At 34.9% G+C, this 108,987-nt stretch overlaps 2 protein-coding genes across 2 annotated transcripts; both read right to left on the reverse strand.

The window, feature by feature from the left end:
* Window positions 1–41,478: 41,478 nt before the first annotated feature.
* Window positions 41,479–86,036, reverse strand: LOC127561257 (putative ferric-chelate reductase 1). The gene is made up of 13 exons (XM_051996547.1): window positions 85,935–86,036; window positions 72,244–72,325; window positions 67,931–68,125; window positions 64,005–64,106; window positions 61,906–62,047; window positions 59,100–59,207; window positions 57,304–57,416; window positions 54,088–54,159; window positions 51,901–51,998; window positions 49,815–49,873; window positions 47,724–47,861; window positions 47,594–47,619; window positions 41,479–41,667 (listed from the first exon to the last, which is right to left on the reverse strand). The coding sequence occupies exons 3-13, from the start codon at window positions 68,111–68,113 to the stop codon at window positions 41,578–41,580; spliced, it is 1,131 nt and encodes a 376-aa protein (XP_051852507.1). The 5' UTR covers window positions 68,114–68,125; window positions 72,244–72,325; window positions 85,935–86,036; the 3' UTR covers window positions 41,479–41,577.
* A 19,890-nt stretch (window positions 86,037–105,926) lies between these two features.
* On the reverse strand, window positions 105,927–106,811 carry LOC127562845 (general transcription factor IIF subunit 2-like). Its single transcript, XM_051998852.1, has one exon. It carries the CDS (start codon window positions 106,809–106,811, stop codon window positions 106,023–106,025), a length of 789 nt encoding a protein of 262 aa, XP_051854812.1. The 3' UTR covers window positions 105,927–106,022.
* Window positions 106,812–108,987: the final 2,176 nt, after the last annotated feature.

The following is a 108,987-nucleotide window of genomic DNA, read 5'->3' on the forward strand; positions in this document are numbered from 1 at the left end:
GTAAAAACATACTGTTTTAAACTTTTTTAAAAATTTCTTTGCTTTTTCTTGCATTTTTCCCTTTTGTTTCAATTTACCTTTCACAACATAGCTAATATAGAAATATGTTTAAAATGATTGTACATGTATAACCTATATTAAGTTGCTTGCTGTCTTGGAGAGGTGAGAGGTAAGGGAGGCAGGGAGAGAGGGAAAAAAATTGGAACTCAGAATCTTACCAAAATGAATGTTGATCTTCACATGTAATTAGAAAAATAAAATATTATTGGAAAGTGAAAAAATTGAATATTGAAAACAATCTTTATAATTGGAAAATTAAATTAAAAGTGAATTAAAAAAGATAAATTAACTAATCATTCACTTTTATATTGGTGATTTCCCCACGACAATCCTGTGAGATAGGTAATCAGTGTAGTATGAGAATCCCCATTTTATCGGTGAGGAGACTAAGTCTCAAAGAAGTAACTATTCTAAAATTACCCAGCTATTAAATTTCAGAGAAGAGCTTTCAACTTTCATTTGTCTCTAAGCCCAGAATTCCAAGTTAAGTGAACAAGCATTTAAATCCTTCCTATGTGCCAATCACAGTGCTGAACACCAAAGGTTAAAAGAAGTTGCCCTTATCTTCAAGGAGCACACATTTCCATGAGGGAAATGAGAGAGAGAAAACATAGCATACAACTATGTAGAAAAGTGTTGACTAAGGAGAATGGAAAAAATTGCATCTAATAATTAGCAGTCTGTTTTGCTGCCCTTTGCTACAGCTTTACTTTTTATAGCTATATATAAAACATAACTTCTTTGAGCCTCAGTTTCTTCATCTGTAAAAGAGGAATAATATTTGCATATGGATTTATTCTGAGGAAAATATTGTAAAATTTAAAATGCTTTATAAATGTAAATTACTATTACTTTTTCTTGTCTAATCTTGGAATCAATATTTATGAAAACTAGTGTTGAAGTGTTCAGATTTTGAATTTTTGTCAAAAAATACTGGACACTGAAGGCTAAAGTATAATCATAAAAATCACCAATTTCTAGCCAAAAGATAATTTTTAAATGGCAGAATAATAGATGAATGAAGACTGTACTTGTAGGATTTTACCTTCTTTGAAAAAAATCACTTAAGATATTTAGGATGTAATAAAATTTCTTCATTTATAAAAATCAGGATTATAATTCCTGTTCTATGCCCTTTTTCAATTCTCTCTATGAATTTGGATGTCTAACTACATTTTTTATTCCCACCATCCTTTCCTCCTTTATTATTCAAATCCTGTTGAATATTACTATGGAAAATGAGTAGGTCCATCACACATCTATTTTATCTAATAATCTTAAGTGGGCTCCCATTTCACTAAGATAATGCTTTTACTCTTTCCTAATAGAGTCTTTAGCCCCCTTACCACAAGTGTTCTAAACCTTCTTTTCTCAAGGTTTCCACACCACCCCTCCCCTAGTTTCTCAGATGAAGACCTTTTTTCATACTTTATTAAGAAAAATCAAAATCATTAGTCCATGAGCTCCCTTTCTTATTCCACAAATCCCTTACATCATCCCTACTGTCTTTTTTTAATTTATTTCGTTCTCTAATAAAAAAAAAAAAATGATCCTTTTTTTAACAAGATCTTCTAAACTCCTCAATCTATTTCTTATTTTCTACAAATCTCTCTCTCTTTCTCCCTCTCCCTATGTTGAAGTTAGGAAAGTTTGGGGTCACACACTAGTATTACGAGGTATCTCAAAAGAATCTGCACACTAGAACCCATTTCCTAGTCAACGGACAATTTATTGTAATTGTAACGCCATTACAAGCAGGCTGAATTCCAAAAGAAATTAGCAAAGCCCTAAAAGAGAGGAGACCCCTTTATCCAGTTTTCTATCATTGACATGCTAATTCTATGGCCCAGAGGAGTGGTCTCTGGAATTTGGTTATCACTGATCAATAGATTTTCTATCCAATAGTCAGCAATGAACTGAGGAGTGCTCTATTCACTATTGTCTCAGGAGTTTGATCTGTGGCCAGATCTCAGGCCACAAGCTATCTGACTGAGGAGTCGTCTATTCAGAATCAGACAGATTTGGGTATGGGAGTGTCCTGAGGCAGACTCCAAAGTCAGAAAATTTAGGACTATTGACTTATTATTAGAACAGAAGCCTCCCCAAAATCAGGGAACTCAAATGCTGTATTACATCACCTATGTTTCTTTCTCTCTCTCTCTCTCTTTCTCTTTCTCTCAATTGACTGGTCTCTTGGTCTCATCTCTGCTATCAACAAACACATTCATGTTCCCATAACCTTAAAAGTTCTCACCAGACCTTACCAGCCCCACTTACAATCATTTTTTTTAAAATATATTTTTTATCTTTATTTTCTCCAGTTACAAGTAAAACAATTTTTAAAATTATACATGTACATTCATTTTTTACATTTTCTACATGAATCATTTTGGGAGAGAAAAATCAGAACAAAGTGGGAAAACCATAAGAAAAAAAGAGAAGAAAAAGGTGAAAATAGTATGTATTGATCTACATTCAGTCTCTAAAGTTCTCTCTCTGGATGTGGATGGCATTTTCCATCCAAAGTTTATTGGGATTGTTATCCTCCTTGAATCACTGAACTGCTGAGAGGAACCAAGTCTATCCTGCTGTTGCTGCATACAATGTTTTCCTGGATCTGCTTGCTTCACTCAGCATCAGTTCATGTAAGTTTTTCTAGCCTTTTCTAAAATCAGCCTATTTATCATTTTTTAATAGAACAATTATATTCCATTACTTTCAAATACCATAATTTATTCAGTCATTTCCCTACTGATGGTCATCCACTCATTGTCCAATTTTTTGGAACCAAAAAGAGCTGCTACAAACATTTTTGCAATCATTTTTAATCTTTCCTTTGTTTGCCAAACTCCTCGAAAAAGCTATCCAACCTCACTGTCTCTAATTCTTTTCCCTTCACTTTCTTCAAAACCCTGTAATCTGTCTTCTAGATTCATTTGACTAAAACTGCTCTCTCTAAATTTCCCAATCATCTCTTTCCTCCATCCTTACTCTCAGTTCTTGATGTCTATATATCATTTATCATTGACTATCTTCTTCTCTTAGGCACTTTCCTCTTTAGGATTTTTTGACAACTTAACTTTCACTTCTACTCCTACTCATTGACTGGCCTCCAGTCTTTTTTCCTTTATCTTTGTTCCTGTTGTAAGAAACAACTCCATTGGACTTAGGAAGGATGAAATTAAAACTCTTTAATTACATTGATGGAATTACTGTAGAGGTGGACATCCTATAGAATAGGAATGCTTGGAATCAATACTTGTTCTTTTTTATACTTAAACACAAGTCCCTCCCATTGACTAAGTACCAGAGGTCACAACCTATCAGGAGAGCCTAATACTTCCATGTGAGTGTGAATCTCTATTCCTGCTTATGTCATTACTCTTTCCTTAGTGGTCCCCTTATTTGGATGTTTCCTCTAATTCTCTATTGGCTGGATATTATCCTATCTGAAGAGTCTATCCTTAGTGGTCCCCTTATTTGGATGTTTCCTCTAATTCTTTATTGGCTGGATATTATTCTATCTGAAGAGTCTAATTCCCCCTGACTCTAAGTCTCCTATTCTGATCACATTTTAAAATCTGTCTCTCCCTCCCCCCACCCTAGTGTAAGTGGTTCTGTACCTCTAATTACATTTTACAACAATGTTTCTTATTCTAAATCCCTCACCTCATTTTCTTTTATTATTATTATTTTTTTTTATTTCCTTCTTCCCTAGTGTCCTAGATTCCATTTCTTAGGTTTCAATTTTATTTTTCTAATTCAAGTTTCATTTCTCTGTATTTCTATATTTCAAGTTTTATAATTCTGTGGAAATTAAACCCTCATCCAATTCTCACATACTGTCACATCCATTTGCTGTAGATGAACCTCATGGCCTTTTTCTTCTCTCTCCATGCTACCTCACTTGGTGATCTGGTCAGCTTCCATGGATTCAATTATATTGTCCACATTTTAGGATCCTTAGATCTATCTATCCAGCCTTAGTCTTTCTTTGGAGCTCTAGTCCCTCAGGGCTGGATTGTGTCTTCCATGAGAATATAAGCTTGAGAGCAGGCACTGTTTCCCTTTGGTCTTTCTATCTTCAGTTTTCACTAGAGGCATATGGTGGCACTTAATAAAAGTTCTTTGATTGAATCAACTTAGTCAATAATCATTTATTCATTAATTATTATGTGCCAGGCATTGTTGTAAATGCTGGGGATACAAAGAAAGGGAAAAGCAGCCTTGATCAAGTCAACTCTGGGTAAAAATTAATCAAAGAATTAACAGAGATTTTGCAACTCTGAAAACACCGAAGTGCTTACACAGGTAAAAGGGAAAAAGCTTTCACTATTATGTTGGAGGAAAGAAATTAAACACATCTTTGGAGCCTCCTAGTAGGAGACCAGGGGCAGTAGGACTAAACTTTGATTTATATATTTGTGGCTAGACAAAGAATCAAACAGTGTAGTAAAGCAACAGTGGTAAGACAAGGATGTCTAGTGACCAAAAAGTCCCTTCATAGCAGGGCTTCATGTCTGGGCCTCTTGGTACTTTTCCAAGCCCAGGAACCTTCAATTCTGAGATTTAGTTGCAGAAGCATTCATCCAGAAATTGAGCACAAAGGACTGTTGTTGTGGGAAGCTCAGGGCACAGCTTGCTAACTGGGTCTTAGCTCTGGAAAAGTAGTTGTCTCCTAATAGTAAAAAGAAAGAAAAAAAGAAAGAGGAGTAAAAAGAAAGGGGTAGTCTTAGATCCTAACAACTACAAGGAATTCTCATTCTAACGGGGGGAGACAACATGCAAATAACAATGTTCATACAAGATACATGATATACTTAGAGATTGTAACTTGTCCTAGTCATACAGCCCTATATTTAAGATGAAAGATGTTATTCTGACTGAGCCCTTCTATCCATTATTAATGTTGTCGCTATACTGTCTAAATAAATAGCAATAGTATTGATGAGGTCTTTGATGTTAGGTGTAATTAGCAGAGGAATTGATCTGAGGGAGGCAGGGAAAAGACTCTGTAGAGATCAGTTTAGCTCTGATCTGTGTCCCCTTTAATCTGTAAAAGAAGGGTGATTTGGGTTCTCAGGCTCTCCCCTGGGAAAAGCATATCTTTCCCAGACAACACCCAGTTAAGTGGTCTTATTCAGTTGGAGATCTGGACAGAGATATGGTCGTACTCTCTATTGAGTTGAAGATTAGTCTGGAACCACTCCCAGTAGCTCAAACTCCTAAGTAATCTCTTTTTTATTAGAGATCTAAGCCCAGGGCATTATCAACAATTGAGAGAATTTCATTCAATTTTGAACGGAAGCTGTAGCCTCAGACTGCTAATAAAAGACAACTCTGAACTCCAAATCTTTGCAGACATCCTAAATAAGATTATTCTTTGACAAGGAAGTCAAAGAGACTCTTCTTCTCTCTTCTTGGCATTTTTTCTCATGACTACTTATAAGCTGCCTCTTTTTAATAATATAATATAATTTTAATCAGGAAGAATTTACTAAAAACTTGGTCTTTTTTTTTTTTTTTAGAGGCCTTATTTGAATATTTTTTAGCTTCAGGGCCCACCAAGCAAAACTCTATAGTGTAGTGTTTTATTGTTTTGTTTTTTTTTTCCTATTCTTCCACATAACTTCACCACTGGAGAAACCAGTTTTCTCCCTTTTGCCTTAGTTGTACACACAACAGAATTGTTTGACTAAAGGAAGTTGTAATGCTGATTCATGATTGCATTTAGCATTATAATAGGTTGATTCATCGTCATCTTTTATATTTTCATATTGCTTCTTAAGGTGTGGTACACCTTTCTATTTGCTTTCTTGCTTTTCAAAAGTCTGACATTGAACTTTTAACTTTAACAATCATACAGATTAGCCAACACCAACTATGCTTTTGTTGACCAACTAACATATTGAAAAGGATGTTTGCTTACCATAAAAAAAATCCTGTTTTATAATTCATTCTCTCTAGAAAACTAGAGGACAAAAGCCTGTTAAAATGACTGATAACTTCATTCTTAGCTAGTAAGTAGCACAAACTTGTCAGTGGAGCAGAAAGAGTACTGGATTTGTAGTCAAAGAAGTTGGATTCAAGTCCCATACCTTTTACATACTATAATGCTGGAGAAACTGAGGCAAAATAGAGACTAGAGAGTATTTAATATTTTATTTGAAAAGGAGAGATTTACTGGGACCAAATGGATCCATGGTTTGGTCCCAGGGCTGAATGAGACTATTGTCTCCAAGAATTCAGCAAACAATGTGAGTTCTCAGTGACCCATATACACGTGGCTCAGATACAGGGATAGACCGAGATGGGGGCGGAATCAGGGTGCTGAGAGTGGGAACAGGACTCTGACAGGGTGGGGTGAGCCACCAGAGAAAGAGATGACATAATGGGGGGCGACACCCTGGAGATGGGGAGAGGCATCTTGATAAGACAGTATCTGATATTCTGATAGCTTGGGATGCAGAGAGGCATTCTGATATTCTAAAACATAAGATCTTTTATCATTATCAAATATTTTAATTAAGAGGGAGAGGTGATTTTGCAGGATTAAGCAGAACAATTATAAACTGAGGCAGAACAATTAGGGAAACCAAGCCAGGACAATTTAGGAAGACTGAGTCAGGATAATTAGGGAAACTGAGTCAGGATAATAAAAGAGAATTGTGGCACAACAATACTAAGTGTAAGAACCTGGGCCAATCACTCCTAATAACTAATCTTGGTTCTGGAAAATGAATAACAAAAACATAATGGTGTGATCTATGATGTTGGGGTTATTACCAAATGATGGCAGGCATCAAAGGTTAGGGTTCAGCCATGTGAAGAATTCACAATGGCCATTCTCTCTGGCAAAAGATAGATTTATTTAGGGGAATAGGTTACAGACAAAATGAAGGGATAAAATAGATACTGAGAATGGTAAAAATGAAATAGAGTTGGGAGAGTATATGAAAGACAAGTTCCTCAGTGGAATTTACAATTACCAGTGGAAGGGGAGCACCCCATGAGGTGGGGGCATGTCCTTAGCTGGCAGACTGGTGAGGTGTGAGAAGTGAGGGTAAGAGATCTCCTAACAGCAATGGGCTCCCCCGTTGGCTGGTGGCAGGCTTTGCGAAAGAATTCACAAACCCCAATAAACAGAGGCATGAGGTTTGTGGCAAAGAATGAATTTATTTATGCTGAGAAAACAGTACCTTAAGAAGACAGCTTTCTTAGCGGACAAACTCCTGATTAGGAATTTAGCAAAGATGGGTTTACTCTGAGAAGAAAATATCTTCATCCGTGGGCTAAATCCAGAAGGGCATTTAGCAAAGTTTCTGGAGTCGTCTTTTATTAGCCTTCTGAGATCTGGGGCTTCTTTGATCTTTGAGGGGGGGAGGAAATGAATGAATCTGAGAGACTGATTTTCAATTCAATTCAATTCAAAATTGAATGAGATTACTTATTTTAGGAGTTATCTGGGAAGGGTGTGCCTCTCCCAGTGACCCGGAAGGTTTGAGAGTCAGGAGCACCCTTCCATCCAAAGGGGACACAGTTTACATCAGGGCCCCCCCAAAGATTAAAGAGGACACAATTTACATCAAGACTAGATCCTGAAAGAGGCTTAGCACCCGAAAAGAATTAGTTAGCTGTAAGTAGGAGAAATGGGGTTGAGAAGTGTAGTGGACACCTGTCAGATTGGCTAGAATGATAGGAAAGATAATGCAGAATGTTGGAGGGGATGTGGGAAAACAGGGACACTGATACATTGTTGGTGTAATTGTGAACACATCCAGCCATTCTGGAGAGCAATTTGGAACTATGCTCAAAAAGTTATCAAACTGTGCATACCCTTTCCTCCAGAAGTGTTTCTACTGGGCTTATACCCCAAAGAGATACTAAAGAAAGGAAAGGGACCTGTATGTGCCAAAATGTTTGTGGCAGCCCTGTTTACAGTGGCTAGAAGCTGGGAAATGAAAGGATGCCCATGAATTGGAGAATGGCTGGGTAAATTGTGGTATATGAACGTTATGGAATATTATTGTTCTGTAAGGAATGACCAGCGGGATGAATAGAGAGGACTGGCGAGACTTACATGAACTGATGCTAAGTGAAACGAGCAGAACCAGGAGATCATTATATACCTCAACAACGATACTGTTTGAGGATGTATTCTGATGGAAGTGGTTCTCTTCGATAAAGAGAGTTAATTCAGATCAAAGATGGACAGAAGCACCCAAAGAAAGAACACTGGGAAATGAATATAAACTGTTTGCATTTTTATTTTTCTTCCTGGGTTATTTATACCTTCTGAATCCAATTCTCCCTGTGCAACAAGAAAACTGTTCGGTTCTGCACACATATATTGTATCTAGGATATACTGTAACCTATTCAACATGTAAAGGACTGCTTGCCATCTAGGAGAGGGGGTGGAGGGAGGGAGGGGAAAAATCGGAACAGAAGTGAATGCAAGGGATGATGCTGTAAAAAAAAATTACCCTGGCATGGGTTCTATCAATAAAAAGTTATTTAAAAAAAAAAAATAGAACACCCCAGATCATGCCCAACACTGACATTAGTGGTAGTGGCATCCAGTCTGCAAAGAAGAAAACAATTTGGGATGCTCAGTTCTCAACAGCCAGTGCTCTTCAGTATATTTGCCAAAGGTGAAGGGGGACCAGATCACACAAAGCAGCATAGACTCCAAGTTGTGGTACTCACTTAAAAAATAACTACCTGTATATTTTCTTACTATATATGTGTATAGATGCTCTGAAAAACTGAAATCAAACTTTCCCAATGCTGCAGAGAGTTATCTATAACATGCTCTCTGTAATTTGTAGAGTACTACTCTTGTGGAGATGTTAAGGTGGCAGCCAATATAATTTTACCTTTTCCCCATCCCCCTTTCCCCCCCCCAGTCAACACAAGAGATCTGAGAGAAGAGGAGATAATTTTGCTCATGGATATTGGGAATGTCCTACTCAATTTAACCCTTTGTTATTTAATTTGACTTGTATTTCAATAAATATCTTTTTCTTTGTAAATAAAAAAAAAAGAGAGAGAAGTGTAGTGGAGTTAGGGGAGATACCATGGGCATGGGGGGACTAGATAAGGAGAAAGACATCACAAGGCAGAGTGCCCTAGCGAGCTTAAGAAAAGAAATGTAGCAGCCATGGAATGACCCACAAAGTTTTATAAGGAAAATTTATCTTCAGGGACATGACTGGGATTTCCATCGAGGGTGGGTCTTAGGAGATTGACATAATTTGGATTTCAGACTATAGGTCCTCCCCAAATCATGCAGCTAAATTTATCTCAATCAGAGCCTAAAGCCTGCTTGCCTCAGGGATCAATTCTTTAGTTTCTCTAGGTCCAAAACACCATTCAGGATCTCACAATCCTCCTTGCAGAAGAAAGGCAGGGTACTCCAGTGATAGAATGTTGAAGAAGCTGTCAATTGTGATCAGTATATAAATGGTTTTGGCTTACCTATTTTGTTTTTTGTTTTTGTTGTTTATTAGTTTGTATTTTTGCTGAAAGTGGATTCATTTCAGGGTGGGGGATCAGGTAGATCTAGAAATGACTGTGACATGAAAACTAGGGCAACCAATTGTTGTTAGACTGCTGGGCCTGGGAAAGACCTGAGTTCAAATCTAGTTTCTGACATTTACTAGCTATATGACCCCCTAGCAAGTTACTTAACTTTTTTTCTGCCTCAATTTACTCATTTGTAAAATGAGAAAATTTAGCTCATGTGGTTATTCTGAGGATAAAATGAGATATCATTTGTAGAGCACTCAGACAGTATCTGACAAATAATAGGTGTTTAATAAATGCTTGTTCCTTCTTTCCTGTACCACTTAAAGTGCTATGAAATGTGAGTTATCAATTGGATATATTTTGAAGTGAGGAAAGAGTTATTTAGGCTACAAAACCAAGTCCTCTTCTCTCTATAAATTCAGGGCCTGGAATTACCTTTTTTTTTTCCTAAGGCAATTGGGGTTAAGTGACTTGTCTAGGGTCACAAAGCCAGGGTGTGTTAAGGTCTGAGGTCATATTTGAAATCAGAAGGATTTCAGGGCTGGTGCTCTATTCACTGCACCACCTAGCTGCCCCTGAAATTACATTTTAACAATAGATCCTCCTCAGTCTAAGGAACATTTACAAAATGGGCACCATCGGGTCTGGAGAAGGTATCTAAGACATGGTACTTTGGTTATCTGGTTTAATCCACAAGGCTCCATTGACCCTGATCCTTAATAGTAATGAACAGCTCATTCGTGTTTACTCTGCAGAAAAATAAAGTAAATGATTTTTTAATGAATGACATTATTTTATTCCCAGAATGTTGCTACTAGACTTGAATATTCATCTAAGCTTAATGAGACAACTAAGGAAGAAGACAAAAATAAAGCATATTAAAGGCTTGTTTAGAATGACAACTCAGTTTGTTGCATAATATCCTTTTTTTAAGGAAAACAAAAGCCTCCTATTTAGTCTGTGAAATAAACCATAAGGAGATAATTGAGAAATAGAAGCCCTCACAAATATGTCAACATCCCAATTATTCTGCACTCCAACATCTGGCACTCTCAAACATCAACTAAAAGCTACAAACACAAAAATAAAAACAGCAGCACTGGTAGCAGCAAAAAACCTATAAGTGTAAGCAGCTATGAAAATACACAAGAAGAGTAAGAGACTTTAAGGATTAGTAAATGTATGGAATGATTGATTCGTTTGACAAACAAAGGAAAAGGATGCTCTGGTTGATTGGTGATGGCTCCAAGCTAAGTCAAGTCAGTCAACAAGTAATTATTAAGCATTTGCTATATGCAAGGTATTGGACTTAAGTATAAGAAAGACCAAAAAAACCCGCCTCTGTCCTCAAAGAGGTGTGAAACTGAGTCAGTAAATGATTTTACTCACCATTTTTATTTGCTTATTATTATTATTTACATATATATACCCAAAACTAGCTCTGCTGTGCAAACAACTACAGAACTGGCTCATAGCCTCCCCTAATGCACACAAAACTTTAGCCTAAATGTCTTCTTCTAGGCCTTAGAGACTTTCCATCCTGACCCATTTCCTTGTTCTGTGTACCCCAAGGTGATTTCTGTGAAATGACCCTCTTCTCTGAGAAATGGAAATTGAAACATGGAAACAATGGCAGAATCTGATTGAGTTCAGGATGTGGCCTTCTCCACCCAGCTTTGTGGCTTTTGATTTTATAATCTTATAGTTTAACCTCTAAAATAAGTTCATTTCTCAATGCAGCTCCATATGCATGCTACTAGTTTGAGAGAAATAAAGCACACATGTAACCTAATCCTATTTTGTCTTTATTATACTGAACTTAAGGGTAGACAGAGAGTACTTTCTTTTTCTTTTTAATAATAGCTTTTCGTTTTCAATATGCATGCATAGATATTTTTCAAAATTCGCCCTTGCAAAACCTTGTGTTCCAAATTTTTCTCCCTCCTTTCGACCCCCCTTCCCTTGATAGCAAATAATCCAATATAGGTTAAACATGTGCAGTTTTTTTATACATATTTCCACATTTATCATGTAGTGTCTACTTTCTAATGGAGGTTACAACATGCAAACAGATAGACATATACAAGATGTGTGGAGAGTAGAGAGAAGGTCATCTGAGAGGGTAAGGTATTAGAAGCTGGGGATGGAGTGTCATAAAAATTCTCCTCCAGAGGATGGGCTTTGAGTTGAATCTTGAAGGAAGCCAGACAAAATGCAAGGTGAAGGTGAGAATGAGAATTCTAGATGAGAGGGATGGCCAGTTCAAAGGCACAGACAGGAGAGATGCAAGGCTATATTTTTTATACCTTTTTATACTATTACTTTCCCTGTATGTATTATCTCCCCCAATAGAATAGAAGCTCCTATAATGTAGGGACTTTTATATTTTTAGATTTTATATATAATACATATTATATATAATACTCTTTTATATTTGTGTCTTTAGAATTTATTATAGAACTTGGTATATAGTTTAATAAGTGTTCATTCATGTAATGAATTTATATAGCATATATTATTGTCCCCATTTTATAAATAAAGAAACTGAGAGATTAAGTGACTTGCCCCAAGATCACCAACTAGTTAAATGTTGGAGCCAGGATTCATATTCAGGTCTCCTGATTCTAATACTCTTGTCATCATTGTTGAGAAATAATGAATCTGGTTTAACTAAATAAAGCTGTCATAATCACTGGACAAGTATTTATTACCATGTAACACCTCCTCTAAACTGCTTCCTCAACTCCCAATCACAATGGATCTCTAGAAGACAGTAGACTATTTTTCTCTTTGGAATTCTTGGGATAATCCTCAGAGGTTAGAAATTTTTTATTTCTATTGTTCATGAGCTCCATAGATCCCAAAGAGATCATTAGTTTTTAGAAACACTCATTGAGATGGTGTGGCAATAACAGAACTAAAGCATTCCCCTAAAGGTTGGTGAATTTATAATCATATGAAAAAGCTCTAAATCACTATTGATTAGAGAAACGCAAATTGAGGCAACTCTGAGGTACTACTTCATATCTTTCATATTTGCTAAAATGACAGAAAAAGATAACAATAAATGGTGCAAGGGATGTGGGAAAACTGGGACACTAATGTATTTTTGGTGGAGTTGTGAACTGATCTAATCATTCTGGAGAGCAATTTGGCACGATGCTCAAAGGGTTATAAAACCATGTATATCCTTTGATCCAAAAAGATCATAAAAGAGGGAAAAGAACCCACACGTGCAAAAATGTTTGTAACAGCTCTTTTGTAGTAGCAAGGAACTGGAAATTGAGGGGACGCTCATCAGTTGGGGAATGGCTGAATAAGTTATGATATATTTATGTAATAGATATTATTGTTCTATAAGAAGTGATAAGCTGGCTGATTTCAGAAAAGTCTGGAAAGACTTACATGAATTAATGCTGAGTGAAGTGAGCAGAACCAGGAGAACATTGGATATAGTAATAGCAAAATTATGTGATGGTCAATTATTCTCAACAATGGGATGATTCAAGACATTTACAAAAGACTTGGGATGGAAAATGCCATATGCATCCAGAGAGAGAACTATGGAGACTGATTGTGGAGCAAAGCATATTATTTTCATCTTTTTTGTTTGTTTGTTTGTTTTATCATAATTTTTTCCTTTTGGTCTGATTTTTCTCATACAACATGACAAAAATGGACATATGTTTTAAAATGTTGTACAAAAAAACCTGTATCATATTGCTTGCTGTTTGGGGAAAGAAGGGTACAGAGAAGAAGAGAAGGAAAAAAGATTTGGAACACAAAGTCTTACAAAAATGAATGTTGAGGGTTGTCTTTGCATGTTTTTGAAAAGGTAGAATATTTTTGAGAAAAAAAAAAGGTATATTACAATCTGCTTTACTATTGTATCCGAAGAACCTTAAATACAGAATTTTCTTATATATTAACCCCTATTAGAATGTGAGCTCCTTGGGAGGCAGAAACATCTTGGTTTTCTGTCTTGAGCCAGATTCTATTTGAACTCCACTGAGCTCAAATTGATTGCTTGATCAAACTAATTGAGCTCAAAGATTGATTGAGCTCAATCTCTTGAGCCAGAGATTGGCACCATGCTTTGCACAAACTAAGTGCTTAACAAATGTTTTTTCTTTTCATTAAAAAAATTAATAAAGGTTAGTGATCAGCTTTTTTTTAAAATATTAAAATCTGTAGGGAAAATGGATTGAAATTTTAAAAACACATGTGGCAAGGGGGTAACATAAAGCAAATTTTCTCCATTTGTGAAGTCCTCATAAAGCTCCCCCCTTGAAGCTGTGTGCCAAGGATTGATGTCCTAGTATGTCTAGTTTGCCCTTGGCTCCCAAAGCAGATGTTATTATCACCATTACTATTTTGGAGTCATTGCTACAAACTCCAGGGGAAATTATAAATTTTCCAACCTTTCAAAGTTCATAAGATCATTTTCTAGTCAAGCTGGGGAGGGGACAGAGACCCTCTTTCTTCTCAGCTCCAACCCCAGGTGATTCCTTTTCAGAAGCTTGGCAAAAGGGCTCTACCACTAAGCTATTAGAATATCATATTTTGAATTGGCTTGCTATGTTATTTTTTTTTTCCCTTCAGTAGTATTTTATTTTTCCAAATACACATAAAGATAATTTTCAACATTTATTTTTGTAAGACTTTGTGTTCTAAATTTTTCTTCCTCCCTCCCCAAAACAGCAAATAATCTTTTATAGGTTAAACATATACAATTCTTTTAAACATATTTCCATATTTGTCGTGTTGTGGGTTTGCTATCCTATCAAAGTCCCATAGGGCATGACTCTTTTACTTGAACCAATCACAAGGCATTTTCTATGTGACTATCTGCATTCATTCAAATCTATCTAGTTTATACCTTTTATTGCTTAATTGATTCTCTTTCTGTTTCTATTTGTCTCTTTCTATCTTTCTCCCTTCCCTGCTATCTATATGTATAAATGCATATATGTGTGTGTATGACTTGTTCACAATCAATTTAAAGCTTGGATTTATTCTACAACTTTGAAAGGTATTCCTTTCTGATAAAAATATCAAAGTGAAGAGCATCTTTGTTTCAAATTTGTTTCTTATCAACAAGATATAATAGGATTCTATTTTTTATTCATTCTGCTACCTACTTTCATTTTATGGATCAGTTCATCCCATTCACGTTTATGGTTATGGTAACTAACTGTGTATTCCTATCCATGGTATTTTTCACTGGTTTATTACCCTCCTTTATTTCCTACCCTTCCATCTTCACAAGTGTTTTACTCCTGATCACCACGTTCCCAATATACCTCCCTTTTATCAGTCCTCTTTCCCCCTTCTATTATCTCCATCTCTTATTACTTCCTTATAGAGTAAGATTGATTTCTATATTTAAGTGTGTATGTTATTCCCTCTTTAAGCCAATTTTGATGAAAGTAAAGTTTAAGTTTTCTTCCCCCCATCCTTATCTTTCCCTCCACTATAATATATTTTTTATGCTTCTTTTATGGGATACTTTATCCATCCAGTCTCTTTTCCTTCTTCCAGTACAATTTTCTTTCTCATCCCTTTATTTTGTTTTTTGGGGGGTTCATTTCATCAAAGTTTCCTTATATCTACATCTGTCTACATAAATTTCTTCGAATTGCTCTTATAATAATAAAGTTGGTATGTTATCTCTCCTGGATTTATTTTTTATTTCAGTTTTTTTTTTCTCAATGAGAAATCTCACATTTTCTTTTATTTTTAAATTTTGGTTTTTTATCATATTTTAATGTCCTATAAAGTCATTAATTTCCACTTTTTCAATTATAATTTTTAATTAATTATTTTCTTCACTGAGCTTTTGTTTTATGGGCACACCCTACTAGTGGCTGCTGAGTATTATAGGAGCCACTTACTAATGGCTGCAGAGGATCTAATTCTGACCAGAAGAATAGATTTTTTCATGTGAGAAGATGATAATGATACAAGAAGATGGAGAGGCAGTTGCATTCTCTGACCTCTCTCCTTTTCCCTCTTGCCTCGGATTTATTTCATTCCCAATTCACAAGCAACATATATATCAATAAAGACTGATTTGCAATTCCTTCAACTGTGTTGATTTGCAGCTGTGTGGGCTTTCACATTTAGTTATGGTCCTTAATACTTTTGTACTTTCTTTTCCATTTGACCAATTCTATTTTTAGGGAGTTACTTATCTCAATAAATTTTTGTATATTTTTTTTCCATGTTATTGACTCTTTTTTTTTTCCATGATTCTCTTTCATTATTCTTATTTCTTCCCCAATTTTTCTTCTACTTCTCTAGTTTGCTTTTAAAAATTCTTTTCAACCTCTCAATAATTCTTTTTGGACCTGAGACCAAATCACAGTTTTCTTTGAGACTTCACAAGTATCCATTAGATACTATTGTCTTCTTCTGAATGTATTCCTTGACTCTCCCTATGATCATAATACCTTTCTATTGTGAAGCTCCTTTTTTTTTTTTTTGGCTTTATTTTGTTCATTTTTTTTTCCTGCCTTTTTTATGATCTGGTGTTTTTATGTGAGAGTTGGGCTGTGGTCCTGCACTGTCTTAAGCTTTTTGTGCTGGGGCTCTAGGTCTTACTGATGATTATCACTGGGCTTTAGGGTTTAGCTGCTTTCTTTTTCTGGAGGGTAGGTCCTCCCTGGCTAGTAGTGGGGGTGGAGTTTCCCCACGGACCTCCTCTGGATGAAGTTTAGCAATTGGTCTGCTCCAGGAGTGAGGCTTTAATTGCTGGATTGCTATGGTAACAGTTTTTTTTTTGTTTGTTTGTTTGTTTTTTTTTTGGTGGCCAGCTCTATAGGATGGATCTTGTTACTGGTCAGCTAAAAGGCCTCTCTTCTGGCAAGTTTTAAAATTTAATTTATTTTAATGATAGATTATCTCATATTCTCACCTAGACAGCTAAATGGTACAATGAATAGAGTGTTGTGCCTAGAGTCAGTTAGAATTGAATTTAAATTGAGCCTGAGACATTTACTAATTATGTGACACTGGCCAATACAAACTCTGCCTCATTTTCATCAATTGTAAATTAGTGTGCGTTTTCCATTTTGTAGCATCTATCTTTGTGGAGAGGGGGAATACTTTATCTCCTATCTCTAGTAATATCATTGATCTTCTTTGAAAACAAAGTATGAGGGGCAGCTAAGTGGCACAGTGGATAGAGCACCATCCTTGAAGTCAGGAGGATCTGAATTCAAATCTGGTTTCAGACACTTAATACTTTCTATCTGTGTGTGATTGTGGGCAAATCACTTAACCTCAATTGTCTAAACAAACAAACAAACAAACAAAAAAAAAATAACAAAAGATGAACTAAAAGAACAGCAACAGAATCCTGTGAGAAAGGATGAAGTACCATTCTTCCAAGTTTCCTGCCTGGTCTCCTACCTCAGGGAGGGAAAATACCACCATTCCTTTTGTTCCATGTTTTTCTCTTTTCCCTCTTCCCCACCCCTTGTACCTAAACTGCCCAAGGCTCTGAAATTCCTCTGTCCTTAGTTTATAATACAACTGACCTTGAAAATCTCTTTAAATTTTTTCACTTAAAGATTAACAAATTCCCATTTCTGTCATACCTTCCATATCGCAGTGATTCTGAAATTCTTTAAGTCATCATCCAAACACCCTTCCCTGACTTTTGTTTTGCTACTGGACTTCAATGATTCTACCTCACTTAAATCCTATCATGAGCAAGTCAAAACATCATGAATAATAACGACTCCTAACTATTCACTCCCCCAAATTCCCATCAAAACTCCCCACTCTCTTCCATTATGTCCTTTGGAATGCTTGCTTTAGAGGTGGCAAACTTGCTTTCATCTTAAATCTTTTACTTTCTAATTCCTTCCCTTTTCTGGCTTTCATTGAAATCGACCTTCCTCCAGATGATAGATGACACAGATTTCCAGGCCAATTTTTCCAGCATTAGATCAACTTTCATTCATTCTTTGCTGATTCATTGTTTGAGATAGGGGAGTTTGAATACTTTCTTTCTATTGCCAATTCCAGATTCTTCCGTTATTATTATCGTTACTCAGTTACTTCTCTTTTGGGTCCATACAATCCACATCTACCATCCAATTAAAATTTTGGTAGCTATTTTCCACAGAGCTTCAGGCTATTCTTCTTCCTTCCTTATTGAGTTTAGTACCTTGTTTACAATATTTCTCTTTTTCCCAATTCTAACCTCATTACTCAGAGACTTCAACATATATATTGATACTCCCTCAAATAACCTAAATTCTCATTTCTTCAACTTATTTCTCAGTTCAACAATACATAAAGATGGTCATACCCTTAATTTTGCTATCACCCACAAATGTACAACCTATAGATTTGAAAACTCTGAGATCTCTTTAGCTGATCACAATCTATTAGCTTTCTTCCTTGTTCTCTGCCTTTCTAAACAAAATGCTATTCTTCATTCACAATTCTTTTCCAAGCCATCACTCTTGCACAAGCCACAATTTCCTCCATCCTGATCTCTTGGTGAACCAGTATAGCTCTCTTCTCAAGTCTCTTACCATATTGACAATTGTGTCCTATTCTGTCTTGATTCATTTCCACCTTCTACTATCCTTGCTCCTACAAAAATTCCTGTTGAGCATAGGTGGAGAAAATTACACTATTGTTCTAGTCGGGTCCAGTAAAATTTATGTTATATGCCCTCACTTGGATCCTCACTGCTGCTAGACAATCCTTCTACACCACCCCAATCAAGTAGCTCTTCTATTCCTCATAGACTCTTCCAAATCTCTCATTCCTCCTCAAATTTCCCAAGGTTTTCTTTCCCTCCACTCTCTCAAGTGAGAACCTCGTCTCCTATTTTGCTGAAAAAATTGAGGCCATTTTCAGAAAACTCCCTCTTCTCCCTATTTCCTCATCCCCTCATTTCATATTGCTCTGCTGCCTTCTGTCACTATTTGTTTCTTTTGTGCCCCAGCACAAAAAGCTTAAGACAGTGCCATAGCCCAACTCTCACATAAAAACACCAGATCATAAAAAAGGCAGGAAAAAAAAAAAAAAAGAGCTTGACAATAGAAAGGCATTATGATCATAGGGAGAGTCAAGGAATACATTCAGAAGAAGACAATAGTATCTAATGGGTACTTGTGAAGTCCAGTAGCAAAAGAGATTTCCTGTCTCACTTGAAGTAGTTTTCTTCCTTGACTATGCAAACCACTCTAATTGCAAAAGGCCAGCCCATCCCACCCCATCTTCTGCAGCTCTATAATCTTCTATAATCCTCATTCTCATTATTTTTTTTTTCTCCTTGCCTACTGGCTATTTCCCTACTGCCAATCACATGATCATGTTTTTCCCATCTTTAAAAGAACCTTATCTTAATTCTTCCACCCCTGATAACTGTCATTCTATATATCTTCTGCATTTTGTGCCTAAAGAATTCTAGAATGCCATCTACAAAATGCCTCTACTTCTTTTCCTTTCATTCTCTTAACTCTTTTCAGTTCGACTTCCTAGCTTTCTTAAAAGAAACCATTATCTTCAAATGTTACCAGGGATGTCTTGTCAAATTTAAAGGCCTTTGTTCAATCTTCATCCTTCTTCATCTCTCTGAATTTTTTTATGTTGTTAATCACTCTCTTTTCCCAGTGATAGATCTACAGACATTCATGAGATTATAGATATTCAGGAGATTTCTCTACTGCCTATTATTTTATTTCCCCATTTTTCCTTTTTCTCCTTTGTTGGATGATGATCCAAATCACACCTATTAACTATGGATACCCCATTGGGCTCTCTTCTGGGTTCTCTTCTCTCTATGTACTATTTCACTTGATTATCTCATAAACTCCCATGGATTTAGTTGTCATTTCTATGCTAATGATTTCTAGTCTCTCTGCTGACCTCTAGTATTACAACTCTAATTGCCTATCAAACATTTTGAACTGAAAATCCAGGAGATATCTTAAATTCAAAACATTCAAACAGAATTCATTATTTCCCCCCTGCTAAATCATTTCCCCCTCCTAACTTCCTATTACTATAGGAGGCAATGCTATCTTCTCAGTCCCTCAAGGCACAATCTCAGTATCATACTTGATTTTTCACTATCCCTTTGTAGTCCATACTCAATATGTTGTCAAAACCTGTTGATTTCACCTTTGACCATCTTTTAACTATGTCCCTTTCTGATACTGTTGTCATTCTGGTGCATACTCTTATATCCTCACCATTGTATTATTGAAAAGTCTTTCGGTAGATCTTCTTGCCTCAAATTTCTCCCCATTCTAATCCATTCTCTCTTTAGCCATCAGAATGATTTTCCTGAGGCATAAGACTGACTATGCTTTAGGAATGTCACCTGGCTCACCTCACCCAACTTTTTTTTTATTAAAGCTTTTTATTTACAAAACATATACATGGATAATTTTCAACATTGACCTTGCAAAACCTTGTGTTCCAAATTTTCCCCTTCTTCTTCCCACTCCCTCCCCTAAACTGCTGATAATCCAATACATGTTAAATATGTTAAAATATATGTTAAATCCAATATATGTATACATATTTATACAGTTATCTTGCTGCACAAAAAAATTTTGGATCAAGAAATAAAAAAAAAAAAAACAGAAAGAAAACTAAAATGCAAGCAAACAATAGAAAGAGTGAAAATGCTATGTTGTGATCCACAATCAGTTACCACAGTCCTCTCTCTGGGTAAACATGGCTCTCTTCATCACAAGATTTTATAACTGATCTTAATCATATCATTGTTGGAAAGAGCCAAGTCCATCACAACAGATCATCATACAATCTTATTGTTGCTATATACAAAGATCTCCTGGTTTTGCTCATTTCATTCAGCATCAGTTCACGTCAGTCTCCCCAGGCTTCTCTAAAATCATCCTGCTGATCGTTTCTTATAGAACAATAATATCCCATTACATTCATATGCTATAACTTATTCAGTTCTCCAATTGATGGGCATCCACTCAGTTTCCAGTTTCTGGCCACTATAAAGAGGGCTGCCACAAACATTTTTGCACATACAGGTCCCTTTCCCTCCTTTAAGATCTCTTTGGATATAAGTCAGATAGAAACACTATTGGATCAAAGGGTAAGCACAGTTTGATAACTTTTTGAGCATAGTTCCAAATTGCTCTCCAGAATGGTTGAATGTATTCACAATTCCACCAACAATGTATCAGTGTCCTAGTTTTCTACATCCCCTCCAACATTCATCATTATCTTTTCCTGTCATTCTAGCCAATCTGAGAGGTGTGTAGTGGTATCTCAGGTTGTCTTAATTTGCATTTCTCTGATCAATAGTGATTTAGAGCACCTTCTCATATGATTAGAAATGGTTTTAATTTCTTCAACTGAAAATTGTTCATATCCTTTGACTATTTATCAGTTGAAGAATGGCTTAAACTTTTAGAAATTTGAGTCAATTCTCTATATATTTTATTTTTTAAAAATATTTTATTTTATTTTATAATAACTTTATATTAACAGAATCCATGCCAGGGTAATTTTTTTGTACAACATTATCCCTTGCACTCTCTTCTGTTCCAATTTTTCCCCTCCCTCCCTCCACCCCCTCCCCTAGATGGCAAGCAGTCCTATATATGTTAGATATATTGCAGTATATCCTAGATACAATATATGTTTGCAGAACCGAACAGTTCTCTTGTTGCACAGGGAGAATTGGATTGAGAAGGTAGAAATAACCCGGGAAGAAAAACAAAAATGCAGATAGTTCACATTCGTTTCCCAGTGTTCTTTCTTTGGGTGTAGCTGCTTCTGTCCATCATTTATCAATTGAAACTCAGTTAGGTCTCTTTGTCAAAGAAATCCACTTCCATCAGAATACATCCTCATACAGTATCATTGTCGAAGTGTATAATGATCTCCTGGTTCTGCTCATGTCACTTAGCATCAGTTCATGTAAGTCTCGCCAGTCCTCTCTGTATTCATCCTGCTGGTCATTTCTTACAGAGCAATAATATTCCATAACATTCATATACCACAATTTACCCAGCCATTCTCCAATTGATGGACATCCATTCAATTTCCAGTTTCTAGCCACTACAAACAGGGCTGCCACAAACATTTTGGCACATACAGGTCCCCAATTCTCTATATATTTTAGAAATGCACCTCATCCAACTCTAATAAACTCTGGTGGCTTCATATCATCTTTATCTTCATATCATTCTCTGGTGTTCAAAGCCTTTTGTAGCTTGTCCCTCTCCTACCACTTCAGTCTTCTTACATACCTTCTACCCTGTATATTCTTCCATCTAGGCACACTGGCCTCCTTACTCTTCTATATACAAGACACTCCATCTCTCAGCTCTGGGCTTTTTCTCTGGCTATCCCATCCCCCCAAATCTGAAATGTTCTCCCTCCTCTTCTTTGACTCCTAGTTTCCCTTATTTCCCTCAAGTCCCAGATTAAATTGTATCTTCTACAGGAAAACATTCCTAATTTCTCTTAATTCTAGTTCTCCTTTGATTATTTCTTTATCTTCTATATAGTTTATTTATACATAGTTGTATGCATGTTTTCTTCTCATTAAATTTCGAGCTCCTTAAGGGCAGAGACTGTTCTTTGCCTTTTTCCCCCTTAATATCTACAAAACTTATCATGGTGCCTGGCATTGAGTAGGTGCTTAATAAATGCTTAAAGAGCAACAAATAATGTGATAGGATATGATAAACATTCAGTGCCATCTTTTTTTTCCTCAATAATATTTTATTTTTCTAAACACATTTAAAGATAGTTTTCAACATTAGTTGGAACACAAATTTTTTTCCCTTACCTCCCCTCTCCCCAAGATAACAAGCAATTTGATATAGGTTAGTTATATGCCATCTTTTTAAACATATTTCCATTTTTGTCATGGTGTGAAAGAAAAATAAGACCAAAAAAGAAAAAACCATGAGAGAGAAACAAAGAAACAAACAAAGGTAAAAATACTATTTTTCTATCCACATTCAATCTCTATAGTTCTCTCTTTGGATATAGATCACATTTTTGCATCATAAGTCTATGGGAATTGTTTTGAATCCCTGCATTGACGAGAAGAGCCAAGTCCATCACAGTTGATCATCACATAGTCTTGTTGTTACTGTGTATTGTGTTCTCCTGGTTCTTCTCACTCCACTCAGATCAGTTCATGTAAGTCTTTCCAGGCTTATCTGAAATCAGCCTGCTAATCATTAAGTGAATTATTTGTTAATGGCATACTCTCAGACTTTGGTTGGCCATCTTGTGTATCAGGTACCATGCTAAGCACCGGAAAAATAATAATAATAATAATAATAATAATAAAACATTTCTTGCCCTCAAGAAGCTTACAATCTAATGGGAGGGGGAGAGGAAAATAGTGCACAAAAAGAAACTGAAAAGAAGGAGGCAGAAATGTAGAAGTAAAACAAGATGATGATATTGTTAGAGTTGATGTGCCATCCAGGAACAGATGGGCATACTAGGGCAGGAAAATTAGGAAACAATAAGGTACTGGTAGCAGCCTAAGGATTGCATAAAATATGGGGCTCTTATTCATGAGCACTGCTAGACCAAGCAATGGCAAATTGCCAGTATAGCATGGCCCCTGGGGAATGGAAGCTGCTACATAATCGGTGATGGATGCAGAGACCCCATTGAGGGATTTTGTATATACCTGTTCAGGATGGTGAAGAGTCCATTGACCTGAGCCGTGTGGAAAAGCACGTGGACAGGGCAGAATGAAGATTCCTTGTAGTCACTGTGGGTTGGGTGTCAGGATCTTAGAAGAGCCCTGCTAGCTGCCCCCAGCCTGCTTTCTCTGCTAGAGATGAATGCCCACCTACATAAGGATTATCTACAGCAAATACTAGAAGTGGTTTCCCAGATTACTTGGAATATTCATGCCCCATTGGATTGAATAGTAAGGAAGCATGTCTTGTGATGATAGGGGATAGGATGGGAAGGGAGCCTTCTATGGAAAGGCATAGAGAGTGCAAAAATTATGAGGGTTTCCAGGTGAGGCTGGAGTCTGTGAAAAAGTCAGGTGAACTCTGGAATAGACTGGAGGTTTCAGACCCCAAATGAGCATCCAAAGGAATTCATCTATTCTTTGCAGCAACTCAGTACTTCCCTCCAACTTCCAGGCTGTCTATGGGAATTGCCAAGCTCTCAGCATCTTAGAGCCCTGTCTACCATCACCCAAGATGACTGTAAAATCTGTAAACGTGGCTTGCATGAGCTGCTCCTAAGACAGCATCTGATCACTGCTGGTTCACTCATCCTTACCTCTGACTTCATTTTCTCCACTGGCCTCCTCTCCTTTTCCCCTCTCCATAAAGGTACACTTGTCTAGAGAAAGAGACCTTCTAGAGGCTGATCCAGCCTCTGGATCCACTCCTTGGGAGATAAATAAGGGCTCTGGACTCCTATAATTTCCAAGCTAAGTATGATGAGGGAGAAACCTCTGCCCAGAAGTGATGACTGAAGGCTCCAGCAATAGCTGCCTAGCCAGCAGGTAGTGAAAGTTGAGCCAAACTGTTCTGAGATGCTAATGTTTCACCTATAGTGACATGGGAAAGCCTTGTTCCACCCTGGTTCAAGGCCTGAAGAGAAACACAGATGGGGAGGCTCACCCCACGTTCACACATCACTGTAGCCCAGAGGAAGGAATATAATATACTTATGGAAATACATGGTCTTCATCTTCACCTCCATCATCATCATTATCATCAGTGCCATCTTTTCTGGTGAGCCCTTATATTGGACTGTATTGTGAACAAAGAGATTTAAGCAGTCACAATGCCTGCTCTTGATGCATTCTCCACACCTAATCCAGGAGCCAGACCATCAATAGACAAAGAATTTATAAAGTTATTATGATGAGGATGAGGATGAGGATGCAGATGAGGATGATCCCAGCTCTTGGTTTCCTTCTCCTGATTCTGCACGCACAAACCTCTTCCTCCTGCTTTTGCAGTTCTAATTTAACTCATTTTATACTCCTCTTTTGTTGTCTTGTCTCCCCAAGAAGCACTAGATTCACTCAATTTCTTCTGAGGAAGGATGTCTGCCTAACAGAATGATCCAAATGTTTATCTTGTGCAATTTCTTTAAATGCCAAAAAGAAAAGAGCAGAGGAGCCTTAAACAAAGGATGGGGGGAGGAAACGTTTCTTTTTCCTCCTGCTCCCTGCAAAAAACAAAAACAAAAAACAGCTAATGAAACTAGTCACCTCATAGATTTTTGTGAGGCCCATAAGAGATAACATTTGAAAATTACTTAGTTTAATGCTTGGCACATAGTAGGTACTTAATTGCTTGTTCCTTTCCCTTCTTTTTCTTTAAATTCATTTTTATTCTAATCTCAACTTATAATCAATATTATTTTTCTATTTTAATACAATTTTCCCTTTGTAGCTTATAGTCTCAAAATAAAATAACATTAATGATTTATTGTATTTATAGCTTATATAGCAAGACTTTGGACTTAGTCTCTAAACCCTTCATGTGTTCTGGTAGGTAGAGTCCCAAGAAATTCAATAGCTACATTTTGTCCTCATGCCTCTAGGGGTATCTTTGAAGGGCAGTATATCTATATAGTGCTATTGATTGAACCTTCATTCTGATATGTTTCCCCTAATATCATCCCCATTATAATTTGATATCTCTTAGATTTAATCAATAGGCAACTAACATTAATAAACCTTTACTGAGAAGACATCACTAAAAAAGAAATAAAAATGCACGTCCCTGAATTTTGGGTACAAACTCCCTTCTACTACCTTGGTTCCTGGGGAGAGTAGATTCAAAGTTGAAGTGGCTGCTCACAAACATTCCTTCCACGACCATTCTCATTTGTAGGTACATTATAGCTGATGGACAAGTCACTCTTTTGCTTGCACAAATGGCATTTCTACTATTGGATCAATTCATTGTTGTATTGGAGCAAGCGGGTTGCTTCTTATTGAGCTCATCTGCCGGCAAAATCTGTTAATTCTTCTGGCCTTTTAAAGCTAACAAGGTAATTCTGTCTCTAACATACTTTCACCAAAGATAAGGAAAAATAAACATAATAAAGATAAAAATAAGAGGAAGTCCATATGCTCCCCAGTCACATGGTAACTCAGGTGAGGAGATAAGGGCATTAAGATGCCTTTCTTCTCACTGGGAGGCTTACAACATTTCTTCCTTCCCAGGCTACCAGGAAAGAGAGAGATCTATTTTTCTATTGAACCCTTTTTTCTACACAAGAAGCAATCAATGAATGCCTGCTCTGACAAAGAATACATGTATTTGACTCCATGTTAAGTCCCTCCATTACACATCATCATGCATTTCCAGAAAGAGGCTTGCCAGCCTCCCCTCTCAGCACTGTAAGTTGACAGCTAACAGAACCCCTTTTGCTTTGAGATATAAAGAATGTGCATCTCCTGTTGACCAGTCTCCCATAACACATTTTAATTTTAAAAATACTAAAACAACTTCAAAGTAAAATGTTAAATCTATTTTTCATTTAAAATATTTTTAACAGTTTTTAAAAAAGCACATTATATGCATACTCTTTAATCCAGCAGTGTTTCTACTGGGCTTATATCCTAAAGAGATCATAATGAAGAGAAAGGGTCTCACCTGTGCAAAAATGTTTGTGGCAGCTCTTTTTGTAGTGACCAGAAACTGGAAACGAAGTGGATATCTATCAATTGGAAGTGACTGAAAAGTTATGGTATGTGAATGTTATGGAATATTATTATTCTGTGAGAAATGACCAACAGGATGATTTTAGAGAGACTTGGAGAGACTTAAATGAATTGATGCTAAGTGAAATAAGCAGAACCAAGGGATCATTACACACGACAACAAGACATGGTTCTTTCCAACAATGAGATGATTCAGGCCAGTTCCAATGATCTTGTGATGAAGAAAGCCATCTGCACTCAGAGAGAGGACTGTGGGAACTGTGTGGATTTCAACATAGCATTTTTACTCCTTTTGTTGTTTGCTTGCATTTTGTGTTTTTTTCTCATTTTTTTTTCCTTTCTGATCTGATTTTTCTCATGTAGCACTATAATTGTATATATGTACACACAGATTAGATTTAACATATATTTTTTAATATGTTTAACATATATTGGATTACTTGGAGGGAGTAGGGGGAAGGGAAGGAAAAATTTGGAACAAGGTTTTGCAAGGGTCAATGTTGAAAAATTATTCATAGATATGTTTTAAAAATAAAAAGTTGTAATAAAAAAGCATAAAATTAAAAAAAAACTTTTAAAAGTACATAATATTTTAAAAACATTAAAACCATGAGGAAAGTTTTCAAAATCTCAATGCTTTCTTTAAAAAGTCAGTAGCTAATATGTGCACCTTTTCCATCTTACCAAAGTCATGAGTTTGTGGTCAGAATTTCTTCTTTCCCTTTTGACCCATATAGTAGAAAGAAAGTGACAGGATCCTTAATATTTTGTTATTGTTGGATGAGTTGTTTTAGTAGGGTCCCAACTCGTCTTGGCCCTATTTGCCAAAGAGATAGGAAAGTTTTGTTATTTCCTTCATTTGCAGATGAGTTATTGAAGCAAACAGGGTGAAATGACTTGTCCAAGATTACTCAGCTAATTAAATGTCTGAGGCTAGATTTATCTTCTTGATTCCAAGCCCAGTGCTTTATTTACTCTACCATCCAACTTCCACTACTTCTTTTAAAAAATTTGCTGATTGGCAAACTCACTAGACTCTTTCTGTAGGGAAGAAAGATTACTTTGTTCCGCTTTTGTTGCTATTGTTTTTGTAGGGTTATAATGTCTGAACTAGCTCTCTGGAGGACCTCAGAATTAGTCCAAGTCTTTAATCTTAGTGGAGGAATGAAGGAGGCAGGACAGCCACCACGAGGTTGGTCAAAGATGAATCTGGGGTCTGGAGCCTGAATTCTTCTCTGTGTCTATGGCTGAGAGGTGTGTCTCAGAGAGCCTTCTGTGTCTGAGACTTCCTTAAATACCTCAGTATGATTACATCACTACAACACATTGAGCACATGCAACCATTACATCACCATAAAGAACCATTATCTCACAATGAGTAGGTACTTAACTATAAGTACCATGCTGACTTAGATTCAAGTATACCTCTTCAGAGTTCTGGCCCTCTACATTTCCTACTTTCTTTTGTTTTAGAACACAGATGGTCACACCCTCCCTGACTTTTCAGGAAGGGAGATGAAAACACCAGAGGGAAATGGGGAGTCAAACCAGATATTGTTAGCTGGTTTCTTCTGGGCTGAAATTGAAACAGGTATATATAAATCCATCAGCATGGGAGGTATTACACAAGCACATAGCAATATAACACAGGCTAGTAGTGATATAACAAACAGCATGAATCAACATGAGAAATTATATATGTTCATAAGTCCTAGAAGGAAGGTATATATATAACAATCACACATATGCCTCCTTCAGCAGCCAAGAGAGAGAGTCCAACACCAATCCATTGTCCATTACTTCACGTGTCAGGGAATCCAATGATTCCTGCAAGTTTTGAAGTCCTGCAACAGTCTCATAGACGATTTTTGATGTTCATGAGTAAATTGCCATATACATTGGGTTAACAGCCATGTTCTTTCAGTGGCACATATAGTCAGAGATGGATCCATCTGATGTTTCTTGCATCAAGGTTCTTCTCGATCTCTCTCCAATGGACAAGGTGAATACGGCTCATTGGCACCCATCTGATTCCTTCTCCATCTGTAGAGATACAAGCAAACCTTCTCCCCCAAGCAGTTCACCTATCTGGCCCCTTTCATTCACCACTTTCTGGATCTCTCCACATTGCTTAGCAATTATTTAAAGATAGTGGAGCTGCTCACACTGGACACTGCCCTTCCAAGGAAAAGATCCTTTACTAATAAAACTCAGAGATGGGAGCTTCCTGAGAAAGACAACACTGGCTTTTGCCAGGCTTGTCAACAGACATCTTCTAAGTGTGGAAACTAGAATACGGATTAAAGATGCTCCACTTCTAATTTATTTCACATATTGGATTCTTCCACAATTATCTTTGCTTCCATGGTCTTTTGGAGAGAAACATATCTTTTTAAATTTCCTAAGTCTATGAAGTAAAAATAATAAAAGTAAATATAAGTAAACATATATAAAAATAAAAAAAATAAAGTAATATCTAAGTGCTTCTATAGTACATGTCTTAGTAATACCTATGTGGGTGAACTTTCTAGACTGATCTTTCCTAAATTATAAAGGATCATCCCTTGTTGGTCTAGAGGCACGGAACAGCCTCTAATTTCTCCCTAGTGGTCTTATTTCTCCTCAAATTATTATTCTCTCAGTTCCAGATCAATTCATAGTATCATATATTTAAAATTGGAAAGGCTCTTAGAGATTATCTAATCTAGCTAATCAAAGCTGAAAGGTTAAGTCTCTTGTCCCAGCTGACACAAGTAATAGATTTCAGAGCCAAAATTTGAATTTAGGTCTCCTCATTTCACAGCCAATTTGCTTTCTATTTTGCCTATCTTGCAGCTGGACAGCGTGATGAATTTATGTAGCACCTAGGAGAGGATAGGAAGCCATGTGCTCCTCCAGTATTGCTGGGACTTTGGAAGAGAAACATTAATCATCTATCTTTATCCTCTTTGAAGAGAAAAAGTAGACTCTGGCAACTAGGTAGCACCATACATGCAGTACTGAGCCTTGAATCAGATAGATCTAAGTTCAAATATAGTCTTAGATATTACTTAACTAGTCATTTACTACTATTTAATTTAATGCATTCACATAATTTAACATATTCACATTTAAGTCATTTAATAATTTATTATTTAAACCTATTACCTCGGTTTCTTTAACTGTAAAAATGGAGAAAATAATAGCCCCTTCCTTCCAGGGTTGTTGTAAGGATCAAATGAGGTAAAATTTGTAATGCCAAGCACTTGGCTTGGTATCTAACACTTTGTAGATGCTTAATAAATGTTTACTTTCCTGTTACCTAGTAAAGATTAAGATGTTCATTGTCAGACACAGTTGAAATGCCAGTTTTTTTTTTACTCACCTTTATTTATTCTTAGGATAGGATGTTGGGAAGTAACAATGATCAAAAAATCCTGAAGAACAAATAAGACAATCTTTAAAAGACTCACCAAGTGAACATTTGTGTAATTATTAGTTAAAATCAACTGAATGAGAGGTGGATGGAGGGGAAATAGTTATTTGACAATGTGAGGACAGTAAAAAGTTAGTGACTGTTAGGAACCTAGATACCAAAATATTGCAGCCCCAGAAACTCCTGTTAAAATCTCAGAGACTTAAAGGGCTTCGTGAGGCTAACTCCAGACTCTCTACTTATTTACTGGAAAGTGTTGTTAATTTAACCTGGAATATATTTTAAGAGTTAAGTTGTTAAAGTGATAGGTAACATTATGTTCACATAGAACATTATGTAATAGTCCTACTTTTACTAATCCTTCCCAATTGGCAAGAGTTATTTATTTTATGAAGGTCAATTGCTAAGTTTGCTAAAAGCTGAGTGCTTAAGAAGCATGGAGACCATGCATAAAAATGCCAACTCTACTTAGATTATGAAGCTAGCAATGAAGATGGCACCTGTCAGCTGGTTGCCTCCTTCAGTCTTTATATATTTGAATACTATTCAAATATCACTTGTCCTTGAGGAGGTCTAAAGTTTGTTTTCCTCTTAATAAAAATGAATATCATATTAATAATTCCTACTAATCATAAATTAATATATACTGATAAAATGAATAATTTCCCAATAATATTAGGAAAATAATTCTTAATAATCCCTTTGGGGAAATTTTTTTCAGAGGAGAGAGTTCAACATTTTTGGTTTCACTCCTGATTCTAGCTATACACCTGAAAGGGATAGGGTTTTTGCTGAAATATCACAAAGACCTGCAGGCAGGACCAATGTTCAACAAAACTATAGAAGAGTAAAGTTTGTCTTCAGCAACTCTACTTCCTCTTTCTATGTTCTATTAACTTCTTATCAATGTTCTTCAAAAAATAGATATATAGGCCTCCAGCAGTCTCTAGAGTTATGGTCATTGAAAATCAAGTGACGTGATGGGAGCTGGCTTTTTTAACAAGTCTGTGGCTACAAGGGTCCCCGTTAGCCATTCAAAAGTTACCTCCTTGACTCTGTAACCATCACTCCTTCTACCAAACATCTTCCAATAGTGCTCTCTGTGCAGGCTCATAACATGGAGCCCAGCATTTTCTGAGCCAATCAAGAGTCACATTCCCCTCTGAATATGTAGTGAATAGAAAGGAAGAAAAGAAACAAGTATTTATTATATAATTGCCATGTACCAAACACTAGGGAAATACAAGTAAAAAAAAAAAAGACAATTCTTGCCTTCAAGGAGATTACATTTTAAAGGACTATAAAAGTAAGGGAACTAAAAATCAGTGTTGGAGGGAAGGGGTACAAGGAATGAAAGTACCCCAGTATAAGGACAGGGTTTTAAAGTCAAGATCAGAGATAGGAGGGGAATGGTGACCTGATTCCTTCAATCAAAAAGACATTTTAGTAGAAAATTACCAATGAGGGGCAACTAGTTGGTGTAATGGATAGAGCACCAGTCCTGAAGTCAGCAGAACCCTGAGTTCAAATCTGGTCTCAGACATTTAACACTTCTTAGCTATGTGACCCTAGGGAAGTCACTTAACCCCAACTGCCTCAGCAAAAAGAGAAAGAGAGAGAGAGAAAGAGAGAGAGAGAGAGAGAGAGAGAGAGAGAGAGAGAGAGAGAGAGAGAAATAAAAGAAAAAAAGAAAAGAAAAGAAAAGAAAAGAAAATTACCAATGAGAGAAGGGGACCAATTTGGTGAAGGGATATTCCAATACAAGAAACCTCCAGAGAAAGGAATCCCTGGGTGTAATGTTCTTCTCTAAAATATAATGTTCTCTGGGAGCAGGTTTCTTGGGGGCTTCTGGAGGCAGCCTTAGTTTTAGTTCAGTGTCATCACCCCGAATGCAGCCAGGAGTTAAAGTCCAAATCCTTTATTGTATGCTTTTAAGTGTTGTTTCTTTTCCTGGGGCCTGGTTAGCTTTCTTAGAGGCCTATCTCTCTTCTTGATCCGGAGAGCTTAAGCTGCCTTCTTTGGCTTGTGAATCTGCTCGATTGAATCCTGGCTGAGGCTCTGAGCTTCTAGTGGGCTTCTGTGTCTGGCCCTGAGAGCTTCTTGCTTATATACTGTCTTAAAGGTGTGAATCTTGTAGAACTCTAATAAGTACTAAGTATATTAGTGAACTAGAGAACTGTTAAGTACCATGCTAAATTAAATAACTGACTTAGCACCTTTTAAGAATCCTAACACCTGGGCCTTGAGGGATGTTCCACAATGAGACAGTTTTGTTTTGAAAATCAGAAAGTAGGGAGAAGAGAAATAAATATATACCACAAGAGAGGAAATGTGTACTATAGGAATGCCCCTTCAGTAAAACTTCCTTTCTCATCTGGGTGGAGCAGTATTACATTTGTTTCTTCCCTTGTGTATAGAACTCTCCAACTGTTCTAGATAATTATCATAGGTGACATTGAAATTCAAATTAATGTTTACAAAGCACTTGATACATATTATTTCATTTCGGTTTTCTCAATATTCCTATTTTTAAAATCTTTTTTTTCTTAAACTTATCATAGAGATGAGAAAATGAGTGTTTCAGAAGTTGTGATTTGCTGGTGGCCCCTTAATTAGTAAGTCAGAAAATATTTGAATCCAGGTTTCTTCTCAGTGTGCTTTCCAGAATGCTTGTCATTGCTCTATGCTGCAGATCCTATCAGAAGAACATAATTAATTACTTACAGTTAACAATAGCTAGCTAGCATTTATGCAAAATTTACCTTCAAAGTTTGCAAAAACACTTTTAATTTATTTCTTTTGATCCCCACAACAATCTTATGAGGTAGTAGTGCTATTATCCCCATTTTACAGATGAAGAAACTGATGAGAGATTAAGTAACTTGCCCAGTCAGTCAGTAAGTTTCTGAGAGAGGATTTGAATTCCTAATGACAAATCTAACTATCTACTGTGCCATCTAGTTATTTCTAATTTATATCAAGATATTATTTATATTAGTAATTAATTCATATAAAATATTAATGACAAATATTCCAAAGATTATTTTCATTTTTTGAAATGAACTGTTGCAGAGGCACTATTTAACCTAAAGAAATGAGTTTCCACTTGTGATATATGATGATGTTGAGCTCTTTGATTTAAAAAAAACATGGAAAGACCTACATGAAAGAAAAAAAAAACAAAATGAACAGAAACAATGCAGTATGCAATGTATGCAGTAACAATATTGTTTTATGAACAACTTTGAGCAACTAAGTCATTCTGAGTATATAAATATTCAAATCATCTACAAAGGACCTATGAAAGAAAATGCTATCTGCATCCAAAGAAAGAATTGACAAATAGGAGAATATGCAGTATAGCCCTATATATGTATGTGTGTATGTAATATATGCATATATTAGATGCAAATATGTATGTATACATATGTGTATGTGTATATGTATATACACGTAATTGTGTGTGTATATGTAGCTATTTCTAAGTCAGGGTTGAGAGGGAGGGAAAAAATAAGAAAAATGCATATCAGAGAATAAAAGAGAATTTAGAATGGTGCATAGAAAGCAGAGTAGCTTTGGAAATGATTTTCATTTTTCAAAAAAAATAGTGTAAAATGTAAATTCATGGTTTTATAGTAAATTAATTTTTTATGTTGTGTTGCATACATGGAAATATTTCTTTTTTTGGTCTTTTAAATTTATGTTCAAAATGATTTTTAAAAAAAAGAATGAATTTCTAATGATAGAATTTCAGGTTCTGTGAATTTATGGTGTTTTTTCATATTTAGAAATCCTGAAGACATGTGAGTATGCCTATTTGGTGGAGAAGGGAGGGAAAGACATAACTAATCCCTATATTTGTCCTAAAATAATTTCCCTGACTTTAGACTTACACTTTTAGAAGAAGCTGTCATTTATATGTTCATTTGACAAACATTTAATCATTTACTGACTGTTGTATAAGACTCAGTACTTGCCTTGAGGGGATAAAGGACTTTTAGATATTTGCTCCTTCCCTGTTGCTTTAAAAAGCTAAGAATTTTGTCTGAATAGAATGGCTGACCTTTCAAGAGATGTTGCTCCATTTAGTCTGACTCAGATCACGCAAGCTCCAGTCATGCCATTAAAAAGCTGAACATTTTAGAAAGATATGACTAATCCTGCTCACTTTTCTTAGAGTTTCCAGCTGTCACTGACACAGTATGCACTACCCAATCAGTCTCTGCTTCTCTGATCATAAATTCAGCATCCTGATTGCTGTCCAGGGCCTCATTTGCTTCCTGCCAGGCAATTTGTCCACCTTTCTTATGCCAGATCTGATCTGTTTTGTCCTCTTTCTCTGCTTGGACCCAATCAATGATTCCCTCCTCCCATCAAGTCCTATAATTAACAGACATTGATGTCTCAATAGGTCATATCAACTTGCTTTATAGAAATTTCTTGGTAGGGTATTAGCTAATCTAGCCCTCTCTAACTTTCAGGTGCCATCCATATGAGACTCATCAGTTAAACTCTTTCCAAGCATTTCCTCTTATATTCAAGTTTGTCTCTTTTTTTTTTTTTTGGTACAAATCTGAGACTTTGCGTAGAAAACTTTGGTGAGGAAACTGAATTTATGAATGCAGAGCAGCAACATATGGTCTCAGAAAATTGCCTGGGACACTGAACAATTCATATGTCAGAGGAAGGACTACAATCCAAATAGTCCTGAATGACAGATATCTCTTCACTATATCATGCTAAAAAAGAAATGGATGGCAATGATTTAGTATTTAAAACTCACTACAGGCAGAGTATATGGACAGTCTGCTACAATTCTTCAGAGATGGCTTATTTCAATTGAAAATAAGTGATATGACAACAACAATATTATATGATGATCAATTCTGAGGGACATGACTCTTTCCTGCAATGAGATGATTGAGGCCAATTTCAATGATTTTGCAATGAAAGAGCCATTTACACCCAGAGAGAGGACTGTGGGAACTGAATGTGGATCACAACATAGAATTCTTATTCTTTTTGTTATTGTTCTCTTACATTTTGTTTTCTTGTTTATTTTCTTTCCTTTTTGATCTGATTTTTCTTGTGCAGCAAGATAATTGCATAAATGTTTTACATATATTGGATTTAACACACATATATATTTTAACATGTATAATATATATTAGATTGCTTGCCATCAAGGGGAGATAGTGGGAGCCATCAAAGCAAAAAAAATCTGAATATGTTGATTCTGTACCAATATATGAATAAGATATAAGTTTTAAAAAAAAGTCATTTAATTGATCATGACATGATAAAAACCTGAGTTTTTGAAATTTGAGGGCTGGAAAGGACAAATGAGATCACCTAGTCTAATCCCTTTACTTTGCAGATGAGGGAACTAAGATTCAGAGATGATATGGAAGACAGAGCATCAATTATTCTACAGTCAGAAGCCTTGTATCCAAAACCTGCCTTTGATGCTTATGTGACCTTGATATCATCATCAGGTTGATTCAGGGTCAGATTGGATACAGGAACTCTATAATACCAGGTAGATCTCATATGGCTACATTTTGGGTTATGTATATGATTTTTTATTGGCATAGTTAAGGAGTAGAGAAAGAATTCTGGATAATCTGATTAATAGAGAATTCTCTATTCTATAGAAAATTTTCATTTATACCAATCATGGAGTGCCAGTTTAAAGAGCATAAAACTATAGTGAAGTAGTCATAATACTAAAACTCTATAGCAGATGGTTGAAAAAGCACTTGATAGGTAGTGATAAGAGCTAGGTACTATCCCTAATTGTGTCACTAATGAGCAATTCATGCTCATGATGATACTCATGATTTATGATCTCCATTCCTGATCATAAATCATAAATCCAGAATTGTAAGGGACAGCAGAAGTCATGTAGACCAATTTCTCATTTTACATATGGGGAAACTGAGGCCTTGTGAGAAGTGGCTTCCTCTCATTTTCTGATGCTAATTCTACTTCAATTAAAAAAAAATGTTTTGATGCTTTTTATTTTCTGCATATTCTCATCATTTGTCAATATAGCTGCCATGTGTAACAATTCTCATTTGTAACAACAAATAATAGCTAAGCAAATTGACAGCATATGTAACATTCCATCCCCAAAAGTCCCCAGTCTTTTTTCTGGGAGGAAAGGAATGTGTCTTATTGCATATTCTCTGGGACCAAGATTAGCTATAATTAATGAATACAACTATCTTTTAGTATTCTCATTTATATTATTGTAGTCATATATTGTCTTCCAATTTTACTTTTTTTCTTTCTACATTAGGCCACATAAATTTCTCCATAAATCTCTGAATTATTCATGTTTGTCATAGCATAATAATATTCTTTTGTATTCATGTATCACAATTTGTTCAGACATTCTCTAATGGGTACTCACTGTTTTTTTGTTTTGTTTTGTTTTTTTTTGGGGGGGGATGGATTATATGTAAAAAATGACTCTATGAACACATTATCACCTACTAGAGAAATGAAGGACATGTTGCAGTATAGAACATACATTTTTGGATATAGGTAATAAGGTGATGTATTTTGTCTGCCAACATTTGTTGTGTTTTATTTTAATTTTTCATTATTTGGAAGAGGGAGGAGAGGAAGATATGAATGAGAGATAATAAGATAGCTAATAAATTCAGACCCTTTGACCCCAGGGTTCCACGGCTAGTCACATATCTCAAGGAAATCAAAGATCTTGGAACTTTGGAACTTTTTTTTGACACAGTATATAGCAAAAACACATCCCCATGGTAATCATGTCCAAAAATGTATCTCTCATACTGTAACATAGGTCTTTCTGGAAGTAAGAGATGTGTTCTTCCTCAGTCCTCTGGAAGTGACTGTTTATTTCTCTCTCCCCTCCCTAATTGTTTTCTGGAAGAGTAGATCCTTCACTATTGCAGTATTATATACTAAAAATAGTGTAGCTTGCTGTAATATGATTTGCCACAGTGCTTGGAATAAGCTATTATATATATATATATATATATGTATATATATATATATATATATAATAACAAAATATGATATAATATGATGTATTATAATAAACAGATCATATATTTTGAAACAAAAGAATCATGTGTACTCAGAAGTGTCCAACACAAGGCCAGTGTGACTTGCAGCCATGACACTCCCCAGTATGGTCCAAATTGGGAAATATTTAATAAAATAAACATAACATCAAACAGGTAATATTACATGTTAAAAGTAAGTCAATATGCAGCCCTTGGGGACCATTATGTACAGTTCAGTGAACCCTATTTGACAGTATTGGAGTACCACACCAGGCAGGTTTGCTTAATCAATTTGCTTAAATTGTCTTTCATGGGCAGAAGAGTGACATCTAGTGGCAGTAGCTCTTCCTGTGGAATTAGGGGTTGGCTTGAAGTGAAATTGAAAAAAAGTAGCAAAATTAGCCTTTTGTTCCCCTGTAACTCTTCTTTCCCAACTTTTCTGCAAAATTTCATTCTCTGCCATCAGATGCCTGATACCTGTTATTTCTGAGAAATACTCTATGATCTAAAATTACTCATTACCTACTCCTATCCAGCAGCTATTGACGGGAAAGACTCAGATAAAGTCACTGATGCAATTAGTACAAGTCTACTATGTTTCTCTGGAATAGCTTACATTTTTAACAGGTTATAACGCCTTTACCCAAAAACACTGGGTGAGCATTTAGGCATGGAAGACCAGTGGGACAAATAATACTACAGGTGAGGGATGATTAGTTACCAAATTATTCTCAACCATAACAATAATAGCATGCACTTATATAGTGTTTCAAGGTTTGCAAAGAACTTTATATGTATTATTTCATTTAAACTTCATGACAAATTTGTGTGAAATAGTATTATCATTACCATTTTACAGAAGGGGAAACTGAGGTTCAGAGAAATTAAATCAGTTTTTAAAGTCGTGTGGCTAGTATCACAGAATTTGAATACTTTTTTTGCTTCCTTGCTCTCCAGGGGTCCTCAAACTACAGCCCATGGTACAGATGCAGCAGCTGAGGACGATTATCCCCCTCACCCAGGGCTATGAAGTTTCTTTATTTAAAGGCCCACAAAACAAAGTTTTTGTTTTTACTATAGTCTGTCCCTCCAACAGTCTGAGGGACAGTGAACTAGCCCCCTATTTAAAAATTTTGAGGACCCCTGGGCCCCAGTTACTTACATCAGGTTAGTCACTACTTTTATAACTTCCGGACTTAAAACTTTATGTTTGTTATTCAGGTCATGGAGCACAGGGTGGTTTTCAAAGTACACTTGACTTTGAAGGGTGATAGTCCGTTGGTTTGCTTCCAAGTTTTTGTTTATTTTTTAAAGGATCAGGTAAAGACCAAAAGGAATAATTGTGCTCCAGATTTTTACAAAATACAACCAAATAGTATCATACCCAAGCTGTTACATACCTTTTATTGAAACATTTTCAGTTACAGTTTACCCAAGAGCAAATAACAGCAAGAAGTGGTTTGATTTATGCCATTGTCCATGGAAAGATTTATATGAATTTATGCAGACAGAAAAACAATAGACCCAGCAACTACACTAATATAAATGAAAAAGATGAAAAAGACACTGAACTCTGAGTAATTAAAACCCTAACGATGATCTTTGGAAACAGAGCGAAACATTTTTGTTTACATATTCTAGTCTAAAGAGACTACTACAACAGCAGAATGTTGCATGTCATTGGAAGTGGTTACTGTTTAGGTTGTTTTGCTTAATAGTTTTCCTTTGTCAAGATTCAATTTTAGGATAAAAGTTGTATATCCAGAAATATTTTTTAAATAAAGCAACAAAGCTTTTTCTTTCATTCTTTCTTTTTTTTTTTTTTTAATGATATTACTATTATTGAAGATTAATGGAACTCTATAGATTCCCTCTACAGATTAGCTAATTCATTACTCTCTCTTTAGGAATAAGAAATGAGGAAATAGATTTTTTCAAAGAGATATAATTTGAAGCATGGTGTGCTAAACTGAGCCAGAAAAACATTTTTCCTCCTATTACATCCATATTATAAAAATGAACAATTCTGAGAAAATTTATAAAGTGATAAAAACGAGTAGAATCAAGAGAATAATTTATTAATTACAAAAAGGAAAATCCAAACAACTTTGAAAGTTATAAGAACTATGATATATGTATGTATGTATGTATATTCTATCCTCTCAGTGAGGAAGTGCTAGAATGATGCATTACTGCTCCTCTGGAATTAAAGATGGTCATTGTATTGACCTAATTCTTATAGCTTTCATAGTTGTTTGTCTTTACAGTACTGTTATTGTAACAAATTGTTCTCCCTCTCTATATGTGCAATATATACACACATGTATTTACACATATGTGTCTACATATATTCCATCCATCCAAATCCTATTCATTTTTCATAAAGTACTAAGCATTGTAGCCAACTGGAGTTCTTGGTAGATTTGTTGAATTGATAGTAGAATTGATAGCCACTTAGTGACAAGGTAGCTCTATGGAAACATGATATTAGGTAAAACCTAATTACAGAGATCATAGTTCCATATATATGGTCAAAAAGGAAGCAGATGATCCAACTTACAACAGGTTTTCATGATGAACTAGGCTTTGCTAATTGCAAATGAATACTGCATTATGTTATGTATATTTATCCCCACCCATCTTTCCTTAACACTATAGTTAAGGATTTATGGTTTAATTGGTATATGTACTCTCTTCACTAACTTTGACTATAATCCCATCATAATTTAGCAGATGATTTTAATTTTTGTTTCATTTTTTTTCGTGAAAATTCATCTTCTCTCTCCTCTCATTAAGGGGGAAAAAATCCTCTTCCATTACAAATATGTATGGTCAAGCAAAACAAATTCCCACACAAGTTGTGTCAAATAGTGTACATATATATGTACGTGCATAATACACACCCATATATATATACACACCCACCTATATCTATGTCTCTCTCTCTCTCTACATATATATATAAACAATTTGCTCTCTAAGTCAGGAGTTAGCATGCTTCATCATCAGTTCTCTGGAATTGTCAGTCATTGCCTCAAATAGAGTTTTTAAGTCTTTCAAAGTTGCTTAACTTTCTAAGTTAAGTCTGTCATCATTATACAAATTTTCTCCTGGTTCTACTTGTTTCACTCTTTATCAGTTTGTAGAAGTCTTCCCAGTTTTCTCAGAAATCATCCCCTTCATCATTTTTTATTGCCCCAAGAACATTCCATCATATTTACATGCCATATTTTCTTCATCTATTCCAGATGGACACAAATCTCTTAGTTTTTAGGTTTTTGAAAATAAACTGCTATAGCTATTTGTGTCCATAGAGTTTCTTTTCCTTTTTTTTTTTTTTTTAAATTTCTTTGGTGTATAAACAAAATAATGGTATTGTGAAGGTAATAAACTGATTAATAATTTTGAAGGTATAATTCCAAATTCAAATATCTTCTTCTACATGAGGCCTTTCCTATTTATTATTCATGGCTGCTACTGGGCATTTCTCTTATCTTTTCTTTCACATTCATCTCCATGTGCAAATACTGTTTCCCCCGAAAGAAAGCAAACTCCTGGAGGATTGGAGGTATTTCTCTTTCAACTTTGTGTCAACAGCACTCAGCACAGTGCTTGGCACTTAATAATGTTCAATGACTAATTGAATTATAAAAATGTAGTTCTGAAAACCTATTCACATTGGGAATGGGTTCAATAGGCAACATTATATATATACCATGAAGGGTATAGCACTCTCCAAAATCAATAAAGAAATAAGGGGGAAGGGATAGATGGATGCAAAAAAAAAGATAAGGGAAGAAGACAAGGGAGGGATTTCTGGGTGGGGGAGATTAAGTAACAGTAAGCCAAGTTATGGAGCAGAATTTAATGAAAGAGTTAACAGGGATAAGAAAGATATGTGTGTGTGAGGTGTGTGTATGTATGTATGTTAAAAAAACCTACTCACATTGGGAGTGGGTTAAATGAGCAAAACTATATATGTAAAACGAAGAGCATAGCATCCTTCAAAATCTATAAAGAAATAAGGAAGGAGGGATGGGCAGACAGGGAAGCAAAGAGTGAGGGAAGAAGACAAGAGAGGGATCCATGGATTGGGAAAGGTTAAGTAATAGGAAGGCACATTAGCAGCAAAATTAAAGGGTCAGCAGGAAAGGAAAGATATGTGTGTATCTATGTGTATGTATCTATCTATTATATGTATACATAAATTTATCCTTTCTTAAGTAGAGCCTGCTTCAGGATAAGAGTGGGGATGAAAGGAGAAAAAAAATAAATTTAAAAAGTGCATAGCAGAGAACAAAAGAATGATTTATAGGGAAGTAAAGAAAAGATGGATGCAGGAATATAATTTTTTTCTACTAATACATATATTTTCTTGAATTCTCCCTGATGTTCTGCTGGGCATATGACAATGTTCTCTTTTGTTTTATTTCATTTTGTTTTGTATTTCTTTTCTGTTTTTTTTCTTATTCTGTTTCTTTAAATAAAATAAATTTGGAAAAAAAAATGAATGTCCAATTATACATAGAAATAATCACTGCAAATTGTAAATACCCAATCCAAAAGAATACTAGAGGGAACAAGGTAATTGTAAATGTTTAGAGAGACAACTATAATAAAAATGGCAAAGAGAAATAAAATCAATAAAAGAAAAAGGCAACAAAACTGGGAGAAAAACATATATAATAACAATATTGTGAAGACAAAAAAACTTGAAAGATTTAGAAACTCTATTTAAACTTTTTATTTTTCTAGTTTTTACTAGGTACAAAAATTAGTCAACATGGCAGTGATTCTCAAAATCTTCATTGAGTGAAGATCAATTTCTCTAGGATTGTCCAATTCCAACAAGCAGGGTTATTACAAATATGAGGTTTCCACACAGATAAATTATTACCAGAATTTTTTCATTTTTTATCTGAGAAAGGAAGAAAAAAATCAGTTAAACATTCACTTTGCAAATCCATTTCCAAGATGATATATTACTTCTAAGATATCTTCTAGCTCTAAATCCTATGATGCTATGAAATACCTTTAGAAATTCTACTAAGGGTAGAAGACATCAGAAAATTTTTGCATCTGGTAGGCAGACATACTTCAACTCTTGCAACCATTTTACTAGATAGAGAAGATTGGACAGTTTTGGAGTCAAAGTTTTAGTATTTCGAATAAAACAAATGTACTTCCCTTCCAGTGATATCCTGTGAGCATTGTGGCCTTAGTATGAAAATTCTCTCTGTATATTTCAACCTGTTTTATTCATCTGAGGCTCATGTCAGAGATATAATTTGAACTTAGATTTATCATTTTTCCAATCATATGATGAGAAGAAACCAAACAATTTAAAAATTACTACTAATGACAAATATACAGAATGTGAATCTGTTCTAGATGATAATGATTTAAATTCACATGATTCTGGTTTAGATCTCAAATTTGCCCCTAAACAATTTAGCTTAGGTGCATGAAGTATTTTATAAGCAGAAAAATCATAATTATGTATCAGTGTTTAATCCTATGCTCTGCAGGCACCTCTGAGGATGTAGGGTGGGAGTGGCACTTGGACCAAGCATATATGTATAGAACTGTCTGCCTCCCCACCCCACATACTTAGGATAATTCCCATTCAAGTTCTTCCATATCCACAGCAGGATTTGAGGTTATTACTCATGATTTAGGCAAGTCACAGTGTTCCAGGGCTCACTTTCCATATCTGTCAAATGAATGACTTGGCAATGGAATGATTGTCCAATCATGATTTCAGAGGCTTGATGGTGAAAAAAGAAGTATCTCTTATAAAAGGCAAGTGCAAAATGAAATATTTTTAGATTTGGCCAATGTTTGTGGAATTGTTCCTTTTTGTTTTTTTGAAATAAGGAAATAAGTCAACAAAAATTTGTTAAGCATGTACTGTGTGTCTAGGCTATCTCCAGTGGTCTTGATCTATATCTGGCCATTGTACCCAGAAGAATCTGGAGGAGAAAGTGAGGCAGATGACCTTGCCCTCCCCCATTTAAATCTAATTCACTTGGATTTAATGGCATGGCATCACCTCCCTGATGTCATGACCCTCTTCAAGAAGGAAGGAAAAACAACAACAAGGGATACAAGAAGAGGCAAAAAAGTTAATCCCTGATCTCAAGAAATTTATAGTCCAGTGGGGGAGAAAACAAGCAAGTAATTTCTTACAAGCAAACTATATGTGGAATTGGGAATAATGGAATTCAAATTAAGAGCATCAGTAAAACATTTATATAAAAAGGAAAAATATTTTTAAAAGAGGCAGCTGAATTTGATGACAATCAAGTTCTCTTTGAAGTCTAAGTTATATCAGTTTTATGATTTGGGGAGGGTAAATTTCCTCTTGCCAACTTTTTTGTAGTTTTTTTTTTTTAATTTTGAGTATAACAAACATCAAAAAGGGAGCATTTGTAAGTGTAAAACAGAATAGAAAAAAGAATTATAGGTGAAACAGCAAAACTATGGTGTATAATAAAGGTGAGTACCCTTTTTTCTTTTTAAAACATTAAAATTTTCAATCTGATGTTAGGAAAATTTGGTGCTTTTATGATGGATATTTTGTGATACTATAGCAGGGATATCATCTTTTACATGATATCTCTTAATACTTTTTCTCTGTGAGAATGGAGAACTATTTTCTGCACATATTTTTTAAAGTTTCAAATCAAAAAGCTATTGATTATTCTGTTTCCCCTGGGAGACAAATGGACATCAAATAATGCCCAATGACAGATTGTTAATTTTGTACCAATTGACAATAATCATAAGTAACATTGAGATATAACCTTTTCATTTTTTCTTAAACTTTCTAGAGCTTCCTCTTTCTCTCTCTCAGGTGAGTTTCGGTTTCTCTTCTCATATCATTCAGTTGCCTTTTGCTCCTATTTCCCTCTGAACCCAATTTACATGAAGAGGTAGCTTTTCTCTTTGCAAAACTAACTCCTTTACATGAATAATCCCATCTTTTCCAGTACATTGCCTTGTCTATCATTCCTCCTCTCTCGCTAATCTCCAACAGAAGATTCTTCAAAATATTCTTATGTTTCCCCAATCAGTCACTTAATCTATTCATCCTTTCCAGCTCTACTCTTGACTTTTAGGAGTCTAAACTCCTTGAGACCTATGTATACTAGGTATCTCCATTTTTCATAATTCTTTGCAGTCTGGTTTCTGATCTCAGCATTCAGCTGAAATATTGCTAATAATCTCTTAATTGACAAATCTAATTGTCTTTTCTTAGTCCTTATCCTTATCAACCTCTCTGCAGACTTTGACTCTTGTTAATTATTCTTTTGTCCTTGAATTCTTATCCAAGTTTTCAGGACACTGCTCTCCCCTGGTTCCCTGCTTCCTTGTCTAATTATTGCTTTGCTGCTTCCTTCACTGAATCTTTATCCAGGACAGGCCCACTATTCATGAGGATTTCACCAGGGCTCTATTTTGGGCCTTCTTCTATTCTATGCTATCTCACTTGTTGATCTCATGAGCTCTCATTGTTTCAATGAACATCTCCATATGAGATCACTTGTCCAGCCCTAATCTCTCTTCCTCTCTCCCTCCTTTGTCTTTAGCCCTCCCTTCCCTTCTTTTTCCTCCTCCCTTCTCTCTCTCTCTCTCACTCTCTCTCTCTTTCTCCTTCTTTCTTTCTCCTCCAAAAAAGTGCAAAACAATTGGGGTAATTCACTTACCCAAGGTTACATAGCTAGAAGTGTTAAGTATATGAGATTCAAATTTGAACTCAAGTCCTTCTGACTTCAGGACCAGTGCTCTATCCACTGTGCTATCCAGATGCATCATCCAAGTACATTTTAGCCATCTCAAATAGGATGTGCCATGCACATCTTAACTCAACATGTCTAAAACTGAATGCAATCTTTGCCCTCATTCTAACTTTCCTATTTCTGTTGAAGGTACCACTATCATCTCAGTCATCCAAGCTCACAACCTAGCATCATCCTCAACTCCTTCCCTTCCAATACTGCAACTATCCTGGTGCAGGCTCTCATCACTATTTTATATTTGAACATTGAAATAGGTCACTATTTGATCTTTCCATGTCAGGTCTCTCTTCACTTGTAAAATTCAGGTTGACAACCTGATCTCTGATTTAATAAAATCTAGTGGCTCTCTATTACCTCTAGGACAAATACAAAATCCTGTTTGGCTTTTAAAGCCCTTTGTGACATAACCCCTTCCTTTCTCTCTAGTCTTATGCCTAATTTCCCTTACGTGCTCTGGGATCTAATGACAGGGATTTCCTTGGTATCCTTCAAATTCATCATTCCATCTCTCAACTGCAAGCATTTTCACTAGGTGTCCCCTATGTTTGGAACCCTTCTACCCTCACTTCTATCTGCTAGCTTCCCTGGCTTCATTTTTTTCAGCTACAATCTCACCTGGAAGAAGTATTTTCCATTCCTTCTTCATCTTAATGTCTTACTTCTGAGATTACCACAATTTCTCTTCTCTCTCTCTCTCTCTATATATATATGTATATATATTTATATACATATATCTTGGTTTTACCCAGTTATTTGCATACTGTCTTCTCCATTAGACTGTGAACTCCTTGGAAAACGGGATTTTGGGGGGTTGTTTTCTTTGTATCTCAGTGTTTAACAAAGTTCTTAACATACAATAGATATCTTGTGGAAGGTATCCTTGTTCAAGTAAGGATTGGATATCACCTCTCCAAAGTGCCTATTTGATTTTCTTTTCATGCTCTGTTTCCCATACCTGAAAAGTACTGTCCCCCCCATCCCCAAGGATTCTTGTTCTTCATTCATTTTCAGTACTATTCAAATCTTTTGGTTCCCATTTGGGTTTTTCTTAGCAAAGATACTAGAGTAATTTACCATTTTCCTCTCCAATTTATTTTGTAGATGAGAAAATGGAGGCAAACATTTAAATGACTTGCCCAAAGTCACACTAGTGTCAGAGGCTGAATTGGAACTCAAATCTTCCTGACTCCAAGTCAAGTGCTTTATGTACTACCCCTAGTTGCCTTCTTGGAATTTTTGGTTTCTAGTAAGACTCAGTTTGATAATTCTCAATGCAGTGATTCAAGTCAATTCCAATAGACTTGGGATGGAAAATGCCAATCACATTCAGAGAGAGAATTATGGAAACTGAATGTAGATCGAAGAATAGTATTTTCATTTTTTGTTTGTTTGTTTTTCTCTTTGTCATAATTTTTCCCCCTTTGGTCTGATTTTTCTTGTACAACATGACAAATATGGAAAAATGTTTAAAAGGATTGTACATGTTTAACCTATATCATATTGCTAGTACTATCTTGGGGAAGAGAAAAGAAAGGGAGAGAGGAAGAAAAATTTAGAACACAAAGTTTTACAAAAACTGTATGTTGAAAACTATCTTTACATGTATTTGGAAAAATAGAATACTATTAAAAAAATTTAAAAAGTCTAAGCCTGAACTTATCATTTATATTAGTGGTATTAAACTCAAATAGAAAAGTGTGTATGGGGGAGTGCCAGTATTCTGTACACAAGAAACTCTGTGAGCCACTTACTTAGTTTTAAAATGTAATATTATCTTGTATTTTAATTTATTTTGTTGAATATTTCCCAATTACATTTTTCCCAATTTACTTTTGATTTTGACTTGCACTCTGGGATGTTTTGGGTTGTGTGTTAGTTACTTCTGTTCTATTTGATATCTTTCCTGGTCCCTTTCTGCCTCAGTAAGAACAGAAATTCTTTAATTTGGAATTATGGCTGTAAAACTGTGCATACCCTTTGATCCAATAATGTCTCTACTGGGTCTGCATGCCAGAAAAATCATAAAAGAGGAAAAAAAGACCTCATGAGCAAAAAAATGTTTGTAACAGCCATTTTTATAGTGGCAAGGAACTGAAAATTCAGTGGATGCCTATTAACCAGGAAATGGCTGAATAAGTTATTGTATATGAATGTAATACAATATTATTGTTCTATAAGAAATGATGAGCAGGATGATTTCAAAAAGCCTGGAAAGACTTACATGAATTGATGCTGAGTGAAGTGAACAGAACCAAGAAAACACTGTACACACTGTACAAGATTATGTGACGATCAACTGTGATGGAAGTGGCTCTTTTCAATAATGACAATTCTAATAGATTTATGATGCAAAGTGCCATCCAAATCCAGAGAGAGAACAATGGAGATGAATGTGATTCAAAGCATAGTATTTTCACCTTTTTGTTATTTGTTTTTTTCTTCTGTTTTTTTCCCTTTTCTTCTGATTTTTCTTGTGCAGCATGATGAATATAGAAATATGTTTAGAAAAATTGTATATATTTAAGCACATATTTAATCTATATCAGATTGCTTGCTAATTTGGGGAGTGGAGAGGGATGGTGAGAGGGAGAAAAATTTGAAACACAAGGTTTTGTAAAGGTGAATGTTATTAAATACCATTAAAATTTTTTTAAAAAGACCTTCCACCAGACCAAAAAAAAAAAAAGAAGCACTTTGAAGGTAGGGAACTATTCTGATTTTGCCTTTGTATCTGTACTTTTCATAATGTCTGTCACAAAGCTTTACAAATGCTCACTGATTGATACTATAAATTGTTTCTTTAAACTAATTTTTTTTTCTTATTTACAGTACAATTTCCTAGTGGCATATTTTCTTCCTTCTATTCCCTATTAACCTCCAACCAAAGAGTAAACTTTAGCCTTATCTAAATGTCATAAATTTCAGATTACTAGAGCTGGATATGTTTATTGACCAGCTATTCTAAAGTTAGACTGGATAACTCCAGAGGAGCTTTTATAGTCCAGAAAGAAAAATCAGTGTTGCTTAAAAGAAAAGATTTACCTTTCCTTTTGGATTTTCATAACCATCTGAAAAAAAAAGAGAACCATTAACATTAATGAAAATAAAGAGGAATAATTTTGTCAACCAAGTGAATTTTGTGGCTGCTCAAGTGGGTAAAGCTGATCCTTACCTTTCTTCCAAAAATAAACATTTGCATAGAACAACACATCTCTTAATATTCCCCAGCCAACTAATCCTCCCATTACTTTTTCCATCCATCTGTTGGGAGATGCATCAATAAACTTCAATCCTAGTAATATAGTAACATCTAAAAAGAAAAGGAAATATTAGCCAAGATAAATATATATTTTTTTATTTTACACAAAATTATTCAGGTAGGATTAGGTTTTGTTTGTGTCTGTTTTTTTTTTCAGTTTAATTACAAAATATTGAAAATGAAAATCATGAGATGTGTTAAACAACCTTTTGATTTATTTACCAGTGAAATGAATGTGGGGAAGTGGATAGTGTTAGAGCTGGAGTCAGGAAGATATGAGTACAAACCTGGCCTCAGACACTTGCTACCTATGTGTCATGGACTATACAACTAACCTCTCTGTGTCTCAATTTCCTCTTCTGTAAAATGGGTTTTAGTAATGGTATCTACCTGCCAGGCTTGTTGTGAGGATAAAATTAAATCATTTTTGTAAAATGCTTTGCAAGTCTTAAAATATTATTTAAACGCTATCATATAAATGCTACTCATTATTGTTTTTCTCTGTGGTAAAGTACCTTGCACAGAGCCTGACATTTAATAAATGCTCAATAAATGTTTATTGATATGAATTATTTCAGATGGATTAAATATAATTTAATATAGCAACTGTGAATTAATATATATTGAATAAACAATTGTATTTTTTAAAATAAGAAATAATGAGCAGCTGATTTCAGAAAAGCCTGAAAAGATTTACATGAACTGATGCAAAATGAAATAAGCAGAATCAACAGAACATCATGCCCAGTAACAACAAATTTATGTGATGATCAACTGTGATGGACTTGGCTCTTTTCAACAATGTGGTGATTCAAGATAATTTCAATAGATTTAGGTTGGAAAATGCCATCCATTGGAGACTGAATGTGGATTGAAGCATAGTATTTTCGCCTTTTAGGGGGATTGTTGTAGGTTGTTTTTTTTTTTTTTTTCATGGTAGTTTCCCTTTTGATCTGATTTTTCTTGCACAACATGACAACTATGGAAATATGTTTTTTGTTTTGTTTTGTTTTGCTGAGGCAATTGGGGTTAAGTGACTTGCCTAGGGTCACACAGCTAGGAAGTGTTAAGTGTCTGAGGCTAGATTTGAACTCAGGTCCTCCTGACTTCAGGGCTGGTGCTCTATCCACTGCACCACCTAGCTGCCGGGAAATACGTTTTAAAGAACTGTACATATTTAGCCTGTATCAGATTGCTTGTTGTCTTGTAAAGGAGAGAGGAAAGGCGAAAAATCTGGAACAAAAAGTTTTGCAAAAATAAAGATTGAAAATGATCTTTTATATGTAATTAGAAAAATAAAGTACTATTAAAAAAAGTAATAAACAATTCAGAAATACTTTTATTCCCTCTCCATCCTTTGAGTGAAAGAGTATTCTTTACGCTTTATTTTCTAAGATGACATATAAATAAATTGGAACACTCTGACCCCTCCCTTTAGTTGACAACTTCTACATCAAAAAAAGGATAATCAACAAAGAATTTTCTAAGTTTTTATGAATTTGAAATTATTATTCCTTGCCTCTTTTGGTTGTCTCAATATTAAAATATTCATTTTTTCTTCAGCATTTATGATCTTTTCATGTTAAACTATGTGTTTTTAAAAATCGTGTCTCTGTGAGAAACATTCTGTGAGAAACTCATTCTGTGCTTTCTTAACTGGCTCAATGCTTACTGAAGAGGCAACTTGTAAAGTATTAAGCCACTAGTTTGAATCAGCTATTCAGATATACCTAATATTTTTTTTCTCTTGTGCTGACTAAGAAAAAGATTGTAAGGAATTCATTGACTACTTGTAGGGGAAAAAAAGAAATTTAAACCATTCTTTATATTAAAATCTGTGTATCTGTAACCTGAAGATTATAACTGTTCTAAAACTCTAATAAAACATACTACGTGATGACATTAATTTAATATCTAAACATCAAAAATCATTTCAGATTATTAGCTTCAGAAGATTCAGGAATTCAAATAAATTTATACATATAAAGAAATTGAAGTAGTTACCTGATAAAATCCTTAATACAAAACCTGTTAGAGCATGGGAAACATTAAAGATAATTCTCCTATGGAAACATCAAAAATAATATAATATAAGGTTCACATTTTATTTTAATAGCATTTTATTTAAAAGTTTTGAATTTTATTTTGAAGCTAAATATATAAGAAAGTTATTCAACTTTTCAGGGGCTATTTTTACTGGAAACAAGAAGATACAGTACTAAATCTAGGATTTGTTTTTTTTAATTCCTTTTTTTTTTTTCCCATGGAAACTTTCATTCTTACAACTTCAGAGGAGTTTTTGGATCAGCATAACACAATGAGACTAAGAACTGCATGTAAGTATTACTGTCAGGACCTAAGACTTAGATAAGGAGAGAAAAAACTGACCATGACAGAGGAAGCAAAACAGAGGGAAAAGGAAAAGAAAATAGAAATAAAAGTTTCACAGGTTTGTTTTGTTGGAGGAAACCACAAATTAAATGGAAGTTTTTTTCCTTTCTATAAAATAAGGAAAAATACTTGCATAATGTCTTGGAAAGAAAGAAGAATTTTTAGGTAGGATGGAAAAAAATGAAACCAAGAAGAAGATAGTGAGGAACCAGTGGAATTAAAAGTGTGAGAGTTTGGTTTGTCTGGTCATTGTGATGGGAGATGTGATGCAGTATGATATAGCAGAGGGTGGGTATTGGTCTGAGTTGCCATATATTTGATGTCATCATGGTCTTAAAATTTATCATTCTAGGGTTTTAAAGTATATGAAACATCTTACCTACATGATCTCATGTGATTTTCACAAAAGCCCTATGATGTAAGTACTATAGGCATTATTATCCCCATTTTACTGTTGTAGAAAATGAGAAACAAGGACGTTGGAGGATTGACTGATAGATTGATACTAACTTGGGGAAAAGTTTCTAATAAAATGTTATAAGATTCACTTCTTAGGCACTGATTTAATATTTTGACTAATGATTTGAACAAAGAATTTCAAGATAATACGTGTTAGCTCCTTTGCTTTGACTATTGACTTCCTTTAAATCCCAAATAAAATCTCATTTTCTCATTTTCAAATTCTGTAGGAAGTTTCTCTCTCTTTATTCAATGTCTTTCCTCTGTTAATCACATGTGTGTGTGAATATATATGTATACATATGCATACAGATATACATATATAAATAAAATGTATATGTTCATTTATATGTTGTCTTCCTTATTAGATTATAAACTCTGAAAAGGAAGGGATTGCTTTTTGCCTTTTTTTATCCAGAGCACTTAACACAGTGCCTAGAACATAGTAGGCACTTAATAAATGTGACAGATTGATTGATGTTGGATGACAGAATCAGAATCCAAAATTATCTCTTATACACTAGAATAATGAGCTTAATCTAAGGTAGTGAAACTGGGTAAGAATAAATTTAATAAGCTCATACTTAAATTAAAAAATTACACAGACAAAGGCTGTCAATCAAAAAAGCTATTGTAACCTTAGGATGCATTAGTACATTCATTAAGAATCAATGATTAAGAGATGGCATTTTAGGAAATAGTAATTGTGTCAGAAACAAGAGAAGTCCTGTTGGACTGTTACTGTGCCTTAATTAGGGCATATCTGCAATCCTATATTTTAGGAACTTGAAAACTATATATTAGGAAGGATATTGACAAAGTGAAATGTATCCAGAGCAAGGGGATCAGGATGAAGAAAAATACTAGAATCTAATCCAAATGAAAATTAACTGAAGGAAATGAGGATATGTAGTGTGGAGATGAGAAAAACTTCTCAAAGGAAAAACTGAATAAGCCATTTTGAGATTTTACAAAAGGGAATTTTAATTAGTTTTGGGTTAGCCTAGGTGTTTGTAGTATTTTCTAACTTTTATACTTTATAATTATATTAAGTCCAAAAGCAATTCATGTGATTTTGAAATTGCCCATTCTACTCCACTATATTTCTCATTTATATTATTCCTTGAAATCCTAACTCTCTGTCTTATAATTAATATTAGTAGAATAATAACTGGGCCATTGGTTAGTCATGAATTAAATAACTCTTATTTTGAAACTCCCCATTTTAAAGTTTATTTACCTTTTATGCTGAGGTGAAGGTCGAAAGAGAGCAATTATTTGTTGAAGGAAAGCCAGAAGTATTACAACACAACCCATAATAGCATGAGGCAAGTTGCTCTGCAGAGTAAATAAATTATATATATATAAAGAAAAACTTTTTAAGAGAAGTTGTCACCCTCTTAGTGCTTTATTTTAACTTTGCCCTTTACACACAGAATTAGCAGCTACCACTTAGAAATCACATCAGTTACTATCTATATAAATATAATTTTGTCTAAATGCTAAGGTAGTCCATTTTCTTGTACTGAAATTACAAAAGCAGACATCTGAACATCATGAGATAGGGCAACAGAACAGACAAGAGGTAGGTGAGTAAACTGGTGATGGAATTCCCAGAAATCAAAGGAATCACTGAATCTTAGAGTGACAAAAGTTCTCAGAATCTATCCTAGAATGACAAAAAAGAAAAAAAAAAACTTTTGCTAACTAGTCTCTTCCTAAAGACCTTCCACCACCTATCATAAGGTAGCAGTTCTATATGTGGATAGCTCAAATTGTTAGGAAACATTTTCTTACATTAAACCTACAGTCTCTTTGCAACATCCATAACCACCACATATTGAGAATCTGCTATATTCATGACATAATATAATAGCAGGCAGTGGAGCTACAAAGACAAAAACAAATAATCTCTCCCCTCGAGGTACTTTGTATGTCGTTCTACTGGTTGAACTTAGTTCTGCCCTCTGAGGTCAAGAAAAAGGAAATTAAATCCTTCTTTCCTAGGCTATTGGTTACTAATGAATTAAATGACATTATTTTCTAATCCCTTCTCACTAGCCCAGTCTCGTCTGGGAATGCTCATCCTTCTGTAAATTGTGGTGCCCCAAACTGAGCACAAAACTCTGGCTATCATCTGACCAAGGCAGAGTACAATGGAATCGTTATCTTTCTTTTTTATGAAGCTTATGTTCCTCAATTCCATCTAAGACAGCATTTGCTTGGGCTGCCTATAGCATATGCTGTTATTTCATATTAAATCTGCCTACCCCTAATGCCTTCATATCTTTTCAGACAAATTGTGTTCTACCAGCATTTCTAAAATCTCTTACTTTTTTAAAAATAGCTTTTTATTTACAAGTTATATGCATTGGTAATTTTACAGCATTGACAATTGCCAAACCTTTTGTTCCAATTTTTCCTCTCCTTTCTCCCACCCCCTCCCCTAAGATGGCAGGATGACCAGTAGATGTTAAATATATTAAAGTATAAATTAGATACACAATAAGTATACATGACCAAACCGTTATTTTGCTGTACAAAAAGAATCGGACTCTGAAATTATTGTACAATTAGATTGTGAAGGAAATCCAAAATGCAGGCGGGCAAAAATATAGGGATTGGGAATTCAATGTAATGGTTTTTAGTTATCTCTCAGAGTTCTTTCGCTGGGTATAGCTGGTTCAGTTCATTACTGTTCCATTGGAACTGATTTGGTTCATCTCATTGCTGAAGATGGCTAGGTCCATCGGAATTGATCATCATATAGTATTGTTGAAGTATATAATGATCTTCTGGACCTGTAAAATCTCTTACTTATGAAGTTAATCATTTCAAACCCAAATGAAGAACCTTTTTATTTATTCTTATTAAATCTTATCTTATTCAAGATTACTCATATTTATAGCTAGTAAGGTCATCCAGTGAGTTAAAATGATTCCTTCCAACTCTGCACTCTTCTATCAAAAAGTGGAAAGGGTTGTCTCACTAAGCAAAGAGTCTGCCACTGTAGAGATTGGGTAAGCATGAGCTAGGAATTTGGTAAATGGGATTCTAGTTCAGGTACAGATTGGACTAGGTAACCGCTAAGACTTTAGGATTCTGTCATTTTAGTTTCTTGTGTTTTCAACATCAGAAACAAGAACAGATCTGGGTCCAGATTTGAATGGGAAGAGCATAGGCTTTGGGGAATTACACAGTTCTTTTGACATCACCATCACTATAAGATCTTTCCCTCTCCCATTTTAAATAATGCTTCCTACCCATACTTTTGTAAATATAATCCTATATTAATGGGAATCATCAATGAAGCAATGAATCATCAGATATTAATGAAACCAAGGTGTAAATAATCAGAAGATATCTACAATTTGACTCAAAATTAATAGATTCTCAACAACAACAATAAAATGGAAGACTGACTTACACTCCATCCTTGGACATGTATAAAAGCTATCACTGTGGATACCACTGTCAGTGTCATCAGAGATATGTGTACCTAAAGAAAAATTGCATCTAGATTTAGACAATTTAATTATGGTAATTAGTCAATTAATTATGGTAACTAGCTACTGACAGTTTTATCTCTGGGCAAAAGAATCCTGGACAGCTAGGAGACACAGTGGATAGAGCACCAGGTCTGAAATCAGGAAGAGCTGAGTTCAAATCTGATTTCAGACATTTACTATATGATCCTGGGCAAGTTTCTTAAACCTTTTTTGCCTCAATTTCCTCATCTGTAAAATGAGGTGGAGAAGGAAATGACAAACTACTTTAGTATCTTTGCCAAAAAAAAATATGAAACGGAATCACAATCATTCATGACTGAAAAACAACAAAAAGAATCCTCTCATTTTTTTTTTTTAATTGGAGAAATCTAGGTATCTAACAATAGCCAAAAGAAATTCCCATAAAATTTTACGATGTTGATAATAACAACACAGCTATAAGCAAACTTTCAACTAACATGAAATTATCTGATTAATAAAACATTGCATGAATAACATTTTTAAAATACCAGAATACAAATATATTTAATGCTATGAATATATATATATATTATATATATATATATATATATATATATAAATTGGTGCCTGTTTTTTACTGGTCCTCATTAAGAATGTTAATTTTCATTACATTAATTTATAGAACTATAAATTCTATAGAACTATTTCTATAGTTGGAGGAGTTTGAACAAGTCCCTGCCTTTATTCCACTATAGAACTAACAAATATAGAACTATTTGTTAACAGATTTCCTTTTAATAGAATACTTTGTAGATGTATATTTTTATCTAACTAAACAGCATAGTATTCAAAACAGAAATCTAATTGTCTTCAATCTTTTAAATTTTTCTCTTGATCTTACTTTTCCCCCAAGCTATTCTTTTCATTATAATATACTACCAAAGGGAGAAAATTTACACTTATTCTTAAAATAAGTGTACTTTCTTTCTTTAATTATTAGATTTGGACAGGGATAAGGAACAGACCTGTGATTTCAGTCAATCAGCAGTAATTTGTATCCAAGGAAATTTCAACAAAACAAAACAATAAAAAATAAACAAGAAAACTTGGATGGATAGCATTTTTCATCTTAAGTGCTTCAGAGTTGTCTTGGATCATAGTATTGCTGAGAATAGCTGTCATTCACAGCTAAGCATCTTATAATATTATTATTACTTTTTATATACTACATTTCACTTTGCAGCAATTCATGTAATTTTTTATAGTAAGTTAATGGTCTTTTTTGGAATTAAAAAAAGACTAGCACTTACAACTTGGAAAGGGCATAAATTGTACTATCTTGAACAGTGATAATTGTGCTGAAGTACATAGCTTACTCTGCCAGCTCCAAGTCATGGTACAGAAGTTCATGTAAGTCTTAGGATTTCTGGAAGAATCCTGCTCATTATTTCTTATAGCACAATAGCATTCCATCATAATCACATATCACAATTTGTTTAGGAATCACCTCAATTTCCAATTCTTTGCTACTAAAAAAGAGCTGCATAAATATTTTTGGATATATAGATCCTTTTCCTTTTTGTTTTTTATCTCTTTGGGGATACAGATGTAATAGTAATATTGGTAGATCAAAGTTTTAAAGTTTTATGAGCCCTTTGGGTATAGTTCCAAATTGCTCTATAGAATGATCGAATATGTCCATAACTCTAACAGTAGTGCATTAATGTCTCATTTTCCCTCACCATTTGTCATTTTCTTTTTCTATCCTATACCAATCTCATTTTGCCCCCAATTTGCCCCCAAATCAGAGTATGTGTAAAGCAATGGAGCCTCAGTGCTTGCAGAGAGACCCCCTGTATTCTCCTCCTGAGCAATTGTTTGACCCCTTTACCATGTGTGGGCTGAGAGCTCTGGAAATGGCAAATGCTAATTCAGTGGCTTCTGATTTGCTGGGGCTGGGTATGTGCTGGTGGGGGTCTATGCTGGACTCTCCCTGTTGCTCCACTCTCACCTGTTGGACAGATCTTTCTGCCAACCTTCTAAGTTGTCTTGGGTTGGAAAGTTGTTTCACTATGTCTTTTTGTGGGTTCTGTCACTCTAGTACTCATTTATAGTCATTATTTAAAGATATTTGGAGGAGTTTGAGCAAGTCCCTGCCTTTATTCCACCATCTCATTTCTTTTAGGAGACTGATAACACTTTTTCTCACTGTTAAGACCTTCTCTTTGAGATAATCTTCCATTTACGCTTGTATGTGGGTAGCTAGGTGATGCAGTAGATAGAATGCTGGGTCTGAAATCAGGAAGACTCATCTTGCTGAGTTAAAATCTGTCATCAGACATTTATTGCCTGGATGACTCTAGATAAGTCACTTAACTCTGTTTGCCTCAATTTTCTCATCTGTAAAATGAGCTGGAGAAGAAATTGGCAAACCATTCCAGTATCTTTGCCAAGAAAATCCCAAATGGAATCATGAAGTTAGACATAACTAAAATATGACTCAACAACATAACTTGTGTGTACATAGTTATTTACATGTTTTCTCTCCTTTACAAGGTGAGCTCTTTGAGGACAGAGACCATGTTTTTGTGTTTATTTGTATTTGTATTTTTTTCAACCTGGCACATATATTGTTGACTGACTGACTAGATTCACATTAGTCTATTATATTTCTGTCTGTTTCAAATCAAGTTGAATCAACAATATTAACTAATTACTTATTGTACGCTCAACATTGCTTAGCTCTAGGGATAGAAATAAAAGCAAAAAGAAAAACATTTGCCCTTAAGGAGCTTACATTCTAATAGGGGACATATGACTTCAAAATACAATATCTATTAACTAAAAAAAAAAAAAAATCCCATAGGGATAAATAATTTGTTTTAATTTGTGGTATGCAGTAATTTCAGGTACTTAATGTGACTTTTCTCTTTTTTTCATAATAATGAAATTTAGCTACAAGGAGGCCACTAATATTATAAATAGAACAAATGTAAAGTTCAACAATCTGTAACAAAGGCAAGATAAAAATTTACAGTAAAAACCCACCTGTGAGGAAAATAAAAAAGCTTTAGATGCTATTGTAAAAATGGAATAGGTTCGTTATTATGACAAATTATGGCAGAATGTTGGATACATTTTCAGATGCTATACATTCACATTCACTCACAAACCTGAAACCAGAGCTCTTTGCCAAGAATTTGCTTTATCATAACACCTTTCCAGAAATGGGCAAAGACCATGCCTGTGGTTCCTACTGTCATCCAGGCAACAAGCATGATAGAACCTATTTTTAAAAGAGCAGAAACAATATTTTTTTTATCCAAATAGGCTTTGTGTTCTAATCAGTTCTTGTACAATAATCATGTTATGCCATTATTTAAATCTCCTCCTACTCTTTTAGTATTTAAAGTCCAGCATACACCTTTATGAAACCTCTTTCCTGAAGAACAGTAGAATCCTTCTCTCTACTGGATCCTAGGAATTTTTCTCTTCAGATCACCATAGGCATTATCATTGAGATGGGGTAACCATGACATTAAATAAGACAACAGTTTAATAGCTAAATTCTGATTCATGTGATCATGAGATTTGATACTCTTCCCCTATATTTTGTGTAAAAAGAATATACTTTAATGTGATCCCCTATTAGAATGTAAATTGCTTGAAAAATAGGGATGGTTTCATTTACTGCTTTTATATTTCTAGCACCAAACATAATTTTTTTGGCACACAGTAGGCACTTAATAAATGCTTGTTGATAAATTTAGCTCTTTGGTTGGAAAAATCTTGTAATCAATAACTGTTATATTATTGGAAGAATAGCTATTTAAAAGGCTCGTGCCCATTTAGAGAGCATGAACTGATTTCAGTTTTTACATAGTAATCCTAAATGTGCCTCCCTAACAAGGAATTTCCCATTGTCGCTCTTTTCCTCATTGCAAAACAATACATAATGTCAACTTTGTATTCTGCTAGAGGCAGTTAAGTATGATGGATAGATCTGGACCTGGAATTAGCAATCTATATACTGCCTTAGGAGATTATTAGTTGGGCAAGGTACAACTTCTTAGTGCCAGTTTCCTTATCTGTTATCATGGAATAATAATACTTAGCTTCCAAGATTATGTCAAAAATTAAGTGAGATAACACACATACTACATGCATATAAACATGTACATGCACAGTTTGCAAACTTAAAATGCTATTTAAAGGTTAAAATGGTATTATTATTATTCCTGAACAAATATTTCAACAAAACAAATAAAATTAGGGTTGGAAAAAAGTTGACATCAAGGTAGCCATTAAAATAGACACACCAATAGCCTTCACAGTGTTAAAAAAAATCTTTCTGTTGTGATTATTTTATATAGATGTTAACAGAATATATAACATAGATTCTCTTCTGGCTTTTTTTTAAAGCCAAGCTTTGGATAGCATTGAGTTAAGGAGTTTTCCACAAGAAAATTTCATCTAAAAACTCAAATCTGCAAATATTCTGCTAATTATGTTCTTAGAGAATGATTTTGGATAGGGTGGGGTATTAGTGTTATCCATTGAGAGATTAAATATCTTGTCTAGAGTCACACAGCCAGTATATATTAAAAATGAGACTTGAACCCATGCATTTCTCACTCCAATATTGTTCTTTGTATCTGTTACTAGGTTTCTTCTAATGATCTCCTATTTATGCCATACATTATGTGGGAGTTTAATAAATGTGAATGAAAGTAAACCAATGAACAAAACCCAGATTCCACAAACTGGACACTACTGCTAAGGACATCACTTTCATTCCCTTTTCCCTTTGCTCTCTGGCCAAATATACCAACTTTAAGATATTCTTTAGCTTTTTCTTTAAGCTTTGACCTAACTCAAACCAGTTAAGAAATGTTTAGTAACTTAAACTTCAAGCAATTCCATTTCTTTATTCATCAATTAGGGAGAAACCCATAAAGAACATACATACCATGAACCTTAATTAGAGTTGGTATTGATGAGAAGGAATTTCCTGGTTCAGAGATATTTACTTTCTGAGACGTTATTAAAGGAATCTTAGTATGTTTCCTTATGCGTCCTGAAAATATTAACATTGAGATACTCAGTATAAAAAATAATGAATACACGTATGCATGTAAAGCTCTGACAATCAGGAAAGCCTTTGATTTATGTTTTAAGAGAAGTGATATTGAGAATGTGTTTTAACAAAACAGTTGCAACTTTATATTCAGGAATTTGCTATTAATCTAGAGCACTGATATTTCATTGATGAAAAGATGGTTTCAGGGCCTCATAAGGTTGGTATGCATTATATTATCCTGGATTTAGCGTCAATTTTACTTAACTCTGTTTCTTAATGCAGAGAATTGTGAGGAATTATATGAATTACATGCATATGACTTTATCTTAAATCCTAGGTTTGCTATAGTTTGTATATGACATTAGGAGCATAGGTTCTCAGAGTATGGAGGAAGTTTTAAAATCATTTAGTTCTGGGATTTGCTGAAAGATTTCTGGGGGTGTATAAATATGGACAGGAAAAAAATTAATCTTTATTTTAAAATAATTAATTTCTTTTGTGGCAATCCTGTGTATTTTATTTTATGCATTTAATAATATTATTTTATAAAGGAGTTAGAGTCTTTACTACTCAACCAAATAAGTTTATGCTCTTCCCATCTTCAGTTGTTAAATTTCTTAAATATTTGCATTTTGGAAATCAGCAAATATTACAAATTAGTGTTTTATTGATTGTTTACTTAAGAAAGGAATGGAGAAAATTTTAATAATGCAGGCTAAACTTAAAAATGTATTCTATGCACATTTTTTTCCCTCCAGGAGAGTTGATTGTTAAACATTTACCAGCTCATCACTGGGTCCATGACAGAATATAGATTAAGAATCCATGGTCTAGTCCAGATCTCATTTTACAGATGAGAAAACTGAGACCTAAAGAGTTGAATGATTTGTTCAAGTTCACACAGGTAATAAATGACAGAGTTGGGGTTCAAAACCAGTTCTTCTGACTTTAAATTTGGTGCTATTTCCAGTATTTCCTTGACAATAAGCTCTTCTAGTTGTCCTTACACTGCCTACTCCACTCTACTTCACCCTTTACAAAAGAAATAGACAGAAAGGTAGGAAGGAAGGAAAGAGAAAGGAAAGAAAACTAGGAAGGAAGGAAGGAAGAAAAGAAAGAAGGAAGGAAGGAAGAAAGGAAGGAAGGAAGAAAAGAAAGAAGGAAGGAAGGAAGGAAGGAAGAAAGGAAGGAAGGAAGAAAAGAAAGAAGGAAGGAAGGAAGAAGGAAGGAAGGAAGGAAGGAAGGAAGGAAGGAAGAAAAGAAAGGAAAGAAGGAAGAAAGGAAGAAAAGAAAGAAGGAAGGAAGGAAGGAAGAAAAGAAAGGAAAGAAGAAAGGAAGGAAGAAAGGAAAGAAGGAAGGAAGGAAGGAAGGAAGGAAGGAAGAAAAGAAAGAAGGAAGGAAGGAAAAAAGGAAGGAAGGAAGAAAAAAGGAAGGAAGGAAGGAAAGAAGGAAGGAAGGAAGGAAGGAAGAAAAGAAAGAAGGAAGGAAGGAAAAAAGGAAGGAAGGAAGAAAAAAGGAAGGAAGGAAGGAAAGAAGGAAGGAAAGAAGGAAGGAAAGAAGGAAGGAAGGAAGGAAGGAAGGATATTGTGTTCAATTTTAGGTATTACATTTTGAAGAAGACCTAAATGTGCTGGGTTCTACTAAAGCCTCATTATGTCAGGGAGATGAACTTGGATTCTTAAATTCCACAGTGGTAGAAAGGTTTCTAGCTTTCTAAGCTAGAAAGACTATGAGTAAGAGCCTAGTGACCAACTGTACTTCTGTCATATGAGGGCCAGTTTAGCTAAATTCAGCAAAACTCTTTCTCCTCCGAGTTGTGTTTTTCCCACTCTGCTATGTTGTATATCACTAATAGACATTCATTTTAACAGGATTTCATTAAATAATTCCCCAGTGTGCTTAGGATCAATTGGTAATAAGGCAGTTCTTGGGAGCAACTCAATGATTGCTTCTAGCATGAGAATCCAACTTTTCAAAAGCGTGATTTTAACAGTTCTTCCTACATTACTTCAACAATAACATGTACCTCTGACATAAATATAATGGAGGTGTGATCTTTGTCCTCCATTACTATTTTTCTCTCCACAAAGCCCCTTGGATAACCCTGTAGCATTTTGGATTCTATGGAACACCATTTGTCAGTCACTGCACCAAATTATTGATTCTTGTGCTTGTAGCTTCTTAAAAAGATGGGAGAGATGGGAAGATTGGGAAAAACAGTTTTTCCCCCTTTTGAATTTCTCCCATTCATTACTGAAGTCTACACCCAGGAGTCTATAAAACAGAAAATGATGGGGAGAATAAAGCTGCTGAAAATAAGAAAAAAAAATTCCTTAAAAAAAAAAAACAAACCCAAATCCTTTGACCTTCTGAACTCTGAGATTTTTTGAAAGCTCTGGAAAAGCATAGTTTGTTTTGCTTTTTTTTTTTGGTAAATGCACTTGGGGAAAGTTTCTATGTTAAGAACACACTAAAAATGTAAAAGACAATTTAAAGAAAGAAAAGTAAGAAATGATAAAATATGGGAAAGGAATAAAGGGCAGAATCCTTAAAAGAGTCATTGTAAAGCTTGCAAAGGATCCCTTCTCTTTTTGTACCTACAGTGGGAATATCCCATCTTATTAATGCTGGCATAAGGTAAACTTGGTGTCCTGTCACATGGAAGCTTATATAAATCTGAATGAATGTTACTCACCATTCTGAACTGGTCCCAAAACCAAAAAAACATAATAAAGGCTGTCAGAATCACTTTGTTCAACTGTTATGGGATTACTGGTAACAAAACTGCATTTGATGACACCATTGTTGTAAGATGTCTCTATATTCTTCACTTTACCCTATAAGAAGGCAGACAGATAATTACTTAATTGCTGGATGCTCTATTTCAATTAGAAAACTCTCTGGAATTAATACATAAATGATTTGTCCACAATATCCAAGGTAGAAAGGCAGATTGTGAAAGCCAGGGCTAGAAGTATCCCAGTTAAGTCTTATTGTTTTTTCCACTTGAAATAGGTTTCAAATACAAAAACCAGCTTATATGCAACTTTTCATAAGCATAGCAAGTTATACCTTGTCTATCGCTATTTAACTTCATTTTAGGATCATCTCATGAGCTTGAGTTTTTACAGAGTTACTTTGAACATCATAAAAAATGTTTTAAAAATCTAACACTATATAAGCAGACTGTTTTAATTATTTCTTTGTAGAAAAATAGAACTTTTTTTTTGTTTTATTCCATGAGTATATACGGAACTTGCAATTACAGCAGACTTGGATAAGCACAAATTAATTGGCACTATTTTTGTGGTCAGAGGACTGGGATTCAAATTTCACCTCTGACCTTGAGCAAATTGCTCAACTTCTGAAAGATTTATTTTACACACAAACACACATGTATACAAATATATAATATGGATTTTTAGTAAAAAATTATGGGTTCTCAAGAGAACATTGTACATAGCAACAAGAAGATTATGTAATGATCAGTTCTGATAGAGATGACTCTACTTAATAATGGGGTGATTCAGACCAATTCCAGTAGACTTGTGATGGAGAGAGCCATCTGTACCTAGAGAAAGGACTATAGGGACTGAGTGTGGATCATAACATAGCATTTTCATCTTTCTATTGTTTGCTTGCTTTTTTTTGTTTCTCATTTCCCCCGTTTTGATCTGATCTTTCTTGTGCAGCATAATAAATGTGGAATTGTGTATAGAAGAATTGTACATGTTTAACATATATTGGATTACTTATTATCTAAGGAAGGAGCTGGGGGAAGGAGGGAAGAAAAATTTGGAACACAAGGTTTTACAAGGGTAAATGTTGAAAACTGTCTGCATATATTTTGAAAATTAAAAGCTATTATTAAAAAAAAGTTATGGTTTCTAATCTTAGATCCTGTTACTATCGTTTAGTCTTTTTGAGATTGTTGACTAATCTACAAAATGATAACAATATACTACTACTTACCTCAAAGGATTGTTTTCAGGGAAATATTTTTTAAAAAGCTGAATAACACTATATAAGTATGAATTATATTTTATATACTCCTGTGGAACAAATCTCTTGAAAATGCACCTATTGAAGGCTAGCTAGATGGCCTAATGGAAAAAGCCCTGGCCCTGAAGTCAGGAGAACCTGAGTTCAAATCCAGCCTCAGACACTTAATACTTCTTAGCCACCTGACACTTAGCCACAAGTTACTTACCCCTAATTGCCTCAAAAAAAAAAAAAAAAAAAAATGTATCCACTTCCTGAAACCTTGGGCAAGCCACTTAAAATTCTCTCTCCCTCAGTTTTCTTATCTGTAAAATCACCTGAGTTCTAAAGTAAGAGCACTTGTTTCTCTTACCTCAATTTTCTTATCTATAGAACAGAGATAATAAAAGCACGTTTAAGGTCACAGAGCAATTATAAGGATCAAATGAGATAATATTTCTGGTACTATATAAATATTATTAAAATTTAACATTTATATGTTGTTTTAAGTTTTGTAAAGTATTTTATATAGTTATTTGTATTTGATGTCAAAATAAACATCATGTAATCATTCTCATTCAGAGGTAGTTTGATTGAAATAGAGTAAAAAGACATTGATGATTAAAATAAGATGTACCTAGAATTTAAATTTTCTTCTTTATACAAAGAATTACAGTTTCATTTTATTTTTTATTCAAGGGAACAAAGTAATGACTTTCACCAATAGATCACGTAGATATTGCAAAACTCAGTGATATATTTGTTTTCCTTAATCTAAAAAGCACAAGAAGAATTAAAGATTATAGAGCTTACCAGGTCTTTAATAGTTGGAGGTGATCGGCCAGACGTTGAGGCATATTGAACTTCTACTTGTTGAGTCATGTTTATCAAGCAGATATAAACATCATCATTGCCCTGCAAAAGAAAAGAGATTTCAACATTCAAAAAAAAATTCATGATTAAACATAGAATATAAAATTTAAAAGCTAAAAACTAGTGGCCAATTGAATAAAAGGCATGATACATGGCTTAATATAGCTATAAAACTATCAAATTTGTCTTATAGGGAATCCCATAAGTGGTGAATAGATCTAACTATTTTGGAGAACAATATGCAACTATACACAAGGGCTATCAAATATGTATATTCTTTGATCTAGCAATACCATTACTAGGTTTGTACCCCAAAAAGATTATTAAAAATAGGAGACATTTAACTTATCTGTATAAAAATACTCATAATAGTTTTTTTTTTCAATAAAAAATTGAAAGGATGCTCATCAAATGGGGAATGGCTAAGCAAATTGCAGCATATTATTGTAATGGAATATTATTGTGCTACAAGAAATGACAAGCAAGTTATTTCAGAAAAAAAGCCTGGAAAGTCTTATATGAACTAATACAAAGTGTACACAGTACAGTAATATTGTACAATGATCAACTGGTAAATGACTTAACTACTCTCAGCAATACAATGATCAAAGACAATCCCAAAGAGCTTATGATGAAAACTGCTATCCATGTTCAGAAACTTTCTGTCATTTGACTATAGACTGAAGAATACTATTTTTTCTTTCTAATTTCTTCCTTCCTTCCTTCCTTTCTTCTTTCTTTGTTTCTTTAGTTTTCCTGTACAACATGACTAATACAGAAATGTTTTACATGAGTGCAAAAAGTAAAAATAAGGAAGATTCAAACAAACAAACAAAAAACCTGGTATTTGTATATTTGGAAACATAGACCATGCCCTGACCCCCATTCTCCTCTTAGAATTCTAGTTTAATTTACTTAGTTGCTCTTTTTTTGTAAAGCTGACAAAATAATAGGGACAGGAATAGACTTTTAAAAGACTGGACCTCTATAAGAAGACAAGTTTTTTGCTTTGAATCCCCAGTGATTAGCACAGTACCTGATTCTTGTTGATTGACTTGCCAATGACTGTATTACTGTGGTATATGGAACTCCTCCTACCAGTGCTTGTGTGTACCATCTCCAAAACTAATAGACTTAGAAAGCTGGCTTAGAGTAATGAGAATTTAAATGCCCAAGGTCATTCAACCATTAGGTATTAAAGGTAAGACTTGAACACAGATCTTCCTGGCTTTAAGGTCAGTACTTGATTATACAACAATGCTTAAAAATTATATCTACTGGGGCAGCTAGGTGGTGCAGTCGATAGAGCACCAGCCCTGAAGTCAGAAGGACCTGAGTTCAAATATGGCCTCAGATCTTAACTATCTCTTTCTAAGCTTGCAATTATCTTCCTCTTCCTCCAAATCATAAGGAAAATTAAAAGTATTTTATCTTTAAGAAAAAGTTGAAGTCCCTGGCATCAAGGGACTTCACTCTTATGTGAAGATAATGCATTCTTTCCTTATAAAAACGGAAATAATTTTTTACATAAACTTTTAAAATTGATTTTTTTAATCAGGAAAAAATCTGCCTTCTCTCCCTCCAACCCCACTTCTTCCTCATCCCACTGAGAAAAAAAAACAAAAACTCTATCACAAAGATGTAGAGTCAAGAGAAAAAAAATCCCTAGATTTGACTATATTGAAAATCTCATTCTATATTCTGAGTCATTCACCTCTTAGTTAGGAGGTGGGTTTCATCATGAGTAATCTGGATTCACGGCTGATAATTATGCTGTTCAGAGCTCTTAAGTCTTTGAAAATTTTTAATCTTTACAATAATGTTGTTACTGTATAAATTATTTTCCTGATTTTATTTTCTTCCTTCTGCATCAGTTCATATATATATAAGGCCTTCCAGGTTTCTCTGAAATTAGTCCCTTCCTAATTTCTTATAGCACAATAGTATTCTATCATATCTATATATTATAATTTATTCAGCCATTATGTACACCCTTTTAGTTTCCAATTCTTTGCCATCAAAAAAAGACCTCCATCTTTGGAATTTGTTTCTTTGTTTTAAATAATAGCTTTTCGTTTTTTTCAAATACATGCAAAAATAGTTTTCAACATTCATTTTTGCAAAACTTTATATTCCAGTTTTTTCTTCTTCTTCCCTTGCCTCTCCTTTCCCTAGTTAGCAAGCAATTCATTATAGGTTAAACATGAGTAAATCTTCAAATGTATTTGCATATTTGTTATGCTGTGCAAGAAAAATAAGGTTAAAAAAGAAAAAAAAAAAACCATGAGAAAGAAAAATTTAAAAACCTAGCAAACACCACCAACCACCACTAAAAAAAGATGAAAATACTATGCTTTGATTCACATTTCACTCTCCATAGTTCTCTCTCTGGCTATGGATGGTTTTTTCCATTACAAGTCTATTGGAATTGCCTTGAATGACCTTATTGTTGAAAATTGCCAAGTCCATCACAACTGATCATCACACAATCTTCTTGTTGCTGTGTACAATGTTTCTTGGTTCAAGTCATTTTTTTCAGCATCAGTTTATGTAAGTCTCTCCAGGCCTCTCTGAAATCAGCCTGCTTATCAGTTCTTATAAAACATTAATATTCCATTATATTCATATACTATATCTTATTCAGCCATTCCCCAACTAAGGGGCATCTACTCAATTTCCTACAAATTTTTGTCACTACAAAAAGGGCTGCTACAAACATTTTTGCACATGTGGGTCCTTTTCTGTTTTTTTATGATCTCTTTGGGATACAGATTCAGTAGAAACACTGTTGGATCAAAGGGTATGCAGATAGTCCTGTGGGCATAGTTCCAAATTGCTTTCCTTCTGGATCCCAACTCCAATGGAGTTCACAATTCCACCAATAACCTATTAGTGTCTCAGTTTTCAGTATTCAACATTTCTCAAAAAGGGCAGTAAAAGCTAGGAACACTTGATTCTAAAAGCATAAAGAGATAATAAAGTATGAATGTTTCTTAATCTACTTTATGTCATGAACCCTTTTGGCAAAGGCTATAGATCTCTTTAGGAGCAGCTATGTGGGAGAATGGATAAAATGCTGGGCCTGGAATTGACACTTATTAGCACTGTGACCCTGGCAAGTCACAGAAATTTGTTTGACTCATTTTCTTCACCTGTAAAATGAGCTAGAGGAGGAAACTGGCAAACTATTCCAGTATCTTTGCCAAGAAAATTCTAAATAGGGTCATGAAGAATTGGATATGACTGAAAAATGACTGAATATCAACAAATAGGGACCTCTTCTAAAAATAGTGTTTTTAATCGCAGAAAATAAAATGCATAGGATTACAAAAGAAAACAAGTATATTGAAATAAAGCTTTATTTTTCCCTATTTAAATTCATGGAACTCCTTAAAAATAGTCACGGGACCCTTTGAGGAGGGGACCTCAGTTCCTCTGAGCCTTTGCTCAAAACTAATCAATAAGTTCCTTACACAGGAGTACAGGATTGAAAGAATTTTAAAAGAACTTTGTTTGCAGAGTGGATAAAGTTTTGGACCTGGAATCATGAAGACTTGGTTACAAATGCCACTAACCACTACGAATCGAAAAACAAATCATGTAACCTTACTGAATCTTAATTTTCTCATCTGCAAAGTAGGGACAATACCATCTACCTCAGATAGTAGTTATGAGGCTTAAATGAAATTATTATGCACATAGAGCATTTTGTAAGTTTGAAAGTGCTATACGAATGTCAGTTTTTTTCTTGCTTGATCCCATTTATGTTTCAAAGGACTTTCAAAGCATAATATCTGCCACTGACTTGGTGTCAGATTCCTACCTTTTGTCTGAACATGTCTTTCTTGATGAGACATATGACTTACCATTAAAGTATCACTGGAAAACCCAATGGCAATATAACCATCAGAAAGGCCGCTCATTTCAAATCTGAAACTTCCATCATTAAGCAACTCAGAAGACATGAACAAACAATCTATGTCTGTGGGATCACATTTATCTGGACTGCTGAAACAAAACTTGCTTTTACCACAGTTACTGGAATTCATTGATTGTAAAGTCTGTAAGCAAAATGCAAAACAAACAAACAAACAAAAAACCTGTTTTTTTCAAATAAAATTAAATCTGAAAATAATTTTAAAATCAGAGTAAATAAAACTGAAAAATGATCCCCAAATAAACATGAGTGAATCTCACTGTAAGAAATACCTTGCTTAAGATTGCCCTGACTGACGTTTCAAAATAACATTAATTCAACATCCAGAGGAGTCACAAACTCCCTGTATAACAAACAATATTCAGTTGAATCTTCATTTTTTTTTTTCGAGCCAAATATTTCTATAATGCTATTTTACCTAATTCAATTTTGGGACAGTCAAATAAAGTCAACTAGAATTTATTAACCTCCTGTTTGTCAAGGAAGGGCAAAAAAAGTGCCTGGTTAGTTCGGGATCACTTTAATACCTAAATATATGAATGTAAATCTGGAGTTAAGAAAAGTTAAACTAATTGATAAAGTGAATGCAATTTAGGTGGGTTTAAATAGATTTCTATTTGTTTGCAGAAACTGCTAACTTTTTTTTTTCTGGGGTAGGCTAGTGGTTTGGCTCAGTGGACAGAATGCTGGGTTTAAAGTTAGGAAGATCTGAGTTTAAGTCTTCTCTCTCAAATTTACTGGGGCAAGGATAACGGGGGTAAGAAGAGGGAAGCCTTTTAACTTTGTATGCCTTAGGCAACTGCCAAGGATTTCTCCACAAAGTTATTCATGAGTTGTTTTTGTCTGAGGGAGTTCAGTTTGGGGATCTGACCAGTTGGAACAGACTTTTATATTCTTAGTTATTTATATAATACTTGTCCAGATTCTACTTTAGGTCTCATCTTTTCAGCTAGACTATGAACTCTTTGAGGATAGGATGAGTGACCCGTATTACTTTAATTTTTTAATTCAATTTTTAAAATTTAAATAAAATTATTTAGTTACATTAAGATTTAATTCAAAGTTTTAATTTATTAATTTCATTTTATTCTTAGATTCACATTCTTTTTTCTTCCTTCTCTCCCCAGCTCCATCTAGAAAGCAAGAAATCCTCTTATATTTCTTTTCTTACTCCCATTAATACTAGTGTAAAGCTTGACATAGAGTAAACACTCTATACATATTTGATGGAGTTGTGCCATATTCTATACAAAAGATCTGTTTGGGGAATTTTTTTGAAGATTTTTATCTATTATTTAATGAATATCTGAAATTAACATTTTAATAATTGAAATGAAAAAGATGCATAATTCAAATATTATCATTTTTATTATGTGTTCCTCAAGCTTAAATTTTTATTCTGGATTAAAAAAAAAAGGCTGGGAAGACAATTGATTAGCAGGCAAGATGCAAAACTGAGAAATAAGTATATGTAATTATGCAGAGGTAGCATAATATGGGCAGTTAGGGAATGCCAGGCCTGAAGTCATAAAGACTCATCTTTCTGAGTTCAAATCTGTTCACAGATTAGCTAGAGTTGTGACCAAGTCACTTAATGCTATTTGTCTCAGTTTCCTCATTTATAAAATGGCCTGGAGGACACATCAAATTTATGGGGTGAATGAGGTAATCAGGGGACCACAGGAAAGAGAACTTGATAAGAGAAGACTTTTGTTAAATTTAAGTGGAGAGGGCCCTTGCTGAATTCCCTGCATTGATGAAATTATCATGACTCCACAATTACTGTAGTCAATCAGAAGACCAAGTTATACATGTCAACCCTAAAGTTATTTTCCTTCCTATAAAAGAACCTACAGTTACTCCACTTCTTCACTAGCTCCTTATAGGGTTCACCCACTTACAAATGGCTAGTTCCTTACGAACTTGGCTTTTTTTTAATGGCATCTTCTCCCTTGTTAATGGTGAGTTCCACTAGGGAACTTAGCCCAAGTTTTTCTCTTTGTTAATTGCTAACTCCTTTTTGGAACTTAACCTACTAGTTAATGGCATAATGATATCTTTGCCTCCTGATTTGGAGATAGTCTAAGCTTACAAATTCTTTTGAGATACTGGCCCCAATTCCCAATATAATTTTTTGGTTCAACTCCTACACCCCATTTTTTGGTGGTCCATATGGGGAAAGTCCTAGACCTCTAATATATTTTGGAGGGTTCAGCTCATATGATATGAGTAATCTCATGCTATTCTGTGTTATATGTTTCACTCTGGTCCTTTATTTAAAAAAATCAGTTAAAATTTGAAGAGTTTAAGTTAGCTGGGGTGGTGATTTCAATATAAACTTCTAGCCTAAAACAGGATAGGCATTCACTGTTAGAAAAGACACACTGAAAAAGACAATGCAAATAAGATCACAGAAGGGAGAGCATTGCTTCAAAAGAAAGACTTCCTTCTAACTCATTATGCTAATTCTATGGTTTAGAGGTTAATTGGAGTAGGGATTGGGCATCTTCCTTTCAAAGCCAGTATCCCAGTCATAAACTGAGTCAAGAAGATCTGTATTCTTTTTGAAATTAGTATCCCAGTTATAAATTTATAAATTAAAATAATTTAAAGTAAAATGCATTATTCAATTTTTCCCAATCATTTAATAAGCATTTATTAAGCCACCAGGTATTATGCTAAGTACTGGCAACACAAATATGAACAAAAGAAAGAGTCCCAGCCTTCAAAATATTTACATTTTAATGGGGGAAAAGGAAAGATAACACATAAAAGGAATCTGAAAGGGGTGGAAGGAGAAGGTATGGCATCAAAGTGGGAAAAAGCCTGGGGAGTCAGAAGAGAGAATCCTGAGAAAAATGAAAACATGAACATGAAATACGAGGCTAAGAACTTCCTTAAAATGAAGATTCTTGTGAGTAACTGACCAGAGAATGAGGCTGCGGAAGCAGAGGAATTCTTCAAGGTGAGGAAGCTTGCTGAAAAATGTATTACAATAGATTATTAGACCTAAAAAATAATCTACTCTCAAATTTCTTCTTATACGATAAAGAAATTGCATTTTAGAAAAGTTAAGTGACTTGATTATTTTTAATTTATACTGTATATGGCTTATTTTTAACATAATAGTTTGCATCTTATCCTCCCTTAGATTGTGAGCTCCTTAAGAGCAGGAGATATCTTTTGCCTTTGTATCTTTGTCTGGCACATCACAGGTAATTTAAAAATAATTTTTGACTGACTAACTTGCCTTCAAGGTAATAAAGTTAGTCATCAAAATCTGTTTAAATCAATTCAATTCAACAAGCATTTATTAAGTATCTACTATATTTTGGACAATACTAGGGGTGTCATTGTTCTTATTGTTCTTAAGGAGCTTACAATTGATTGGAGGGAAGTATGTACAGAGGAACAAATACAAAATACTTAAAAATCTATTTTTGGAGGGAGAGTATTAGCAACTGGGGATATCAGAAAAGGTTTCATGCATGATGTAGAATTTGACTTGAGTTTTGAAGGAAAGTGGGGATTCCCTGTGACTGACTTAAGAGAGTGTATTGTAGGTTAGAAAGACTTGCACAAGGGTGTAGTGGGGAGAGTGGGAATGTCTAAGGGGATAAATAGCAGACCAGTTTGATGTAGAGCACATGGAAGGTGGAAAAGGAAGGAGAGAGTTTAGGCACTGAAAGGCTTTTAAGAATCAAAACTTTGTATTTTTATCTTGGAGGTAAGGGGAATCCACTGAGGCATTTTGTGGTGGACTGGCTGGAGATGGAGGAAACTACAGATATGGAGATTAATTAAGAGATTATTATTATAATTATCTGGGTGAGATGTAATATGAACTAGCATGGGAACCACAAAAAGGGAACAAGTGTGAGCTACATTTTGGAAATGGAATAGACAAGACTTGACAATTGATTGGTCATGAGGTGGGAGCGATAGTTTGCTATGACACTGAGGTTCTGAATATAGATTATTGGAAGTATGGAGGTACCCCTAACTGAAATAGAGTTGGGTAGAAAATCGAGGTCTTGACTCCCAGTCAGCTATCTCCCACTATGCCTAGGGACTTCCTTCCTAAAGGTAGACCACCAGATTAACTATACAAATCTGAACAGATGCAGGTACTCTGGAAAAATGTATTCTAAGAAGGGGAGAAAACCTTGATTCAACTTAACCTCAATCTCCCCTTTCTTCAGTATTCTCGATTTTACCTGAAAGTTTAAAATATATATTTACCTTAGTTGATCTTGTCAAAGTTTGGAGAGTCTGACTTTTAATACTAACTCCATGTTCATCCAAATCCTGAAACACAGTTGCTCTGCCAAGAAAATATGAACCACATTACACATGAGAAAAGAAATCTGTGTAAATTGTGTAAACTTTTCTTTTCCCTGCTAATCACATACTCACCTACCCCCCTCCCCAGAAACATTTTCCCTATTTCTGTTAAGGACAATGCCATTCACCATCCACTTTCTTTCTTTCTTTCTTTTTTAAATATTAAAGCTTTTTATTTACAAAACATATGATGGGTAATTTTTCAACATTGACCCTTGCAAAACTTTCTGTTCCAAATTTTTCCCTCCTTCCCCTCACTCCCTTCCCTACATCACCATGCACTTTCAAAATCTAACCTTGACTCTTCCTCCTCTTCTTCTCCTACCCCCAACATACGGAATCTGGTGTTATCTTTCTTATGTCAATCAAAGTTTTTAATGAATGTTATCCAAAACATTTACAATTTTTTTTCATACAAATCTTAAACAAAAAAAGCCTATCAAAAAGATTTCCAGGATTGCAAAGTTAATTTATTGTTAGTAACAATCAAGCAAGTTACCGCAAAGTAAATAAAATTTATTTATATTATCTTTGATGGTTACTGCCAAACTTTTGCCTCAATTTTACACATATTGCTTATTTGTGTATTGTAAATCAACACAATGTCTCAAAAATCTTAGTGCAAGTTAGTGCTGTGAAAAGTTTGATTAAATAAAATAATAATAATAATCTTTAGTAGCTTAAAATTTCCCTAAGACCTTCAGGAAATCCTAAGTAATGAAAGTGAGAAAATTAGAGTATTTACTGTCACATAGAATGATGTTCCCCTCTCGAAATACACTAGCATCATACAATCATGTTAAGAACTATTATTAAGGTTTTGCAAGGGCTAAGATTGAAGAATTGTCCATGCATATGTTTTAAAAAATAAAAAGCTTTAATAAAAAAAAAAGAACAACTAATAAAAATCATGACAGTTTTCAGGGAGATATTTAAATCCATTATGGTTTTACCTATCCTTAAATTCATTATCATCTTTCATATATAGAAATACATAGGGTTTCCAAATTAGTTGAACCAAAACATGTATCATGGATCCACTGGAAAAAATTAAATAGCTTCTTCAATTTATGCAATCTTTCTCCAATGATATCAAAACATTATTCGAACTGGAAAAATAGCAAATTCTTAATGCATTTTATGGAAAGATTTAGACTCAAGACTTCAAGCTTAAATCCAGGTCAAATTAAGCACTGGACTATGAAAATACTTATAAATACTTTGGTCTTCTCCAGTCAAGAAGCACTGCAAAATGGTATCAAAGAGAAGATTTGGTTTAACATGTCAGAAGATATACTGGCACCTTGAAATCAAAGCCAAATAGGAAAAATACATTTAAAGCAATTTAATACCCTATTACAATAATTTGTTAGTTACATATTGTTAAAATGGCTTTAAAAAGAGTTTTTTCTTCTTTTTTTTTGTGTGTGGGGGGAAGTGTTAAGGCAATAGGGGTTAAGTGACTTGCCCAGGGTCACACAGCTAGGAAGTGTTAAGTGAGGGAGACCCAGATTTGAACTCAGGTCCTCCTGACTTCAGGGCCGATGCTCTATCCACTGTATCACCTAGCTGCCCCTTCCAGTGTTTTTCTTATGACTCATATCTGTTTCCTTCTGTTCCTATTGTCTCCAGTTTCCAGGCCCTTGTCACACCTTGTCTCCATAACCACAATAAAGGAAGCCATTTGCCAACAGTCCCACTAAGGATTAAAACACAATGATCAATTCGACTCCTTAACTCTCTTGATTTCGGAATGCATGCAAGCAACCATTTCTGATAGGCAACTTTGTCTGACATTTGGTAAGCACCTAATAAATTGTGTGTTGACTTACTGACATGTTAGAATACTGCTGAGTAGACTGTGGCTATTACCTTACATTTCAAGAGACACTCTTGTTATCTTAATGCTCCATTTATACACACTCTATCTTAGGATTTGTTACTTTTATAGATGGCTAATCATGCATTCTATATTTATTTTAGGTTTAGTTTCAGAAGGCTGCTGATGGTGAGAAACAGAATTCTTTACCTGTACTAAAAAGCTACCGTATTTGCTCTTCCATTTATTGTATTGCTTTAGCCTTTATACAATAGAGAGCATGATAGCATGAATGACTGTCTTTAAAGTCAGGAGCAACTGAGTTTGAATCTTGTCTCTGACGCATATTAGTTGTGTGACCTTGAACTCGGAATATATTGTACAGATGGTACTGACCTTAATTTATAGATGAAGTTCTCAGCTTGTAATTCCCTATTGCCAATGAAATCCTAAGTCCAGTCCCTATCCAGTAATATACAAATGTTTTCCTTATTAAGAACTCTATCATTTTATTCAAATTTGCAAAGTTGTTACAAATGATTTTCTTAAGTATCCAAAGCCAGACACTCTCTCTTTTCCTTGGGTTTTCATAAATATTTTCTTTCAAGAGTTTGAGTCTCTGTCTTTCAGACATAGCTAGCTCTCTTTTTTCTTCCTCAGGGCTGTAGTCATTGAGGTACCCTTTCTCTCATCTGGGAAATTTTATTTTACAATTTTGTCTCAAGTCCATCTCTTAGTGCCATAAATCAATACAGATCCTGGGATAAGAGCCAAACAAGTCCTTGAAACCTTCTCTCTTTGCCTGAGCCTGCCCTCACTAAATAAAGTTTGCTGACTTCTGGTCTCTAGCAAAGCTTCCTCATATCTATAATTATATAAATAAGCTATTATATTCACTAACACTTTGAGAACCATTTCTCTGAAAAGAGCTGCATAGCCATAAGAAATAAACCCAAAGAATCTGCCAGCTGAACACAATGTAGTTTTCTTTGTATCATGTCATTTTTCTTTTTACCTTGTTTCCAACAAGAAACATTACATTGATTATTGGGCCATCTTGTATTTCAATGGCAGTTATAAGTATTTGCAAAAAGACCATACAGATAACTGTTACCTATTCACCAATATCTATTTCAGAGAATAAACAAAAAGAGATTTTTAAAATGAAATAATTACTATCGTGAATAATCTCATTTCACATATATGTTACATTATAATTTAAATGTGTAATATTAAATTTTATATAGTTGTATCAACATTGCTCTGTTTATGTTTCTTTCTAAAACTTCTTTTCTGATTTTTATATTTTTAAAATGCTCATATAACACTTTTGTTATTTCTGCTCCTCTAAAAAACCCTTCCCATATTAGTATAGTCAATCAAAGTAGATTTACATATTGGCTGTGTCTGAAAATATATATCTTATTCTTCACCTTTAGTCCATCACCTTTTTGCAAGATGTGGAAATCATGTCTCCATCAAAGTAGAAAGAGTCTACAAAAAACTTAATAACACTTTATAAACTAATTTGACATATAGTATGTGTGTGTGTGTATTAACAGAATATTATACATTACACATTAACAGAAATATAGAAAGAATATGTGTATATATTCTTTCTATAGTTCTGTTAATGGCATTACCAATCTCTATCCAGGCTCAAAACCTTGGAGTGACCTTTTCCTTTTCCCTCATTGCTCATATCCAAATGATTGTCAAGTCTTGTTAACTCTACAATTTTTCGTCCAAATCCTTCCTTCTAATCCTATTGTCTCTAGAATAGTCCAAGACTAGAAAATTACTCTTCTAATTCAATTATATTACAATAAGGCAAGTCCATTTAATTGCAAACAATTTTTTGCTTGGTGTCAATTCATGCTTTCCTACAAAATTGGGAATAGTCGAGGATTGTAAAAATATGTTTTAAGAATAAGGAAGGAAAAAGACCAAAAACTAGGTCTCTAGGTCATGAATATTTTCTTCAAAACAAGAATTTGAAGGAGCCAGATGAGGCAAGCATCAAATATAACCAAACAATTAAAAAGAAATTGATATTTTAATCATCAAAAATGACTCATTCCTGAATCATACATGTATAGTCAAATCCTGACTTATTATGGAGAAAAAGATCAAAATTTGTACAATTTGTACTAGAAAAATAAAAATTACAAAAAAAAAAAAAAACCCAAACCAAATACAATGTCTTTTACCTGAATTAAAGACATTACTGATTATCTGAAAAAAGAGTACTGACAGAAGGGCACAGATATCAACTACAATTATTTCCTCCAAAAAAGCCTTCATCAGGAAATATTTGGCTTATTGGTCATAGATATGACAGCTAAGAACAAGATGAATTTAGATAATGAATTTATTTGTAAATTCTTATGGAGGATGGTGGAAGATTTGGGGCAACATTGATTCATCAAAGTGAAGTAAAGGAAGGCAAAATCAGTTTGAATAAAGTTTGGTGAAAGAATACTAAATGATAACTTTACAGAGGACAAATGAAAGATAGAAAAGAGTTGCAAAGGGTTTTTCTAATAAATTTTTCATCATGAAATCAAGTGGAAACACCATTCCTGGATGCAAGATGCTTATGAGAAAGTGGAAATGGCAGTAAAGAGAATGAAAAGCAGATAGAGTAGGCCATATGTAGAAAAAAGATTGATTCAGAAGGAAACATACCAAAGATACAGAAAAAAAAAAATTCATAAATACCAAAGAAAAGTAACTGAAAGAATATTGATAAAAATTATTTGGAATATATGTCTATTTTCCCAATTTATAAATATTTTATAAGAATAATTTATATACACTTTGAGATTATCTTTCATGAAATTAGGAAATAGTCTGGCTTTAAAAAGTGATTTTCCATGCTAGATCTCATTTTTATAATGACATAATCAACTGGATTTGATCTGTTACTACCAAAAAAACCCTTAATAGTTATATTCCAACCACATGCCTCAAATATACACATCAAAATTGGGCAATATTCCTTGAAATATACAAAGTACTTTGACAAGTTTATATATGTAGATAGATCTAGATCTATCTATCTATCCTACATACTAAAAATGGATAAGTTGGATTCAGTTAAGCAGAGGAAGAATGGACTGGATTTATTTCATGAAAATTTTAAATTTTTAAACAAAGATTCATCTTTTTAAAACTGTTATTTTATTGGTTTTATTATATGGTTGCTAGCTGAACATTGCAGTTTTCAACTAAAATTAAATTAAGGATTTATTAAAAATTATTATCACATAAAGGGCAGTAGAGAGCATTGTTAGAAGGAATATTCCAATTGAATATTTGAGTCTACAAATTCTGGGGCTCCACCTTACTTGGAGTTTGCAATTCCTGTGCACTAATTGTACAATACATTCTATCTTAAATATAGAGGGAAGTGAGCAGAACCAGGAGAACACTGAACATAGTAACAGTAATAGTATGATAAGCAACTATGAATGATTTAGCTATTCTTAGTAATATAATGATCCAAGACAATCCCAAAGGACACTTGATGAAAAATGCTATCTATCTCTAGGGAAAGAACTAATGTTGCTTGAAGATTGAAGCATACTATTTCTTTGTCTGTCTGTCTGTCTCTGCCTCTCAGTCTCTTTTCCCTTCCTTCCTTTCTTCCTCTCTTTCCCCCCTCTCTCTTTCCTCTCTCCTTCCCCCCTCTCTTTTCAAGTTTTCTCCTACAAAATGAATAATATGAAAATGTTTTACATGATTGCATATGTATAACCTATATCAGATTACTTACTATCATAGGTAAAGGGAAGGGAAAGAGAATGGGAAAAAATTTGGATGTTAAAAAAAGAATGTTAAAAATTGTTTTTCACTTCCGGTTAAGATGGCGGAGAGGAGGCTCACAGCTGTGTAAGCTCCGCGCTTTCTCTCACTATCCATTTCATTACAAGCCTCTGAATCAATGCTTGACTGAAAAAAAACCCCACAAATAGTTACCAAGAGAAGCCATCCTTGAGATCCGCTACGAAAGGTCTGTCTTTACTGGAGGGCTGGGGCAGTTTTAGATCGGGCGCAGGCGGCGGGCAGCGGCAGTGAGAGCACGGGAGCAGACTGGAGAGGGGGTGGAGAGTGATCGCAGCCATCTCTGCGGGGAGAGCTTCGCTACAGGTTTGGAACCTGCAGCAAATCAGCAGCCCAGCAGAGAAGCTAAAAACACCGGGGCTGAAGAACACAACCCCAAACAGCTGGAGTCTCTCAGGACCTGGCCGCCCCCCCCTCAGTGACTCAGCACGCTCTGGGATCTCAGAGCGCAGGCGCAGCACAGTCCTGCTAGTGCCTCACTGCTGCCCCCTGCAGTCTGTAGAGGAAGCTCGATAACACACCCAGCCCCCCCCCCCCCCCAAAGAAAGACTCCAGTTTTTTCTGTTTTTCTTTGGTAGTTTGTCTCTGATTAATAGACAGAATGAGCAAGAAGCTGAAGAGGACTTTAACCCTTGACAGCTTCTACACAGATAGAGAGCAGACTTTAAATCCTGAGGAGACTAAAAACAGGCAGTCCCCAGGTGATTCCCCAAAGGAGGAGATCGTCTGTTCCTCAGCACAGATGAACCTCATAGAAGTGATTAAAAAGGCTCTCACAAGGGAGCTAGAAGAAAAATGGGAAAAGGAGAGGGAGGCTTGGCAAAAGAGCCTGGAGAAGTCAGTTAAAGAGAGAGTGGATAAAGAAGTAAAATCCTTGAAAAATAGGATTAGTGAACTGGAAACAGAAAACAGCTCTCTAAAAAACAAAATTGGCGAAATGGAAAAAAATTCCACAGAACAAAAGAACTCAATTGGACAATTAGAAAAAGATTTTAAAAAAGTGAGTGAAGAGAATACTTCACTGAAAATCAGAATTGAACAAGTGGAATTGAATGACTCGAGGAGACAAGAAGAATCAGTCAAGCAAATCCAAAAAAATCAAACAATGGAGAAAAATGTGAAATACCTTCTGGGGAAGACAACAGACCTGGAAAACAGATCCAGGAGAGACAATCTGAGAATCATTGGACTCCCAGAAAAACATGATGAAAAAAAGAGCCTGGACACTGTCTTCCAGGAAATTATCAAAGAGAACTGCCCAGAAGTCATAGGAACAGAGGAAAAAATAAACATTGAAAGGATTCATCGATCACCCACTGAAAGGGATCCTAAAATCAAAACACCAAGGAATATAGTGGCCAAATGCCAGAACCCTCAGATGAAAGAAAAAATATTGCAAGCGGCTAGAAAAACCCAATTCAAGTATCAAGGAGCCACAATAAGGATCACCCAGGATCTGGCAGCATCCACATTAAAAGATCGAAGGGCCTGGAATATGATATTCCGAAAGGCTAAGGAACTTGGTATGCAACCAAAAATAACTTACCCAGCGAGAATGAGCATCTTTTTCCAGGGAAGAAGATGGACATTCAACGAAGTAAGCGAATTTCATCTATTTCTGATGAAAAAACCAGAACTTAACAAAAAGTTTGATCTACAAATATAGAACTCAAGAGAAATCTAAAAAGGTAAAGATTAATCTTGGGAACTATATTTTGACTATATAGATGTATAAAGAATACATGTATACCTTGTTCTAGAAATTGATGTGGAAAGGACATTGTACCAGAAAAAGGGTAAAGTGGGGGTAGTACATCTCATGAAGAGGCATAGGAAACCTATTATATCTGAGAGAAAGAATGGAGGGGGATGAATATAGTGGGTATCTTACTGCCTTCAGAATTGGCTTTAAGTGAAAAATCTTAAGACATATTCAATCTATGGTGAAACTTCTCCCATCTCATTGAAAAGTGAGAAGGGAAAAGTGGAAAGGGAAGGAATAAGCTAAGCGGAAGGGAATACGGGAACTGGGAGGGAAAGGGGTAAGATAGGGGGAGGAACTCAAAGGCGGGGGGAGGGACACTAAAAAGGGAGGGCTGTGAGAAGCAAGGGGTGCTCACAAGCTTAATACTTGGAAGGGGGGGAAAGGGGAAAGAAGGGAGGAAAGCATAAACCGGGGTTAACAAGATGGCAAGTAATACAGAATTGGTCATTCTAACCATAAACGTGAACGGGGTAAACTCCCCCATAAAGAGGAAGCGGTTAGCAGAATGGATTAAAAGCCAGAATCCTACAATATGTTGTTTACAGGAAACACACCTGAAGCGGGGAGATACATGCAGGTTAAAGGTAAAAGGTTGGAGCAAAATCTACTATGCTTCAGGTGAAGTCAAAAAAGCAGGGGTAGCCATCCTGATCTCAGATCAAGCTAAAGCAAAAATTGACCTAATTAAAAGAGATAAGGAAGGACACTATATCTTGCTAAAGGGTAGCATGGATAATGAAGCACTATCTATATTAAACATATATGCACCAAGTGGGGTAGCATCCAAATTCTTAAAAGAGAAACTAAGAGAGCTGCAAGAAGAAATAGACAGTAAAACTATAATAGTGGGAGATCTTAACCTTGCACTCTCAGAATTAGATAAATCAAACCACAAAATAAATAAGAAAGAAGTCAAAGAGGTAAATAGAATACTAGAAAAGTTAGATATGATAGATCTCTGGAGAAAATGTAATGGAGACAGAAAGGAATACACTTTCTTTTCAGCAGTTCATGGAACCTATACAAAAATTGACCATATATTAGGACATAAAAACCTCAAACTCAAATGTAGTAAGGCAGAAATAGTAAATGCATCCTTTTCAGACCACGATGCAATGAAAATTACATTCAACAAAAAAGCAGGGGGAAGTAGACCAAAAAATAAGTGGAAACTAAATAATCTCATACTAAAGAATGATTGGGTGAAACAGCAAATCATAGACATAATTAATAACTTCACCCAAGAAAACGATAATAATGAGACATCATACCAAAATGTATGGGATGCAGCCAAAGCGGTAATAAGGGGAAATTTCATATCTCTAGAGGCCTATTTGTATAAAATAGAGAAAGAGAAGGTCAATGAATTGGGTTTGCAATTAAAAATGCTAGAAAAGGAACAAATTAAAAACCCCCAGTCAAACACTAAACTTGAAATTCTAAAAGTAAAAGGTGAGATCAATAAAATTGAAAGTAAAAAAACTATTGAATTGATTAATAAAACTAAGAGTTGGTTCTATGAAAAAACCAACAAAATAGACAAACCCTTAGTAAATCTAATTAAAAAAAGGAAAGAGGAAAATCAAATTGATAGTCTTAAAAATGAAAAGGGAGAACTCACCACTAACGAAGAGGAAATTAGAGCAATAATTAGGAGTTACTTTGCCCAACTTTATGCCAATAAATTCGACAACTTAAATGAAATAGAAAAATACCTCCAAAAATACAGCTTGCCCAAACTAACAGAGGAAGAAGTAAATATCCTAAACAGTCCCATCTCAGAAAAAGAAATAGAATAAACTATCAATCAACTCCCTAAGAAAAAATCCCCAGGACCAGATGGATTTACATGTGAATTCTACCAAACATTTAAAGAACAATTAACTCCAATGTTATATAAACTATTTGAAAAAATAGGGATTGAAGGAGTCCTACCAAACTCCTTTTATGACACAGATATGGTACTGATACCTAAACCAGGTAGGCTGAAAACAGAGAAAGAAAATTATAGACCAATCTCCCTAATGAATATTGATGCTAAAATCTTAAATAAAATATTAGCAAAAAGATTACAGAAAATTGTCACCAGGATAATACACTATGACCAAGTAGGATTTATACCAGGAATGCAGGGCTGGTTCAATATTAGGAAAACTATTAGCATAATTGACTATATCAATAACCAAACAAACAAAAACCACATGATCATCTCAATAGATGCAGAAAAAGCATTTGATAAAATCCAACATCCATTCCTAATAAAAACACTTGAGAGCATAGGAATAAATGGACTTTTCCTTAAAATAGTCAGGAGCATATATTTAAAACCATCAGTAAGCATCATATGCAATGGGGAAAAACTGGAACCTTTCCCAGTAAGATCTGGAGTGAAGCAAGGGTGCCCACTATCACCATTATTATTTAATATCGTATTAGAAACACTAGCCTCGGCAATAAGAGTCGAGAAAGATATAAAAGGAATTAGAGTAGGCAATGAGGAAACCAAACTATCACTCTTTGCAGATGATATGATGGTATACCTAGAGAACCCCAGAGATTCTACCAAAAAGCTATTGGAAATAATTCATAATTTTAGCAAAGTAGCTGGCTACAAAATAAATCCCCATAAATCCTCAGCATTTTTATACATCACCAACAAAACCCAACAGCAAGAGATACAAAGAGAAATTCCATTCAGAATAACTGTTGATACCATAAAATATTTGGGAATCTATCTACCAAAGGAAAGTCAGGAATTATATGAGCAAAATTATAAAAAAGTCTCCACACAAATAAAGTCAGACTTAAATAATTGGAAAAATATTAAGTGCTCTTGGATCGGCCGAGCGAACATAATAAAGATGACAATACTCCCTAAACTAATCTATTTATTTAGTGCTATACCAATCAGACTTCCAAGAAAATATTTTATTGATCTAGAAAAAATAACAACAAAATTCATATGGAACAATAAAAAGTCGAGAATCTCAAGGGAATTAATGAAAAAAAAATCAAATGAAGGTGGCCTAGCTGTACCTGATCTAAAATTATATTATAAAGCAGCAGTCACCAAAACCATTTGGTATTGGCTAAGAAATAGATTAGTGGATCAGTGGAAAAGGCTAGGCTCACAAGACAGAATAGTCAATTATAGCAATCTAGTGTTTGACAAACCCAAAGCCCCTAACTTCTGGGAAAAGAATTCATTATTTGATAAAAACTGCTGGGATAATTGGAAATTAGTATGGCAGAAATTAGGCATGGACCCACACTTAACACCATATACCAAGATAAGATCAAAATGGGTCTATGACCTAGGCATAAAGAACGAGACTATAAATAAATTAGAGGAACATAGAATAGTTTATCTCTCAGACTTGTGGAGGAGAAAGAAATTTGTGACCAAAGATGAACTAGAGACCATTACTGATCACAGAATAGAAAATTTCGATTACATCAAATTAAAAAGCCTGTGTACAAATAAAACTAATGCAAACAAGATTAGAAGGGAAGCAACAAACTGGGAAAACATTTTCACAGTTAAAGGTTCTGATAAAGGCCTCATTTCCAAAATATATAGAGAACTGACTCAAATTTATAAGAAATCAAGCCATTCCCCAATTGATAAATGGTCAAAGGATATGAACAGACAATTTTCAGAGGATGAGATTGAAACTATTACCACTCATATGAAAGAGTGTTCCAAATCATTATTGATCAGAGAAATGCAAATTAAGACAACTCTGAGATACCACTACACACCTGTCAGATTGGCTAAGATGACAGGAAAAAATAATGATGAATGTTGGAGGGGATGCGGGAAAACTGGGACACTAATGCATTGTTGGTGGAGTTGTGAACGAATCCAACCATTCTGGAGAGCAATCTGGAATTATGCCCAAAAAATTATCAAATTGTGCATACCCTTTGATCCAGCAGTGTTTCTATTGGGCTTATATCCCAAAGAAATACTAAAGAAGGGAAAGGGACCTGTATGTGCCAAAATGTTTGTAGCAGCCCTGTTTGTAGTGGCTAAAAACTGGAAAATGAATGGATGCCCATCAATTGGAGAATGGCTGGGTAAATTGTGGTATATGAATGTTATGGAATATTATTGTTCTGTAAGAAATGACCAGCAGGATGAATACAGAGAGGACTGGCGAGACTTACATGAACTGATGCTAAGTGAAATGAGCAGAACCAGGAGATCATTATACACTTCGACAACGATATTGTATGAGGACATATTTTGATGGAAGTGGATTTCTTTGACAAAGAGACCTGAGTTTCAATTGATAAATGACGGACAAAAGCAGCTACACCCAAAGAAAGAACACTGGGAAACGAATGTAAACTATCTGCATTTTTGTTTTTCTTCCCGGATTATTTATACCTTCTGAATCCAATTCTCCCTACGCAACAAGAGAACTGTTCGGTTCTGCAAACATATATTGTATCTAGGATATACTGCAACATATCCAACATATAAAGGACTGCTTGCCATCTAGGGGAGGGGGTGGAGGGAGGGAGGGGGAAAAAATTGGAACAGAAACGAGTGTCAATATAATGTAATTATTAAATAAAAAAAATTGTTTTTACATATAATTAGGGGAAAATAAAATGTAATTTAATGATAAGATGAAAAAAAAATCCTCTCCAAATATTCTTCACCTGTTAAGTACTATCTCCTTAATGATGTCTGCTAGATTCCTCTTCAGAATTCATCCTTCCTTTCTCCTATCTCTTAGAGTTACCATTCCGTACCTTTCCTCAGTGCTTAATTAGGAAATGGACCAGACCAAATCCTGACTATGAAGACCTTGAAAAATTTTGATTATTTTTCTAGTCCAGGTTGGTATAGGGAGACAGATGTCTGGAAATGTGCTCTAGCAAGAGTGGCTTGCATGGAACCTATTGACTACAGGGAATGAACAAATGCAAGCCCCAAGCTGTATCAGGATAAGAAGAAGTCTCAGATTTAGGGGCCTGAGCTTTTGCAATAAGCAGAAACAGGTGACAAGTAGAAGCTCTATCATTCATTACCCTGTTCTGGGTTCTACATCCAAAGAAGACTGAAGAAAGAATATATATTTGTGGGGGGGGCTAGGAAACTAGGTATACTAGGTATAGGTATATTAAGTGAGCAATAAATACAGGGGCAAAAAGCAGCTCTATAATTTTGATCCCTGGAGGAAGCTGGGTCTCAGATCTAGCTTCAATGCCAACTTGCCACCTAAAATAGCAAAACTACAGCAGTAAGCCCAGATCAAAGAGAGACCTGAAGTTCTGTCACTCAACTTGTAGTTTTCCAGCTGGCTAACTGCCTCAAATAGTGGTCTACTGGAGCTCCAACCCGAAGCAAGTTCAAAGTTGTGCTGCTCAAACCCAAACTGAAATCAGAAACTTACAGAGCTCAGACCAGGAAGATAACACTTAGACTTCATCCTGGTTCAAGCTGCTTTGAACACACTGAGAGCTTGCATTTCTCCAGTCCCATCTGTCTCTGAGATCCTGGAATAACAAAACACTTAATATCCCAAGAAAGCAGGAGTAAAGCAGACTTAAAAGCACAATCAAGTCATTCTATACAAAAATGTATAAAGCCTGGCCTTAATGTAATGTCCACAATCAAGACTTAAGTTGGAAGAATGAGCAAACAAAAAAAAAAATACCATGAAAACAAGCTATTATGGTATTAGGTAACCTAGATTTCAGTCATAATTAGCCTACAAGGATCATGTCACACAATTCCCAATGCTCGAGGATTTCCTCAATTCTTCAAATATGTTCATCTCTCTCTCTCTTTCTTTCTTTCTCTCTCTCTCTCTCTCTCTCTTTCTTTCTCTCTCTTTCTCTCTTTCTTTCTCTCTCTCTGTCTGTCTGTCTCTCTTCTGTGTCTCTCTCTGTCTCTCTCTTAAAAGCATTTGTCATCTATGCTATTTGAGTATCACTAGATATTGTTCTCTCATTGTTTCATGTATATATGTAATATTTCCTTAGATTGAAAATTCTTTAGGAGTAGAATAGGTTTTTTGATTTTTTTTTGAGAAGGTGTTTATTGTGCTTATTTAGTATTCATAAATGCCAGCAAATTGTTCTTGATGTGACCCATGTGAAGAAATCAAATTTACCTGTGCTGTCATGTTAGAAACAACATACCTGAACTGAATATTTCCACTTTCAGGAGGTGCTATCCAAACTGTTTGGACTGACTGCTTATTGCTGCTGTCCCTGTGACTTACTGAAGAGTTCTGTAATGAAATAAAGTCATCATAGAACAAAGAAAAGCAATGTATCTCTTCAAATTATGTTTCTCATATTCACAAGATCAGGTAAAGTTGCTGATCATCAATCAATGGAACAAGATACTAGAATCAAAGACTTTTTGCTCAACATCTGTTAATTCTCTGTTCCAAGGATTTAATAGGGACACTGAGGTCACTTGGTGATGAATTGATATTGCTTAAAAAATTTCTGTTTCCAGAGAGAGGACTATGGGAAATGAGTTTGGTTTACAACATAGCATTTTCTCTCTTTTTGTTGTTGTTTTGTTTGCAGTTTATTTTGTTTCTCATCTTTTTTTCTGGTTTGATTTTTCTTGTATGGCAAGATAATTATGTAAATATGTATGCATATGTTGGATTTAACACACTTTTTATTAAAGCTTTTTATTTTTCAAAATATATGCATGGACAATTCTTCAACATTAGCCCTTGCAAAACCTTGTGTTCCAATTTCCCCCTTCTCCCATGCCCTCCCCTAGATAGCAAGTAGTCCAATATATGTTAAACATGGTAAAAATATATGTTATATCCAATATATGCATATGCATTTATACAATTATTGTGCCACACAAGAAAAAAAGAAGCAAAATAAAATGCAAGCAAACAACAACAAAAACAGTGAAAATACTATGTTGTGAACCACACTCAGTTCCCACAGTTCTCTCTCTGGGTATAGATGGCTCTCTTTATACTCAACAATTGGAACTGGTTTAAATCTTCTCATTGTTGAAGAGAGCCATGGATTTAACATTTATTTCTACCATGTTTAAAATATATTGAACTACTTGCCATCTAGAGGAGGGGATGGGGGAAGAAGGGAAAAATTGGAACACAAGGTTTTGCAAAGGCTAATGTTGAATAACTATCCATGCATATGTTTTGAAAAATAAAAAGCTTTCATAAAGGGAAAAAAATTCTGTGTTGATTTAGAATACCAAATCTCAGAGCTTTTAAAAATTCAATATCAATACAAACCATTTAAACAGCATTTAATTTTTTTTTGGATTTTTTTTAAAAGGCAGCTTCAAAAGTCGTAAGGAGATTTATTTCTGCTAATCTTCAAAATTAATCATATGCCTTCATTCCCTTTTCAGTGATTTTGTGAGAGAATACAGTGATATTCTTCAATATGCCTTAACATAATTTTCTATAGTAAATGTTATCTTCATAGTAACACTGCAGAAAAAGACATACAGAATATAAGATCCCACTTATATTGCTTTAATAAAGCATTTGACTTGGTAGAACAAATGTTTTAAAAAACTTTCCTGAAAGCATCTCCTAAATATATAGTATTTTTTGAGTGGGGAAGGGGGTACTTACATAATAAGTACGACACTGAGGCTGGGGCAAAGAAAGACAAAATAATTTCTAAGGACAAGGAGATTACAATCTAATGGAGGGAAGAACAATTTGTAATTAAGTAGGTATCTCCAATATATATAGAATGGATAAAGGCAGTCTTAAGTTGCATTAGCAACTGAGGGACATGGGGAAAACTTCCTGCAAAATACATGATTTGTACTGAGTATAGAGTATAGAAGGATCCCAGTGTTCCAGATCGAGAGACCTGGCTATTTTTCCATTGTACCATCTGTCTCTAATAGGTCCTAGCATATAAGTAAGTAATTAGTTCATATTTATGTACTGAAAAAAAAATCTAGTGATCAGGAAAAAGGGGAAAATAAGTAAAAAGGAAGCATTAGAATTTACTTTAAAAATTTGTTGACTTAAGTAAACCTCTAAAATTTATATGAGGTTTTATAAAACAAGAAAAGTGATTTTAAAAAAGAAAAATGAAAATGTTCTCTAACATTCAATTCATCTTTTGAATGAAAGAAACACTTTCAAATGCCTTCAACAAAATGATTACTCCTTTTGGATATGGCCAGTAAAATAATTTAGAATTATATATAGTATATATAGTAAAATAATAAAGAAATTTCTTTGAGTAATGAAGATCAACTCTTATCCAGCAATAAATAATCTAAAACAATAGTTCCCTGAGACAGAGAGAGTTTGTCAGTCAATAATCATTTATTAAGCATTTACTGCATAATAAGTATGACACTGAGGCTGGGGCAAAGAAAGACAAAATAATTTCTAAGGACAAGGAGATTACAATCTAATGGAGGGAAGAACAATTTGTAATTAAGTAGGTATCTCCAACATATATAGAATGGATAAAGGCAGTCTTAAAGGGGAAGGCATTAGCAACTGAGGGACATGGGGAAAACTTCCTGCAAAATACATGATTTTTACTGAGTACAGAGTATAGAAGGATGCCAAGAAAGCTAAGATTCAGAGGTGTGGGGTAGAGCATTTTAGGCATGGGAGCAGCCTTGTAGAGTTAGGAAAAGGATATAGTGTCTGTGAAGATATGCAAATAGGTGTGTGCAATTGGAAAGTAGTAAGGTGTCATTTAAAAAAAACTGGAAAGGACCAAGATATGAAGAATATTAAATGTCAAAATAGGAATCTTTATATTTGATCCTGGAGGAAATAGAAAGCATATTTTCACTGGAGCTCATTGAGCAGAGATTGACCTGGTCAGATCTTTGTTTTAAAAACATCATTGGCTGAATGGTGGATGGTTTGGAGTGGAAAGAGACTAGGGGCAGAAAGACTAATTTCAAGTCTACTGTAATAGGTGGAAGGAGAAGAAGGTCTGAATCAGGGTAGATACCAGCTTAATGGAGAAAAGGAGAAGTATGAAATATGTGAAGGTAGAAATGACAAAATGGAAGATGGGTGAGAAGTCACTCCAAGCTTGTGAACATTTGTGATAAAGGATAGTGGCAGCTTAAGCACCACACAATTGATAGGGAAATTTAAAAAGGGGAAGGATTTTAGGGTAGGAAAGATAAGGAATTCTGTTTTTTGATGTGTTATATTTGAAATACCTACTTAATATCTCCAAAAGGTAATGAGAGCTGCATTTCTGTCACTCAGCAGAAAGACTAATATTAGATCTAGGAATCATTTGCACAGTGATAACTAAACTTAGGGGACTTGATGTGATCAGCTATTGACTTGCCCAAGGGCATATTATTAATATTCATTAGAGTTGGGACTTGAATCCCAGTGTTCCAGATCGAGAGACCTGGCTATTTTTCCATTGTACCATCTGTCTCTAATAGGTCCTAGCATATAAGTAAGTAATTAGTTCATATTTATGTACTGAAAAAAAAATCTAGTGATCAGGAAAAAGGGGAAAATAAGTAAAAAGGAAGCATTAGAATTTATTTTAAAAATTTGTTGACTTAAGTAAACCTCTAAAATTTATATGAGGTTTTATAAAACAAGAAAAGTGATTTTAAAAAAGAAAAATGAAAATGTTCTCTAACATTCAATTCATCTTTTGAATGAAAGAAACACTTTCAAATGCCTTCAACAAAATGATTACTCCTTTTGGATATGGTCAGTAAAATAATTTAAGGAATGAAAGATTTTTATAGAAATAAACATTACTACAACAAATATGGGATTATGTTTAAAATGATTGTATATGTCTACCTATATCAAATTTCTTGTTGTCTTGGGAAGGGGGAAGATAAAAAAGAGAGGAAAAAAAATTTGAAAACATAAAATCTTACAAAAGTTAATGTCAAAAACTATCTTTACATGCATTTGGAAAAATAGAATGCTGTTGAAGAAAAAAAAGAAATAAACATTACATACCTCAATATTTCTACATGTGACACCTTGTGTATTTCTATCTGTGATTTGAAAAGTACCAAAAGGAGCAGTTCCATCAAGGCCTTGAGCCTGGAGCAGGAATCTCTTGAATCCAGTGCTGTTTGTAACTTGTAGAGTTACTAAAGAAACAATGACATCACTAAATCAAAAAGTCTTTCCCCCAAATGTTACACTGTTCTATAAAAAAACTTGCCCAACATTATAGAGATATAATAAGAAGCAGAATTGGGATTTTAACTTGAATCTCATGAGTCCAAATTCAGTGTTCTTTCTCTGTTATACCACATTATTTCAGAAACAAAAAAAAAAAATCTATTACTTACCTGTGATTTTATCATGTGGATTAAAAGTCTTTTGTGAAACAGAGATGTTATAAGGGATCCAGGATGGTGGGGGTACAGAAAATTCATTGAAAACATTTGAGTTGCAATCCAGACTATCACCCCAAACTGTCCAGAACAGCACTGCAATGACCAAATACTCCAAGCAGATCCACTTTGCCATCTGTCAAGATTTACATTTTTATTAATAGCCAATATTTATGGAGTCTTTAAGGTTTGCAAAGCTTTTTACACATTTTATCTCATTCGATTTTTCAACTAACCAATAAGATAAGGCGCTACCGCTTATAAGGCGAGGAGTGATCAATTAACTAGTCTGGCACCATACAATTGATAAGAACTATTTATCTGGCCCACCAATACTTTTTTGCCTTGGTGTTAAAAAAAAATCCTTGTTAATTTTCTTTTCCTGAGTTTTGCCTCTTTAATCAAATGTATGATTTTCCTTTTAACAATCTAGCAAGCCAAGCCAAGAGACTTTTTTGAAGGCTCTTTGCAGGTGACCATCACTGAGAGTAAGCCTGTTCTACCTTGTAGTTGGCTTTCAGGCCTTTGCCTGGATGGCATTAATTATGAATTGAGCTGTTAAAAGAACATGATAACAATGTCTGAAAATTGTTAAATATTTAATGAGGCCCATTTGCTTTAAAGTAGGTAATAAGAATAACTTAACTGTGGAGAAAAAAATACCTTAAATCCTTAAGCTATCCTTATTTGTGAGGTTCCTTGGAACTTTCTACTTGGGCAAAGCCATAAGATCCTAACAACTTTGTTGACCGTGTATTTGTAAGATTCTGAAGTGCTGAAGTTTAAGAAATTAGGACCATTATCAGTCAAAGCAGAGAAACTTACAAGTTTGCTTTTAGTAAAGAGCAAATTTTACCTGAGATTATTTGGCTTCCTAATTATCAAAATTATGAAATTGCATCTGTTAACAAATAGTATGTATTGAAGTTACATTTTTGAACTAACTTAGTAATAACAAACCTTTAGACTCAAAGATTTCATTTTATCTTAGGTGTGAATAGGCAGTGCAGATATGTTAATTTGGAGACTTAGAATGGTCAAAATTTTTCTGGAGATTTTGAGTCAATATGTTCACCCTATGTGTCAAACTTCAGAATGTGATTATTTGTAATTTATAAATGAAGGACAAATGAAATATCATTCTATCTGCTCATTGTTTACTATGGTTGCAACGTGGAAAAATAATAATAACCTAGCTCTAGGCGATAGTGAAAATTTTCTATTTGTTGTAAAATTTTATGGAATTGTATAGAACATTTGGGATTTCAGATGAAATGTGCTGATTAAATGAACATTGGGAGTGGGTTAACAGGTTACAAGGAGACTTGAAGTTATTTAAATTAATGTTAATATTATTACTTTAGCTTTTTTATTTATTTCATGATGTTTATGAATTTTCTCAGTGATCTTGGTGATCTGTAAATCACCCCTCTCAAATTAGTACTAGGTAAACCTTCAAACTGGTTTATCTGTAATAATTTGACAAATATTTAATATTATTTAAAGTTTCAGTTTCAGTTATCATTGTCCGAATTGTCATGAAGATAACAGTCTATCCTTCAAGGGGGAATGCCATGTGCTGTCCAAAAGAAATGTGGTCTAAGAACTGCTACAGGTGGATTCTGTCCCTGGAAAATATTGAAAGGACAACCTTTCAAAGGCCAAGATAGAATCTTTTGACTTAGTTTTCCATAGTGCTATTTCCTTTCTGAATAGGAAAATTTCCCATCTGATTAATTCTGAACCTGGTTATGAACTCTGAATAATGTGAAACTTTGCTATTTGCTGATTAACAATGATTCTTGCTTGTAATTAAACAAAGCTAAGGGAATTTTCCCATGTTATAACTTAGGTCAGATCAGTCTCTGCCCTTGAAGGGATAGCTTTGAGACTGTCATAATCAAGTCCCTCATTTTCCTTTCATAGCAAACTTCTGTAATCAGGGCATGTAAATCACAGAAGTTTTGTTAATGAAACACTAGATGTATTAATAGATTAATACTAAAACATCTGAGTTGCTATGTTAGTGTGCAAGTATGAAAAGTCTTACTATTTTTTATCTTTATTTGTGGTAAACTTTATATTCTATGCAACTAGCTAAATGAGTTCTCACACTTGTTGTCCCTTGCTAATAACTATATTCATATATAAGATTGAGTCCTTAAAGTATCTCTTTCTTTCAGGATAATTTGAGAATAATATGTATAGCCTTAAAAGGGGACAGAGAATAAGGCAAAGATGTAAAAGTTTTTTCTTTAATTTAATGGAGAAGTAAACTCTGAGAAAACAAAAAAAAAATCAGACTTAGAAATCTAAGAAGTAGAATATATATATATATATATATATTTCCCATTGGCTTCTAAATGTGTCTAATGTAAATATAGGCTTGAGTTTGTTTTAATAACCAGTTCTCAAAACGGGATTAATTGTATTAATAATTGTAAAGAATTTTAAGTCATGTCCTTCTTTTTTCCTATTTTGAATTAGCTATGTGATAATATTAAGGGACTAGAGAACTTAATTTCTCCCTTCAGCCTGTGGGTGACATTGTCTATATCAGGTACAGAGATTGGGTAAATATAGAAAGAGCAAGTGGTATATAAAAACTGAAATTCTCTGAAGTTTCATATAAATTACTGCTTTTTTATTTGTTGCCTTCTTTTAGCTCTATTGTTAGCAGAGGATTTTGCATGTTCTCTAATAGTGTCTGTACTACTTCCAACAAGTAATATTGTAAAATTTCCCTGAATACAAAGTTAATTATTCATGTATTCAAGACTACTGTTAAGGAAAAATAAATATCAAATATTTTAGGATTTGTTAAAAACCTACTTGATTATCTAAACTAAAAACCTCAGAGTAAAGTAGCCCATTCAAGTATATTCCTGCCCTCTCTCCCCACTTCAGTTTTTAGACCACAAGTTCTTTCTGAGCTGAAAGTTGTCTGCTTAAAGCTTCAATTGTTTTTAATTTTATTCTCTAACACAAAATACACATTTCAAAGTAATTATCATGTTTATTCTGCCCCAATCCCAAGTTTACATTTTCTTCAGGTTAAATGACCTTTGTTCTTTCATTCCTATGGTTTTGCTAACTGAGCATGTTGATCACATAACAAGAACCACTTAAGGAATTCCCCCACTGTATATACAGTGGAAAGAGTGATGACTCTGGAGTTAGAAGGTCTAGATTCAAAGCCCATTTCTGGTTGTTTTTAGAAAGTAATTTTTTAATGATAGCTTTTTTTTTATCATCTGGAATTTTTTATCACCACAATTTCTTTCAATGTCTCTTTCTCTCCCAGAGCCATCTCATGTATGTATATGTACATATGTGTATACATAAATACATATTTATAGGTACATATGTATATATAAATATATAGTGTATATGTAAATATATATGTGTGTGCATATAAATATGGGTATGTGTGTGTACATAAAGGAGAAAAATCAGTAAAACTGAACACTATATTGAAGAAGTTTGAATATGTGTACACCCAAGTATTTCCTACCTCTGCAAAACAGCAGGATGGGAATGTATTCTCATCTCTTCTTTGGGGCTAGTCTACTTGTCATTTCCTAACATTTACTTGTAATTTTCTAATATTTACTTTTAACTGTTTTGTGTTGGTTGTTCTTTGAGTTACTTGTTATAATAAGCATACATTGTTATGATCATTTATATTGTGAATCTTACTACTTGTGACTTTGGGTAAGTCACTTAAGCAAATAAATGGCATAATGAATAGTCTGTAATAAGGAAGACCTCAGTTTAAATCTGGCCTTGGAAACTTAGTATTTATATGATCCTAAGTAAGTAGCTTAATTTTTGTTTGCCTTAATTCATTGGAGAAGGAAATGGCAAATCACTTCAGTATCTTTGTTGGGAAAACTCCAAAGCTACTGTTCATGTGCTGGCCATTGTGATGTCCAAGGAGTCATGAAGAGTCAGATAAAACTGAACAATAAATTGTACAATTTAATCCTGTCAGTCTTGAGCATTGAGAATTTGATCTTTTTTTCTGATTCCACTCAACATTTTAATGATTTTCCAAAGATTCTTGTCATCCATAAAGATTGCAATATGAAAACTGGAGAAATATTATGGCAGAGTTGATAAAATGCTAGGTCTTTAGGTCAAGAACCCTAAGTCCAAATATTTCCTGATTCTTAGTTGTCTAACTAGTCAAATCAAGTAACTGCTTTGTGCTACAGATAATTCCCTGGGTAGATCTATTTAATTATTATAGGAATTATAACTTCTTTAATGAAGGGAACATCCTGTGTGATAATCATTTAGATTTGTCTTAAAATGATATCATACAATAATTGAAATATCAAAGTAATTTTTTTTCGTCCAGATCTCCCAGTGTGGAAACTCTTTCACCAATGCAGTTCAGTAATCTCTGTACCTCACTGTCTTACAGACTTGTCTGGATGCACTAGGGGAATCATAACTTGTCCATGTTCCATACCTAGCACATGACTGATTTCAGCACCTTCCCTCTACCTCCTGTAATATTCTGCTTATTGACCAAAGTAACAACTGATGATCGAATACATCCAGACAAAATACACAAGCAGAACAATTGGGAAGATAAATGAAGATACAGAATACTGACTGAGATTCAAACTTAGGTTTTCAAACTCTCCAGGTGTCCCCTATTCTCTGGCTTGTAGATACATTAAACATGTCTGCAGCCTCTGATACTTTTTACATGGGCATGTAAACCTTGAGAAACTCTGCTGAGTTGTCTAAAGATTATGTCAGCATACAAGAAGAGCCCTAATTTTTGACTGGTGGATTCCCCCCGCTAAATTTTCTGATTTTCCCTCCAATGAGGGAAATGATATAAACAATAGAAAACTTGTTTTCTATTTGATACTAGATCTAGAGGTAAAAAGGATTTTAGAGATCATCTAATCCAGCCTCCTCATTTTACAAATGAGGAAACTGAGGTCAAGAGAGGTCAAGTGTCATGTTCCAAATTACACTGAAATGACAATAGGTAGGTCTTCTGAAATAGAGCTATTTACTCTCACTCTGCTTCCAAAACTGAAGGGTACCTTAGAAACCAACTAGTCTATCCATCACAAACCTCCAAGCAAAGGAAACCTTCTAGCAATACTAGAGTAGAAAATCTTTTGTAATATTCGTGCAAGGAATGTTAATTCAGGCTCAAAATGTTTTCTATTTGTTTGTTTTTTTTGGGGGGGATAATTTAACAATTCCTATATCCACATCAATGGGAATGATGAAACATTGTATAATGGGGTGCAAAATGTAAAGGATTTTGCATTATGGAGATTCTACATAACTTTAGATTTTTGCCCAATTAAAAAAAAGGCCTTCGTTGTAGAGTCATTTTTTATAAAGGACAATTTTACAGTTTACAAATACATTTGCCATATAATTAGTTGTGTACTATAAATTTTATCATCAGTAAACTGGAACTCAAAATAATTCTAGGACTTTCTAGTCTACACCAAGAGTATTACTCTTTACAATGAACATATCTGTAGATAAGGCATTGCCTTTGAAAAAGATATTGAACCAAACAAGATCAAAGACAGAGGTCTGGGGGATGACCCTAGAAGAGCATCTTTTAGGCTAATATCCATTTATTAGTTGACATGTTTTGGTAAGGTCTTACAACCCTTTGCAAAGGTACAAATAACAGCCTGTTATTTCTTTGTTATTTTGACAAGTATCTTTCCTATATCATTCTGAAATAGATACTGTGTCTATCATATCCTCTTGAATTATAACCAGTATAATAACACTATCATATTACATTAGTTTGTTAGGCTGGTCCTAAAACCATATATAATCCTAGGGATTATAAATTATCTGTTTAACAATCCATTGCAGAACTGTGCTGAGGAAAGTTAATGCTATATTTGTAGAAGCTATGATTTTCTCCCTTTAAAAAAAATCTATTTTGATTTGATTTTCTCCCTTTAAAAAAATCTATTTTGATTTGAACTCACCTTCCTGACTAATATTTGAAAGACTACTTTTGTTTTTATCATAAAGAAGAAAAAAGCTATCTATGTCTAAGAAGCAACCTGACAGAGATAAATCTCTCTAGATTTAGTCTAGTGCTCAGCAGATATAATTTACTGATGGAATAATAACAACAACTAACATTTTATATAGTGATCACTATGCTCAGGCAGTGTGCTAAGAGATTTACAACTATTACCTCATCTGATCCTCACAACAATTCTGAAAGGCAAGTGCTGTTATTATTCCCATTTTACAGATATAGAGGAAATATTTTATATATATTTAGAAATTGTCAGTGTTGTCATTCTGCTGCTATAACACTATGCTACACATTGGAAATCCATGATCACCATGGTGGAGATATGGGGTAGGACTTGGAAACATTTGTTATCCAAAATCAGTAAACTGCAGAGACACTAAAGGGTAGTGATTATTATTTGTTGATGATGGGTTGTGTAAGAGGTTTACAGATCTATACGTGAGTGTTCTTTTTCTAGAAAGAATAATGCCACACATATTAATATTTCTCTGTATAGATGTGATTACTAAAATATAAATTTAAAAGTAATCTAGATTTATAGTGTCATGTATCCTAATTAGCAGCTGCTATGCAACCATGTGGGGATCTGAAAAAAATATTTCTCTTTAATAAAAGAGGTTCCCATATTCGAAAATGTTGGGAAGCACTAGAACAATCTAAAAATCATTCAGTGCTCTCCCCTTTTCCTCCCCCATCTGTGTTTTCATATGCCTTGGACTGTATAGTACTTTGAAACCATCATAAAAGACTCACATTTTGTCTTGTTTTGTGTATATATTTCATCATCTCCTGATAGACCTCGGCATCATAAATATGGACCATAATGTCTTCTGGCCTCCATAGTACCTTGTACAATGCATGTAGTGGGTGTTTTGTAAATGATTCTTGAACTGCACCACTATTATTTAATATTTTTGTTGTTTTTCAGTCGTGTCCAACTTTTTGTGACCCTATAAAATGTGAAATTCTATTAAGATGGTTTCAAAATACTGTCCCTTCCCAAGCACAGAGAATACAGATGGTGAAAAAAATTTGACAATGGAAATATAGACTGAGAAAATTGAATAAAATTGGAAACAGAGTCAAGTGATTGGTGGATGAATGAACATGGAAAAGAAAATACTTATAAAAGAAAAAATGAAATACTTTTGAATTCTCATTTGCCCTTTGAATATTAGTTTTATATTAACTCAATTAAAAACTTACAGAAAACATAAACTTGTCACAGTTTGAAAGAGGCATGCACTGTACTTATGTTATCTCATTACTTGGGCTCATGAAGGTGTACTTTGATATGGGAGGATTTAAAGCTTCAGATTAAACGTCAATTACTCTTTAAGAAATACGTAATCTGCTTGGGAGAGATGGGGGAGATGAAGGGAAAAAAAAGAATAAAGTAAAAAGTATGCCGCAGAGAACAAAAGAAGAACCTACAAGGAACCAAAAAAAAGATAGATATTCATAACTATAATGTCTTCTATTATTATATATGCCTTCTCAAAATGGAAATTTATTGTTACATATTTTGAATCCTCCCAAATATTCTGCTGGGCACATGACAATGTTTTGTTTTTGTTTTTCCTTTTCCTTTTCTATTTTATTTTTTTCTCATTTTGTATTTAGTTTTAAATAAATGAATATTTTAAAACATACATATGTATATATAATTAGGGAAGAAGATTGTCTGATTAATATACCATTTGGAGAAAATATTTTGTTAAATAAGAAAAAAATCTATCGATTGGGAAATGTATTGACAAGTGGTAGTATATGAAGATAATAAGGTATCATGCCATAAGAAATTATGAATAAGAATTATGAATGAAATTCAGAGAAACATGGAAAGTTACATGTGCAATCTCAAGTGCAATTCAAACTATAAGAACTATGCACATAATGACTATAATCATGTAAACGATATCAATTTTAAATCAGTGAACTCTAATAATGGGCAGCAAGGTGGTAGGAGTCAGGAAGTCAAATTCAGCCTGGGTCACTAGCTGTGTGACTCTGGGCAAGTCACTTAACCATGTTTACCTCTGTTTCCCCAAATACAAAATGAGCTGGAGAAGGAAATGGCAAACCACTCCATTATCTTTGCCAAAAAATGCCAAAATGGGGTCATAAAGAGTTGGCCAAAATTGAAAAATGACCAAATAACAGTGAACTTAAGTCATCAATTTCAGTCCCAGAGAACTGATAAGGAAGCCTAGTTTCCTTTTCTCAATAGAAAAGTAGATACTGGAGGCAAGGCAAATGTTATACATGGTAAGAAATGATAGCTGTGTTGGCTGGTTGTGCTCAAATGTTTTCTTTGTGATACAGTCAATTAATATGTAGGGGCTGCAGTAAGAAAACAAATGGCAACAATAAAATGTAAAAATAAACCATCCCAAAACTTATGTGCCTTGGATGTCCTGGGGCATAGTTATATAATATTGCCAATTATTACCTTTAGCGTTTCTGGTAAAACGAACAATCTTTTAAGAGGTGGTCCAAAACTACAAGGCTAATTATTCCTTATTCCTTTTTGGAAGTTAGCAATTTGATTCAGAGTTTTAATTTATGCTGGAGCAGCTCCTTTGTTTTCTGAGAAGTGAAACAAGCAAATGTAAGATTAATATAGTTTTTTACACTTAACAGATTTACAGCACATTATTCAACATCACAAGCACTTATGAAATATTTATGCCCTTCAGGAACTTGAATCCTCCTGTTGGGAAATGGAGAGAAAGTACAGTACACATAAAGGTAGGGAAATATATAATATGGACAAAATAGATAAAATAAATAAAATTATTTTGTAGGGAGTAATAATTGGTGGAAAATCCTTTTGGAGAAAGTAATCTTTGAATTGAACCTTGAAGTAAACAGGGATTTTCTTCACAAAATCCCTGCAGATTAGATCATTTCATTATTTTATTCCCAGTTTCCAAACAAGAAAACTCAGAAAGATCATAAGATTTAGAGCTGAAATTCACAAACAAATTGGAAACTGAGGCATAGAGAGATTATACAGCTTGTCTAACATCAGCTAGCAAATGGAAGGGCAGGACTTAAAAGCTGATCCCCTGGCTTCAAATTTAATTATTTTCCTCCTGACCCATAGGGTTTAATTACTAGTTCAGCATCTCTGCATTATAGTCCTTGTCAGAACCTTCTTACTCTATTATGTCAGTTTCATTTCTAGAACCAAGGTTAATGACAAAATGAGTCCATCCCTTCTCCAATTATCAGAAACTATATTTTTCTAAAATTGTTTTTTTTTTTTTCATTTAGGCCTGTGATTTTATCTGAGATACCCCCATATCATATACCTGTATAGACTCCTTCCATCATTGCAAATCAACACCTCCACTACTTATTGTCTTAAAGGGCTATGTCAAGCACCAAAAATTTTAGTGATTTCTTCGTGTTCATATAAAGACATGTGTCATATATCAGACTTCATCAGAATAAATCTACTAGACTATTTTCAATTTTTTACCCTTTTTGATCTCCCTGTAGCATTTAACACTGTTGCTAAACTTTCTCCTGGATAGTCTCTCATTTGAATTTGCAAGACATGACTTTCTACTATTTTTGACTCCTACCTGTCTGTCACTCCCTCTCAGTTTTCATTTCTTGTTCCTCATATATATCATGTTCTATATAATCAAAGATGTCTCTCAAGGCTTTGTCTTGGAGTTTCTTCACTATTTCTTTTGGGTATGTGATCAGATTCTAATCTGATCAATCACATCTCTCTATATGACTCCCAGATTTATATATCTAACCACAACTTTTCTTCTTGAGTTCCAGTCCCATATCACCAACAGCGTTGTAGACATCTTGAATAGGACATCCCATAGGCATTTCAAATTAAACATGTCCAAAACAAAACTCATTATCTCCATTCCCTCTCATACTTCTGTCTTCTAAACTTTCTTAATCACTATTGACAACATCACAATGCCATCCCAGATTTATAAGATTTACAATTTCTAATGAATAAACTCCTGACAATGGAAATTTGTGACATAATTTTAGAGTTTCTTGTGGTATTAAGAATTGATTTGTCCAGTGTCATAAAAGCAGAAAACTTCAGAGGCAGGTATTAATTCTGGGGCTGAGGCTGCCTCATACTTCATTTCCATGTTGCCTCTCTGATATATGTTAAAATTAATTAATATACTTTAATTACTTTCCAGCAAAATCACTGTAACAGTTGTTTTCCCTCTTTTCCTCTAACATATTAAATACATTTCACTAGTGCCACAAAAAACAGAGTTCTTTAGAAATTGGGCTTTAAAATACACAAGCTAAGTCTTATAATACTAACTACCTTAATTTATAATTTTACATACAAGATGAATTTATTATTTGGGGGAATACTGCTACCACAAAAGTACTGTGATAGTCTTGAAAAACCTTTTAAAATACAAAGAGCTATAATATGAAGACAAATAAAAAAGCACATATAATATTGTAATAGTTTAAAATTTTACTAGCATAAAAAAAGTAATCTTCTCTCTCATGGAAACATAACCCCAATAGATGTGAAAGCTCCTTAACACTACAGGACACTTTTGGCAAGGAAATTAAGAATGCACAATGAAAACCATAGGGGAAAAAGTAGGCTTATACAACTGAGATTGTCTTTTTATTAAAAACATACTTTGGAAAACCAGTCCCATAGAATCTTTGTTTTGAGCCTGATTTCTGAAAGCATTAGTCACTCTTTCATGCTTCTCCATAAACAGTAAATAGTAAACACCAAGGAACCAGGCCTTCTGCTTTATCAAGGAGGATGCGAAAGACCTCTGGCTTAGTTAGGGATAAGTTGTTTTGAGGTTTGACCTATCCACTTAGATTGTAATGCCGGAGAAACTGAGGTAGGAGAGAGATTAGAGAGTTTTTAATATTTTATTAATGGGAGAGTAAGATTGACTGGACAGGACTCTCGTCTCAGATTATCCAGTCAGACAGAGATAAGTATACTGGGACCAAGGAATCCATATTGGTCCCAGGGCTGGAGGACCCAAAGAATCCAGCGTCCAGCATACAGCTGCCAGACGCCGGCAATGAATGGAGGAACCCCAACTTCTTAAATACCTTTTTGGAGACAAAGAAGAGAAAGGGAGGGAAAGTTTTTATCAGGGAGGGGAAGCCATAAAACCTAAAAATTTCAGAGACAAAGAAGTAAAGATATCATGGGTTAATCTTGGAATATTCTAAAGGAATATTGTAAATCCATAAAAGAATCAGGAGATCTACTCTTTTATCTTGCTAATTTATAACCCGAGAGCGAAGAGACAGAACAGTAAATGAAACTGGGACAGGGAAACTGAGTCAGGACAGTTAAAGAGAACTGTGGCATAACAAGATATCCACATCTTTCTAATGATCTGCCTTGAAATAAAAAAGTTAAAACTACTAACCCTCTGACTGAAAATTCATGTTGCAGATTATGGCTTCAAAAACTGTAGTTATCCCCAATCAAGATTTCCCACTGCACAACCATAATTTCTAAAATCTGGAAAATTTGCTGAGATCATTAAGTATCTCCGAGGGTTATAACTGGGTGATAAGTATCACTTCTAACTAATAGAGGTTTAGGGACAAGGGGCATTAGATCTGCTAGAGTCACTGAGGACAAGCGTGTGGATGCCTGAAAGACGAAGGCAGCAGGTCACACAATAGAAATTTCTTCCAGAAGGATGTGGATATAGCACTGAGGGGATCTGTCTTCTCGAGTCTGCACAATCGGCCTAATAAAAGGCCGACAGATAGACCCCAAAATGGAAAATAAGTTTTAAGGCAACAAGTCCTTGTTTCTTTTTTTCATCCGGGAGACATTACTGCCGGAGGCGCAATCAAAAGTCAGGCGCAGAGGGAGAGAGACCCTAGAATGGGATATAGAGGAGGTCCCCGATGTGCTCCAGATGTGCGTTTGCAAGTCCAGAGGTGCTCTGGAAGCTTAGGGAGACCCGAGATTAGGGCCTCGGAGGCCACTCCTGTAGTGGGAAAGAGAATTCCTCCCCGCCTTCTTCGCCCTCCTCCCACCCCTCCTTTCCCCCCGGGAGACAAGAAGTCCCGGAGACGGGGAAGAGATAGAGATGTAGGGCCGGCCCAGCCCCTAGCCCATTGTAGGGGGACACTGCTCGGGCTCACCTGGAGGTGTGGTGGGCTGGCGTGGGAGAGTTTCCGCAGCTAGAGAAGAAGCCAACAGCGGCTGCAAAGAGAAGCTGCAAGTGGGCTAGACAGCTGAGCCGTCCTGCCCGCTAGAGCCTGGAGGTGATTAGCTGCTGAGGAAGACTAGGAAGACTGGGGTTTAAAAAGCTTCCGCTGATTAATTGGGCGGGAGGGAAAAGAGAGGGAGTGGCCGGGGAAATTTCCCTGAAATTTGATGATGATGTCGGCAAATTATTAGAGGCCCACGTTTACCTGGTTCACTCTCTACATCTAAGTCTGCCATCTGGAACTTTGGATTGATCGAGGAATACGTGCCTGACCAAGAGAGGCCTGACTATTGAACCCAGAGGCAAATTCGAGAGTGCTTCTGTGCCCCGGGGTAGAGAGGGCACTTCGAAGTGCGGATGGGTGACGCTCTGAGAGTGTCCGAGAGTCTCTGAGTTGCAGCCTGCAGTACAGTGGGAGGTGCTGAGATTGCAGATCTTTTACACCCTCTCAGACTTATAGCTACATTGTACGAAAGTTATTAGGTCTCTGTCTCTGCCTGTGTCTCTGTCTCTCTAACTGTCTCAGTCCTTCTCGCTCTCTCTGTCTCTGCCTTGTTTCTGTGTCTCTGTGTCCCTGTCTCTCTGTCTCTTCTCTCTTTATCTCTTTGTCTTTGTCTCTGTCTCTATCTGTCTGTCTCTATTTTCTATGTCTGTCTCTCTCCTCCTAGGTTATTAGGTCCTTGTCTCTTCAGGTTATTAGATCTCTGCTCTCTCTTTCTCTCTCTCTCTCTCTCTCTCTCCTCTCTCTCTCTCTCTCTCTCTCTCTCTCTGTCTCTCTCTCTCTGTCTCTCTCTCTCTCTCTCTCTGTCTCTCTCTGTCTCTCTCTCTCTCTCTCTCTGTCTCCTCTTGTTATTTGATCTCTGCTCTCACTCTCTGTTTCTGTCTTCTCTCCCTTTCTCTCTCTCTCTCTCTCTCTCTTCTCTCTCTCTCTCTCTCTCTCTCCCCTTGTTATTAGATCTCTGCTCCGTCTCATTCTCTGTTTCTTTCTTTCCCTTTTTCATTAAAAAAAAAAAATGAGTACTGATTTGGATATGATCAAATTTGAGATGTTTCCAGGATATCCATTTTCAAATGTCCAATAGGCACCTGTTATATGGTATTGAAGTTCAGATATTGAGCAATCTCATAATCAGACATTGAGACACTCATGTCTCTGGCATAACGATGATAACTAAATCAACCCATGGAAACTAATTAAGCAACCAAGATGACAAGAAGAGAAAATAAGAGTCCATGGCAGAACTGTAGAAAACACTCATATGTGGAGGGAATGATCTGAAATGATGATCCACAATAGGAGACCAAAGAGATTTGAGTATCATGAAAGTTCGAGGAGGAGGGAGAATATATAGGAAGAGAGGGTTAGTAGATTAGCTGAGAAGGCAAGACTGGAAATTTTTTTTTAAAAAGATATGGAAATGAAGAGAGATAACTGAGAACTTTGGAAAGAGTAGTTTCTTTCAAGCCATGATGTCAGAACTTAAATTTTAAAGAGCTGAGTGAGAGAGGAGGGCCGTGAGAGTAGACAGCTTTTTCTAGGGGTTTAATGTCTGGTACATAGAGAATGGTGATTGGGTTTGGCTGAGAAAAGGAGATATAAGGAAATAGTCTGAAGCCCAAGGAAGTTAAGTGATTTTCTTTTTATCTTTAGATATTTTGACTTGAACCTGGCCATAGGAACATAGATTCTGGAGTCTAACCCAACCCCTTCATTTCACAGATGAGGAAACTCTGACCCAGAGGTGAAAAGACTAGCTTAAGGTCTCATATAAGTAAATAGCAGAGTCAGAATTCGACCTGAGTCTTTTCACTCCAAATCCAATCTTTCCACAGCATTAGTCTGTCTCTAGACTTTGGTAGCATTAAAACATACACACAAAGACATTTCTGTGACATCTAATAAGGTACTTACAAGGTGCCCGAAGCACTAATACAAAGTACATAAATTTATCGGTATGATTTTGGGACAACAAGGATCCCAATAGAAAACCTTTGGCAGAAATAAGAAAGCTGGGAAGTAGGGATAGGAAAGAGATATAAATTAACTTTCAAATGAGGTGAATTTGAACTCAAGTTTTCCAGCTATTTACTCTATCCACTGTACCACCTAGCAATCCATACTCAAATTGCATCGCCCTTGATTTATCCTGTGATTCCCAATGGATATTCTCATTTGTACTGGCATACCAATTGCTATTGTAGGATTAAGGACTCTACAAACCAGGAGCATTACTTCAGTCACTGAGAACAACTTCAGCAGCATTAACATTTCCTGAATTTTTTTTTTTTTTTTCCTAGAAGCAAAGCAAAGTTTATTATACATTCTCCGGAAGGGCGTCCCACCCATCGAGCAGATAATCGAAGGGAGGAGGCACCATAGGGGGCAGGGTCGGCACTTTTATCCCTAACGCAAATTCCCCCTCCTACCATTGACCCTCATCTTTATTGGCTGAGGATCTTACATTCTAAACTCGGGAACTATCCAAGAAATTGAACTTGACCAACAAGTACATAGTTGTCCCTATGTGGCTGAAATAGGGAGGATAACAGGAAGGGGGCTTAAGTATGCCCTTAGGGGGATGACAGGGAGGGAATAGCAGAGAGGAGACTTTAAGTATGTCTTTAAGAAGATAGCTGGAAAGAGCTTTTGTCTTTAAGAAGATAGCAGGGAAGAGATACTTTAAGTATGCACTTGACTTAATGCTTAAAGTCCTTCAGGCCTACTCAAACTTTGAAATAGATGAAGCCTTACTCAATTTTCACAACTGTCTTGAAAGATCTCACTTTATCTCGTTCAGTAAAACAGTCTCTACCCTCAATAAATTTAAATTAGGAGAGACAACATATAGGTACACTCATAACAGAAAGTGGGAAAGCAACTTGGAAATTGACAGACAATGTGGATGTGAAAAATGTAGTCTAAGAAGATAGTAGGGACTTTATTTCTGGGATTTCTTATAAATCACCAAATCAGCAAATATGAAACCAAGTTTCCAAATGACCTAACCCTTTGATGTTCTAGAGTCCTCTTATATTGATTGGCCATTGTCTTGGATCAAGCCAAACTTCACTTCTATCCCAGGCTTTTTTCCTACTATCTGCCATGCCACAAAAATACTAAGCCCTCCTTTTATTTCCAGTTTTGAAAACAATCAGGGATTCTCTCTCTCTCTCTTTTTTTTTTTTTTTCATTCAGGAGACTGTGGTGGTCTCTCTTTCTCAGGTTTATTTTGAATCAATTGTCCACTGTGGGCAGATAATGGCAAAGTTTCATCCAAGAAGACATCTGCTGTTAATTCAAGTCTTTCCTATGGTGTTAGAAAACCTTTCCTCATTTGACATTTTAAAGTCAACACTTGAAAACAAAACCAATTTTTAAGCAAAACAATCCCTTGTATTGGCTTATTACAAATTTCTTTTATAAATAACTTCCTTCCTCCCCAAACTTTAGAAACTTTATTTAAAAAAACAAAAAAGAAATGAAGCTGGAGGAATTAAAAAGTACCAGACACTTTACTCTTCACAGACTGCTCAAAGTTTTGAGGAAGGCTGCAGGGTTTGCTTAGTACAGTCACAAGCCCACCCTATCATCAGCTTCTTGTGGGCATATGGATGAGGTCTTCCTAATCACTCTTATCCTCTCCTTGGTAATGTCTGTACTCTGGCTTCAGTTCCCAGGTATTTTTGTGGGTTCCCTTAACATTGTAAATGCCTATTTCTCTCAAGATTTCCTTCAGGTATATCACAGGCTGTTTGGTGATGTCCACTAAATCCTTAATATTGTAATACTGATGTTTTTCAAAAGCTGAAAACAACATGTCCAAAACCTGTTGCTTATCAGCTCTAGCCCGCTTTCCATCTTCTTTCTTTTTCTTCTCATATTCAATATTGTATTGATGATTAGCCACAGGTTTAAAATTTGTTGTAACAGCTTTGTCCAGCTGCTGTGATAATCTTACAGGTTTTGAAGATTCTTCTATCTGTAACCTCTTCAATCTCATATAGTTTTCACTGGCAGCAGGTCTGCATTCAGCACGTTGTACCACTATTCCCTCCAATGAAAGTTTATCATTATTACCGCTCTCAGAATTTTCTTCAGGCTGGCCTTCTGATGAGCTCTCTGTAAAGACTGTCAATGTCTGTCCTCCCACACTTTGCAAGAGAAACGGATGTTCTCTGGGAGCACTAACAGAAGCAGCTTTTCCACCAATATCATGGATATTTGCAAGTTCCTCATTCAAGGTAAAAGATACCTCAGTCCTTCCTTGATTCTTTGCAATTCTCAGCTTTCCTACTTCTCCTCTTCCTGAGGCTTTGGCCCACTGCTGAGACAAATACTTAGGAACCTTCACTAGCCACACGCCGGTGTTTTGTTTGGCGCCGGTCAAGTCGAACTCTCTGCGCTTGGCCATGGCTCAACTCCGACGCTGTCACCAGTGGAGTAGAAGGGAGCGCGGGTTCGGAGAAGGAGTCGCTCGGACAAACTCAGTCAGAATCAGGACTAGGAAAGACAGAGAAGTGGTGGCAGGCTCTCCTCTTCCGATTCCCCAATGACACCAAGATCCGAAGGTGTGGTGATCTTCTTTTAAAATAAGTAAAATAGTTCTCTCTGGGGGAGAGGGTAGGTTTCTCGAGGAAGGTTTCTCGGGGAGATTTTCTTGGAGGCAGCCTTAGTATCAGTTCAGATCCATAATTACAGCCAGGTGATAAAAGTTCAGATCTTTTATCTCCAATATAGCCGGGTTAGCTTAGAGGCCTATCTCTCTGCTTAGTTCCAAGAGCTCTTGCCTCTTTGTCCTTTGCTTCTGCCTCTGCTTTCTTCAGCCTCTAGAGCCAGCACCAAGTTGAGTCCCTCTTGCCTCGGAGAGAGAGCTTCTGGCGTAGTTTAGCTGAAATCTCACGGAGAGCCTCTGTCTGTCTCTTTTATACGAGAGAGAGAGGAATTATAGGTTTTCTCCCATAGTGCTCTCTGGCCCCAAAAGCTTCAAGGGAGGTGTGAATTCAAATATCCCATACTTAACCCTGAAATTTCCCAAAGGTGTCAACTCCAATGACTAAAGGTGCAAACACAAGCATTGTATCAATTAGTTCTACTTAGTACCTTGTTTCAGGTTCTGGCCCAAAACATCTTCTTGTAAGATCACATCAATAATCTATCAACTCTAATGAGTTAGCAGTCTGTAAAGATTCCAACATCTCCCCCTTTCTTTTGTTTTAGAACATAGGGTGGTCATGACCTTCCTGAACTCTCAAGGAGGTGAGAACCCCTCAAAAAAGGTGATCACGCCTTTCCTGACACCTCAGGAAGGGAGATGAATAACACCAAAGGAAATAGGAAATCAAATCAGATTACCGGGTTTCTGAAGAGGCTCGCTTGAAACAGGTACACATAAATCCATCAATATGGGGCAGAACTTTGAAACAGATATACATGCTATACATAAATCCATCAATATGGGAGGCATTATACATAATTTACATAAGCACATAGCAATATAACAAGCTAGTAGTAATGTAACAAATAATAAGAATCAACATGAAAATTTAAGTACTGCAATAGTCTCATCAACAAATTTTCATCTCAAGAAATCCAATGATTCTTGCAATTACATAAAATACATAAGCACATAGTAATATAACACAGGGTAGTAGTAATGTATCAAGTAACATGAATCATTCTGAAAATTCACACATATCCATAAGTCCTAGAAATAGTCCATAAGGAATCCATTGTCCATTAGTTCATGTGCCAGGAATCTAATAATTCCTGTAAGCTCTGAAGTACTGAAAAAAATCTCATCAACAATTTTTCATCTCAAGGAATCCAATGATTCTTGCTGGTTTTTCAAGAACTGAAACAGTCTCAGCTTGTGTTAGAAAATCCAATGATTCTTGAAGATTCTTGACCTTTTTAACAGTCAGCCATGCTCTTTCAGTGTCAGATGCTTCTTAAATCTCTTTTGTTTTGAAGTTTTTCTCTTTTTCTATTTCATCTCAAGAAATACAATGATTGTTGATGGTTTTTCAGGAACTGAAAGCTGAAGATTTTAAAGTTCTTTTGACAGTCTCATTGTCAGCCATCCGATTCCTTCTCCACCTGTGGAAATATAAGCAGATCCTCTTCCCCAAGTAGTTAACCTATCTAATTCCCTTTTATTTACTACTTTTGGGATTTCCCCTCATCATCTGGTAATTACATTGGAGCTGTTTGCACTGGATACTGCCCAGTTGGGTTAACATTTCCTGAATTCTTTAACTATCTGAGATCTGGTCAACAAAATATTCTTTAATAAATCTCAAGAAGTCATATGTTACCTGTGTGTTGGATTTTGCTTTCACCTTTAGCAGCACAGAAATTACATTGATTGTTTGGAGAGCATAAATAAATTAATTAATTTGAAAAGTTTTTTCTGCTAAAGGCTGAGAAATGAGTAAGAGATTCTGATTATCTTTCCAGACTTGGAATTATTGAAAAGCAGTGTATGATTTCATTGACTTTGACAGTTATCTGCAGTGATCTAGATTGTAACCCATCCATACTTTGTTGTCCTAAGTAGCTCTTCATGTTTTCCTAAAAGTTCATCAGCA

The sequence above is a fragment of the Antechinus flavipes genome, chromosome 4 (genome assembly GCF_016432865.1).
Source record: "Antechinus flavipes isolate AdamAnt ecotype Samford, QLD, Australia chromosome 4, AdamAnt_v2, whole genome shotgun sequence".
Taxonomy (NCBI): Eukaryota; Metazoa; Chordata; class Mammalia; order Dasyuromorphia; family Dasyuridae; genus Antechinus; species Antechinus flavipes.

What these genes read in the sequence shown, in the direction of transcription:
- LOC127561257 (XM_051996547.1), bottom strand. Translation starts at nt 68,113, where the DNA reads ATGAATTCCAGTAACTGTGGTAAAAGCAAGTTTTGTTTCAGCAGTCCA. An exon ending in TGTATTAAGGATTTTATCAG is followed by an intron (nt 47,862 to 49,814) that starts GTAACTACTTCA and finishes TTTTCTTTTTAG; the next exon opens with ATGTTACTATATTACTAGGA. An exon ending in ATGAAAATCCAAAAGGAAAG is followed by an intron (nt 41,668 to 47,593) that starts GTAAATCTTTTC and finishes TTCCTTTCTCAG; the next exon opens with ATAAAAAATGAAAAAATTCT.
- LOC127562845 (XM_051998852.1), bottom strand. Translation starts at nt 106,811, where the DNA reads ATGGCCAAGCGCAGAGAGTTCGACTTGACCGGCGCCAAACAAAACACC.